This window comes from Aquarana catesbeiana, linkage group LG08 (genome assembly GCF_042186555.1).
Source record: "Aquarana catesbeiana isolate 2022-GZ linkage group LG08, ASM4218655v1, whole genome shotgun sequence".
Classification (NCBI taxonomy): Eukaryota; Metazoa; Chordata; class Amphibia; order Anura; family Ranidae; genus Aquarana; species Aquarana catesbeiana.
In genome coordinates this window covers 102,838,657-102,982,835 of record NC_133331.1, presented here as the reverse complement: position 1 = coordinate 102,982,835, position 144,179 = coordinate 102,838,657, and the positions used below count along the sequence as shown (strand labels likewise).

At 43.3% G+C, this 144,179-nt stretch overlaps 1 long non-coding RNA gene across 1 annotated transcript; it reads right to left on the bottom strand.

The window, feature by feature from the left end:
- Positions 1–59,714: 59,714 nt before the first annotated feature.
- On the bottom strand, positions 59,715–121,254 carry LOC141105285 (uncharacterized). Its single transcript, XR_012235549.1, has 3 exons — positions 120,963–121,254; positions 61,697–61,741; positions 59,715–60,152 (listed from the first exon to the last, which is right to left on the bottom strand). It is a non-coding gene; the product is annotated as an uncharacterized lncRNA (long non-coding RNA).
- Between the last annotated feature and the right edge of the window lie 22,925 nt (positions 121,255–144,179).

Below are 144,179 nucleotides of genomic sequence, written 5' to 3'. Positions count from 1 at the left end.
AGCTTTAACCGATTATACAGAATTCACACAGAGAACCTTCTTCTCCAGTCCCATGTGACAGCATTGAGCCAAAACCAGAAGGCACCTAGAACTGTCAAATGGTAGCACTAGATGCATTTTACTTCACTCAACAGTAAAGCAGATCAGCATGAGTGCTAAGGGAAGATGAGTACACCGATCAGTCATAACATAATGACGATTGACAGGTAAAGTGAATAACATTGATTATCTTGTTACAATGGCTTTTGAAAGAGGGTGGGATATATTAAGTAACAAGTGAACATGTTGTCCCTGAAGTTGATGTGTTGAAAACAGAAAAAACGGGCAAACGTAAGGATTTCACTGACTTTGACAATAGGCCAAATTGTAATGGCTAAATGACTGTATCAGAGCAACTCAAAAACTGCAGCTCTTGTGGGATGTTCCTGGGGTGCATTGGTCAGCATCTACCAAAAGTTGTCAAAGGAAGGAAAACCAGTGAACCAGCAACAGGGTCATGTGTGACCAACACTCGTTAATGCACGTGGGGAGCAAAGGCTAGCCCATGTAGTCTGATCCAATAAATCCAATTTCAGAAAAAGTGAATGTTGGTTCCAATAGAAAGGTGTCAGAACACAGACTGAATCACAGTTTGTTGCATATGGGGCTGTATAGCCACAGACCAGTCAAGGTGACCATTCTAACCTGTGTCCACAGCCAAAAAATGCCTACAATAGGCATATGAGCATCAGAACTAGACCACAGGACAAGAGAAAAAGGTAGCCTTCTCTTCCCATTCTAACCTGTGTCCACAGCCAAAAAATGCCTACAATGGGCATATGAGCATCAGAACTAGACCACAGGACAAGAAAAAAAGGTAGCCTTCTCTGATGAATTCAAGAATGGTTTGAGGTGTGGACTTGGCCACCAAATTCTCCAGATCTCAATCCAATCGAGCATCTGTGGGATGTGCTAGAAAAATGAATCCAGTCCATGCAGGACCCACCTTAAAATGTATAGGACTTAAAGGATCTGCTACTGATAGTGTGGTGCTAGACACCACAGCAAACCTTCAGAGGTCTAGTAGAGCCCATGCCTCTATGGGTTATGATGGGTGGTAATGATGTTATGGCTGATCAGTGTATATGCTACTGGTATATGCTACTGGTGAGGGCAGTAGTTAAGTGAACCTGAACTCTTAGCAGATTTTCAGAACTGTACAGTATATACTGAGTATGTGTGTGTATATATATATATTGTAGTGTTTTGTATGTATGGTGGTGTGTATTATAATTTATTACTATTGACTATATATCTGGGTAATAACTGAGACTGCCCACCTACACTTACTTTTTAGTGCACACAGTGGGAATTCAAAATCTTTGCCCTCTCAAGTGATCACATTGTGACCCATAATAGTTTGTGGTTCATAGCAGTGTGTGGCATTCATTACATTGACATGTAGGTCTTCTTTATGTGGGAACGTTGACATATAGTGTAGTAACCATATATGGAGGTAAACATTAAACACCATACTACCATAAATAAAATGAAGGTGGGCACATACTTACCTTCCAAATGAGGATTCAATCATTTGCTGTTTTTTTAAAGTCCATGCATGGACATCCTGTACTGGTTTAAATAATGCAACAACCTGCTCTCTGGTTCTCTACACATAAAACACGAAGCAACTTCCAAATCATTCTACCTGCAGTCGGTTAAATCATGCAGTCAGTCTTACCTTGCTCAGCCCAGGTCAGAGCCAGAAGGGTAAAAACAGCAATAGAATAGAACATGATTGTCCGGTGGTTTAGTTCCACCCGTGGAAAACAGCTATTTATTGGTTTTCTTTTCTCTATAACCCATCAGTGTGGAGGAGAGATCCTCACAATTATAGGATTAATTCCTTGGCTCTAAAATGTTAATCTTCAGTAAAATAATTATCATTCAGGAGAGAGTTTATAAATCTATATAGCAATTAACATTTGTCTCAAATAATATATTTGGATATCCAACTTACTGACCTTTAGTGTGAGCAGGTGACAGTAATATAATGTTTCATAGTTATTAAGTGTTATGTACTGTAGCGCACCCCCTAAAGAGCCGCAATGAAACTGGGATCCCCCACCCTGCACAGCCAGGCACATTAAATTTTCACAGACACTTTTAAGACAGAGAACAGTCCGTGACTTGTTTTTGTTATTTATAGAGTATAAAAACGTGGATAGGGATGGGAGGTTATGGGAAGCCCACTCAACTTAAGCAGAATTTGAGGGACACTCTTTCTTTATATAGTCTCTATATACAGCTCCACTTCTTCCTCCAGCACACACTTGCTTGCAGAACCCAGCTGGATCACTGTGAAGATCTGACAGGCACTTAGTCAGATTAAATGCAATGGCCCATTACAAGCAGGAAACCAAGGCTCCTTGGTTGTGTAGCAAAAAGATTACAGTGTCCAGCTTGTACACTTCCTCTTGTGGCTACTGATCCCAGCACCACCTCTTCAGGCACTGCCATCTGGCTGCAGCTGCCCCTTTACTAGTGTAGCGCTGGTAGAGTTTCCAATCTACCACTTCTAGGTAAATTTAGTGGATTATCTGTGCTGTACATAGTTCAGATCTAATTTACAGTTAGATTAGCCTCTGTTGAATTTTGGCGGTGTCACATTCTGCCTGTGGGTGTCGTCACTCTGGGTCGGTGTTGGAAAGCAACAGGCTGAAACATATGAGTGCTCTTCTGTCCCGTTGACAACTCGGCGGAGGTGGTCCTCCGGGTTGCATTCTGGGAGAGGGTATTTATGGGGCAGACGCCATGTTTCAAGGAGCTTACCTCGTGGCCCTCCTGGCCTAGAGGTATGTGTTAGTAAGTTCTAGCTCGTGGCCCTCCGGCCTGGAGGGTTGCATTGCGGCAGCCGAGCGGGTAAACCCAGAAGTCTGTCTGGGGCCTGCTGTTGCTGGGATGGTCCTGTGCTGTCTGTCCTGCAGGAAGAAGCCAGACAATCGAGAAGATCCAGGGGAGGACCCATCTTGGAAGGGACTATGCAAGGCTGGTCTTAAGAAGGGCCTGGTGACTCGATTGGAGGACGCATCCTAAACTAATCTACCGCACAAGTACTGCCCGGTTGGCTTAAAGGTTCTGGTACTGTGTTTGCTGTTCATCGAAAACTACTACATCCTGTGGCAGAGGATCGTACAGTTTTGTTTCATCCAAGTCTGTAGCAGAGACATTTTGTTCGTGCTGCGTTCCGGCTGCTAGGTTGGTGAGAGAGACCTATCCGGGCGGGCAAAGATTTAATCCTGGGCTGAGGATATATTCATCCCAAAGATTTCAATTCCTTAGTGCTATGTCAAGAAAAGGTATTTGAACTTCCCTGCAACTCTTCTTCTACCTCTTTCCTGCTACTTCTTCCAGTTATCTCCCATTAAAGCATTGGAAAAGTACTCAAGTGACTGGTTTCTACATTGTCTGATAATAAGCTCAACGGGACCCTAGACCTGGTACTGGTGAAATTACAGGTAAAAAGGTAACGGTAACAGCCCGCTAAAAATCAGCAGCTCCACCGTGAGTTAGTGCTACACTAGTCTTCCAGGCTAACTTCTCCACCACAATCCTCCAGACACTCTCCAGCCCACCCAGCTGACTCTCAGGAGATCTCCCGGTAGTGATGACTGCTTCTGCTGTCCTCTCTCCTTGCTCCCGTACCTCCAGGAAGGGCTTCCTCCATGTGTTATGGTGGGATCCTTCAAGCACCCAAGCCTCACCCCCTCCCCAGACTAGGGTGCACCCCTGAGGGCCACCGACAGCCTCCTCAGCACTCCATCTGCATCTTCCACCCAACTCCCCTGCTGGCATGACTCATGCCTATTTATGAGGTGGCCTGCCCCCTACCAGCCTTTTACTGGGGATTGGCTGAGGCCCTCATAAATATTCCAAGCAGCTCTTCCTAACCTCCACCCGCTATGTCTAGAGCTATCTCCAATGTCCCAGAAGACAGGGGGAGGCACCAGAGAGGCTGCTAGGATGAGTTATTCAGCCCTGACTCACTGAACCCTGATCCAGATTCACAGCTCAGGCTTAGCCCTGAGCTTAATAAATTTACATACACCATAAACCTACGCTACAAAGAAAAACCTACCTTAAACCTAGCAGGGTGCTAACCCCCCCCCCCCCCCCATAAAGCAGCCATGTCCCCATTGACTGGGAAAACACTCCTGAGCCCAGGAGAAAAACAGGGCATCCCATTAAAAAAAAGGACAGGAAGAGGGAGACAACTTGGAAGGGGCTATGTACAAATAAATAGCGGTATCAAAAATATACATTTTTCTTCAAAGAACAATATATATATATATCACACGTATATCCTACAGGTCCCTGTACCTATCATGATAGGCACAGTATAAAACATATACTTCAGCTGGAGCACCTCCCCATAGAGGGAAGCCCTCCCAGCAAACTGTAGAAACTCGGAGTCCATCAGGAAGCAGGGGGGACAGCCATCCATGATACCTGAAGACAGGGGTGCTGCTAGGTCTACAAAACATCTGGGGCTAGAGCCCATAGCAGCATAGTAAAGAAAGTCATACACTTGGGCGGGCATACACATGTATATACAGTAATATACGTGTGTGTATATATATCCCCAGAGAGCCCCCCACTTACATCAGGGTCCCCAGAGACCCCCCTTACATCAGGGTCCCCAGAGAGTCCCCCCTTACATCAGGGTCCCCAGAGAGCCCCCCTTACATCAGGGTCCCCAGAGAGCCTCCTCCTTACATCAGAGTCCTCAGAGAGCCCCCCCTTTCATCAGGGTACCCAGAGGGCCCCCCATTTACATCAGGGTTCCCAGAGAGCCCACCTTACATTAGGGTCCCCAGAGAGCCTCCCATTTAAATCTGGGTCCTTAGAGAGCCTCTGCCTTAAAATCAGGGTCCCCAGAGAGCTTCTCCCTTGCTTCAGGGCCCCTAGAGAGCCCCCCACTTACATAAGGATCCCCAGCGAGCCTCCCCTCCCCTTTGGGGACCCCTGCAGAGACTTGGGGCTATTGGCCCCAGATTCGGGGCTATAGCCCAAAAGCCACCCCCTAGCGACGCCCCTGCCTGCAGACAGGGTAGTCATCAGAAATTTTTGGGCCCCTTACACAGCTTTAGGCCTGATACCCCCCCCCAAGCCTGACCACCAACCTTCCCCAGGGCTTGCCCACAGGCCATCCCACCGAATCCACACACAGCCACCTCACCTGTACGCACTCAGCCCCCCTCAATCCTGTATATGTCCACCCCCCACACACCTGTGTATATATGCCAGCCCCCCCACACCTGTATATATGTCAGCCCCCCCACACCTGTATATATGTCAGCCCCCCCCACCTGTATATATGTCAGCCTCACCCCCTCAAACCTGTATATATGTTAGCCCCACACATACACAAATCTGTAAACACACAAGCCTCTGGCCCCTCCATGTACCCAAACAGCCCCCCTTCCTTTCCTTCACAGTCCCTGCTTCCTACCTAGTCCCAGCTCGTTTTCACAAAGCTCACATGTTGCTGACACAGGGGAGCACAGTACAGGCAGCTCACACGAGGGGTGCACATGCACATAGTAGCCAGAGGTGGCAGTAAAGAGCTCGAAGTCTGAGCTCAATGACGTGAAGAGCAGCAGAAGCTGCAAGATCGTTTCTATAGTGCTCAACACAGCTCCCCTTCACCCATCCTGCCTTCTTCTGGCTCTGGTGGGCTCCCGAGGCTCCTTACAGTTGTATCGACTGTCCCCCCTGATGGTGGCCCTGCTTGCAGAACAGAGCAAGAAACATATTCCTATCACTAACTTACTATCTATTTGTACATTCAGCCTGCAGGCAGAAACAAACAAAGCAAAAAAAAAAAACGTTTTCAGAGCGACTCTGGTAGGAGGAGCCCCTCCATTTTTTTCAAAGTAGTGTAGCAGATGGACAGAATCCTATTGTAACAAGCTGACTAAACTTAACCAGCAGTTCCGATGTTAAGTGGTGGGTGCAAAGGCTACTGATTGCCTGGTTGCATAATTTTCCTAAAGATTATTGGGTTAACCACTTAAGGACCAGCCTCGTTTTGGATTTTAGGTGTTTACATGTTTAAAACAGGTTTTTCTGCTAGAAAATTACTTAGAACCCCCAAACATTATATATGGTTTTTCTTCTAACACCCTAGAGAATACAATGGCGGTCATTGCAATACTTTTTTTTGCACCGTATTTGCGCAGCGGTCTTATAAGCGCACTTTTTTTGGAAAAAATTCACTTTTTTGAATAAAAAAATAAAACAACAGTAAAGTTATCCCAATTTTTTTTTATATTGTGAAATATAATGTTACGTCAAGTAAATTGATACCCAACATGTCATGCTTGAAAATTGCGCCCGCTCGTGGAATGGCGTCAAACTTTTACCCTCAAAAATCTCCATTGGCGACGTTTAAAAAATTCTACAGGTTGCACATTTTGCGCTACAGAGGAGGTCTAGGGCTAGAATTATTGCTCTCGCTCTACCAGTCGCTGTGATACCTCACATGTGTGGTTTGACCACCGTTTTCATATGCGGGCGCTACTCGCGTATGCGTTCGCTTCCGCGCGCGAGCTCGTCGGGACAGGGGGGTTTTAAAATTTTTTTTTTATTTTTAATATTTATTTTACAATATTTTATTTATTTTTACACTGTTTAAAAAAAAAAAAAAAAAAATTGTGTCACTTTTATTCCTATTACAAGGAATGTAAACATCCCTTGTAATAGAAAAAAGCATGGCAGGACCTCTTAAATATGAGATCTGGGGTCAAAAAGACCTCAGATCTCATATTTACACTAAAATGCAATAAAAAAAAAAAAAAAAAAAAGTCATTTAGAAAAATGACATTTGAAAAAATATGCCTTTAAGAGGCGTGGACGGAAGTGACGTTTTGACGTCGCTTCCGCCCAGCAGTGTCATGGAGACGAGTGAGCACCATCTTGGCCTCACTCGTCTCCAGACACACCAGAAAGCAGGACGCGATCGCCTCCGCCGCTACCGACGGCTCCGGTAAGCGGCGGAGGGCACCGGATCGCGGCGGGAGGGGGGGGCCCTCTCCCGCCACCGATAAAAGTGATCTCGCGGCGAATCTGCCGCAGGGACCACTTTTATCTGAAAGCCGGCCGCCGCACGAAAACGGGGATACCGGGGTTATGGCAGCTAGCTGCTGCCATAACAACGATATCCCCGTTCAAACTTAGGACGTACATTGTCGTGCGGCGGTCGGGAAGTGGTTAATGTGTATATGTTTCAAGACTACTGGAAACCCTTTTTTCCTATCTTGCTTACGTATGTTATTGTTCATTGTATTTTCAGTGTTGTGTATTGTGTATTTCTACTTTGCTAGATGTTTTTTGGAGGAGTGGGGTTTGTACTTGGTGTATTGCAATTTAATCTTTGTATTGTGATGTTTCTTGTCATATGTCAATTGTTGTGACATCTCAAAAAAATTGTACCTGATTTAAACATAAAAAGTAGTGTAGCAGGATACTAGGCCTCACCCAAATTTCTTCAATGGGAACAGGACATCAATCTGGAAAAACAGGTCAGGGTGTCAGGCCGGCATAGCCCATAAAGAAGAACAGAGGCACAACTCCCTTCTGTTATCCATCTCTGTTACCTGTGAGCTGAACAATTCACATGAGTTCCTTCACAGGTAGTACTGCCGATCGGGCAGTCTTTTAACCTCCCGGTTTTCCCGAGTGTGGCTCGGGGTTAAATTTCAGTCCCATTAGCGGTAACCCCGAGCCACACTCGGGATTACATTGCAGGATCCTGGTGCAGCGTTACTTACCTTGTTCCCAGGATCCTGCGATGTCCCCCGCTGTGTCTGCGGGCTCTGTCTCCTCCAAAGCCTCTCCGTGCCAGGCTCCGTTCCCTTACAGATTACAGTACTGTATGAAATTATTTCACATCTGTTTTGTCCCCAGTGCTTTGGCCCATGCCCTGCATGCAGTTTTATGTTATATATACTGTTCTTTCTGCCTGGAGACTGGAGATTGTCCATAGCAACCAAAAAGTGTCCCTTTACGTCAAAAGTGGCTTTAGACCAGCTAGAAAACAGCGATAGTAAATTAGAACACTTGCAGAATTGAGCGATAGTGAATCGTGGGGAAATTTATTTTATTATTATTATATTATTTTTTTTTTAATTATTTATATTTATTTATTATATTATAATTTATGTTTTTGTGTTTTAAACTTCATCATACCCGGGATATCTACTAGACTCTTGTTTGGACAGATTTAAGTGTGTTATTATTAAGAATTACAGGCCTACAATATAAAACGCCAAATTTCCATGCAAAATAATTGTACCGCTTTCAGCACCTAAAATCCAAAATAATCATACCGCCAGGGAGGTTAAGGTTGCCGTCAGCTTAGGGTTGCTACTTTTTCTTCAAACCAAACCCGAACACTTTAGCAGCTCACAGCAATTTTTTTTTTTGTACAGTAGTACCTTGGATTACAACCATAATGCGTTCCAGAAGCATGCTTGTAATCCAAAGCACTCGTATATCAAAACGAGTTTCCCCATAGGAATCAATGGAAACTAAGATAATTGGTTCCAGTGTTACTGCTAGTGTATGCAGTACCGCATGTGACCAGAGGTGGGGGAGGCACAGGAGACACTCGGAAACACTCAGACACTTGGAGACGCTCAGAGACACTTGGGAACGGAGTGTTTCCGAGTATCTTCGAGTGTCTTTGAGTGTCTCCGAGCGTCACTAGCGCCCCCGCACCTCTAGCCACATGCGGTGCTGCACACCCCAGAGGCTTGAATCCTTCTCATCTTGTGAGACGACGCTCGCATATCGAGTCGGGATTTTTTTTTCTAAAGAAACGTTCTTATTACGAAATGCTCGTAAACTGTGTTACTCGCAATCCAAGGTTTTACTGTATACACTATAGGATTTTAACAGACCTAGGAGATCTTAGGGCACTTCAAAGAGAATAATAATGTGGCGCGCATAGTGCTCCCTCACCCTTCTATAGGCCCCTGTTCCGAGCCACATTCCTGACTGAATTTTGTGTCTGGGTTTCAGGTAGACTGAAACCCAGACAAATGATTCAAAACCCGAACTGTCCGGGGGAATCCCCAACAGGTGGCAACCCTACGTCAGCTCCTCTGACATCGACAGAGTGGCTCTTGGTGGGCTGTCCAGCCTTAACAACCACCACTTTATCCCTGTAAATGGCTCCTCCCAGTCGTCACTCCTGCCGAATGTCCTGAAACCAGATCCAGGCTTTTTCCTTGTGTGATCCCCGCAAGGGCTTGAAGCTATGTATATAGTCCCACACTGTCATCCTTACACTTTACCCGAGAGTCCTCAGTGACGTCCACGATGTCAGGTGGACATAGGAGTAGTCCAGACCCCATTGTCATGGTTATGCAGTAATCTTTCTCTGTCAGCTTACCTTCTCCTCATGTGTTCAGACTAAGAGGCCAGCCACTTACACCTGGCTGGGTTTATAACCTCTCCTCTAAGCATGGCCCCACCCCAGGCCCTATCAGGGAACCCTATATCAACCTGTGCACTGCAAGCCAGCAGTGCTGATCAACCATTGTGTGTTAGCTTTCGTGTGTACTTGCTTTGTTTCCTACGTCTGATTCCAGTTACTGACTTTGGCCTGTTCTCGACTATTCCTGTCTGCTCATGACCCTGACCTTTGGCGTGTCCCCGACTATCCCTGTTTGCCTGTGACCCTGAACCTTGGCATGAACTCTGTTGTCCTTGTCTGCTTGTGGCTCCGACCTTGGCTTATTCCCTTTACTATCCCTATCCTTCTGTTGCTTACAGTGGGTGTGAGCTCAGGGACCCTGGGGGTCGCGACCTGGAGCCAGTTGCAGTCCAGTCCATCCTCACCAGTAGAGGCTCTGGTGAACACCTGCTGGCTCTTAGACTCCGCGCCCCAGGGAATCTTGCGCTCTAACCCTGGTGGGATCCGTGCTGGTGTTCCAGCGGCCCTGCCTTCCTTACCACCCTGACTCCCATCAGCAGCAGTCAGCTGTAGTGTCCACTACCTTGCGGTGCACTCCTGATCCCAACGGTGTGCATCTGTCACCTAGCCTCAAGGTGACCTGACACCCATTCTATCTAGAGCTGTTCTCTGCTGCACCTTCTTCGTGAATCTTGAAAACCTTGACAGTTCTTGAGGCTTTCCCAGGGAGAACACAGGCTTTGGGCGACTTCACTATCCATTGCCTGTTCTCAGCAGCTCTGGTCTGGGTTGTTGATGGTCTGTTCTAGAATTTCTGCTTCACACAGTCTGGCATCTGCTCCTCTGGTCCCTTCAGCTGAGTGTGGCACACCCGTTTTCTCCGACAGCAATTCCACATTCTCCTGGGAGTTTCCCAATCCCACTCCTCCTCCAAGCTACTATGGGATGACCACTCTGCAACTTCTTCATTCAAGGGCCCAAATTCCACCTGTAGTCTGGGTGACCCCCAGTCTATGCACCCACTACTGTTGCTCCCTACTGGCTCACCTGAGGATGAGCTGTCTTCCAACACTGGCTCCTTCCAGGTGGGGTTGACAGGGTGTACGGGTGCAGCCAGCTTTTCAGGGACAGCTTCTGGCTCCTGTTGGGCAGTACTTACAGGTACCAGCTGCCTGACCGGACTGAAGACCAAGGCAGACTTCCAGCTTTCTTCCCCGATGTCGCTTGTTTTCATAGGGGAGTCTCCAGCTTCAGACTCAGCCCCGTCTTTAGCAGTCACTTCAAGTCCCACTCCGACCTTCCATGGCTGTTCCTGGCAGGGACCTGACGGCAGATCCACACTGAAAATGAGCGGCTCTTGCTCGCTCAGCGTTAACTTGGTAAGCGGCTTATTTCAGTTCTCGCACCTGATTACTGTGGTAGGCCTCCTGCAGCCAGGACAGATCAAGCACAGCCTCCTCGTCCCCACGATCAACCCAAGGGTAAACCTCCCTCAATGCTACAACTGGACACTGGTGTCCACCAATGTCATCTCCTGCATGTCAGGCAACCATCTCAGCGCTGGGCACACAAGTGCACCCTCCGTTATCTTGCTCTTCTCTCTCTCTGCAAGCAGAGCATGCTGGGTCTACTCTGGGGCGTGGCTCCGCCCCCAAGCTTCCAGACTGGCTGGCGCCCACAGCTCTGATAAGCAGGCCTGTTCCCGCACGCTCTGCTGTAACCCCTTCTTGGCTGAATTGAAGTTTGCAGGCACAGACAGTATGCTGGTGGTTGATACATGCACAATGATACCTGCAGAACTTGCCACTCGGCATTGACTGTGCCCAAGCAACTGGGAGCAAATGGCAGCAAGCATTTACTGTGGTTGCCACTAGCAATAGCAAAGTCTGTAACACGTCCCACACTGTCTTTTGCAGGGTTTGGACAGTCCTTAACATCAGCTGTGGTTGGGCAACTGATAGACCCCCCTCTTGCAGATACCCGCTGGCTCACCCTGATCACCAACAGCAGACAGGAACGGCATTTTGGTGCACTCTTTACTGTTCTCAGCAGGACATTGCAGCATACAATCACTTTTCCCAGCTTCATGCAGATCACTGGACATTTTGTAATCCAGTGGTCTTGAAAGCAAAGCACAGTCCTCTGGCTCGATGAACTCCCGGTGAGCCTCCAAATGTAGCGCACCCCCTAAGGAGCCTTAATGAAACTGAGATTGTGCCACCCTGCACAGCCAGATGCACCAAATTTTCATAGGTACTCTCCAGACAGAGAACAGTCCGTGACTTTGTTTTTGTTATTTATTGAGGATAATTACTTGGATAGGGATGGGAGGTTATGGGATCCCCACTCAACACACTAGAGGGTGCTACAGTACAGCATAATGAAGCCTAATAGAAATAAAATCAGAGGTATACCGTCTCTATATGCAGCTCCACTTCTTCCTCCAGCACACACTTGCTTGCAGAACCCAGCTGGATCACTGAGAAAAAACATGAGAAAAAAAAAACCTATATATGTGTGCTTGCATACAAACACACACACACATATATATATACACACACACACACACGTACACACACATGCATATATGAACATACAATGTTAATAAGGTAAAATATACTATATATTAAATGTACTTATTTGGGCTGTTTCTATGTGTGGGATTTAATAGTGTCTTAATACTATAAGGATCCTGTGAAACAATATGATGGGAATTGATTAGTAAGCAATATTAATGCTTGTAATTGAATGAAAATTTAAAATAAGAACAATTGGGGATGACCTTATAGGGGGGGGGGGGGGGGAGAACAAGAAAGAGAATATTAGTATGACGGAGTGATTGGATAACATAATTGATATGACAGAATTGATCTCTATGGCTTCATTGAGGCATCCAGGGTATAAATCCAGAAAGTTTCCCTCTCGCAGAGATGTTTAAAACGCAGGAGGAAGAGTCATGGGTATCTGTTTTATTACCCAAACCTGAATTCCGTCAGTAGAGCCCTGATGGAATTCTTTGAAATGTCTAGGGATACTTAGGTTACAGTCTTCTACTGACCTACGGTGTTCACTGAACATTTTTCTTAATGTCCGGATAGTACGACCGATGTAGAGACCACAGGGACAGGAGACACAATATATTACAAAATCGGAAGTACAATTATAAAATTAATTTAGGAGGTATATTTTCCCTTTGGTAGTAAATGATTTCTGACGGTGGATAACAAATTTGCAAGTCAGGCATTGAAATTTTTTGCATTGATACATGCATTTGATTGAAAGGAAGGTCAGGGATGGTGTGGGTTTTTTATTATTTTTTTTAACAAACAGATGTGCTTTATTGTCACAAAAGGGAAAAATACAAAATACCAATTGACATAGTACATAACACTTCATGGAAGGTTTACATAAATGCTCATAGATCAAGTTAATGTGCACGGTCTTAAGGGACAATGCATAGAAAACATCTATACTGTCAATACTATAGGTATAACAAAATCTCCAGTACACAGAAGCCTTCCCCACCCCCCAAAAGATTATTCACACAACAGACTGTATATCATTAGGAGGATATCCATGGAGCCCATACTTTTTCGAATTTCCACGGACAGCCTTGGTTAATATACTGTATGTGATCCTATACATGGGTATAGCTGCCTCAATCTGTGCTTCCCAGGCTGAAATGGACAGGGAGGAGGAGTCGATCCACTTCATGAGGATTTATTTTTTAGCGTAATAGAGCAGATAAGAGATAAGCAATTTTAGATGATAAGCTCTTTGCTCGTCGTCATGAACCTCCAATAGAGCAAGTTCTGGTTTAGCTGGAATGGATATTTGTAACCTAGAATTGATTTCTCCAAATATCACAGTCCAGTATGTCGCTATAATGGGACACTCCCAGAACATGTGGAAAAATGTTCCAATTTGAATCTTACATTTAGGGCACATGGGGTCTTTGTCAGGGAATATACGATGAAGTCTCTGAGGAGTGTAATAAATCCTATGGATAAGTTTAACCTGAATTAGTTTGTCTCTAGATGCTATTACTAGCTTAGGGCCATAATCCAAACATTCCTCCCATCCCTCTTTGTCCAATGATGGAATGTCTGCATGCCATCTGTCTCATAATTTCTCTATCTTAGGAGAGTCCTTGCCTAGGAATACATTATATAGAGTAGATAGGGGTTTAGAGACATCTCCAGGATGGAGAAGTTCCTTGATGGGATCAGCTTGAAGTAGGGGTGCTTGTGGAAATTGAACCCTAGTCGCATGTCTGAGCTGTAAATATCTAAACCTCATCCACTGGGGTAATTGGAATTTGTTCATTATGTCCGTCAGGGAAATCAACTCCCCTCTGGGCATTATTTGCCCCAGGGTTGTAATACCATATCTAGCCCAAAGCTGCGGGTCCGGGATAGTACGAAAGTGCTTTAGCGTTGGATTCCCCCATAGAGGATGTGCTGGTGATAATTGGCCCGGCTTAAGGTATCTACGTCTAGCAGCCACCCATACCCTCCACGTTGCCCAAGTGGGTCCAGGAACCCTCAAGTATGCCCCCGGTCCTCGGTAGGGAAAGTTACGAAGGCCGGTGAGCGAGCCCAAACAGTTTGACTCAAGGCAGACTGTGACGTTAGTTCTGGAGCCCTGGAACCACCAATGGACCGACACCAACATAGCAGCCCAGAAGTAAACCTGGAAATTGGGGAGAGCCAAGCCCCCCAAACAGGCAGGCAACCACAGGGTGGAGTGTGCCAAAAAATGAAACAGGGGCCCATACCGGGCAATTTCTGAACAATTAGTTAAATTTAGGCAGTATCATCATCTTAAGGAGGTTGATGCGCTCCAGCAGATTCAGTGGAAAATTAGCCCATGCAGAGCATTTTGTACGTAGAGTATTCAAGACAGGGTTTAGATTCTTTATAATGAAGTCGGAGGGATTTTTTGTGATCACTATCCCGAGGTATTTAAACTCCTTCACCCATTGCAGCGGGGAGGAGGGGGGCCCAGATGCAGCTCCATCATCAAGAGGGAACAACACTGATTTTGTCCAGTTGATTTTTATACCTGATAATCCCCCAAAAATTATCAAAAATTCGCAGGGCAGCTTGAAGAGAGGGACCGGCGTCATTTAGGTATAAAAGCGTGTCGTCGGCGTAGAGGGACAGCCGCTCTTCCATCATACCCATCCGCAGGCCCAGGACATCTGGAGCACTCCTGATCGAAATAGCCAGGGGCTCCAGCGCCAGGGCGAACAGGCTGGGGGAGAGTGGGCAGCCCTGCCTTGTACCACAAAACAAATGAAAAGGCTCCGAGACCCAATTATTCATACGAACACGAGCTCTGGGAGCATGGTATAATAGTCAAATGCCGTGAATAAACTTAGGACCAAATCAAAATCTATGCAATACAGTCCATAAATAGTTCCATTTGACCGAGTCGAATGCCTTATCGACATCAAGAGAGGCAATAACTCTGGTCCCTGGGTTATCAAGTGGGATAGTAAGATTAAGGAATAGGCGTCTTATATTAATGTCGGCATAAAACCGGTTTGATCTATGCCGATTAGGTCCTCTATAACATGAGATAATCGGATGGCTAGGACCTTAGCAAAGATCTTGGCGTCCACATTTATTAAAGAGATGGGCCTGTAGGATGCACAATCAAGTGGATCCTTACCAGGTTTAGGAACCAACACAATTATTGCCTCATTCATTGAATCAGGTAAGGCCTCCAGCGTCGCAAATTTAGATAGTATTGAGGTGCCTTACCCCCCGGAGTTGTCCCATGGCAATTTGAATCTCTTCAAGCGTAATGTCTGCCTCCAAACCCTCTTTGGCTTCTGCAGTTAGGACTGGAATGGGCAGTGAATCAAGAAACAAGGACAGGGCAGAGTCAGAAGCATCAGCCCGAGAGAAGTATACTTCTTGGAAGTACTCTCTAAAGCGACCATTAATGTTATTGGGTGCCGTAATTAGCTGGCCAGAACTATCTCTGATGGAGCCTATGGGGGTAGTTGGTATATTTCCCTTAGCCAACCATGCAAGAAGTTTCCCATTCTTCCCACCATGTTCAAATACTCGTTGAGCCGAGAATAGTAGAGCCTTGTCAGTTTGGGCCATTCTAGCTGTGGAGAGCCAGCGCAGAGCATGTTTCCATGCCCTATATTGGTCATCTCCTGGGGCAGAGATATAGTCAGCTTCTAGTGCAGCGGCCTGTGTCTCGAGCTCTTCCAGGGTACAGGTGGAGTCACGCTTGAGACGAGCAATGTTAGTCATGAATTCCCCTCTAGCCCAGGTCTTAAAGGAGTCCCATAAAACAGGTGGGGTGGCAGAGTCAAGATTGTCCATCCAAAAATTACAGATGGCGGCTGTAAGAGGTTCCTGTAATCTCTCATCATTAGCCCAGAATCTGGAAAGCCGCCATAGGCGGGTTCCAGGGGGGGTAGTCAAAGTCAGCGTCAGACATAGGGGTGCTTGGTCAGAAATTCCCCTGGGAAGCACAGTTAGATCCTGAACATATTGTAATGCAGGGCCAGAGGATACCAGGTCTATTCTAGATATAGTTTTGTGAGAAGAGGAATGACAAGTATACACCCTCAACGTCGGGTGCATGTGTCTCCAAACGTCAGTGAGGGCAAAAGTATCAGCCCACTGCCTAAGATCCGGAGTGTCACGAGCCGACTGGTGTAACCTGTCATGTTCCACCGAAGGAACCATATTAAAATCCCCCCGGGAGAAAGACCAGGGCTGTATCAAATTGCACTACAATTTGCATGATCTCGTGAAGGATTCTGCCAGTGGCTGGAGGGGGGATATAGATCCCAACTAATACCACATCTTTATCACTTATATTAGCGTGCACAATGATAAATCTTCCCTCCCTGTCAGTTCTGACCTCCAGAAGCCTAAACGGCAGTGTCTTGTGTACCAAGATGTTGACCCCCCGGGCATACGTGGAGAAGGTGGAATGACAATTCAAGCCAACCCAGGCTTTTTTAAGGCAAATAGTTTTGTTATCCTGCAAATGTGTTTCTTGGAGGATGCAGATCTGTGGGTGATATTTATGCAAGAACCGAAACACTAAGGAGCGCTTCACAGCAGTGCTGAGGCCTCACACGTTCAATGAGTTTATTTTAAACTCAGCCATTAGATAGGAGATATGGAGGAAATATATTCAGTATCCAGCCCGAGGGAGCAGCATCCGGCCCCACAACCACATACAGCATCACACATAGTTCCATGTCAAAAACTGAGTATAGACAAACTAAAGCACCTGTAGAGAAAAAACAAACATTAACAAAAATAACCCCAACAACCTTCCTTCCCCCACCCCAACCTAGGAATGCTTTGTTCCCCAAACATCAAAACCCAATGTCAGGGAGCATGAACCAGTGGGTGCAGTCACTTAGTGGAGTTAAATCGTCCACAGAAAGTGATGAGCCAATAGGAAGCAGGGGAAAAAATTCAAACAGCAGAAAAATTATTATCAGGCTGTTTCAATCCATATCTTCATAAGTAAGGGAGGAAAAAAGAAAAAGGAGAATAAATGAAGAAAAATAAGGGGAAGATCCTCCTGGTTAGATCCCCATTGCCAGAACATACAAGGAAAATTATTTCATCATTGTGTGACAGCTCACAGTTGTCAGAGGCACTTGTCTTCCCAAGGCTTATTTAGGGTCATCAAACCTCACCAGAAATTGTTGTCACAGAAAGATATGCATGACAGCTGATAAGTAGGCCCAATGGGCATAAAGAGGATGAAATTTGAGCTTGTAGTACAACAGGCTAGCACTAGAGTCCGCCAGAGGCTATCTTTAACAACTCAGGAACTGCAGCAATAGGGATATAAAACTTTTTAGGGAGAAAAGCATGTACTTCCAGTGCATCGGCAAAAAACAAAACCAGTCTCTTGCTTTCTCTGACCAGGTCACTATTAGTATGCTGGGCTAAATGGGTAGAGATCAGTATTTCCAATAATACTAGAAACATTTTAAATGTACCATCATCCCTGTTAGTACAACCCCTGGCAAAAACTATGGAATCACCAGTCCCTGACGATGTTCCTTCAGTTGTTTATTGTTGTAGAAAAAAAGCAAATCACAGGCATTGCCAAAAACTAAAGGCATTTCAAATGGCAACTTTCTAGCTTTAAGAAACACTAAAAGAAATCAAGAAAAATAATTGTGGTGGCCAGTAACAGTTAGATTTATAGAACAAGCACAGGGAATAAATTATGGAATCACTCAATTCTGAGGAAAAAATTATGGAATCACCCTGTAAATTTTCATTACAAACACTAACACCTGCATCAGATTAAATCTGCTTGTTAGTATGTAGGTAAAAAGGAGCGATCACACCTTGGAGAGCGGTTGCAACAAGTGGACTGACATGAAGCATGGCTCCAACACCAGAGACGTCAATTGAAAAAAAGGAGAGGATTATCAAACTCCTTAAAGAGGGTATGCAGTGTTGCACAAGATGTTGGTTGTTCACAGTCGGCTGTGTCTAAAACATGGACCAAATACAAACAACATGGGAAGGTGGTTAAAGGCAAGCATACTGGTAGACCAAGGAAGGCATCAAAGCGTCAAGACAGAAAACTTAAAGCAATATGCCTTGAAAACAGAAAATGTACAACACAACAAATGAGGAACAAATGGGAGGAAACTGGAGTCAACATCTGTGACCGAACTGTAAGAAACCACCTAAAGGAAATGGGATTTACATACAGAAAAGCTAAAAGAAAGCCATCTCTAACACCTAAACACAAAAAAACAAGGTTACAATGGGCTAAGGAAAGGCAATCGTGGACTGTGGATGATTGGATGAAAGTCATATTCAGTGATGAATTTCGAATCTGCATTGGGTAAGGTGATGATGCTGGAACTTTTGTTTGGTGCCGTTCCAATGAGATTTATGCAGACGACTGTCTGAAGAAAACATGCAAATTTCCACAGTCAATTATGATATGGGGCTGCATGTCAAGTAAAGGCACTGGGGAGATGGCTGTTATTAAATCTTCAATAAATGCACAGGTTTACATTGAAATTTTGGACACTTTTCTTATCCCATCTATTGAAAGGATGTTTGGGGATGATGAAATCATTTATCAAGATGATAATGCATCTTGCCATAGAGCAAAAACTGTGAAAAAATTCCTTGAAGAAAGACACTTAAGGTCAATATCATGGCCTGCAAACAGTCCGGATCTCAATCTAATTGAAAATCTGTGGTGGAAGTTAAAGAAAATGGTCCATGACAAGGCTCCAACCTGCAAAGATGATTTGGCAACAGCAATCAGAGAAGGCTGGAGCCAGATTGATGAAGAGTACTGTTTATCACTCATTAAGTCAATGCCTCAGAGACTGCAAGCAGTTATAAAAGCCAGAGGTGGTGCAACAAAGTACTAGTGATGTGTTGGAGTGTTATTTTGTTTGTTTGTTTTTCGTGATTCCATAATTTTTTCCTCAGAGTTGAGTGATTCCATAATTTATTCCCTGTGCTTGTTCTATAAATCTAACTGTTACTGGCCACCACAATTATTTTTCTTGATTTCTTTTAGTGTTTCTTAAAGCCAGAAAGTTGCCATTTGAAATGCCTTTAGTTTTTGGCCATGTCTGTGATCTGCTTTTTTTCTACAACAATAAACAACTGAAGGAACATCCTCAGGGACTGGTGATTCCATAATTTTGCCAGGGGTTGTAGTAAAGCAAAGAAATGTGTGAGAAGTGGGATTTTAAAGGTACATCTAGTATAAGAAAAAGCACTATCAATTAAAAATTATACCAAATATTTATTAATACAGTTTTACAAAGAAGAACAGTAAAATGTGAAAACAGTTTTACATTCATAGTCAAAGGTAAACATCCTCAACCTAATATTGACAAATGAAGGGAAAGAACTGTAGTCACAAAAAAATCTGATTATAACCACGTCCACAAGTTTCAACATGTTCCGCCAGGAAGGCTTCATCAGGAAAATGGACGAGGCTTTTCAATTATTCAACAACAGTATTCATGATAAAATCAGCCTTGGATGTTTAAAGAAGAAAACAAAAAAGTGAATACATGGAAAAGATACATGAAACATTCGCATTTATACAACTTGAAAGCTCTTTAGCAGCCATGACTCCACCCAAACCCCCTCCAAAGACAAAACCAAAACCAAAAAACAAAAAAACAAAATTTGCAAAAATTGCAAAAAGTAGCACCAACCCCACCCCCCACACAAAACCCCCATCCCCCACCCACACACACCCACCCAGCCCCAACCCAGGCTCTCACCCTCCCCCCTCCCAGGTGCCCCCAACCAACACAACCCCTATGTCAACTCCATACCTCACTAAAGAGTTCCGGGGAAGTCGCAGGACCGGAAGTGTCAAGTGAGAGGAGAGGGGAGGAGGAGTACCCCCAGAGTTGACTCCCCCCTGTGTAGTCCAGAAAAATGCCTGATCACCCGTAGGGAGGGATGTGTGTTCTTATAGATGAAGACCATCACAGGCAGAGAAAATGATTACAGTATCTGTAACAGATATCATAGATAGTAAAAATGCGCACACATTACGGGTGAGGGGAAAAAGAGTCCACAGCAAAAACTAAACAGTGGACCATACTCACTGACACCCCAGGATATGGGAAAGTATTTATATTGGGAGCTCATGAGGACTGATGGCACAATGTAAATTGTAAGAAGGCACCTATGCGGGAGGGGACATAGCTACTCCATAGTTTCTGAAAAAACATATATAAAAATGCATGTGCCTATATTAAAGTTTTTTATATAACAAAAAAAACATATATAAATGTGTGTAAACTGCGTCTTTAAATCTTCAAGAGCACCTGCTCACCTTGAAAAAGTATCACACCGTTGTGTGGAAAGCTGAAAAAGCTACATCACGTTTCTATTGGTGTTACTGAAGAGACACCCAAAGATGATGGATCACAAAGGGTAATCACTTCCTATATTTCAAAAAAAAAAAAGAGTAAGAAACAGATAAGGCACCAAAGGTAGTGCTTAGTTTTCTGTTGAATGTATCACAAAGTGCTGGACCTACTAACAGTCAATGTTAGTTATTACTTGGTGCCGGCGTCCATGTTTAGCATGAGCTCCCAAGCTGCTGACAAGCATCTAGATGTGTGGGGTTTAAATATCCCTCCCCATGGCGCCAAAATGCTGCGTATGTCATCACGCTGCACCGGCGCCAAGCGGACGCAAAGGGGAAGTTCCAGGTTCCTGGACTGAATACCCGGAACCGGAACCGGAGACCACAAACCAAAAACAGCACTATGACTCCCATTGAAGACAGTGCTGAACCAAAGAATGGAAACACTGGATGGATTACAGCTACCCCAAGGATGTTGGCTAGTTGCGATCGATATAGAGGCCTTGTACAACTCCATACCTCATACTAGAGGTGTGGAGGTGTGGAGGTTGTGCGAGAATTTTTGAACGAACGTGATCTTGACTCATGGAAGTACAATGAATTTGTGATTGAAATTCTTAATTTTATACTTACACACAACATCTTTGTGTTTAAGGGTTCCCACTACCTCCAGGTACAGGGCGTGGCAATGGGGGCGAAATGTGCCCCCTCCTACGCAAACCTGTACCTGGGGGGGTGGGAACGAGATTTTTTCTTTGATGAATCCAAATCAGAGTTTATTGGCAAGATTGTATCATGGCATCGATACATAGATGATGTTTTTATGGTGTGGGCAGGATCAAAAGAACAGTTATCAGAATTCCTGATTGGTCTACAGTTAAACACATACAATCTGAAGTTTACATATACATTCAACCAGTCAAGAATTACTTTCCTAGACATAGAGATCTTTATTAATGAAATGGGGATGCTCTGTTCCACACTATATAGAAAACCCTCAGCAGGAAACAGCTTACTGCATGCCAGTAGTTCGCACCCTGAAAAATTAATCAAAAGTATCCCTTTCAGTCAATTCTTGCGACTGAAACGCAATTGTACACTGGATACAGACTTTCAAAAAGAGGCAAATTTGCTACGCGATCGCCTCCTAGCCAGGGGATACAGTAGAACATCTTTGAAAAAAGCCTTTAATAGGGTAAAAAATCAGAATAGACAACTTCTATTGTACAAGCCCAGACGTGACAAAGCATCAACATCAACAAGAGTGATTACTAAGTATAATAGACAACATGCAAGGGTGCGACATATCTATAAAAAGTTCTGGTACCTATTGGCAGCCGATCAAAGTTCGTTAAACCCTATCCAGAAATCACCTTTAAACGCTCTCGCTCCTTGAGAGATACTCTAGTGAGTAGCCACCATCGTAATCAGACCACGCTAAAGTCTAAATCACCAGGCACCTACCCATGTGGCAGGTGCAACTACTGTCCCTTCATTTTAGAAGGGAATAATGTCACTCTTCCCAACAATAACATCTGGACCCCAACTGCCAATCGGTTGATTCTGTATACTTAATGAAGTGTCGCTGCGGGGTATTTTATGTGGGAAAAACAAAGCGCCCACTTTTCTGTAGAATCAGGGACCATGTGTCCCTTATGTCCAAACATAGGATGGAAACACCCATTAGCCGTCATGTGGGGCTATACCACAATTTTGATTTAAAAGCCATTGGTTTTTTCAGTCTCGAACATATTCCGGAGCATGAACGAGGCGGTGATATAGACAATAAACTTCTCCAATTGGAGACGAGATGGATCTACTGTTTACAGGCTACTCGGTCCCCTGGCCTCAATGAGGGGATTAGCTATAAGCCTTTTCTATAAACATCACCCCTCACTGAACTTTGCAATTCATGTCCTTTTGGGAGAATGTGCCCCGTTTTTTGAGTGATCCATCTGACCGTATAGACCTGGACATCAATTGCGAGGCGTGGCCATTTTTTCCCCATTTCCCCCTCCCCCCTCCCTCTTTTCTTCCCCTTCCCTTGTTATTTCCTTTCCTTCCCGCTTTGGCAACATTCACCACGTTTGAACATTATGGGATTGTCAGACGTTTATTTTTATTGCGACCGATTCTGGGTTAGCTGTCTAGGCCAGGGTTGCCTTCATTAGAAATAATATACTTTTCAAAAAAAGGAACAATAATACACATGGAGTTGATCATAAGGATGTGTATATCGGTGTAATCTTTTATATGTAGATGTAGACTAGGGGTGCATCATTGTAAATGAATTATTGTAATGTGCAGTCATGACCACATCCAAATTTTGTGGTCTCTTTTCCCTCTTTTTTTTTTTTTACCCCCCCGGGCTTTGTTTATTCCCTCGTTTTTACCTCCCCAGTCCAGTGCCATTTGATCCCCGTATGGACGCCCAAGGGTGTGCACTGGGTTGGGTACACATCTCCCTCTGGCTTCTCTTTCTGGGGGGGTGCCAACCCGGAACATGCCCGCCTTGAGGTCTCCTCATGGCCCTTGGCATCCCGACTAACTGTATCCCAAAGAGCCATCACACCATCTGTCCAAGTGTTTCCCTTCTTTTGGTTCAGCACTGTCTCCAATGGGAGTCATAATGCTGTTTTTGGCTTTGGTTTGTGGTTTCCGGTTCCGGGTATTCAGTCCCCTTCCCCTTTGCGTCCGCTTGGCGCCGCTGCAGCGTGATGACATACGCAGCATTTTGGCGCCATGGGGAGGGATATTTAAACCCCACACATCTAGATGCTTGTCAGCAGCTTGGGAGCTCATGCTAAACATGGACGCCGGCACCAGGTAATAACTAACATTGACCGTTAGTAGGTCCAGCACTTTGTGATACATTCAACAGAAAACTAAGCACTACCTTTGGTGCCTTATCTGTTTCTTACTCCTTTTTTTTTTTTTTTGAAATATAGGAAGTGATTACCCTTTGTGATCCATCATCTTTGGGTGTCTCTTCAGTAACACCAATAGAAACGTGACGTAGCTTTTTCAGCTTTTCACACAACGGTGTGATACTTTTTCAAGGTGAGCAGGTGCTCTTGAAGATTTAAAGACGCAGTTTACACACATTTATATATGTTTTTTTGTTGTATAAAAAACTTTAATATAGGCACATGCATTTTTATATATGTTTTTTCAGAAACTATGGAGTAGCTATGTCCCCTCCCGCATAGGTGCCTTCTTACAATTGACTTTGTGCCATCAGTCCTCATGAGCTCCCAATATAAATACTTTCCCATATCCTGGGGTGTCGGTGAGTATGGTCCACTGTTTAGTTTTTGCTATGGACTCTTTCTCCCCTCACCCGTAATGTGTGCGCATTTTTACTATCTATGATATCTGTTACAGATACTGTAATCATTTTCTCTGCCTGTGATGGTCTTCATCTATAAGAACACACATCCCTCCCTACGGGTGATCAGGCATTTTTCTGGACTACACAGGGGGGAGTCAACTCTGGGGGTACTCCTCCTCCCCTCTCCTCTCACTTGACACTTCCGGTCCTGCGATTTCCCCAGAACTCTTTAGTGAGGTATGGAGTTGACGTAGGGGTTGTGTTGGTTGGGGGCACCTGGGAGGGGGGAGGGTGAGAGCCTGGGTTGGGGCTGGGTGGGTGTGTGTGGGTGGGGGATGGGGGGTTTGTGTGGGGGTGGGGGTGGGGGTGGGGTTGGTGCTACTTTTTGCAATGTTTGCAAATTTTGGTTTTATGTTTTTTGTTTTTGGTTTTGTCTTTGGAGGGGGTTTGGGTGGAGTCATGGCTGCATAAGCTAAAGAGCTTTCAAGTTGTATAAATGCGAATGTTTCATGTATCTTTTCCATGTATTCACTTTTTTGTTTTCTTCTTTAAACATCCAAGGCTGATTTTATCATGAATACTGTTGTTGAATAATTGAAGCCTCGTCCATTATCCTGACGAAGCCTTCCTGGCGAAACATGTTGAAACTTGTGGACGTGGTTATAATCAGATTTTTTTGTGACTACAGCTCTTTCCCTTCATTTGTCAATATTAGATTGAGGATGTTTATCTTTGACTATGAATGTAAAACTGTTTTCACATTTTACTGTTCTTCTTTGTAAAACTGTATTGATAAATATTTAGTATAATTTTTAATTGATAGTGCTTTTTCTTATACTAGATGTACCTTTAAAATCCCACTTCTCACACATTTCTTTGCTTTATTAGTATGCTGGCTCCAATAGATTAAGGCAGATCTAGCTATAATGCAACTAGTGGCAGTCTTATGCCCCGTACACACGGTCGGATTTTCCGACGGAAAATGTGTGATAGGACCTTGTTGTCGGAAATTCTGACCGTGTGTAGGCTCCATCACACATTTTCCATCGGATTTTCCGACACACAAAGTTTGAGAGCAGGATATAAAATTTTCCGACAACAAAATCCGTTGTCGGAAATTCCGATCGTGTGTACACAAATCCGACGGACAAAGTGCCACGCATGCTCAGAATAAATAAAGAGATGAAAGCTATTGGCCACTGCCCCGTTTATAGTCCCGACGTACGTGTTTTACGTCACCGCGTTCAGAACGATCGGATTTTCCGACAACTTTGTGTGACCGTGTGTATGCAAGACAAGTTTGAGCCAACACCCGTCGGAAAAAATCCATGGATTTTGTTGTCGGAATGTCCAAACAAAGTCCGACCGTGTGTACGGGGCATTAGAGTCACGTATCACCTGGGCTTGCCAGGGGCACAGTACTTGAAATTCCAACAGTTAATCAAACAAAAGGCACAACAGGTGCACGCATGGACTCACTTGTTAGCAGAACATGTTCATCTTGCAGCATACAGAGTAGGTAACTGACAGAATTCAATGATCAGCAGTCAGCGATTTGGAGGAAGTGACTCCAGCCATGCGGTAGCGTCTCGGGGGGAGGTAAAAAATCTGGTAGTTTCCCCATCCTGAACCCAGAGATGTGCAGGGAAAAGGATACTGTAACGAATGCCTTTAAGACACATGGCTGCTTTGACGTGATCAAAAGAACGCCTCAGTTTTTGAGCTTCAACTGAGTAATCAGGAAAGATGAGTGGCTTGTTGTTCTGGTATTGCAATTCTCCCTTCACTCTGGCTGCTCTGAGTACCTCATCTCTATCCCTGAATTTTAGAAATTTCAAGATGAAGGTGCGTGGCGGCGCTCCAGGGGGACCTGGTTTGGGTGGAATCCGATGGGCCCGTTCAACAGCATAAAATGGCGAAAACTGGGCTGCAGGGAGGAGGTTGCGGAGTAAATCCTCAATAAATTCCTTTGGACACCGCCCCTCAGCCCCTTCCACCATGCCGACTATACGGAGGTTCTTCCTCCTATTGCGATTTTCAGTGTCCTCGGATTTATATTCCAGGGCTCTGATTTTTGTTTGGAGGGCACGGAGATCGGCGCCATGACTCTCCACAGTGTCTTCCACATGTCCCAGGCGCTGCTCAGCAGTATTCAGCCTGGAACGTATCTTATCCATATCTTGTCTGATCATCCCCATATCTGATTGCACCGCATCTACCTTAGTGGTTAGGGCAGTGATAGAAGCTTGGCAGGTAGCTATTGCTGCTAGCACATCAGCTAAGCCCGGCTGGGGAGAGAGGGATTGTCCCGGCTGCTCAGTTTGGGATGCCATGTCAGTGAGAGCACTTTTGCCGGCCCCCACGTGGTCTGCACAGGGCTTCTCTGATTTCTCTGTCACAGGGGGAAATTTCAGCGTCTTACCCCTTCCTCTTGGAAACCGGGCTGAGCGGCGGTACATGTAGGTGATGTGTGCCCGTTTTTAAGCTCTTTTGGCTGTTGTAAAGGAGAAACAGCCTCGGATCTCAACGGAGCTCTCTGAGAACATGTCGTCTCACAGCGCCATCTTAGCCACGCCAGGTGTGGGTTTTTTATATGTGGATTTTAGTTTGCTTGGTGCAATGCGGCTTTTTATGTTTCTGACCCTCCGATATGTGATCCTGGGTGCAAGCACCCCCCCATGTTGAGGGCATGTGATCGGTTCCAGTGTGTAATGTAATAACAGGCAGAGGAAGTCATGTAATCTCCTCTCGTGGAGCCCTTTTCGGTTCCAGTGTGAGAGAAGACATCTACTGTGAGTACACCAACACTACACTAACACCAGTAAACGTAGGCACACTTTTCACACCCCCCCCCCCCTTTTGCAGTTTTTCGATTTTTCACTGATCACTGTACTGGTGTCACTTGTGACACTAATCAGCTTTAGGGCAGTTAGTAGGCCCAGGTAGGTTTGGGGTACCTATACCTCCCTTACTAGAGTAGTGTTTGAAGGGATCAATATCTTTCATCTGATCAGATCTATACTAGCGTCCCCAATAGTTTTGTGTTCCCAAAAAAGCAGCATTAGCAGGATCAGCCCAGACACCTGCCAGCACCTGCGTTTATCCCCTCTGCCTAGCCCAGCCCACCCAAATGCAGTATCAATAGATCACTGTCACTTACAAAACACAGCAAACAAAACTGCAGTGTTAGCAGAATCATGCCTGATCTCTTGCTAGCACTAACAGTTCATTTTTTTGGAGCGATTCAAGCAGTCGCTGACAATCAGTTGTTCTTTTACCTGTGAGTCGCACTAGCTATAAATTAAAACTACCTATAAATTTAGTGGCCAAAATGTCCAAAACAGAGATACACTAGTGAAGAGGCCTACACATGCTGAGCATGACAGATGAGAGCAAATGGGAAGCCTCACTGTCAGATTCAGGCTCGGTATACAAACCCGTAGAGAGCAGCAGCACCCTGACAGCTTTGATGACGGAGTAGTGGCCCCTGCTAAGGTCAGGCGTACCCGACCCCGTTTTTCTGTTGCTGAGGTGGAACAACTGTAGGGTTCTCGTATGGAGCAGAGAGCCAGTACTAGTGCCGCTCAACCTTCTGGTGAACTGGCAAGCACCAGCAGCCTAGTACATCCTGGTCATAGACAACCCAGCACTGCAGTAACACTTGGTGACGTGGCGAGTCCCATAAGTGCAGTTCAAGCTGGTGTGGTGGCTAGCACAAGTAGTGCCCTGCAGCCACCAAGAGTTCAAAGACAGGCCTGTTGAGCCCATAGTGTCCTTTCTGCTGCGTTTGCTAATCTTGATTGGCAGCCCACCACTTCTGTAGCACCCGTTTTTCCCCCATTCACTGGCCAACCCGGAATTCAGGTGGAAACAGCAGATTTTAGTACCCTTGACTTTTACGAGCTGTTTTCACAGAAGATCTCTACAGATCTATTGTGGACCAAAGCAATTTATACTCTGGTCAATTTATCGCCGCAAATCCAAATTTGTCTATTGCCAGAGAATTTGGCTGGAAACCTATAACGGTTCCCAAATTTAAGACCTTTCTGGGCCTATCCCTCCTCATGGGCATTACTAAAAAGGTTGAGTTGCTGTCATATTGGTCCAATGACCCAATTTACCATATGCCCGTGTTCTCTGCTTCCATGACCAGGAATCGATATGAGCAAATCTTGCGGTTTTTGCATTTCAATGACAATGAACTCTGTCGTCCTCAGGGTGACCCTGAATACGATCGGCTCCACAAAATTCAGCCCCTCATAAACCACTTCAACCAACAGTTTGCAGCCTTGTTTATTCTCAATTAAGTTGTTTGCATTGATGAGTCCCTGTTTAAGTTTTCTGTCCGTCTGTCTTTTAAATAGTTTCTCCCCAGCAAGCATGCCAGATATGGTGAGGTGTCAATATGTATAAGCTCTGTGACAGGGCTACAAGATATACATATAGTTTTTTGGTTTACGAGGGAAAAGATAGCACTGTGGAGCCCCCCAACTCCCCAGACTACATAAGGAGCAGAGGTAAGATTGTTTGGGACTTGGTGTCACCCTTATTTGGAAAGGCATATCACTTGTACATGGACAATTATTACACAAGCGTGCCACTTTTTTGTCACCTTTTTGATTCTGGAATTGGCGCATGTGGCACCTTGCGATCTAATCGCCGGGGCTTCCTCCAACAGCTTGTAGAATCCCGACTTAGATGGGGGGAGAGAGCCTGCTTGAAGTGTAGTAAATAGTTTGCACTGAAGTGGAGGAACACATGGAATGTTTTAGTTCTGTCCTTCATTCACGCAGATATGCAGATACGACAGTCCAAATTCAAACTTATGTACTATACAAAGCGTAAGGATGAACTGGATCCTTCCTAAAATTCCAGGAAGAGATCATTACAAGTAGAAGAGAACAAGAAGACCTGGACAGCCGCACACCGGAATGGATAAATCCATCTTTGAGTAAGCACTTGGTGTAAGTGTGAAATGCGTCAGCTATTTTTGTACCACCCCACAGTTGTGTTGTGTACCCCATGGTCCTGTATTTTGAATAAAAAGACGGATTTATCCATTCCGGTGTGTGGCTGTCCAGGTCTTCTTGTTCTCTTCTACTTGCATCAGCATTTAGCCAGCACCTGGGGCTCTTCTCTTCCTGGAGGTAATGAGACACATGCACTCTGGTTTAAGCCCCTCTTTGAGCGGAGGATCCCACATCAAGAGATCATTACAGCCTATTTGTTTCCTGACGGTGCTGTGTCCCAATTTCCCAATGCAAATGCAATGAGCTGGCTGCATAAGAGGCATTTTCTGGATGTCCTCCAAGATACCTCTGCCCAAAGAAGATGTTCTGTCTGTAGAAAATGCGGATACAGGCATGACACCCGCTATTATTATCCCTCCTGTCCTGACGAACCTGGTCTTTGCATCGTGACTGTTTCTGTCGCTACCATACACTAGTTGAGTATTAGCATAGGGTACAGAACTGCACAGTCCTAGGGCACGCTTACATAGTGTCTCAAAAGATCTTAGATGGCCATCGCATTTTGAGAGACCCTAGCCTGGAAAGTTCAAAGTTATAATAAAAGTGTAAAAAAAAAAAAAAAGGCAAAAATAGTTGTAGTTTTATTGTTCTTCTCTCTCTATTCTCTCTTTATTGTTCTGCTTTACTGTATTTTATGCTTTACTGTAATGTTATCGTGTTTGCTTTGCAGGTATGTCCTACTGTTATACTGTAATGTTACTTTGTTTTAATGTTAACCATTATTTGCTTTGCAGGTACGCCATTCAGCTGCAGCACGGGTTTATTTATTTTGACATCGACAGGGTTTGCCCTCACGAAAAAGTGTGATTCCAGTGCTGCAGGATGTGATTTCACCACCACATTTAAAAAAATAGCATATATGCCAAAGCATGGGGCAGGGGTGGACATAGGGGTGGATCGCCCCTATGCTTCGGCATATATTTTTATATTTATTGTATGTGCATCATTAGAAGTGGGTGGATGTAGGGCGGTACTCTAATGGTGGGCATACCACTGATCATTCGATTTGAATGGATAAATCGGTTCTCTTTCTTCATTCAGCTTTGAGTGGTTATACCAGAATGATGCCTGCAGGTTTAGGTATCATCTTGGTATAATTTTTTTCAGGCAGCTTTCATGTAAAAGCAATCCTAGCGGCTAATTAGCCGCTAGACTGCTTTTACAAGCAGTGGGAGGGAACCAGTGGGAGGGAACATCCCCCCCTCCCGCTGTCTTCCATGGTTTTCTCGGGCTCTACTGTCCCACCGGGGAACCCAAGTATGCAGCTGGTGGTTCCACCAGCTGACCATAGAGCTGTTGGAGACTATAACAGCTCCAATCATCTCTATGGCCTAAGAAACCGGAAGCTACGAGCATTTCGTGACTTTGGTTTTGCCAGATATAATCAGCGCCTTTGGGAAATTGGCAAAGCATTTTATCACACCGATCTTGGTCAGATGCTTTAAGGGCTGAGGAGAGATCTAGAGTCTAATAGACCCCAAATTTTTCAAAAGAGTACCTGTCACTACATATTACTATCATAGGCAGTATTTACATTCCCTGTGATAACAATAAAGATGATAAAAAACAAAAACAAAATGAAAGAGACAGTGTAAAAAAAAATTTTAAAAATGAAAGCACCCCTGTCTCCCCGTGCACGCGCGCAAGGTGAACGCAAGCGTCAGTCTCGTGTCATATGTAAACAGCAATTGCCCCATGCATGTGAGGTATAACCACGAACGTCCGATCGAGGGCAGTAATTCTAGCAGTAGACCTCCTCTGTAAATCTAAAGTGGTAACATGTAAACATGTAACATGTATATAGTTTGTAGCCGCTGCACGGTTGTGCTTAATTTTAAAGCATATCGTGTTTGGTATCTATGTACTCGGCATAAGATCATCTTTTATAGTTCATCAAACATTCGGGCAATATGGTGTGTTTTCAAAAAGGTGTGTTTTTTTCCCCAAAAAATTGCGCTTGAAAAATCGCCGCGCAATTACTCTGTAAAAAAATTTGCAACACTCACCATTTTAATCTGTAGGGTCTCTGCTTAAACAAATATGTAATGTTTGGGGATTCAAAGTAATTTTCTAGCAAAAAAAAGTTTTTTTTCATGTAAACAAAAAGTGTCAGAATGGACTTGGTGGTTCAAGTGGTTAGAAGAGGGGGTGATGTGTGGCATAAGCTTCTAATGTTGGGCATCAAATGCCAGGAAAGTTCGACCCCCCCCCCCAAATTACCCCTTTTTTGGAAAGTAGACACCCCAAGCTATTTGCTGAGAGGAATGTTGAATCCATGGAATATTTTATATTTTGCCACAAGTTTCGGGAAAACTTTAAAAAGTAGATTTTAGTAAAATGTAGATTTTTGTTCTTTACACAAAGTTTTCACTAAATTATATATTTTACACACATGACATGGGTATATGCAAAATTACACCCCAAAATACATTCTGCTTTTTCTTCTGAGTACGGGGATACCACATGTGTGAGACTTTTTGGGAGCCTAGCTGCGTACAGGACCCTGAAAACCAATCACCGCCTTCAGGCTTTCTACGGGGGCATAAAATGGTGATTTTACTCCTAACTACCTATCACAGTTTCTGAGGCCCTGAAATGTCAAGATAGCACAACCCCCCCCCCCCCCCCCCAAATGATCCCATTTTGGAAAGTAGACACCCCAAGGTATTTGCTAAGGGGCATGGTGAGTATTTTATTTTTAATTTTATTTTATTTTCACCATTTTACTCCCCCGTAGAAAGCCTGAAGACAGTAATTTGTTTTCGGGGTCCTGTACGCAGCTAGGCTCCCAAAAAGTATCACACATGTGGTATCCTTGCACTCAGGTGAAGCAGCAGAATGTATTTTGGGGTGTAATTGCTCACACATGCCATGGGTATATGTGAGCAATATATCATTTCAGTTACAACTTTGTGTAAAAAAAAAAAAATTGTCATTTTTCAATTACTTGTGACAAAAAATGAAATATTCAATGGGCTCAACAAGCCTCTCAGCAAATTCCTTGGGGTGTCTACTTTCCAAAAAGGGTTCCATTTTACTGCAGTGTGATTGCAGCAGCTGCCTGTGTAATGGATCTGGGGAGGAGGAGGGGGAAGTGTAGAGTCCCGCAGGCAGTGAAGGGTTAAGAAGCTTAGCGCATTCCCAGGACAGTACATCTGGATGGGGCTGCTAATGTTAAATGTGTGGCAGCAGAGTCGGCTCTAGACTTTGTGAGGCCTTAGGCAAAACTTAGACATGAGGCCCCACTAACTCCCATAATGGGAAAAATAATATAGGTGATAAAAATTAACTGTATAAATGCATATATTAACAGCCTTAAATCCTACGAACTCACAGTTTCTATAATTTTCTCTGACCAATTATTCTTTATTCAAATATCATTAAACATAGGATATCTCTCATATACACACACACACACACACACACTTACTCATTATCCTCGGCGCTGTCTCTTAAATGTGAAATAAATTTGTCAACAAAGTATTAAACAAAAAGAAAATCATTTTACAACATATTCTTGCACATAACCTGTTTAATGTAACAACAAGCATGCAACAAGTGGTTTTTCTTTACAAAAATGTAAAACATAAAAACAGATAAATATGTAACTTTGTATATTTGCTCAGTAGTGCATGGAACATAAGGAGGTATAAAGTGCAATATTTTTCAAGTAACATAACATAACTTAGCTTTTTGCACTCTCCAAAAAAACTTCAATAAAAAATAAATAAATAAATAAATTTTAACTTTAGTCAGAAAATGAAGTCCTGCTAGATCCCTTCAGGCCCCTTTTGCAGGTATAGCTATGAATTTTTTTTACAAATGAGTGTCTATACTGTTTAAAATTTAGTAGTACACTGTCTCACCCCGCTTTGCACATGCTTATTTGCTCTCCATTTTTAGACACTGCCAAGTTTGTAGAGGCAAATCTGCCAACAGCCTTAAAGTGGAATTAAACTCTTCTTTCCTTTACAGCCAAGGAAGCTGCTTCTGTTTGATCTGCAACTACCATGGTGCTGCACCAACAAATGCCTGTCAATTCTGAACAGGTGTTTGTTTAGGATGCCTGCAGGAAAACAGCCTGGTGTAAGAGTGTCCTATTAGCATAGACTTATGCCTGGGTCCTTTCTCAGGCCCTTACTGAAAGCCAACCAAAACAAAAAAACAAACCCTTTGTTTCAAAATACAACAATATTAATACAATACCACAATATATGTGCTAACTATAGTTGAGGCTCATACACAACCCTTCTGGGAGGTTTTAACAGTAGTAAACTTTGCTAATGTTTCATTATCAGAACAGTATCATACGTTTAATTCAGCAAAAGTTAGAGTTTCAAAACATTCGCCTACATTTTGCAGTTGTAAATTCATCTATCACAGATGAATAATTTAATTATGAAGCCAGATCATGTTCAATGGACAAAACTGCTAAGGCAGATAATCTCTCTTGGCTCATAGTTGATCTTAAGTATGTTTTTATTAATTTTAGTTTTGAAAAACTCCTCTCAGCTGATGCAACAGTAACTGGAATTGTTAAGATGACTCTTAATGCAACATAGATGTTTGGATAAACGTCAGTTAAATTGTTATCAATGAGGTATTTCAAGGAACCGGACATATCCAATTTTGGAGGAACAGTACGCATACACATTCGTAGCTCTTCATACAATTCCAGACCTCTTATGTCAGAATCAGAAGAATTGGGTAAAGTAAGTAGGGCTTCAAGTTCTTTGCAGTTTTGTAATATGTCTTTTTCAGATTTCATGCATAAAGAGGAGATATCATATTAAAATCCAAAATTGCTGACATAGCTTTTTAAACCTTCAAAGCGAGGCTCAGCACTAGCATGAATCTTGTCGGCAATAACATTGAAATATTCTGCTCTAAACCTGTCGACAGGGTTAACAACTGCTTCATCTGGACACTCATAATCAAACATTCTTTTGATCCTGCGTATCCTGAACTGTCGAAATTCCCTTGGAATGTCCATTTCTTCAGCAATTTCTCTGGCAGTAGCAATGGCAGAATTAAAGCCATTTTGTCGATATTCTTTCAGCCAGCACAGGAGTGCCTCCAAATGTTTTACTGTAGTGTCCAGCTGCATACAAGACTTTTGCCACACCTTGCTGATAAGGTTGATTTTTACTAAAATCTCATACCATACAATCAATGACAGAACAAACTCGTATGACAAAATTTCTTCTTTTAGTGAATTACATTCACTACAGAAAGCAGGATCAGCATTCTTCTGTGTCATCTCTTCCAGGCACTCAGCGATTTCTTTTAGTTGGTAACGGACAGCCTTTACACTCTCAAATCTGCACTCCCATCTGGTTTCTGACAATGGCTTGAGGGTAATATTTACCTTCTCTTTTAAAATTGCCCACCTATTGGATGAGCCAGAAAATAACGTGTAAAGTCTTTGCAAAACCCCAAAAAATAATTTGGCTTTTGCACAAGATGCTGCTGCATCACCCAGAACCAAATTCCAAATATGATAACCACAGGGAGTAAAAAAAAGCTAAAGGATTGATATTTAATATCCTAGTTTTTACACCACTTTTCTCCCCTCACATGTTTGCTCCATTGTCATATCCTTGACCACGGCAATTTTTGATGTCCAAACCTGATTCCTCAATTTCCAGCAGTATGGTTTTAGTTAATTCTTCAGCTGTCGTTTTGTCAACTGGTAAAAATCCAATAAAATGCTCTTCAACATCTCCTGATTTCATCAACATGTCGTAATACCACAGTCATCTGTTCAACATGGCTCACATCCCTAGTGCAATCAATAATTATGGAATAATATTTTGCTTGAAGAATTTTTTCAATAACTTTCTGTTTGACAAGTTTGGCCATCAACGAAATTAGTTCATTTTGTATGTTTTTTCCCAAGTAATGGTTGTGAATACGTTTCTCTTCAATTCGTTGCAAGTGTTGACGAAGAACAGGATCAAACCTTGCACAAAGCTTTATTAGATCAATAAAATTACCACTATTCTCTTCCTCTAAATTATCTCTATGCCCTTGAAATGGTAAGTTATGGCATGATAAAAATTGAACAGTGGCTATAAGCCTTTCCAGAATTTCATGCCAACGTTGCTTTTTCAGGAGTATCTGCTTTTGCACTGACGCATCAATAGTTTTTCCACATCTAAATCTTTTCTCAGTTTCCATCCATGTGATGATGTTCTCTAAGTGGTCAGAACTATGTTCATGAAGACCATGTCGATTGCTCAGGTTCTTCCAGCCATAGCAGCCATCAGACACTAAAGCGCTCCGTAGTGGTGAGAACAAACGACAGGCAAAACAGAAAACACAGTCCTTGCTTCTGGAATAAACTAACCAGCGCCTATCTTGTGTTTCCTTGTTGCTTAGAACCCTGGTGTAATGGAAGTTAGAAAAATGTCTTTTTCCATTGTCTAATGGGTAAGTTACCCTTTCTTCCCTTACTGGTCCTTTCTGAATAAAACATATTCTGTCTTTATCTTCCACTGGGAAAATCCATTATCCAGGATCATAACTTAGAGGCTGATATGAAGACTCTGGTTGCTCAGAACCTGAAACATGAGGCTTTTCTGGAATTCCTTCTTCTGTGCTACACAAAACGGTACACAATTCAGGGTCAGCAGAAGTGCTTGGCTGTGAATCATCTTCTCTTTCAGTCAAAACTGATTCCATCGTCTCATGTTCATGCTCAGGCACCTCTTCACTTGTACTTATCTTGCCTGTCTTCAAAAACTTATGCATAGAGTAATTCCTGTTTGCATTCCTCAAAAGCAATATTCTTTTTTCTTTTTTGGTGACCAGATTCAAATTTTCGCCCTTTGTCACGTTCTCTTCCACTTTTATGCATATTTGTTTTAAAATTATGGAAAACTAAGGTAAATTCTGCTAATCTAGTAATTACACAGTGTGGTAACACACACGATTTTAGAACAAAATAAACAAAATGTTAAAAAGATAAATGCAGGAACAGAATTGAATTGATCAAAGTGGTTTCTGCTTCTGGTCTCTCAATTGGTCAAACTGTTTTCATGCACTTCCTTGCTGTTGTCACGCCCTTTATAAGAAAACAAATACACTGATTAACAAGTGTACTTGTATAATGAGTTTTTCAGTGTATATCTGACACAAACCTAAGAGGCAGTCCAATCCAGTTAAGAGGTAGTCCAATCTGTGGGACAGTCAAACCCAGCTGAGGGACAGTCAAACCCAGCTGAGAGCTATGGGAGTGTGACAGTTCAATCCAGCTATAGTACTGTGACAATCCAATCCACCTAAGAGACAGTCCAAAGCAGATAAGGGACAGTCCCAGATAAAGGACAGTCCAACCCAGCTGAGGGACAGACCAACCCAGCTGAGGGACAGGCCAACCCAGCTGAGGGGCAGCGCAACCCAGCTAAGAGGCAGGGCAACCCAGCTAGCTAAGAGGCAGCGCAACCCAGCTAAGGGACAACCCAAGCCACCTGAGGGACAGTCCAACCCACCTGAGGGAAAGTCCAGCCCACCTTAGGGACAGTCCAATCCAGCTAAGAAACACAGTCACAGACCTAACATCCATGAAACAAAAGATGGTCAGAGACTGTGCGGACAATGATACAGGAGATGGTCAGAGACTGTGTGTGTGGACAATGATACAGGAGATGGTCAGACTGTGTGCGGACAATGATACAGGCAATGGTCAGAGACTGTGCGGACAATGATACAGGAGATGGTTTTATTTTGGTAATGACAAGCAAACTCTTACCTGGCTGACACGGTAACAAACGGAGCCACAGACAGGGTGCTGACAGACAATCACACCACAAAGAAGCAGGAGATGGTCAGAGACTGTGCGGAAAATTATACAGGAGATGGTCAGACAATGATACAGGAGATGGTCAAAGACTGTGCAGACAATGAATCAGGAGACAGTCAGAGACTGTGCAGACAATGATACAGGAGACGGTCAGAGACTGTGCAGACCAGTGGCAGAATTATCAGGGTCGCACCAGTCGCATTTGCGACTGGGCCCCTGAGTTTTGCCACTGTGGGGGGGCCCGCCGCCGCCCGGGAGATAGTCTTTCACCTGGAGTCCCGATCGTCCTGCCCATCCTCTCCTGCTGCTCCGCCCATCCTCCCCGCCCATCCTCTGCTCCCTCACTCACAGGGACAGTCCCTGCCCGCTTCGCCCATCCTCTCCGCCCGCACAGTCCCCGCCAATTGTCTCTATCCCCGCCCGCTCCGCCCATCTTCTCCGGCCGCACAGTCCCCGCCCATCTGTCTCTATCCCCGCCCGCTCCGCTCATCTTCTCCGGCTCTGCCTTCACTAGGTCCCCACCCATCTTCTCTGTCACACCTGCACTCACGGGCACAGTCCCCGCCCGCTCTGCCTTCACTCACAGGCCCGCATATCCACTCTGCTTGCCCAAGCAAGACGGAGCAAGGAGGGGGACCAAGTGATCTGCAAGTGAGTGGCACCCATCCTTCAATATCAACACTGCCACTGATCCCCCCCACACCACCACTACTGCCACTGATACCCCCCACACCACCACTATTGCCACTCATCCCCCCACACCATCACTACTGCCACTCATCCCCCCACATCACCACTACTGCCACTGATCCCCCCACACCACCACTACTGCCACTGATCCCCCCACACCACCACTACTGCCACTGATCCCCCCCACACCACCACTACTGCCACTGATCCCCCCCACACCACCACTACTGCCACTGATCCCCCCACACCACCACTACTGCCACTGATCCCCCCACACCACCACTACTGCCACTGATACCCCCCACACCACCACTACTGCCACTGATCCCCCCCACACCACCACTACTGCCACTGATCCCCCCACACCACCACTATTGCCACTGATACCCCCCACACCACCACTACTGCCACTGATCCCCCCACACCACCACTACTGCCACTCATCCCCCCCACACCGCCACTACTGCCACTCATCCCCCCACACCGCCACTACTGCCACTCATCCCCCCACACCGCCACTACTGCCACTCATCCCCCCCACACCGCCACTACTGCCACTGATCCCCTCCACACCACCACTACTGCCACTGATCCCCTCCACACCACCACTACTGCCACTGATCCCCCCCACACCACCACTACTGCCACTGATCCCCCCCACACCACCACTACTGCCACTGATCCCCCCCACACCACCACTACTGCAACTGATACCCCCCACACCACCACTACTGCCACTGATCCCCCCACACCACCACTACTGCCACTGATACCCCCCACACCACCACTACTGCCACTGATACCCCCCACACCACCACTACTGCCACTCATCCCATCCCCCTCCAACCATCACCCTTGCCACTGATCCCACCCCCCACCACCTCTGCCACTCATCCCATTCAACCCTCCCACCACTGATCTCACCCCCCCAACCACAACCCTTGCCACTGATCCCATCCCCCCTCATCGCTGCCACTCATCCCATCCCCCTACCACCACCGCTGCCACTGATCCTATCCCCCCCACCATTGCCACTCATCCCATCTCTCCCTCACCACTGCCACTCATCCCATCCCCCGCCACTGATCCTATTCCTCCCCAACCACCACTGTTGCCACTCATCCCAGGGGCGTAACTACAGGGGTAACAATTGCAATAGCGGACATGTTGCCCCTGAACACCTGGATGTGGGGGGGGGGCATTTAGTAGAATTTAATCCCCTCAATTTTTCTCCTGCAGCCACTAAAAGTCTGCTTCTCCTCCTCTCCCTCTGATAGGCATTAAGTGGTTGCAGGAGGAAAATGGGGGGATTTGTTCCCCCTCCTATCCAGGTCCTGCTGCCCCCGCGATCAGTGGAAAGGGCCCTGGCTGGAGGTCAGGGGGGCCCTCCATGGTTTCTTGCACCAGGGCCCTGAAGGTTCTAGTTACGCCACTGGTGCAGACAATGATACAGGAGACGGTCAGAGACTGTGCGCGGACAATGATACAGGAAATGGTCAGAGACTGTGTGCGAACAATGATACAGGAAATGGTCAGAGACTGCACAGACATGATACAGGATGCTGAGGGGAAAACAACAGAATGAGCATAATTGTGAACTTATCAATGTAAGTAATGCTTCTTCATTATCAGCAGGTTTAGGGAGAGGGTAAATAACACTGCTGTATTAGTTAACTGTAATAGAGAAGGTGGTGCACCATTCTGGCTTTACTGTCTGGCAGAGTAATATGAATCACAAAAATGGATGCACAGAATTATACATTTTTTGGTAGATGAAAAATTTCACATATGTGTGTGAATAGCTGTTTGCCTGACGCTCATTTTGAAAGCAGAACTGCAGCAAGAAAAATAAAAAAAAAACACATTAAAAATAAAATAAGCCCTCCAGTTTGAACGACAGCCAGCTTCATTCAACGGCCTTCCTCAAAGCCCACACTGGAATGTACATGCCCTCAGCCTGTCATTCAAGTAAGGAGAAGCAGCACAATGATGATCCCATCCAGTGGCGGCTGGTGCTCAAAATTTTTGGAGGGGCACAAAAAAAAAGAAAGAAAAACATCAATTTCAGCCTCACTGTGCCATCAAATGCAGCCATTGTACCATCAAACGCCGCCACTGTGCCCCATCAAATGCAGCCTCACTGTGCCCCATCAAATGCAGCCTGTGCCTCATCAAATGAAGCCTCACTGTGCCCAATCAAATGCAGCCTCACTGTGCCCATCAAATGCCACCACTGTGTCCCATCAAATGCAGCCTCACTGTGCCCAAATGCCACCACTGTGCCCCATCAAATGCAGCCTCACTGTCCCCATCAAATGCCGCCACTGTGCCCAATCAAATGCAGCCTCACTGTGCCCCATCAAATGCAGCTTCACTAGGCCCAATCAAATGCAGCCTTACTGTACCCAATCAAATGCAGCCTCACTGTGCCCAATCAAATGCAGCCTCACTATGCCCCTCAAATGTTGCCAGGGGACAAATTACGTGCAGCCGGTCTGGAGAGTCACCGGCCGCTTATGATGGCGCCAGTCCCCCCGGCCAAGCATGCCCATAATATTTTGAAAAATTTACAATTTTTATTAATTTTTCCAGAAGAAAACAGAAATAATAACATAGAGTACAAGGTAATACAATATAAAGCGTAGTAGGTACTTCTGAGGTAGAATCCAATCTTGATAGCACTCTTAATAAAATGCTGGCCATCATGTGCATGTCGTTCTGATTGTTAAGAACAGATTACATTGCCAAAATATTACCTTAGTCATATATTACTGGTTGTATACCTGGTGTAACATGACAAAGATTAAATAGATAATAGTAAATAAAAGACTATAAGGTAGAGAGAAGAATAGAGAAGAGGGGGGGTTAGCAGAAGGTTTAAAATGGGGTTAGTAAGAGTAGGTAGAGAGTAGGGAAAAGAGATGAAGGTAATGGAGCCGCGCCCTGCCCCTGAAGCCCAACCCTCCCCCACCAGGAGAGGAAATCACCAACCCCAGACCCATCACATAGAAAATTAGGCTATGGGGTTTTCAAAGAGGACCCACAGCTCCCATATTTGATTATGCTTCTCAAGATTGTCATTTAAGGAAGCTGTGAGATATTCTATTCTCTTGACATCTCTGATCCTGGAGTGCAATTCCGATATCGAAGGCGGTTCCCTCTGCTTCCATTTTAACGCCACCAAGCATCGTACGGCAGTTAATATATGTGACAATAGTTTCTTAGACCTTTTAGGGAGAGAAGTTGGTGGGAGGCCCAGCAAGAAAACCTTTGGATCGAAAGGCACCTCAGCATCCAGGATGGACCTAAGCAGGGAATGAACCATCTCCCAGTACGGGGCAATCAGAGGACAGGTCCAGTAAATGTGAAATAACGTCCCTCTGTCATTATGGCCTTCGGATCGAAAGGCACCTCAGCATCCAGGATGGACCTAAGCAGGGAATGAACCATCTCCCAGTACGGGGCAATCAGAGGACAGGTCCAGTAAATGTGAAATAACGTCCCTCTGTCATTATGGCATCGCCAGCAATGAGAGTCAGACAATGGATGGAATGGAGCAAGTCTGGGGTTTGGTACCAATGGAACAAAATCTTATATTGGTTCTCTTTATATAGCGTGCACATAGAGCTTTTAGAGGCCTGAGACCAGATATGCTGCCATGTGTGTGGAGGGATGTCCACACCCAAGGCTCACTCCCATTTACCCATATATGCATGCCGAGGACCCTCTGGCGAGAAATCATGCGTTAGGAGCTGGTAGGTCTGCGAGATCATGCCTTTAGGAGATGAGCTCTCCAGGCACAACTTTTCAAAATCGGTTAATGGGGAGAATTGAAGGTTAGGAACTAGAGATTGTGCATAATGTCGTATTTGTAGATAGCTAAAAAAGGCTTGTTTGGGAATGTCAAATTCTTTTTGCAGATCTTGAAATGATCTTAATATGCGGGTCCTAGGGTCAATCAGCTGGCCGTAACGGAATAGGTTCTTTTCCATCCAGAAATGGGACATCTGTGAGGTCAGGCTATCCAGGATGTTGGGAGTAAATAGAAAGGATGTAACCGGTGAGGAAGGGGTGGTAAGTGGATATGTCGGTTTTACACGTTTCCACAGCTGGCGTAGGAGAGACATTGGTCCCAGTAGCCGTGAGTTTTCCGAAGATACATCAGAACTCCATAACATGGGGTTCGGATGTATAGGGGCCAACCAAAGCTTTTCGATCTGTGGCCAACAATTAAAAGCGTGGAGGGTACACCAAGAGGCTACAGGGCGTAATTGAGCTGCCAGATAATATTTGGCTATATTAGGAAACGCTAGACCACCTTGAGCATGAGGAGTGTAGAGAACCGATTTAGCAATCCGGTGTCTCTTATAATTCCAAAAGAAATTAATCAGGTCACCCTGGAGTCTCTTTAGATGTGAGGCTGGCACAGGTATCGGAAGTGTCTCAAATAAGTATAAAAGCTGGGGTAGGATCATCATCTTCAGGGTCGCTAGACGACAAAAGAGGGATAATTTCAGGGATTTCTATTTAGTCAATAAGGCTCTAATAGTGGTAAATAAATGGGGAAAGTTAGCTTTATATAGGGAATCATATGTGGTTGTGAGATGGACCCCGAGGTATTTTAAGGAGGAAGTTTTCCAGGAGTAGTTAAATGATTGCGAAAGAGCCGCCTGTGTCTGAGGAGACATATTAAGGGGCAGAGCCTCTGTTTTAGAATTGTTTAATTTATATCCAGATAGGGCACTATATCGATCTAATTCTACATGTAGGTTCGGCAAAGAAATGTGCGGTTGTGCCAGAGTAAGGAGAACATCGTCAGCATATAGGGAGATCTTAAAGTCTCTAATACGGACTGGGATGCCATGAATATTTGGGTTCTCCCTAATATGAGCCGCTAGGGATTCTATGCAAAGGGCGTAGAGTAGCGGTGAGAGCGGACAACCTTGCCGCGTTCCGTTTGATATCGGGAAGGTGGCAGATGTTGCGTGTTGGGTGCATACCATGGCTGACGGGGACGAGTATAGGTGATAAATGGCTCGCAAAAAGGGGCCTGTGATTCCGGCTCGTCGTAGGGTCGCAAACAGAAAAGGCCAACTTAGCCTATCAAAAGCTTTTTCTGTGTCAAGACTGAGCAGAAGTGCTTCTACTTTGGTCCTGTTTGCCACCTCCACTAGGTCAATAACCTTGCGGGTATTGTCCCCTGCTTGCCGCATGGGTATAAAGCCTACCTGGTCTTTTTGAATCAATGACGGCATAAAATTGTTTAACCTGTTAGCTAATAGTTTCGTAAAAATTTTGAGGTCCGCATTAAGTAGAGCAATAGGTCTATAGTTTGATGGTAAGCTGTGATCCTTTCCAGGCTTCGGAATCAGTGTGAGATAAGAATTTTGCATATCTTGTGGGATAGGTGTCTCAGAAAGAAATGAATTAAACAGTGTTGTCATATAAGGAAGTAAATGCAGTAGGAAGGTTTTGTAGTACTGGTATGGGAATCCGTCAGGACCTGGAGCTTTGTTGTTTGGAAGTGATTTAATTGTGTCCGTGACCTCCTCCTCTGTAATGGGGGAGTTTAGGGTTTTCAGGGCGGAAGGGGTGAGTCTCGGTATTTCACATTCTTCTAGATAAGAGTGGATTCTTTGGGTCAGGTCTTGTGGGGGAGGGTTATGTGGAACATTCGGATTGTTATACAAGGTCGAGTAGTAGTCATGAAAGATCTGAGCAATCTTAGTGGGATGGGTTTGGGGAATGCCATCCCCATCATTAAGATGGGCAATTGAGGTGGTCGTGATGCGGTCCCGTAGCTGTCTAGCTAATAATGTATGTGGTTTGTTTGCCTTGTCATAATAGGTTTGCCTTAGTCGTATTAGCGCCTTCTCAATTTTACCTAAATCTATGTCTCTTAGACCAGCCCGTACCTGTACAATCTCTCTAAGAGTTTTTAAGGATGGAAAGGAGAGCAAACGTGCTTCCAATTGTTTAAGCTTGTCTAGTAGAGCTATACGGGCAGTGTTAGCATTCCTTTTGAGTGCCGTGGATAGTGAGATACATTGCCCTCTGAGGACCGCTTTATGACCCTCCCAGAGAGTGGCAATGGAAACCTCTGGTGAATTGTTTTCTGCAAAATATAATTTCATGGTGTCTCCCAAGTCATCCCTGGAGGGGTCATGTTTAAGCAGGAAATCGTTCAAACGACAATGACATGTACGAAGGGTTCCCGAAGACAATGCCAGAGACAGCGTGATCGGGGCATGGTCCAACCATGAGATTGCTTAAATATCTGAGCTCTTGCAAGCTCTCAGGGTTGGGGCATTTACAAAAAAATAATCTAGGCGCGAATGAGATTTATGCGGGTGAGAGTAAAAGGTGAATTGTTTAGCTGAGGGAAAAGCAGTCCTCCAACAGTCAAACAGAGCGTATTTCCTAGTTAATTGACGGAAGAGAGATGATCTTCTATCAAGGGTCTTGGGGGCCTGACTCTGTCCAAGGGAGTGTCTGTCTAGGCAGGAGGAAAAAGCCAGGTTAAAATCTCCTCCGATAACCAGGTATTGATGGGGAAAAGCAAATAGTCGTTTATACACTTTAGATAGGAAAGAGGTTTGGTTAGTGTTAGGGGCGTAAATATTACAAAGTGTGTGGTTAGTTTCTTTCCATGTACCTCTCAAGATGATATAATGTCCCTGGGGGTCTGAAATTATCGATTGTAACTTGAAGGGGGAGTCTTTTTTAAGCAGGATAGCCACTCCAGCTCGTTTACGAGGATTAGAGGCTAAATATATCTGGGAGTAATACTTGGTGGCAAATGCCATATTATCGGTCTTAGTAAGATGTGTTTCCTGAGCGAAAATTATATCAGCTTTAGATCTTTTGAATTCCCTTAAGGCTAAGCTTCGTTTAGTGTTGGAGTTAAGGCCTTTCACGTTTAATGACAGTATGTCAAGCATCGGGTGTAAATAAAAAATGGAGCATTAGCTTACCAAGACGACCGAAGTGGATTTGGATGTGGAGGACGGTGAACGGATGATCCTTCAGATAAGACACGTACCTAGCAGGAAACACGCTTCTACAAACTGGACCTGGGCTCCAGAGGCGGGGGGGGCGCCCACAACATAGTAGATAAGAGGGGAATAGAGAAAAGAAAATCCAATAGCAAAAGAGTAGAGAAAGATGTGAACGACAAGGAGAACACAAATTAGTACAAAATCAAATAACAGCTAAGTATAGTTTAACCTACCTATACAAGGTGATGGGGCGGAAACCATCGAAGGGCCCCCCCCATGTAGGAGGTAAAAACAATACTCTCCAAGGGGGTTAAGTGGGGAGCCACACAAAGGTCTCCCGGGGGGAGGATAGGACAGCTCCAGGCCGGTCATCATCCTCTCCCAGATCCGCCTGCAGTTAAGTAATTATGCAGCACACCATAACAAAGCAGCTAGATAAAGAGAAACTTATATTTAACAGCTAGTAACTAGAATACCATTTGGTCTAAGTTAAGGCAACAGATAGAGTCGGCTGGTGCAGTTTTGCGCTCAGTATTAGACAAACCAGGATAGTATAGGGAGCATTGGCCAGGATATAAGCCTAGAAACCCTTCCAAATAACCTTTTAGGAACCCAGGGAGGGTGAAGGTATTTAAATAAACGCAGTAGTATACCCTAATAAAGTATGGGGTGGAAGGGCAGGGAGGGATTGGGGGGGTAGAGAGTGGTGAATGTGGGGTGGGGGGGATAGAAGGAAGGGCAAGGATAAGGAGATGGAGGGGAAGGGAGGCAAGGGAAGGGGGGACCCCATTGATAATTTGGGAGGGCTTAAACATGACAATAATTTATCATCGGTGGTATACATACTAAACTTGCATAAATGCGAAACCATAAAACCGTAATCCCACATAATGGCAATTAGGGTCTAGCCCTCTATAAGGTAGGAAGAAAAAACAGGATAATTCCTAAACTCTTAGCATGATAGGCAGTAATAGTGACTCCTATACTAGTGACTCATCGTGATCCGGTATCTCTCAAGCAGCAAAATGTTATCTCTGATGGGCAATTGCCGGAGGGCCATTGGAATGTGGCCTCTGTCGCTTTCTCCCATTCACATGAACCCAGGGCTCTGGGCGAGGTGGTGGGGTTGGTAGGGGGTCCCACCCAGGAGTGGGCAGAATCGTAATATCCAAATCTCTGCAAAATGAATGGAGGTCTTCCGGGTATCGCAGAGTGGTGGATCTCCCATCTTTCTTTGCTGTGAGGCTGAAAGGGAAACCCCAATGATATCGGAAGTCATGTTCCTTTAATGTTGTGAGGAGTGGTTGCAAGGAGCGTCTTTGCTGAAGGGTGATCCAGGACAAGTCCGGGTATAGCTGTATGGGAGCACCATCGAAATCGATGGTGTGCACGTTGCGTGCTTTTCTCATTATGTCCTCTTTCAGGGCATAATTATGAACCCTGCAAATAACATCTCGTCGTCTTGGACCTGGTCCACGGGGGCGAAGTGCGCGATGGGCCCGGTCCAGTTTAACTCTTTGATTTTCCGGGCGACCCAGTACATTATTGAAAATAGCTTGTAATGTGACTTGTAAGTCTTCGTCCTGGGTCGCCTCAGGGAGGCCTCGGACTCTAATGTTATTGCGTCTGCCTCTATTATCGAGGTCCTCAAGGTGGCGTTGAAACTCTCTGAGGGCCGAGGCTTGTGTGGCCAACCGATCATGTATATGGGAGATTTTCATCTTTGTATCATATGCTTCTTCTTCTTCTATGGAATGGACTTTAGCAGACAAGTGATGTAGATCAGTACGGAGCATGTTAATTTCAGATCTGCATGTATCACGTACCTCTTGAATAAGCATGCAGAAGTCCTGTTTCGTAGGCATACAACGAACATAGTCTCTCCAAGAAGTACATGCCTCAGGTTCAGGGTCAGGGTCTATTATGGCATGAGAGTGTGAATCCCTCATAGTAATGGAGGGGGTGCCCGGCGGGGGGAGTCCCCTCTGAGATGCTTGCAGAGGGGTATTGGAATTAGGCTGCATTGCTGGGTCAGTGGCATATACATGGGCTGCATGTGAATAAGCCCCCTGCAGCTCATCAAGCTGTGGTGATGAGGAAGGCCCTGCAGCTTGGTTGGACTCCCTGCGGTGCGGGGATGAGGATAGTGTATTCTCCCTTGGGGCCTGGGGTCTTTGTGGCAAAGAGCTTGGGTCCCACTCCTGCGCTGAAGTTTCCCACAAAGGGGAGGCTCGGCCTGCACTCGGTGACTGTGTAGGCCCCACTAGGCAGGGAGGAAACGGCTGGGACAGGCTGCCTAATGTGTTTCCCATAAGGGAAAGTGCAGGACCGGCCTGCATGTTAGTTGGTGGGAGCGGTGGGTGACCGGGCAACAAATCCCCTTCAGAGGCATACCTGCCGGTTCGCTGGCCCGGGGAGAGCCGCGGAGGAGAGGAGGAGAGGGCCGCTGCATATGTTGGTGGAGCTGGCGCCATCTTGGCCTCGTGGTGTCCCGCTGGACCTCTAAGGCCGAAGTACTCCATAATGAGAGGTGGGGGAGCCGAGGGAGATCTTGTGGTGTGTCCCTTAGGTTCTGTGTCTTTAGCCTTGCGAGGTTTGCCCATGATTTCGGTGCTTTTTTGCTGCTTTTAGCTGTATGCAGGCGGATCTGGTCAGGAGCTCTAGAGAGACACGTCCGCTCCGGAGGCCATCCAAGCCACGCCCCCCCATAATATTTACAAGTGCATACTACATACAACTACATACAGCAAGCCGGCTGCCCGCCCGCCCGCCTGCCTGGGCTGTATTTGTGCAGGAGGCGACCGCGGGAGCTGGGACTCGGGATGATGGGTCAGGGGGGGACTTTTTTTGTGCGGGTGGCTTTTTTGCCGCGCCTGCAAAGTGCCGCCCTAGGCCCGGGCCCTGTTGGCCTAGGCCAAGACACAGCACAGGGTACAGACCATGAGACAGACAGGGTGCTGGGGACAGACCGTGAGACAGACAGGGTGCTGGGGACAGACCGTGAGAAAGACAGGGTGCTGGGGTCAGGGGGGGACTTTTTTTGTGCAGGCGGCTTTTTTGCCGCGCCTGCAAAGTGCCGCCCTAGGCCCGGGCCCTGTTGGCCTAGGCCAAGACACAGCACAGGGTACAGACCATGAGACAGACAGGGTGCTGGGGACAGACCGTAAGACAGACAGGGTGCTGGGGACAGACCGTGAGACAGACAGGGTGTTGGGGACAGACCGTGAGACAGACAGGGTGCTGGGGACAGACCGTGAGACAGACAGGGTGCTGGGGACAGACCGTGAGACAGACGGGGTACTGGGGACAGATCGTAAGACAGACCGGGTGCTGGGGGCAGACCGTGAGACAGACAGGGTGCTGGGGACAGACCGTGAGACAGACAGGGTGCTGGGGACAGATCGTGAGACAGACAGGGTGCTGGGGACAGACCGTGAGACAGACGAGGTACTGGGGACAGACCGTGAGACAGACAGGGTACTGGGGACAGACCGTGAGACAGACAGGGTACTGGGGACAGACAGGGTACTAGGGATAGACAGGGTACTGGGGATAGACAGGGTACTGGGGACAGACAGGGTACTGGGGAGTGGGGATAGACAGGGTAAAGACCATGACCATGAGACCATAGAAGACAGGGTAACATACAGACAGCACAGTATTTAGTAGAAGTTTCCCACAAAGGGGAGGCTCAGCCTGCACTCGGTGACTGTGTAGGCCCCACTAGGCAGGGAGGAAACGGCTGGGACAGGCTGCCTAATGTGTTTCCCATAAGGGAAAGTGCAGGACCGGCCTGCATGTTAGTTGGTGGGAGCGGTGGGTGACCGGGCAACAAATCCCCTTCAGAGGCATACCTGCCAGTTCGCTGACCCGGGGAGAGCCGCGGAGGAGAGGAGGAGAGGGCCGCTGCATATGTTGGTGGAGCCGGGGCCATCTTGGCCTCGTGGTGTCCCGCCGAAGCTCCAAGGCCGAAGTACTCCGTAATGAGAGGTGGGGGAGCCGAGGAAGATCTTGTGGTGTGTCCCTTAGGTTCTGTGTCTTTAGCCTTGCGAGGTTTGCCCATGATTTCGGTGCTTTTTTGCTGCTTTTAGCTGTATGCAGGCGGATCTGGTCAGGAGCTCTAGAGAGACACGTCCGCTCCGGAGGCCATCCAAGCCACGCCCCCCCATAATATTTACAAGTACATACTACATACAACTACATACAGCAAGCCGGCTGCCCACCCGCCCGCCTGCCTGGGCTGTATTTGTGCAGGAGGCGACCGCGGGAGCTGGGACTCGGTATGATGGGTCAGGGGGGGACTTTTTTTGTGCGGGGCGGCTTTTTTGCCGCGCCTGCAAAGTGCCGCCCTAGGCCCGGGCCCTGTTGGCCTAGGCCAAGACACAGCACAGGGTACAGACCATGAGACAGACAGGGTGCTGGGGACAGACCGTGAGACAGACAGGGTGCTGGGGACAGAACGTGAGACAGACAGGGTGCTGGGGACAGATCGTGAGACACACAGGGTGCTGGGGACAGACCGTGAGACAGACGGGGTACTGGGGACAGACCATGAGACAGACAGGGTGCTGGGGACAGACCGTGAGACAGACGGGGTACTGGGGACAGATCGTAAGACAGACAGGGTGCTGGGGGCAGACCGTGAGACAGACAGGGTGCTGGGGACAGACCGTGAGACAGACAGGGTGCTGGGGACAGACCGTGAGACAGACAGAGTACTGGGGACAGACCGTGAGACAGACAGGGTGCTGGGGACAGACCGTGAGACAGACAGGGTACTGGGGACAGACCGTGAGACAGACAGGGTGCTGGGGACAGACCGTGAGACAGACAGGGTACTGGGGACAGACAGGGTACTGGGGATAGACCGGGTACTGGGGACAGACAGGGTAAAGACCATGACCATGAGACCATAGAAGACAGGGTAACATACAGACAGCACAGTATTTAGTAGAGATGTGAGTGTACAGTACACTATACCTGCTCCTCGGTCCCCTATCCTTCTAAAGGCAGCATGAGAAGCTGGACAGGTGATGTTTCTTTAAGCTCCCTGCAGGCTGCAGTGCAATCTGGGAGTTGTAGTCTCTGCACAGCACAGGCACCAGAGGGCCAAGTCTGTTGTCTGTGCTGTGAAAAACTACAACTCCCGCCACCATGCACTAGGGGGGACAGGCTAAGAGGACGGTGCCGCGGCGGTGGAGCATGCTATTGGAGGATGCAGCCTGAGCCGACTGAGCCGAGAGCCGTCTCCGCGGAGGCTCAGAGTCATCAGCTCACATAGGCGGCGTCGGCGTCAGTTGTGCAGCGCTCGGCTCGCTCACCCCACACTGGCTTGCATTGTTCACAACACGGTCACGTCACGGGGGTTATTTCCTTGCACTCGAAAGTCCCATCTTGTCAGGCAAATTAGGCAGCCGCGGCCCGCGAGGCCCTTGTGGGGGCGAGGCCTAAGGTAATCGCCTAATTTGCCTAATTAAAGAGCCGCCTCTGGTAGCACCAATATTTAAAAAGGGCCCAAAATACATCCCTGGGAATTACAGACCAGTTAGCCTAACATCAATAGTATGTAAACTCTTGGAGGGGATGATAAGGGACTATATACAAGATTTTAGTAATAAGAACAGTATCATTAGCAGTAATCAGCATGGATTCATGAAGAATCGTTCTTGCCAAACCAATCTATTAACCTTCTATGAGGAGGTGAGTTGCCATCTATAAAGGAAGGCCCGTAGACGTGGTGTATCTGGATTTTGCAAAAGCATTTGACACAGTTCCCCATAAACGTTTACTGTACAAAATAAGGTCCGTTGGCATGGACCATAGGGTGAGTACATGGATTGAAAACTGGCTACAAGGGCGAGTTCAGAGGGTGGTGATAAATGGGGAGTACTCAGAATGGTCAGGGGTGGGTAGTGGGGTTCCCCAGGGTTCTGTGCTGGGACCAATCCTATTTAATTTGTTCATAAACGACCTGGAGGATTGGATAAACAGTTCAATCTCTGTATTTGCAAACAATACTAAGCTAAGCAGGGCAATAACTTCTCCGCAGGATGTGGAAACCTTGCAAAAAGATCTGAACAAATTAATGGGGTGGACAACTACATGGCAAATGAGGTTCAATGTAGAAAAATGTAAAATAATGCATTTGGGTGGCAAAAATATGAATGCAATCTATACACTGGGGGGAGAACCTCTGAGGGAATCTAGGATGGAAAAGGACCTGGGGGTCCTAGTAGATGATAGGCTCAGCAATGGCATGCAAAGCAAACAGAATATTGGCATGCATTAAAAAGGGGATCAACTCCAGAGATAAAACGATAATTCTCCCACTCTACAAGACTCTGGTTCGGCCGCACCTGGAGTACAGTATGCTGTCCAGTTCTGGGCACCAGTCCTCAGGAAGGATGTACTGGAAATGGAGCGAGTACAAAGAAGGGCAACAAAGCTAATAAAGGGTCTGGAGGATCTTAGTTATGAGGAAAGGTTGCGAGCACTGAACTTATTTTCTCTGGAGAAGAGACGCTTGAGAGGGGATATGATTTCAATATACAAATACCGTACTGGTGACCCAACAATAGGGATAAAACTTTTTCGCAGAAGAGTTTAACAAGACTCGCGGCCACTCATTAAAATTAGAAGAAAAGAGGTTTAACCTTAAACTACGTAGAGGGTTCTTTACTGTAAGAGCGGCAAGGATGTGGAATTCCCTTCCACAGGCGGTGGTCTCAGTGGGGAGCATTGATAGCTTCAAGAAACTATTAGATAAGCACCTGAATGACCGCAACATACAGGGATATATAATGTAATACTGACACATAATCACACACATAGGTTGGACTTGATGGACTTGTGTCTTTTTTCAACCTCACCTACTATGTAATCTACTCCAGTCTCCACAACACACACATCCCCACCCACGCTGAGCACCATCCATCCCTCCAGTCTCCACAACACATGCATCCCCACCCAGACCAACCACCATCCATCCCTCCAGTCTCCACAACACATCCCCACCCAGGCTGAGCACCATCCATCCCTCCAGTCTCCACAACACACGCATCCCCACCCACGCTGAGCACCATCCATCCCTCCAGTCTCCACAACACATGCATCCCCACCCAGACCGAGCACCATCCATATCTCCAGTCTCCACAATGCACGCATCCCCACCCAGACCGAGCACCATCCATCCCTCCAGTCTCCACAACAAATGCATCCCCACCCAGACCGAGCTCTATCCATATCTCCAGTCTCCACAATGCACGCATCCCCACCCAGACCGAGCACCATCCATCCCTTAAGCTTCCACAACACACGCATTCCCACCCACGCTGAGCACCATACATCCCTCCAGTCTCCACAATGCACGCATCCCCACCCAGACCGAGCACCATCCATCCCTCCACTCCAGTCTCCACAACGCATGCATCCCCACCCTTGCCGAGCACCATCCATCCCTCCAGTCTCCACAACGCACACATCCCCACCCAGACCGAGCACCATCCATCCCTCCAGTCTCCACAACACACGCATCCCCACCCACGCTGAGCACCATCCATCCCTCCAGTCTCCACAACGCACGCATCCCCACCCAGACCGAGCACCATCCATCCCTCCAGTCTCCACAACGCACGCATCCCCACCCACGCTGAGCACCATCCATCTCTCCAGTCTCCACAACGCACGCATCCCCACTCACGCCAGGCACCATCCATCCCTCCAGTCTCTATAACACACGGAATGTTGGAGGTTGGGCCCCGGGGGGGCCCAGGCCTAAAGCTTTGTAAGGGGCCCCAAAATTTCTGATGGCTGCCCTGAGTGCATGTCAGAGCAAATGAGAATCATGAGGTCAAAGGAACTGCCTGAAGAGCTCAGAGACAGAATTGTGGCAAGGCACAGATCTGGCCAAGGTTACATAAAAATTTCTGCTGCACTTAAGGTTCCTAAGAGCACAGTGGCCTCCATAATCCTTAAATGGAAGACGTTTGGGACGACCAGAACCCTTCCTAGAGCTGGCCGTCTGGCCTAATTGAGCTATCGGGGGAGAAGAGCCTTGGTGAGAGAGGTAAAGAAGAACTCAAAGATCACTGTGGCTGAGCTCCAGAGATGCAGTCTGGAAATGGGAGAAAGTTGTAAAAAGTCAACCATCACTGCAGCCCTCCACCAGTCGGGGCCTTATGGCTGAGTGGCCCAACGGAAGCCTCTCCTCAGTGCAAGACACATGAAAGCACGCATGGAGTTTGCTAAAAAACACCTGAAGGACTCCAAGATGGTGAGAAATAAGATTCTCTGGTCTGATGAGACCAAGATAGAACTTTTTGGCATTAATTGTAAGCAGTATGTGTGAAGAAAAAAAGGCACTGCTCATCACCTGTCCAATACAGTCCCAACAAAGCATGGTGGTGGCAGGATCATGCTGTGGGGGTGTTTTTCAGCTGCAGGGACAGGACGACTGGTTGCAATCGAGATTATACGTTGGGGTGTTAGCTTTCCAAAATGGGGTCATTTTGTGGGCATTTCCATTGTACTGGTGCTCCAGGGCCTTCAAAAATGTAATAGGTGGTTGATAAAATGAGATGTGTATTTTATGCTCCTAGAACTCCTGAAGGTGCTACTTCAATGTTGGGCCTCTGTATGTGGCCAGGCTGTGTAAAAGTCTCACACATGTGGTATAGTTATACTCAGGAGGAGTAGCAGAATGTATTTTGGGGTGTCATTTTTGCTATGTAAATGCTATGTGTTGGAAAGATCTTATAAACGGACAACTTTGTGTAAAAAAAAAAAAAAAATACGTTTTCATTTTTTTTCCACATTATCCAAAAACTTCTGGAAAAAAATGAACCATTCAAACGACTGATTATGCCTCATAGATTATACATTGGGGTGTTAGCTTTCCAAAATGGGGTCATTTTGTGGGCATTTTCATTGTCCAGGTGCTCCAGGGACTTCAAAAGTGTAATAGGTAGTCAAAAAGTTAGATGTGTAATTTATGCTCCTTGAACACCTGATGGTGCTCCCTGCATGTTGGGCCTCTGTATGTGGCCAGGCAGTGAAAAAGTCCCACATGTGGTATCGTAATACTCAGGAGGAGTAGTAGAATGTATTTTGGGGTGTCATTTGTGGTATGCACATGCCATGTGAAAGAAATAAGCTATTACAATGACAATTTTGTGAAAAAAAAATTAAACATAAAATAAAATCTTAATTTTGCAAAGAATTGTTGGAAAAAAGACAACTTCAAATAACTCACCATACCTTTTACTAAATACCTTGCAATGTCTACTTTCTAAAAAGGGGTCATTTGGGGGCATTTGTACTTTCCTGGCTTGTTAGGGTCTCAAGAAATGAGATAGGCCTCTAGTACATCAGATGTGATCATTTTTTCATGATTTTCACCATAGCTTGTAGACTCTCTAACTTTCACACAGACCACATAATATCCACTAATTTGGGTTATTTTTACCAAAGATATGTAGCAGTATAAATTGTGGCCAACATTTATGAAGAAAAATTACTAATTTGCAAAATTTTATTACAGAAATTAAGAAAAATGCCTTTTTTTCCAAAATGTTCTGTCTTTTTCATTTATAGCGCAAAAAATAAAAAACCTATAGGTTTTGGCATCTATATTTATTCTCATATTATACATTGCCATTTTTAACTATTTTGTTTGTGTTAGGTAGCAGGTTATGGGCATTCTTTTGTTTGTAATATGCTGTGAAAGGATGGGATCGCCAAATATACAGCCGGTATATAAAGTACCTTTTAACATGCATTAAACTGGTCCTCCAATCACATACAGCCATGTGATATTTAAGTCTCCAGGAATATGGTGGCTGATTGGTGAACCATGTTGAGGCGAGACATTGGTCGCCATTTTTAGCATCCGGTGAAATCATGTTCGGGTAAGTACTTCCGGTATTTGGAGCACCCGCCGACTCCGGGGGGAGTGGAGAGGCATGGCCTCCTCTATACACAACAAGGCTGTATATTCTGGTGCCCATTCTATGTGGGTGCAATATATTTTAATTTTTAATCGGATTTTATCCTAATGGTGGCAATAAGTGTTACACTATGAGCATTTCTCTTGGTACTTGGTGCTTCTTGTGAGCTGTGATGAACAGATGGAGGAGACACTGGGGAACCATTACTGTGGTTGAGTTTTAACCTCTTCCCATCCCGTGCATAGTCAAATGACGGCCACAAGGTGGCTCTCTCATCCTGGGTGGCCGATATATGACATCCTCGGCTTCCCGGCCGCTAGGGGGCTCATGCGTGGACCCACCGCGTCACTCAGGAGCTGATGTGTGTGAGTGTCGGCTGTGATGTCCGCCAGGCACCCGCAATTGCCGGTCACAGAGCAGGGAGGTGGATCTGTGTGTGTAAACACACAGATCCATGTCCTGTCAGGGGAGAGGCGACCGATCGTGTGTTCCCAGTGCAGAGGAACACCGATCGGTCACCTCCCCCAGTCAGTCCCCTCCCTCACAGTTAGAATCACTCCCTAGGTAACAATTTAACCCCTTGATCACCCCTTAGTGTCATCCCCTTCCCTGCCAGTGACATTTATACAGTAATTAGTGCATTTTTATAGCACTGTTCGCTGTATAAATGTGAATGGTCCCAAAATAGTGTCAAAACTGTCCGATCTGTCCTCCACAATATCGCAGTCCTGACAAAAATCGCAGATCGCCACCATTACTAGTAAAAAAAATAAAATAAATAAACATGCCATAAATCTATCCCCTATTTTGTAGGTGCTATAACTTTTGCACAAACCAATCAATATACGCTTATTGAGATTTTTTTTTTCTTCTTTACCAAAAATATGTAGAAGAATATATATAACGGCCTAAACTGAGGAAGAAATGTGTTTTTTTTTTTAATGGAATATTTATTATAGCAAAAAGTAAATAGTATTTAGTTTTTTTTCAAAATTGTCAGTCTTTTTTTGTTTATAGCGCAAAAAATAAAAACCGCAGAGGTGATCAAATACCATCAAAAGAAATCTCTATTTGTGGGAAAAAATTATCAAAATGTCATATGGGTACAGTGTTGTATGACCGTGCAATTGTTATTTAAAGTGTGACAGTGCTGAAAGCTGAAAATTGGCCTGGGCAGGAAGGGGGTGAAAATGCCCTGTATTGAAGTGGTTAAAGACTGTGTATCTAAAGCTGTGGAGTTATCTTTACTGTTTCACAAAGTGTATATGGACCTTCCTGGGTTCAGGAGTCAATCTTTTCTGGTGAGTGAGCACTTCACACTTCATGTGGTGGCACTAGCAGTTGGACTTGAGTGGAAAATTGACATAAGAGTCACTTTAATTCAGGTGTAGGGTAACCCTTAATCTTTGGTCAATCTTAAAGCTACAGACTTTTTATATGCATAGACCATTGGTTTTTACTTATGAGCATTCATTTCATTGTTGTTTTCTAATTTTATTATTGCAAGCACCTACTTTTAATTTTTTAAACATGTTTATAGTGTGCTAAAACACTTAAAGGGGCAGAGGCAAATTATTTTAAAGAGAAAAAAAGGGGTGAAAATACAGCGCTGTGTAGGATATGAATGTATATAGCAGCTAACACAGCTATAGACTAAAAGCAATACCTGTAGGTGTGAAGAGTGTAGCGCTAATATACCAAATACAAATATAACTACTAGAAGAATACCCTACTATGCAAAAAGGGGTACATATAAAGTGCATAAAGGAATACCTTAGTGAAAAAAGTGACTTATACCAAGATAAACTATGCTACATAAATAACATGATATGTGAAAAAATAAAATAAAAAACTGATTAAACTCAGTGAAAGATGACCAAGTGCACGAATATAATCGTACCACAATAAATATTACATATGGAGACCAAAGCTAGAAGTATGTTAAAAATATAACAAATGCATATAATTGATAAGTCCAAGAGTGCTTAAACAGGTATTCACACGACATTGTTACTCTAAAGGACTGTAATATCAAATGGGCCACCACCAGTGAACAAAAAGAGGCTTACCAGATGTCGATGACCTAGAGAGGCTTACGCCCCCCAAGTCATATCGTCTTGTAAGTCAACTGTCTTGATGGATACACCGGACTAAGCTGGCACAACAGATCTCGGGTCAAACCACCGACTTGACACTGACGTTAAGGGTCATCAAATTTGAAGATAGTATTCCAGTAAGGTAAAGGCTCGGTGTTCAAAAGCTGAAAATGCACCCCTTTCATTTCTTGAAGATCTTAACACTTTAAACTTAGCAAACACCGAGGAGGTGGTGTAGCCAGGTCGGTGTGTATATATATAGCATATATAGAAACAAACAATTACAATATTAAAACATACTGATGTTTAAAGTAGAACTGAATGCAAAGCTTTGTGTTCATTATGGATAGAGTGAAGGGAAGGGTTTTTTTGCCATCTGTGCCCCATTGGATAGATTTCCCTTTACTTCCTGTTCCATAGCCAAACCAGGAATGGGGGGGAACCCCTTCAAAGTTGTCACCAGGGTCATCAGAACTAGTGTCCCCATCGCAGTGGTGGCTTGTGTTCAAAATTTTTTTTGGGGGGGGGGCGCAAACAAACTGAAAAATACTGAAACCCCCCCATCAACCACAGCCTCACTGTGCCCATCGTATGCAGGCACTGTGCCCGTCAAATGCAGCCACTTGTGCCCGTCAAATGCAGCCACTTGTGCCCATCATATGCAGCCACTTGTGCCCGTCAAATGCAGCCACTTGTACCCATCATATGCAGCCACTTGTGCCCGTCAAATGCAGCCACTTGTGCCCGTCAAATGCAGCCACTTGTGCCCATCATATGCATCCACTGTGCCCATCATATGCAGCCACTTGTGCCCATCATATGCAGCAATTGTGCCCATCAAACACAACCACTTATGCCCATCATATGCAGCCACTTTTGCCCATCATATGTAGCCATTTGTGCCCATCAAATGCAGCAACTTGTGCCCATCAAATGCAGCCACTTGTGCCCATCATATGCAGCCACTTGTACCCGTCAAATGGAGCCACTTGTGCCCGTCAAATGCAGCCACTTGTGCCCATCATATGCATCCACTGTGCCCATCATATGCAGCCACTTGTGCCCATCATATGCAGCAATTGTACCCATCAAACACAACCACTTGTGCCCATCATATGCTGCCACTTTTGCCCATCATATGCAGCCACTTGTGCCCATCATATGCAGCCAGTTTTGCCCATCAAATGCAGTCACTTGTGCCCATCACATGCAGCCACTTCTGCCCATCAAATACAGCCACTTCTGCCCATCAAATGCAGCCACTTGTGCCCATCAATTGTCGCCACTGTGCCCATCAATTGCCGCCACTGTGCCCATCAATTGCTCCCACTGTGCCCATTAATTGCTCCCACTGTGCCCCATCAAACGCAGCCACTGTGCCATATCAAATGCTGTCAGTGTGCTCCCCACCGGCCCGCCGTCTGCACTTACCTGTCTCAGTGGGACAGCTCCTCAATGTCTTCTCCTGTCCTCTCTTCCCGTCCTCTGCTATGATTGGACGACTGGTGTCCAATCACAGCGCCTGTCTTTTCAGCCAATCAGATGACGGGTAACAGATCCGAGCACCTGATTAGCGGAGAGGTGGTTTAGTGTTAGGAAAGAGAATATTCATACGCTTTTCTAACACAGCTGAGTGACCTGCGAGCGCCCAGTATGGCGCTCGCAGGTCACCTTTTTTGAAGCCTATTAGAGCCTATGGCTCTAATCAGGTGCTTCAAAAACACCCCCCACTGTTGTAATTCAGGCACCGTGCTCCCGTAAAGGGAAAGGGCGCCTGAATAGGGGGTGGAAGTGGCGGCCATAGATAGATAGATTCATATATCTAGATATTCATATATCCATATCTATTGGACCTAGAGGGGGACAACGCTAAATTTGGGATATTTCTTGAAAGTTTCACATTTGGTGATAACAGCAAACAGGCTATATCTCCCTAACGGGGTCACAGACACCAATATATACCTGATAGATAGATATATATATACTGTATATATATATATATATATATATATATATATATATATATATATATATATATATATATATATATATATATACATACACACTATCTCACAAAAGTGAGTACACCCTCACATTTTTGTAAATATTTTATTATGTATTCTTTCATGTGACAATTCTGAAGAATTGACACTTTGCTACAATGTAAAGTAGTGAGTGTACAGCTTGTAATAGCAGTGTAAATTTACTGTCCCCTCAAAATAACTCAACACACAGCCAATAATGTTTAAACCGTTGGCAACAAAAGTGAGTACATCCATAAGTGAAAATGTCTAAATTGGGCCCAAAGTGTCAATATTTTGTGTGGTCACCATTATTTTCCAGCACCGCCTTAACCCTCTTGGGCATAGAGTTCACCAGAGCTTCACAGGTTGCCACTGGAGTCCTCTTCCACGCCTCCATGATGACATCACGGAGCTGGTGGATGTTAGAGACCTTGTGCTCCTCCACCTTCTGTTTGAGGATGCTCCCACATGCTCAATATGGTCTAGGTCTGGAGACATGCTTGGCCAGTCCATCACCTTTACCCTCAGCTTCTTTAGCAAGGCAGTGGTCATCTTGGAGGTTTGTTTGGGGTGGTTATCATGTTGGAATACTGCCCTGCGGCCCAGTTTCTGAAGGGAGGGGGTCATGCTCTGCTTCAGTATGTCATAGTACATGTTGGCATTCATGGTTCCCTCAATGAACTGTAGCTTCCCAGTGCTGGCAGCACTCATGCAGCCCCAGACCATAACATTCCCACCACCATGCTTGACTGTAGGCAAGACACACTTGTCTTTGTACTCCTCATCTGGTTGCCGCTACACACGTTGACACCATCTGAACCAAATAAGTTTATCATCAGACCACAGGACATGGTTCCATTAATCCATGTCCTTAGTCTGCTTGTCTTCAGCAAACTGTTTGCGGGCTTTCTTGTGCATCATCTTTAAAAGAGTCTTCCTTCTGGGAGGACAACCATGCAGACCAATTTGAGGCAGTGTGCGGCATATGGTCTGAGCACTGACAGCACTCCACTGTATACAAAACTAAAAACATGCATTTTGTTTTAATTTAATTATTAAGATTTTTCATTGTTATTGTTCGTTAGTTCTATTGGATTAATTACTTGGAATACCCTGTATTGTTATGTAGGATGCATTGAGCTAAAGTATGAGGGACCTTTTTTGTAGTAATTGCTTTTAAAATTATTTTACAAGCAGATACTTATTTAAAGAAATACATTTGTGTTGCTTGGTAATTTTGGTTGATTCTAACCCAGCTGATACAAACGTTTGAATCCCCTGATGGGGTCACTTTCAGAGCAATAGACTATGTTTAAGATTGGAGAAATGAAATTTGTCTTTCAGATACCAGTTAGATTCTAGATCTTAGTACATCTTAGAAATTAAAGACATGTCATTAGCTGATATTGGTAAGCAGTTATATTTTATTCTGTATTTCACAACTCATCTCCACAGTGTGGTTCAGAAAATAAAGCAATACATTTTCGTTCACTGAAAACAATGATTATATTAATATAACTTGGATTTTGCTTTCTTTAAAATTGCAACTTTTTGGCTTCAGCGTCTATTTTCTCCATCATTTTTTTGAATAAAGCATTGAAGTTTATTATGGGGTCCTTGTTCAAGAAATCTATGATGGTTTTCTCAGTAAGCGTCCCTTTTTCAATTTCTTTGCAGATGGTTTCAGTAATGACCGACAGCACTGCCAGATTGATTGGACTGATTTTCATGCTCCAAAGCTTTAACTTCAGTTTTTCTTTAAATATGTTAATCTTGTTTTTATGTTCAGATGAATGAAGAATGGAGTTTATAGCTGCTTCTGCTTTATCCAAACCAGCAAACAGCCCACGCATCTCAGGGGGTATCGGTTTACCATTGTAGGAGCTTGAGCTGTCTGGAAGACATTAGAAAATTTGACAAGTAAGTCAGTAAAATAACGTCCAGTCTTGTTGCAGTATATTTGCTGCACATGAAAATAGTTTGTTATTAGCAGTTTCCATATATTTTTTCTTAATGTATGTATAAATTACACAATTTTTGTCTCTTCAATGAATAAATAAACCCATTCTGAAAAGCAGCAAGGTTTCCAATCGAATGCACATATAACAAGAAAACATTCTGATCAACCTAAAATTAAATTGTGAATTATAGCAAAACTCCTGGCAAGAATCAACATCAAAGCATCATAATTTTATGCCCCATTATTATATCCTGCAATCATCTCCATATACATGAAAAATGTAATTAAGGGCACCGTGACACATCTGCAAAGTGAGGACATATTTTGGGGCATTGCAGGAACATTCATGATTTTGCAAGTTTTTCCACACAGTACTGTTGAACAAAGCCTCAATGTCCCCAAATTACTGGTGACAGTATTCACTTTTGCAAATCTGTGCCCATCTGATCAGACACTGGTTTTCCAGCATGCCCATTCAACAGAAGCCGGCCATTTGACTGGCTTCTGTCAGACAGGCTGGTGTGCACACGAGCCAAATGTCAGACAGTTTCTGTTAAACCGGCTTATATTCGGCCCGTGTGTACCAGGCTGGCCCTCCCGCTCCCTGTACAGAAGATTAAAGGAAGCTATTATAAAGACAAATTTATGTAATTATACCATCTTTATTTTAAAAATACATTTTTTTCACATAATACAATAATATATTTTTTTTAATTTCACCTGACATACTCGCTTCTGGGATCCAGTCTCCCCCTCCGGCATTTCTGATTGTTGCCTACTTAAAGGGCCTGGTGACATTTTGTTCCACATTCATGGAAGATGTAACTTCACCTAAGCTCATTCCCTATGTTTCCAATTACTTTTTGTCCCTGGTGACCCCTAAAACTCCTAGTTGCTCCTCTGCCTAAAGTGAGCCCTTTGCACTCCGGTGCCTTCAGTGTCCCATGTGTGCAGCCTTGTCCTTCCCGATCTTGTGACTTCTGTGTTTACATTGACCCCTGTGACTTCTGTGAATCATCTGCCTCCAATGACCCCTGTGACTCCTTTGCAAATCTGTGTCATCCAGTGACCCCAGAACATGCTATGTCATTTAATGTTGCAGGAGCATCTTGTGCCATCCAGTGAACCCAATGCACCTTATGACCCCAGTACATCACTGAGCATCTTGTCACCTCCTGTGACTCCTGTGCATGCTGAACACCTCTGTGCCGTGATGCTTATGTGTCCACACAGCCTCAGGCACTCTCTTGTAACTCTTTAATGGCTTGAGTAATACATGCAGCATTTTAATTAATCCATTTATTTATATACTTTACTATGGGCTTAAGTCAGTGGATGATGTATCTTCTAAATCTGACTAACTATGTAATGGAGCTCTCTGTGATCAGACCAAATGAGCTATTTTGATATGTGTAGGATACTTAAATTTTAAATGTTTCTAAACCCAAAAAACAATAATTTAATATAATACAGCTTACCAGATTTTTGCTGTGGTTGCTGCAATAGTTTTCTTTTAAGTCCATCTAACCATAAAAATAAATAAATAAATAAAAAATAATATCAAACATTCCATATACCCAATCCTATACCCACAGTTGATCCAGAGGAAGGTGAAAAACCCCAGCAAAGCATGATCCAATTTGCTACAGCAGGGGAAAAAATTCCTTCCTGACCCCCAAGAGGCAATCCGATTTTCCCTGGATCAACTTTACCTATAAATGTTAGTACCCAGTTATATTGTGTGCATTTAGGAAAGAATCCAGGCCTTTCTTAAAGCAATCTACTGAGCTGGCCAGAACCACCTCTGGAGGGAGTCTATTCCACATTTTCATAGCTCTTACTGTTAAGAAACCTTTTCTTATTTGGAGATGAAATCTCTTTTCCTCTAGGCGTAAAGAGCACCCCCTTGTCCTATGTAAAGTGAATAACTCAACACCAAGTTCACTATATGGACCCCTTATATATTTGTACATGTTGATCATATCCTCCCTTAATCTCCTCTTCTCAAGAGAGAATAAATTCAGTTTCTCTAATCTTTTCTCATAGCTGAGCTCCTCCATGCCTCTTATCAGTTTGGTTGCCCTTCTCTGCTCTTTCTCCAGTTCCCTGATATCCTTTCTGAGAACTGGTGCCCAAAACTGAGCATATTCCAGATGAGGTCTTACTAATGATTTGTACAGGGGCAAAATGATATCGCTCTCCCTGGAGTCCATATCTCTCTTATTACAAGAAAAGACTTTGCTCGCTTTGGAAACCGCAGCTTGGCATTGCATGTACATTTTCAACTTATGCTCTACCAAAACCCCCAGATCTTTCTCCACTATGGATTCTCCCAGTTGTACTACCCCTAGTATGTATGATGCATGCATATTCTTAGCCCCCAAGTGCATAACTTTACATTTATCAACATTAAACCTCATCTGCCACAATTAGACAGTGCATTGAGGTCAGCTTGTAAATTGGAGACATCCTGTAAGGACGTTATTCCACTGCATAGTTTTGGTGTCATCTGCAAAGACTGAAATGGTACTTTTAATCCCAGACCCTATATCATTTATAAAGGTATTAAAAAGTAAGGGTCCCAACGCTGAACCTTGGGGTACACCACTGATAACCTTAGACCATTCAGAGTAAGAATCATTAACCACTACTCTCTGAATTCTGTCTTTTAGACAGTTTTCTATCCATTTACAAACTGATATTTCCAAGCTTGTAGACTTTACCTTGCACATTAGCCGTGTGTGGGGAACTGTGTCAAACGCTTTTGCAAAATCCAAGTATACCATGTCCACAGCCACCCCTCTGTCCAAGGTTTTACTTCCCTCTTCATAAAAATAAATCAGGTTTGTTTGACAACTTCTGTCTTTCATGAACCCATGCTGTCTGTTGCTTAAAATATTTTTTTCCAGCAAGAACTCATCTATGTGATCTTTTATTAAACTCTTCAGTATCTTTCTGACTATAGAAGTTAAACTAACAGGTCTATAGTTACTTGGTAAAGACTTTGTTGCCTTTTTAAATATAGGCACCACATTGGCCCTACGCCAATCCAGTGGTACTATTCCCTTCATTAAAGGAACACTAAAGTTATTATTTTTTATTTTTTTTAAATAACAAACATGTTATACTTACCTCCACTGTGCAGCTCGTTTTGCACAGAGTGGCCCTGAACCTGGTCTTCTGTGGTCCCTTGGCGGCTGTCTCGGCTCCCCCCCGCAAGGACTCAACACCTTCATGTGAGCTCCCTCGCATGGTGTTGAGTGCTTGCAGGCGCGCTCCTGTGATACAGCCGATGGCCATAGCCGCTCACTGTATCACTCGGCCCCGCCCCGGCGCACCGCGTCATTGGATGTGATTGACAGCAACGTGAGCCAATTGCTGCGCTGCTTTCAATCCATCCACTGTGACCAATCAATGGCCAGGCTGAGCGACGAAGAGGATGTCGGGAGTGAGCGCGGGATTTTCTAGGGGTCAGGTAAGTAAAACGGGGGGCTGGGGGGGCGGTATTGTCAGATGTTTTTTCACCTTAATGCATAGAATGCATTAAGGTGAAAAAACTTTTAACTTTACAACCCCTTTAATGAGTCCCTAAAAATTAGAAACAATGGCTCTGAAGTTACAGAGCTCAATTCTTTTAGGATCCGTGGGTGGATACCATCTGGTTCAGGTGCTTTATCGACTTTTATTCTGTCTAAATATTTCTGGACCATATCACTTTTGAGCCATTGTGGATCATTTGGGGCTGTATCAATACCATCCCCATTATGAACATGCTCTCCTCCATGCTCCTTTGTATACAGAGAGCTGAAGAATCTATTTAATAAATTTGCCTTTTCTTTGTCCCCAGTCACCCACTTTAGATTATTTTGTAAAGGGCCTACATGCTCAGACCTGACCTTTTTACTATTAATATGTTTGAAGAATTTTTTGGGGTTTGTCCTACTATCTTTTGCAATCTGTCGTTTGTTTTGAATTTTTGCATCCTTGATTTCCTTTTTACATATTCTGTTATATTCTTTGTAACATTTAAACGACAATAGTGTTCCTTCATTCTTATATTTCTGAAAAGCTCTTTTCTTATTGTTTATAGCTTTTTTAATTTTGGCCATGAGCCACATAGGTTTTATTTTTAGCCTTTTTTTAAACTTATTGCCCATGGGAATATACTTTGCAGTGAGTTTATAAACAGTCTTTTTGAAGAATTGCCATTTCTGTTCTGTGTTTATCAATGCTAATATTCCCTCCCAGTCTAAGTTCTGGATAGCAGCCCTCATCCTTGGAAAATTTGCTATCTTAAAGTTGTGTTTTTATCTTTCCCATATGTGTTTTTTGCTTACAGCTAACATCAAACAATATCATGTTATGGTCACTGCTACCCAGATGTTATTTTATATGAACATTAGTAATAAGCTCTGCATGGTTTGAGATCACCAGGTCCAACAGAACATCATTCCCAGTTGGGGCCTCAAACTGGGACACTTTCCAGTGAGGGAGAAATTAAAGCTCACAATGCCCCAGGGCAGCTGAACTCTTTTTAGCTTCCACCTGGCACTCTTCCATGAGGTCTCCAGACCAGAAGTTAATAAAGCAAAAAGTTTAAAAATGGGCCCTCAAGCTATGCCAGAGCTGGGACCTCAATGATTATTCAGCAAACCACAGCAATCAGCCCAGAGGGGAAGAGCCCCTCCAGGCTGGGGACTTTTCCTCCAGGACAAGAACCCACTGTTCTCAGCCTTAGATTATTTATGAGCCTTCTCAGCCACCTCCTCGGTGCACCCACCCAGGGATTGGCTGCAGCACCATAAATATTCATACTGCCCATTTGTCTTGCTCCACTCCTATCTCCCAGAACTCTCTGGAAGGCAGGAAAGAGCAATTGGACCTGTAGCCTGTGAGACACAGAACAGCCAAAAGAAATCAACCACAGCTCCAACGACTACAGAGGAGCACAAAAAAAAAACTAAATTTACCTAGCATCCTATTAACCTAACTAGGAGGATTCTACATGTACAAACATACAATATCACAGGAAATCACTAATACCTAGTACCCAGTAGTAGTGATATGTCAAAGAAAACAGCCACCAAACCAGGCAGTAAAGGCAAACCTAATATATTGTCACCCAATATGGTTGGTAATTAGGTAAGCATAAAACGTTAACAATGGTAATAATACAATTTAGTATACAGAGTGATCAACAGTAAGGACTGGGCATAAGATGACATTTGACCTCCAGATCAGCATTAGCAGTAGGAAGGCCACCTCAAGTGCAGCAGTGGTAGCCATAAAGTTTATACTACTGAGTGATGGAACTATACTGCCAGAGCGTATTTATGGTGGTGATGCTAGTCCTAGACTGACTGAGTATACACAGTCCAAAATAAAAGGAGAATAGTAGCAGAGAGGGCAGGGGAACAAAGGGTGCTTGCAGAATAATTATTAAGGGAGGGGCAGTCCTTTGAGATGTTCTTTTACTGGCTATCATTGGGGCCCTTTAGGAGCTTCGGTGCACCTAACGACAGTCCCAATTATTTTGCATGCAGTATAGCTACAGTATAGGTAAGATACAGTCTCAACACGGGTGCAAGATAGATGTGGTTCAGTTGTGGTAAAGGTTTGGTATAATGCAGTATAGAGTTGGTATAGGTGCAGTTTGGGTTTTTGAATTGGTGCGGAATAGAGTGCAATATGGGTGCAGGATGGATTGGATAAACTTGGTGTCCTGCTCTCAGTAGCTCAGTCCATGCTAGCAGCATCAGCCATGGGTGAATAGCCCTCTCACCAATCCCCGGGATGCTGCAGTTACTTTTCCCTGTAAATGGGGACCCCTCAGCCTTTCCCCAAAATGCTTTGTGATCAGCAGTGGGAAGCAGAGGGTGAGTGAACTTTCCAGTCTCCCTGTGGCAGCGGGGCAGGTGCTTTGATGTGGATGGTATGGCACAGGCCCAGGTGTCTTCACTCTCAGGCTCAGATATCCACTGGTATGGTCTCCCGCTGGCAGGCAAACATCCTGACAGTGGTGCTCTTTTTCTAACGCCCTCAGTGCCAAGAGGGAAAACTTGTTGAATAAAACAAATATAGACTTGGAGGGCACACCCTAAGAATGCAAAAAAATTAGATGGTGCAGCTATAAGACCGACAAACAGAGGAAAGGATTACAACGATGATGGGGTACTTTGACGCAGTAGTGGGCTTAAGCATTATGTGGCCATATAGTGTGACCAAATCCCCATATTTTTTGCTTATTTGCTGAATATGTTCAGGTGCTTTAAATAGCCTTGCAGGATTTAAATGCCATTTTAGTATTTGTGCGCTGTAATATTTTCCTTTGTTTGTCGTTCTTATAGCTGCACCATGTTATGCATTCTTAGGGTGTGCCCCCAAGTCTTTATTTGTCTATTGTAAGGGTCCTGACCAGATCCCTTGAGCTGGAGCACCCAATCCCCCTACCATTACCTCTTATTAGTGTCCACCTGTGTTATAGGAGGAGTCCTTTAGTTCTCCCACATAGAGGAGTGTATTTCTCCCATGGTTGAGAAGCAGGATCTTTCATTCTATGAATAGTGTAGGTCCCACTAATAATGGGGTACTTTGACACCGTAGTGGACTTAAGCACTATGTGGCCATATAGTGTGACTAACTCCCCATGGTTGAGAAGCAGGATCTTTAATTCTATGAATAGTGTAGGACCCACTAATAATGGGGTACTTTGACGCAGTAGTGGACTTAACCACTATGTGGCCATATAGTGTGACCAACTTCCCATATTTTTTGCTTATTTGCTGAATATGTTCAAGTGTTTTAAATAGCCTTGCAGGATTTAAATGTAATTTTAGTATGTGTGCACTGTAATCTTTTCCCCTCCTCTTGTTGAATAAAAATCATCTCTCTACTCCTACTACTTCACAGTGCCTATTGGGATCTGTAGTGTAAGGAGTCAATTGGCCCCATTATATGGCTGCCATGTTAAACTACAACTCCCAGGATTTTCAGCACTCTGCATAGAAGTCTATGGGCTTGCTTGGCTTTAGCACTTCCCTGGCTGTCTGAAGGAAAATGGTGAAGGCTAATATCAGTATCTCGGCAGAGGGAGAGAAGAATAAAAGGGAGTCAGAAACACATTTTCCGTGCTAGTACGACAATGCTCAATTTCTGTATTGTGTCTATTGTGGAGCAGCCTTGTCACCTAGAGCGATCTCTTCTGATATAGACTACAGGCTGACATGTCAGTGCCAACATGTTGAGCCTGTATTCATAGACTAAGAGTAAATAGGAGATAACACCATATCAGCAGTGAGAACATGGGTGTGTGAATAGGAAGATACCAGGAATAGAAGCTTATAAAGAACAGGCTTAGAGTTCAGATTTAGGAGTTATGTTGAGTTTTAAATCCAATTGAGCATCTGTGGGATGTGCTAGAAAAACAAGCCCTATCAAAGGAGGACCCACCTTACAACATACAGGACTTAAAAGATCTGCTACTGACAGCTTAGTGCCAGATGCCACAGAAAACCTTCAGAGGTCTAGTAGAGTCCATGCCTCAATGGGTTATGGTGGGTAGTTATAATGATCGGTGTATATGCTGCTGGTGAAGGGAGTAGCTAAGTAAACCTTTATATGGCTTAGCAGATTTGCGGAACTATACAGTATATACTCAGTTTGTGTAGATATGTACATCCAGGCAATAACTGATATCAGAGACTGCCTACTTACAATTACTTGTTAGTGCACACAGTGGGAAGTCAAAATCTTTGTGCTCCCCATCAAGTGATCACATTGCGATCCATAATAGGTGTGCTTCATGGCAGTGTGTGGCATTCATTACTTTGACATGTAGGTCTTTATGTGGGAACGTTGACATCAAAGTGTAGTAACCATATATGGAGATAAACATTAAACACCATACCACCAATAATAAAATGGAGGTGTGAACATTACATACTTACCTTCCAAATGAGGATTTCATCATTTGCTGTTTTATTTAAAGCTCATGCATGGACATCCTGTACTGGATTGCAAAAATCTGCTCTCTGTATAGATCTCTACACATAAAACACATAGCAACTTCCAAATCAGTCTCCATGCAGTTGGTTACAGCATACAATAAATCTTACCTTGCTCAGCCCAGGTCAGACCCAGAAGAGTAAGCAAAGCAACAGAATAGAACATGATTGTTCAGTGCTTCAGTTCCAGCCTTGGAAAACAGCTATTTATTGGCCTTCTTTTCTATATAGCCCCTCCGTGTGCAGTTAGGTGTGTGTGTGTGTGTGTATGTGCTCGTAATTAGAGGATTAATTTCTTTGCTGTAAAATGTCACTCTTCTGTGACATAATTATCATTTAGGGGAGAGTTTATGAGTCTATATGGCAATTAACTTTTGCCTAATATAATATATTTGGGTATCCAACCTTTAGTGTGAGCATGTGACAGTAATATAAGGTTTCATAGCAATTTAGTGTTATGTAGAACATAATGAAACCTAATAGAAAGAAAAATCCCATCAAGACCTTTGCTTTAGCAGAAAGGCTTATCTTTATATTTAAAACCTCTATTTTCCTATTTCCTGTTAATAGAGCTGTACACACTGCACTTTGTGAGTTAAATTATTTTTCCATGGCAAAACAGTATACATTCTGAAAGTCCAAAATCTCATTGACTTCCTATTGACTTCAGTAGAATAAAGTAGATCAGTGGTCATCAACCCTGTCCTCAGAGACCACTAACAGACCAGGTTTTATGTATTACCTTGAGGAGATACAGACTAAAATACTGCAATCACTGAGCAGCAAATGATATTACCTGTGATGTATTTCAGTTATCTTGCAAACCTGGCCTGTTAGTGGGCCCTGAGGACAGGGTTGATGACCACTGAAGTAGATGACATTTCAAAGGATGTGTATGAACTGCCTTGTGCTGTGTTTCTTTGGATGCAGCATGTTCTAATGAGGAGCATTTGAACTGCATACAAAGCAGGTCTAATGCAGCCTTTTTTGTCAAACTGCATTTTCCATGCAGCTATGCTTTAACCCCTTCAACATTTCATTAATTTAAAGTTAAGCTCCAGGCATTCATCTATATATAGGTGGAATACATATATAGGAACAATTTTACCATAGGTTTAGAATTCCTGTCCATTCAATCCTGAGATTTACACAGATCTGCAAAACAGCATAATACTGGATGGCTAGGCAGTATATTTGATTATTCTCTGCTTTAGTTCAGTAAAACTTACGTGTCTTCTCCCCACCCACAGGCTGTGATTGTACAGCAAAAGGAGAAGCTGCGGACAGAAGAGCTTGGTCACTCTGCTCTCTCCTCTTATCAACATATTCTATGTACAGCTGTTTAGCTTCCAAAATCAGTCCTGTCAAAATTTCAGGATTAGATTCTAATAGCAGAACTTGGCCGGTGACCTGACTTTTTCTCTACTGTAGCTTGCTGCATAAAAATACATTTAATTAACTTATTATTAGGCTTCCTCCCCTCCACTAGACCCCTGCCTTTCCTTCCCCTCTTTCTTTCTTTTTCCTTTTCCTTCTCCTCTTTTACCCATTACCCAGATGAGTAAAGGATCCTGCTTATTCATTATAGATTCATTACTTATTTTTGCAACCTATTCTGTATTGTATGTCATCCATACCAATTTTCTTGGTTCGCACACATGTTGCATTTGATTTTTATCCCACTCATATTTGTTAAAAAAGCCTAATAAAAATGTAAGGAAAAAAAAATCCATTTGCTATTTCAGATAACATATAACTGGTTTCAATACTGTTTTATATCTGCCCAAAGTTTAGCGATTAAAAACAAAACTTAAAAATAATGTGGGGATTTTTTTTTTCTCAGCAAGAAATCAAACTGTTTATTGAATATTATTCACCAGGGTAGGGTAATAAAAATTAGGATTAATAAAAATGTGACTGTTCATAAATGAATTGTAATAATGTCAAGTACAATTTTCCCCTTAACCACCAATTATTTTGTATCTTGACAATCTGCTTTAAGTGACCTTTACTGTAAGCAGGTGATGAATATAACACGTCATGGCTCAGTTAATTAGCTGCAAATATACTAAAATTATGAAGCACTAACAATGACTACCAAATTGTATAGACTTTAGGAATATATTGTTCTAGGACTTTTAGTCAAAATAAATATTTAATAAGATTATCTATCTTGATGACCTTTACTGTGTATAGAGTTCTTTTTTTTTATTCCTTGGGTGGTTTAAAATAATGGTATTAAAGCCAGACTATATTTAGATATTATGTTGCTCTATGCCCACTTGAATAATGAAGCCCTTGTGTAAAGCTCCGTCTCTTGTGTCATGTGCAATTTTTAGAAAAATATAATGCTAAAATGCACTGTTGTAGGAAGTATGCCGTATTTTTTATATTCACAGATATTTTCCATCTGTACAGGCCAAGCAATAATAGAAATGATAGATGGGTTCACATTTTCTGAACTAGAGTAAGTCTTCTGATTCTGCTCACCCTTCCCTGCATTCCCTTGCCCTTCACTATTCATGCTGAATTAAGACACAAATGTGGACACAAGAAAGAAAGTAAAAATGCAAATTATTTCCCTCACTTCCCCTATCCCAAGTCCTAAATACTGTCCCAGAATACCTAAAGGGCTATTTTAATGGACTTTGGGTTTGTGCTAATAGCATCAGTTTGACATCAATGTGAGAGGCCTCTAAGATCATTAAAGTGGATGTAGACCCGATTCATGAAATTTGAGCTGGCCACATATATCTGACAAGTTTTCCCGACACAAGATAAATTTGTGATGGGGAGGAGAGCTCAGTACATAGCTTGTCTATTCACGACACAGCTCTGCATGTTAATTCGTTCCTGTGCCGTGTGTGAAGGGGGGTGTGTCCCTTTCCTCCATTTAACTCTCACACGCTGTAACTGCAGCTCTCCACCCCCTCCTCTCTGCCCCTTACAGATGAAGGATTTTATCACTTATCTTCACTTTTGAATGGCTGTAGAGAAGAGAAGACTGCAGATACACACTTATGTAGGAGGATTAATTTAATCTTTGTGTATAACCTGAAGCTATTCACTTCACTGGGTATATGAGAGGGTTTAAAACCACTTTAACACTACCTTCTCCCTAGATTGACAGTGCTGCTGTCCAAAGGTGTATCCATTGCTCCTCCATCCAGAGTAGAGACACCCTAAGATAAGTAGTGTGCTACCCAGACAGCAAGGATAACTTGTCACAAATTTGTGGCAGTGTTGAAATGTAAGTCTTGTTAACGTACTGCACATTTTCACTGGCAAGTTGTACATTTGTAGAGCACTTGAACCACAAGTTCTAGTTGACACTTTTCCAAATTCAGCCACAGCAGGGGTGGATCCGGGGGGGCAACGGGGCAATTCCCCCCGAGAAAATAGTGAACAGGCTGTTGGGTGACTTAGCGGGCTGGCGGGTGACTCAGTGGACAGGCTGCTGAGCGGGCCAGCGCCACGAGTGAGTGAGCGAGCAGGCTGGCGGGCAGGTGACCCGGCGGGCCAGCGGGTGAGGGAACAGGCTGGCAGGTGGGTCAGTGAACAGGGTAGCGGGTGACTCAGCGGGTGAGGGAGCAGGCTGCTAAGCGGGTGGGGGTGAGCAGAGAGATGACATCATCTCTCACGGCCCCATGCATCACCGTAGTTCTGCATCTAAAAGAAGACTGACATTACTGTGCAGATGTGGGCAGCAGAGAGATTACATCATCTCTCACTGCTTTCCCTCACTCTGGGACAACAGGGACACTGTCACTGGCCATTGGCAGTGACAATCCGCATCTGGTGACAGGTTGATGGTGGCAAGTGACAAGCTGCATCTGATTACAGGCAACATCGCAAGTGACAATCCGCATCTGATGACAGGCGACATGGCAAGTGACAATCCACATCTGGTGGCAGGCAACGTGGCAAGTGACAATCTGCATCTAATGACAGGCGACATGGCAATTGACAATCCACATCTGGTGGCAGGCGACGTGGCAAGTGACAATCCGCATCTGGTGGCAGGCAATGGTAGCAAGTAACAAGCTACATCTGGTGATAGGCGACTGTGGCAAGTGACACGCTGCATCTGGTGGCAGGCAATGGTGGCAAGTGATAAGCTGCATCTGGTGGCAGGCGACAAGGCAAGTAAAAAGCTGCACCTGCTGGAAGGCAACGTGGCAAGTGACAAGCTGCATCTGGTGGCAGGTAACAGTGGCAAGTGACAATCCGCATCTGATGACAGGTGACCTGGCAAGTGACAAGCTGCATCTGGTGGCAGGCAACAGTAGCAAGTGACAAGCTGCATCTGATGACAGGAGACAGAGCAAGTGACAATCCACATCTGGTGGCAGGCGATGGTGGCAAGTGACATGCTGCATCTGGTGACAGGTAACCGTGGCAAGTGACATGCTCAGGGCTCCCACTGAGTCTGCATTATGGTAAGTTGAACAATTTCATTTTATATTACAATGTAATAATAGAAATAATGTGCTTCAATCATCCTGACACCATATCAACCATGGTGCCCTGATGATTGATGCACCAACACCAGCCATTGCCCCGAAAAATTGCCCGTGAACATTTTGGCAGAGCCCCTTCTGAGATTAGACTCTGGATCCGCCCCTGAGCCACAGTGACCCCGGTGGTGGGATGACTATAGCACAACATAACTGAATCAGAACTTGCAGCAGACTTGCAGAAAGTTTGCAAAGAACGTTGATCTGGAGTCATGCAATGCGGACTTGCTGTAATTGTGCAACAAACTTGTGAAGCCTGGCAAGTTGAGCAATAGCTTAGAAAGTCATTTTCAAACTTGCAGCTCAATTGCTTGCTATCTGGATACTTGCTAGAGGTAAAAGTAAAAAAAAAAAGTGAAAAAGAAAACTAACGTCACCACATTTAAGAATTGGTAAACTGATATTTTGCATTTTTGTTTCTTGGACTAATACCACTTTAAATTTAAATACCTGGAACATTTTCATAAGAACATTATAAGGTCCCACGGTCACATTAAAGGTCAGAGAGGAAGATACTGAGATATGCAATAGGATTATTGTTAAGGTCACTGGAGCTGTTTTTAGATCTAAATGGTGACATTCAAACAACACAAGGAATTAATACTTTAATTGTGGGTATTGACTATTCCTCTCCATTATGACATATCACATAGTAAAAAGTTGAAACCCAATAAATATACCTTTGCAAGAGAACTGCATGGGTCTGTTCTTTCAGCTGCTACTAGGCTCAAATAGTCATGCAGCTTTGTTTTACTTTTTTTGTTCTACTGCTTCTAACATGGATGGAGCAAGGTAAGACTGCCATATTGGTCTATTTCATAAAGGAAAGAAAAGTGTGCAGTGCATTACTGAATAAGATTGGCTTTAAAATTTCACACTGTCATCAAGTGATTACACAGATGTAAATAGTATTATTATACTTGTGGAGCATTAATGGTTTATTCCATAGCTGGAAATAAGATACATAAATGTACAGAGCATGAAAACTCACAGGTCTTTGGATACAGTTACAATACCAAACAATATTTTTTTCTACTGTCTACCAGTGTCACTGTGTTACAGTCCCAGCACTCCCTGATCCCCTGCTGTGACATGGGGATCTTCTTCCTACATGCACTGTCACAATTGTAAAAACAGAGTGGCTGTGCAGGGCTCTGGCCACACAGTTGCATCATTCATTCACACAGATCTGTGAATAAATGGCCTCTAAGTCCCATCTGCCACCACGACAGACAACTTGCAGTTCTTAATGAACTGCAAGGGCGCTGATAAGCACTCTCAAAATGTATTGATTCTTTCTGCACAGTAACTGTCTGCCTGTATGGGAAGTACAGGCAGACAGTTATACTGAGTATCTGCAGATGCCTGGCGTTGCACCCGTGATCCACTGATCATGGGTGCAATGCTTTACAGGCTGCAGTGTAAAAAAAAATAAATGCACATTTTCTTTTACCTGAAATATCATGTGCATTTATTTATTTATTTATTTTTGTAAAAGGTGATCATATCCTTTTAAGTGTATCTACACCAAATCTCATACTGTACAGTCTTTAGAATGAATTGGATTGCAAAGGGCATGCCAGGGCTGGCCAGGAAGATTTTTGACAAGCAGTTAAGCAATCTAGTGAGCAGTATCTTTCTCGGTCAGGGACAGGCAAGTATAAGCTAAAGGTAGGGCCGGGACAAGGGGTGGGCGGGAGGCAGGGCCGCCCTGGGCGCAGCAATAGGGGAGGGAGCTCTAGAACAGTGGTTCATAAACAGGACCAGGCTGTAGCTTTATGTTTGCTTTGACATCTAATGCTGTAAAAAATCAAGAAAATGGTCGCGAATGGGCAGTGCACACTCCATGCCAAACATGGACAGCTGGTGCAAGGGGGCAGTGAATGGGTACAAGGCAGTACACTCATTCTATGGCTTGCACTAGGAATGGGGGAGAGGGAGCAATTCAGCTTCCTTGCCCAGGGCGCTGAACAAACCTTTACTGGTACTGGCTGAAGGGTGTTGCAGTTACACTTTAGGTAGGTGCTTCCAGATCCTTCTGTGTCATGTGCAAATCACATGGCAAGTCTGTCTTCACTCCTTTCTCCTCCGTTTCCCAAAGCATTGTGTTATCCATATGTAGCGCTTTCTCCTTGAGGGCCACTGGAATTAAAATGGCTCCCCTTGTGCATGCAGCCAGGCGGGAGGCATTCCAGCCCGGCTGCCAAGCAACCAGCATTTGCAACAGCCACTCTCAGTCAGAAAGCAGTCAATGGAAAAATTGTTGTTTTGTATTTATTAGGGGATTTTAACTTGGATAGGGTTTCGGGAAAAGTCCAGGATGCTATTGATCCATTAACGTTGTACATTGAGGACTCTGTTACTTTAAGTAATCTTCAAACTGCCCAAGACAACCCTCTCCCATGTGGCACAGTCTTTTTAACAGCAAACTTCACATATACTGCATCAACTGTATTTCCAACTGTATGGAAATACAACAGCTCGTTACTTGAATAACAGTGCTTATAGCTACTATCTGCAAACACCTCTGTTAACCTCATTACAATATACAAGATATTATACAACATTCTGAACTGTGTATGTGTGATCTCTCTCAGGTTTGGTTCCTCAGCCCCAGACTCCACCTACACACAGTGATGGCAAATCTGTTGCAGGTCACTTCTCCCATAGCCAGGAGAATGGATGCTTAGAGCTCCGCTGTCATCGGGACGAAAACGGCCTCTTCTCCTTGAGTCATGGTCGAATACCGCATCTCCACGGTAACCTGCCTATTGATTAGACTACTGGGCACATGATCATATGTTGTTTAGTGGGAGAAAAACTCAGCTAAAGCATATTATGAGCAAAGAAATACAAACGAAAACCACATCTAAAATGGCAGAGGCGCAATCCTCCCACTCTGCATTACCTCAGAGACAGAAATAGAAAGGGAACTCTACCTCTTCTCCCTCTCAGTTTATTGACTCAGATTTTGAATTCGGGTTAACCCCTAACTTTACAGAATATCCGTCAAGGCTCAGAAGCCCTCCAAACTACCTCAGATTTAATAACCGAGAAGCTTATGAGGGAAATCCGTGAGGTAGGAAGTCCTACATCAATATTAGAACATAAAGTGGAGGAAATAAATGACATCGCCATTACTCATACAGATGAATTAGAAGCTCTTAGAGAAGGAAATTCTTCCCTTTACACACGCCTGGAAGATTTTGAAAACAGAGCCAGGAGATCTAACTTGCAACTCTGAGGAATACCTGAAACCATAGTAGATCTCCGGTTCACAGTCACAGCGCTATTTCAGGAGCTTGCCCCATCAATCCCCATAGAGCGCTTGGAGATGGACAGAATCATTAAATCTCTGGCCCCCAAAAAAGAAGATGGCCCACCCAGAGATATTGTTATAAAGTTACATTATTTCCGAACCAAGGAACAACTGATGGAAGCTGCACGCAATAAGGATACACTGACTTTTCAAGGTCATCTCTATCAAATATTACAAGACCTTTCACAACAGACTCTCCTCAAGAGAAAAGCTATGAAACCACATCTGCAGATCCTCCAACATCACCACATATCCTATCGTTGGAGTTTTCCATTTGCCCTTTGCTTCGCTTACAAAGGTACCTCATGCACTTGCAACACAGTGGATGACCTCCTAACTGCAATCCAAGAGCTCCGTTTGTCTATTCCAGAAAATATTACAGAAGGTTCCAAATGCAGAGCATCGTCAAATTCACCAACGATACAAAAAGATAACTCCATTCAACAAGCCCTTTCCGGCACCAACAAGCGGAGTTGTTTTGCATCACCACCACCAAACCCTAAAGAACAAATGGACTAAAATTTCGCCTTTGGTGATATTGCATATTTAAAATGTTTACCTATTGTCACTATATATGTGAAAACCAAATGTAGGTAATCTCTAGAGATGGATCTAACATTCTATCCCCTGATGGGATCTCCATCTTTAGAGATTCATAAATATATTAGTTTATTAAGTGTGTTGTAACTTTACACATAAAACCTAAATTTAAAGTTTCAACACAATTCCACAGGTTTATTGAGTTTTCATTCACTTCCCTTATTTATAGTTCACAAAGTAGCGCAGTTTTACATAAAAAACCCTTATGTTAACTTAACTTATTATTAGCTAAGGTATTATTAAGTGACTTGTTATGTCATATAAATTATTTGTATAACCTTTGTGGAGGCTGTCTTTGTCCTGGAGACAATCCACTGCACCTCTCACTTGATCCTCGAGTAGCCGGACTTATTGACCGGACAGTCTTTGGACTAATTGTACCCACCGGCTGGTGATATTTCACCACCCCTTGGATACTAGCTCCAAATAGGAGCCACATTCCTCTAGATTCAATAACTGCTTCTCTTCTTCAGTCCTAATACCAGAAGTTTTCTTTCACTACTTAGTTCATTAAAACCTCCATTAAACTCCTTTTCCCTTCCTTCCCAATCCCCCTCTCCTCCAGAGTATTACCTCATTGGACTGTTACCAGATAAGAAGTTCTTTTAATCCCATTCATTTTGATAATGATGTCTTTAAACGTACTAACGCTCAATGTCCAGGGCCTCAACTCACCTCCAAAACGAACAAAAGCTTTTCACTCCTTCTCTTCACTTTCTGCACATGTGATATGCTTGCAGGAAACACACTTTTCATCACAGTCTTCCCCTAAATTTATTAGTCGCCAATATCCTCAGGTCTATATGGCCTCAGGCTCTGTGAAGCGAAGAGGAGTGCTGATCACATTCCACCATACTACCCCCTTTATTCTACATAAGGAAATTAAGGATCCCGAAGGACGATATATACTAATTACTGGTCTTTTATTAGACAATGAAATAACCATAGTTTCATATTATGCCCCCAATAGAAACCCTCTTTCATTCCCCTCACATCTGTTTTCTGTAGTGGAATCCCATAAGAAGGGTACTCTCATGATTCGTGGTGACTCTAATCAAGTAATATACCCGATTTTAGGACAAATCCCCTACCACACAACAACCACAACGCCTGAATTTTCGACAACTCCTTGAACAACATTCCCTTCTTGAATCTTGGCGTGAACAAAATCCTAAAAGGAGACAATATACGCATTATTCTCATCCCCACAAGTTGTTTTCCCGAATAGACCACCTATTTGTACAGTGCTTCACCACTCATACAAAATGCTTTAATCATCCCATGTGCATGGTCAGACCACAATGCGGTCATGACTACCTTCTCTTCCTTGATCCCAAGGCCTAATTACTGATCCTGGCGTATGAATGACAGTTTATTAGCCAATCCAGCATATCGATCGAACATTATTATTACTATTATTATACAGGATTTATATAGCGCCGACAGTTTACGCAGCGCTTTACAACATTAGGGCAGACAATACAAGTACAATACAATTCAATACAGGAGGAATCAGAGGGCCCTGCTCATTAGAGCTTACAATCTAGGAGGGAGGGTCAAGTTATACAAAAGGGTAATAGCTGTGGGGGATGAGCTAATGGAGAAAATAGTGCAGTTGTTAAATGGAGGCAGGATAGGCTTCTCTGAAGAGGAAAGTTTTCAGGGATCGCCTAAAGGTGGATAAATTTGGAGACAGTCTGACAGCTGTAGCGAATTCCAGAGGATGGGTGAGGCTCGGGAGAAGTCCTGGAGGTGGATATGGGAGGAGGTGATGAGGGAGCTAGAGAGCAGAAGGTCTTGGGAGGAACGGAGATGGCGATTAGGTTGGTATTTTGAGACTAGGCTAGTGATGTAGCTGGGGGCAGAGTTGTTAATGGCTTTGTAACTTATTGTTAGTATTTTGAATTTAATTTGTTGGGTGAGTGGTAGCCAGTGGAGGTATTGGCAGATAGGGGTAGCAGACACTGAGCGGTTTGTAAGGTGGATGAGTCTGGCAGCAGCATTCATGATGGACTGAAGGGGGATAGTCTATTTAAAGGTAAGCCAATGAGGAGGGAGTTGCAGTAGTCGAAGTGAGAGATAACCAGGGAGTGAATCAGGAGCTTTGTCTTTTCATTGGTTAGAAAGGGACGTAGTTTAGAGATGTTGCGGAGGTTGAGGCGGCAAGCTTTGGAAAGTGATTGGATATGGGGCCGAAAGGAGAGTTCAGAGTCCAGGATAACACCTAGCACCCTGACATGTGGGGACGGGTGGATGGTTTTGCCATTGCTCTTGACAGAGAAGTCAGGGGAAGAGGCACGTGGGGGAGGAAATATTATAAGCTCGGTTTTGGACAAGTTGAGTTTGAGGAAGTGGTGTGACATCCATACAGATATGTCGGTTAGTAAGTCAGTGATGCGTGAGGAGACTGATGGAGTGAGTTGAGGGGTGGGAGATAGATTTGTGTGTCGTTAGCATAGAAATGATATTAAAAGCCATGAGAGGCTATCAGCTGACCCAGGGAAGAGGTGTAGATTGAAAATAGAAGAGGTCCAAGAACAGAACCTTGGGGGACCCCAACAGAGAAGGGAAGAGGAGTGGAGGACATTGAAAACGCCATTCAAGACTACATCACAAATAATTCACCCACTGATACAAACCCCCTGACATTGTGGGAAGCTCTCAAACCATCTATCAGAGGAGTCTGTATCAGCCAAGCATCTTATCACCGCAAATTAAAACAACAAATTCATAACAAACTTTTTAGAAAACCTCTGAAGATTTTCAAAATATGCCTTCTCAGTCAACTAAGCTAGCCTATGATAAAGCAAAATTAGAACTAGACCTATTTTTGACAGACGCGGCGGTACAGACTCTTCGCAAAACAAAACATATGCTATATATGAAAGCAAACAAACCAACCACATTCTTAGCATTAACACTATGTAGAGCAGACCACATTCCAAAACCAATACGTCTTCAAATAACTAAAGGCATTTACTCTAGTAATCCACAGAAAATTCTAAATGAGTTCCGCAGAAAACTCAAGGACTTGTACCAAGATACACATAAATTTGACCAAAAAAGCTTTGACACCCTATTCACCTCTATCCAACTCCCCGCCCTTTCCACAACTCAACAAGAAATTTTAGATAATCAGATCACAAATTTGGAAGTCATATCTGCTATAAAAACCTTAAAATTACACAAACTCCCAGGCCCTGATGGATTCTCAGCCGTCTATTATTAAAAAGCGTTTTACTACCCAGTTATCACCACTCATGGCTAATGCTTTCAATTCTATCCTAGAAGAATATTCCTTTCGCACAGAATCCCTACTAGCCTCAATATCTATGATTCCAAAACCACATACTGACGACACATCATGGTCTAATTATAGACCAATCTCAATACTTAATATAGACATAAAATTATTAGCTAAGATACTCTCTGACCGACTTAACCCAATCATTGGAACCGTGATTCATAAAGACCAAACTGGTTTCATTCCCTCCAGACAAACAGGTGACAACATTCGTCGTGCCACACTTCTGGCCCATATAGCCAGAACTCTCCATATCCCTGCTTGCTTCCTCTCAATCGACATACAAAAGGCATTTGATACTTTGTCATGGTCTTATCTTAACGCCATTCTTTCTAGATGGGGATTTGAAGCGCAGTTCCTGAAATGGATCTCCTCTCTTTATCTAAATCCGAAAGCATATGTATCCTACTCGGGTTACCGCTCCAACCCCTTCAACATTGAAAGAGGAACCAGGCAGGGATGCCCATTATGCCCTCTTTTTTTGGCCTTAGCAATTGAACCCCTAGCCCAACTTATAAGATCCAACACAAATATAAAAGGCCTTGAACTAGGTGGGCATCAACATAAATTATGTATGTTTGCCGACAATGTCTTAATATTTCTAACCTCACCTCTACTGTCAGCCCCAAGCCTCATTGACATCCTTACAAAATTCAGTAAATTATCTGGTCTCAAAAAAAATCAACATAATTCGAAAGCCCTAAACATTTCATTATCATCTGAACTACAAAAACAATTACAAGTCTCCCTCCCATTTACATGGTCGACAACACATATACCCTACTTAGGAATATCATTTACGGCAAATCCAGCTGATTTATACACCGCAAATTATTCACCCATGCTATCTCAATTAACTGCCCTAATGAAAAAATGGTCATCCTTACCATTAGCTGGATGGGTAGAATCACAGTGGTTAAGATGTCAATATTACCTAAAATCTTATACCTATTCTGAGTGCTCCCTATACATGTTCCTACATACTTTTTCCGCATTCTACAGCACAAAACTGCCCAATTTATTTGGGGTAAACTTAAACCTTGATTTCCACAACCTACACTATATATGCCCCGAACTCACGGAGGTCTGAGCTTTCCAAATTTCTCAAAATATTACTATGCCTCTCAATTAGCACAACTAAGTATCACGCAACAAAAGAAATCCCTTTTTGGGTAACAATAGAATCGGTTAATTGTGACCCACTTTCCACATCAAACCTTTTATGGCTCTAACCATTTCAACATTGCATCATAACAAATCCAGTCACGAAACATAGCCTCTCAATTTGGGATAGGCTCAAAACCCGATTCGGTCTCCAATCTCCACATAACCCTGTCCTCTCTTTCCTACACAACCCTTCTTTCTACCAAGCATGGACTTTTCCTACCTCTTTTTCAGCCGGGTTAAATGCAGATCTTACACGAGTTCATCACTTCTATAAATCAAATAATATTTTACCCTTCCCTACACTCTGCAAATCTCACAACATACAACATAAACTTTTAGATATTTACAAATTAAAAACTTTTTGTCCCAAAATGCCCCCACAAACATGACGACTCCAGACTCCACTATTTTTGAACGAACGTGTATGTCAGACCCCCATAGACGCGGACTTATCTCAGACTTGTATGCCCAATCACTTTTACACACAACCTCCTCCCCCCATCATATACTTCTAAATGGGAGACTGATTTAAACCTCCCTCCACATAAGTTGGATTGGACACAAATCTGGCAAACTACGAATTATAAGGTTCTTACCAGATGGTACCTAGTGCCCACAAGAATATCAAAATTCCACCTCCAATACCCCCCTCACTGCTTTCGAGGATGTTGTGACCCAGGTACACACCTTCACATTTGGTGGACCTGTCCCAAAGCCCAGACCTTTTGGTCAAAAATATTTAACATCCTCTCTACCATGTTTGAAACCACCTTACAACTTGATACAACGGTGGCTCTCCTAAATAATAAGCCACATAATATAACACAACGCCAATTTAAACTCCTACTTTATGTCACTACAGCAGCAAAACAATCTATAACAAAAGCCGTAAAATCAACCACACTCTGTGTTGTGTCAGTAAAACAACATGTAACACAAGCAATGATCCATGCCAAAATGGAGGCAATCATACTTTATAAACTTTCTAAATTTGAAATACTATGGCTTCCATGGATAACACACCATCTACCACCAGACCTAGATGGCTCACTTCTTTGGTGCGCATGGGGTCGTTGTCCGTTTACCCAGGATAAGCCAAGCCAATTAGCCGGAACTTGCCCCGGTGAGACGGATGTCTCTCCCGAACATCCAGATGATGAATGATTTAAACTACCATAGATGACCTTTTAATCCTCAATTGTATACATAGAATATATTGTTATCTTCCTTTATTTATATTATACTAGGTTAATTACTTGTAAAGATTATAGTTTACAAATATGTACAACGGATTAAATATATTCTCATATTGCTTACTGTACGGTAACTAAACTTCTGTTATACTCTATTACATTTTTGAGAAGATCCTTTATTCGAAATTGTTTACCTTATATAAACTCAAAATATGTATTGATAACTTGTACTGTATAACTCAATAAATTATTTAAAAAAAAAAGAAACATTTGTAAAAATGCAGACTCATATAGCCAACAATGTCACAAAGCCCAGTTTAGAAAAACAGAATACCAAAACTCTTGCCATGAAGAAAATGTGTCATATACAGTATCAGGGGCGGACTGACCATTCGGGCACTCGGGCACTGCCCGAGGGCCCCATGCCACTAAGGGGCCCCATCAGGGTTGCCAGCCTCAATAAAACCAGGGACAGTATGTAAAAATCTGTGTTTTTTTAAAAATCCCAAGATTATAGCTGCCCCGCCTCTCCAGTGCCTTTTCAGTGTGTGTATTCTGTATGTGTGTATACTGTGTGTGTATATTGTGTGTGTATATTGTGTGTCTGTGTGTGTATACTGTATGTGTGTGTCTGTATACTGTGTGGCCCCATAATCTATTGCCTGGGGGCCCCATAATCTCCTATTGCTTGGGGGCCCCATAATCTTCTCCTATTGCCTGGGGGCCCCATAATCTCCTATTGCCCGGGGGCCCCATGAGTTGTCAGTCCGCCCCTGTACAGTATATCTGTGCCACCTCCTCTATACCAGAAAAATAGCAACAGGGGTTGCAGGGGTCGCAACTGCAGGGTTGCTAATCCCACCTACTAGCACCGCGACACTGCCACTGGCCGCCGCTGCCCATGCCTGTTAACACTATTGGTTGCTAGGACCTGGTGTCCTAACAACCAATCATGTGAATGCACATGTCCATGGCAGAGGGGGAGGAAGTAACCTCCTCCTCCCCGCTCCGCTTCCTACTGGCTCAGTTCCCAGCTTCCACCATGCTGACATTGGAACTCGCAAAGGTAAGGCTCCCTTCTCTGGAAGCCAGGACAGATAAAGGGAGAGTGAGGGAGGGGCATAGCACTGACACTGGCAGAGTGTGTGCGGCACTGTGACTGGGAGAGGAGGGTTTTTTTTTGGTGTAGGCAAAGCATGCCTCGCGCTGTGTTCATTCTGCTGGTGAGCAGCTCTGAAATAGTCCCATGGAGATAGGAGGGGGAGAGCAGTGTTAACTGGTGTGTATGTGGAGGGGGGGTGCTGGTCGTGTAAGTTAAAAGAACCCTGTGCTGTGAGGGGGCTGACCTGACCCCTTTCCAGAAATACTTGCATGGCACACAAACACACAAACTGAAAAGGGAACTCTGCATTCTCTGGGGTAAAGGGGAGCTCTGATGTAAGTGATTCTCCGGGGTTCCCCCTTACTTTAGAGTCTGCAGAGATCCCTTTTATATCATAGTCCTCAGAGATTCCCCTTACATCGGAATCCTCAGAGATTCCCCCTACAACAGAGTCCTCAGAGATCACCCTTACATCAGAGTCCTCAGAGAACCCCCTTACATCAGAGTCCTCAGAGAACCCCCTTACATTAGAGTCCTCAGAGAACCCCCTTACATCATAGTCCTCAGAGAACCCCCTTACATCAGAGTCCTCGTAGAACCCCCTTACATCAGAGTCCTCAGAGAACTCCCTTACATTAGAGTCCTCAGAGAACCCCCTTACATCATAGTCCTCAGAGAACCCCCTTACATCAAAGTCCTCATAGAACCCCCTTACATCAGAGTCCTCAGAGAACTCCCTTACATCAGATTTCTCAGAGAACTCCCTTACATCAGAGTCCTCAGAGAACCCCCTTACATCAGAGTCAGCAGAGATCCTCCTTTACAGTGTATATAAAGGGGGGCTCTGATGTAAGGGGGATTTCTGCATACTCTGATGTAAGTGATGACTTTGGTGACCAGAGACCCCTTTACATCAGTGTTCCGCTTTACTCTGGAGTCCACAGAATTCTTCTTTACATACAGCATAAAGTGGAAATCTGGGAACTCTGAGGTAAGGGAGGCTCTCTGGGAAGCATGATTTAAGGGAGGAACTCTGATGTTGGGGGCTCTGATGTGAGGGGGACTCTAATGTAAGGAAGGGCTCTGATGTGAGGGGGACTCTAATGTAAGGAAGGGCTCTGATGTAAGGAGGCACTCTGATGTAACAAAGAGTTTATCCTGGCTGCCACAAATGTTGATTTGTATATTACTTTTGACTCTGCACTGTATACATTGTGCTGTACATTACTTAGTCCTTACCAAGGTGTTCATTGTCCCAACAGTTGCTGAATGAAGTTCTTCTTCAAGGTCAGCTCAGTCATTCATTTTTGTGTGTATCAAAACATGTGTAATGGAAATGTCTATTTTTTTTAAACATGATCCTTTGTCCTGAGGTTTAATTTGTGTTTGTGAGGCTGTCAGCTGTGGCACAGTAATTAAGAGTAGTTTGTGGGTACAAGGACTGTTATATGTGTGCAGTGTATATAATGACTAGCCTCACATTCTGATTATTAATCCCATTTTAATCCCCTTTACTGTTCAGCAAAATCTGGCCATGCATACCATTTGCCGTGGCATGATACGCATGCCACAGAATTTCTGTTTCTGTTTTATCCCAGGGTTGGGCTTCCTTTCATATTCCTAGTCATGCTCACATTGTCACTCTGTTTTGATTGATTACCCATGGCTCCTTTCACACATACGGACTGTTCATTCATTTTCCATCCATCTGCTGACGAATAAAAAACAGACCTCAATGCACTCCTATGGAAAAATGGATAAAAACGGATGATCATTCATTTGCATCCATTGTAATCCGCTTCCGTCAACATCCGTTTTTTTGAACGGAGGAAAGCCCTATTTTTCATCCGTCAAAATGTATGAATGTAAAAAAAAAAACGATATGGGGTCCCCCAGGTCCTTCGAGTCCAGTATAGATTTGGAGGGGACCACCCCACGCCAAAATTAAAAAATACCATACCAGACCCTTATCCAAGCATACTGGGGCATCAGGTTGTTGGAGGATGAATGGGGCAGGTTTTCTAACCTACCTGATCAACAGGCATACAGTTGGATATCCTGCAGTAGTTGTGCAGGCATCTTTTAGATATCAGATTATCACCCACGTCTGTCATCTAATGTAACTTACAGTGAACATGTGCTCAGACTATGCACACTTAAAGCGTAACTCTACTTTCATGGGGAAAAAATAGCAAATAAAAAACAAATAATATAGCATATATAGTACAATTGCTACACAAGACATATTGTAATTTAAAGGATAAGTTTGCTTTGAAAAATAAATAAATAAATGCACATTTTTTTTGTAGGCAACAAATTGTGCATTTATTATTTTATTTCTCAGGAGCATGCAGAGTATTGCATCGATGATCAGCAGATCATACCCCTGCAAACTCTCAGTAAAGCTGTCTGCTCATACCCCCCGTATGGCAGATAGTTACTTGAAACCAGGAAGAATTAATGAAGTACAAGAGCACATATCCACCCTCTTGCAGTCCATTGAGAACTACAAGCAGTCTGCCACAATGGTGGACAGTGCTTGTAGTTTATTCTTTCACAGAACTCCGTGAATGAATGATGTGGCTGTGTGGGCGGAGCTATGCTGTTTTCGAATCAGTACAGGGGGTGAGTGGGGAGTGAGGAGAGGATCCCCTGCCCGCTGTCTGTCACAATGAGGGGGGGGGGGAGGTCAGTGGTGCAGGGGGAGGTTGCTGAACATGTCACAAGTTACACCATAAATACAGGTGTAACATGTAACATGTTCAGGAAGGAGAATTTATCATTTAATGTTATTAAAAATTACCTTTCCTTTTCAATCTGGAGTCACTGTAATTTTTAGCAAAATCCAATGCAATATGGAAACTTGGAGGTGATCCGTACACCATTAGTGTACAGAACACCCCCAGAAATGTCACTTTCTGCTCGTGTGATTTTGCCAAAAGTCTACACTGGAATACAAGTCAGATTTTAGGCACCCCCTGCAACAAAAATGTTATTTTTGGTGAGATGTACCTAAAGAGTTAATCACTTTTAAAGGTATGCACTGCAAATTTCCTCATTAGAGAACTGCAAGTGCATCAGCTGGTCAATAATGAAAGAGTCACTCCCACTGAGAATCAGTATCCAAAAGACATAGAACAAACAGCTATTCCTTCAGAGGATAAACACATAGGAAGCTGCAACAAAGTTTGTTAAAATCCTTGCAATGTACGTTGATTATTAAGCAGGGGTTGTTTTTTGTTTTGTTTTTCTCAACAAAAGAGTTAGTGATTGACTAATTACTTATTTTGAACAAGCAGTAAAAGAACTTTTAAAAAAGCATTACAGGACATACTTACCTAGGTGGCTGCAGCATCATTCTGATCTGTCCCCTGCCGGCTCTAAGACTGAGAACTGAGCGATCAAAGACCACTGAACGCTCGGTTCTCAGAGCTCTGTGAGCAGAGAGCCAGTGACTGTCACTGGAGCATTGGGCTGTGGAGGGGGCAGGAACAGCCAGCTCAGGCTCTGCCGGTGTCTTGACGAAAAAATTCCCCTGGCGGATAAGGACCCCCCTGTACTGCGCAGGCACAGCACTTGCGCAGTACGGTGTCTTGCCGAAAAAGTTCCCCCCGGTGGATAATGACCCCCATGTACTGCGCAGGCGCAGCGCTTGCGCAGTACGAAGCACTACCAAGCCGAAAATAGCCGAATATACACAGCTGAGCGTCAGCTATACACCGTGCCTGCACACATTTAACACCACATTCTACCACATGCTCCCGATGCTACCAGACAATGCCGCACACTCCCGTTGCTCAAGCTACTCTGCAAGGGGTGGATAATAAACACATTATCACAGTAATACACCGCCCCTTGCAGAGTAGCACGAGCATCGGGAGCGCGTGGCAGCGTCGGCCATAATGTCTTGCTCATTGCGCAGGTGCCGTGTACAGCTCACTCACAGCTGTTCAGCTTCGGATATTTTCCGCGGCTCCCTTGTTGTTCGTACTGCACAAGAGCTGTGCCTGCGCAGTACAGGGGGGGCATTATCCGCCAAGGGGAACTTTCTCGGCAGAACACCGGGTTCCGGTCCAGGCATGTAGGCGGATCCTGACTCTATTGTCGAGATCTTGCCCCAGCCTGGACCGGCTCTGTGATGTCAGCTGACAGCGGGCTTCAGCCCACTGTCTGCTGAAAATAGGTGCAAAACAAACTGCACTCCTGTGATCCACAGAAGTACAGCCAAACAAGCTTTAGCTGTACTTCTCCTTTAATTCACCTCCGTCGATGCCAGCATTGTTGAGTAAACTTCACAACAAAGTCACTGAACCCACAGCTTTTTTTCTGTGAGAACAGATCTTGGCAGCTATCAGCTTTCCAATGTAAACAACAAGCACATGTTTTTTTTTAGCTGTTAAAAAACCAAATGAAATCTGTCCTGATTTGAGTCATTGTTGCAATCTTTGAAGATGCTTAGTATTAGTACATAGTACAAGCAGCTGGAGACACTGGAGATGGCTTTTACTGCTTGTTATGAATAAATAAATGTTTTAATGTTCAAAGTTTTGGCAAGAGCACACTTTAAAATATACCTTGAAAATAACTGACAGTATTATATTTTTTTCTTTACAGGCAACTGCATCATATGTAATGGCAAAGCTTTGACTCCTGAGAAAATAGACCTTTTTGCACTTTACGACAAAATAGAGGCATCCATAAGCCCCCTACTGCCATCAAAAGAACTTAAAGATATAATGCATGACAATAATGAAAAGGCTAAGTCTAGACTTTGCGACATTAATATTAAAGGTGAAGTAGTTCGGGAAGTCTTCAAGGTGGTAAACAATATCCTGAACACGGTTCGAAGCAAGAGAACTAACATCAATGAAATCATTGATTTTCTGGTGGTAGAAATTTTCAAAGAGTTGGATAGTGTGATAAGCAGAAACTTAACACAGTCAAAAAATGCTTTTGTGTATTAGTGACGGGATTACTTAAGATTTGACCCAGATTTTCAGCCACAACCAGAAATTTGAAAATATTATGGACACCTTAAAGTGATTCTAAAGGTTCAATTATAATTTTTTTTTTTGTAATAATAAACATGTCATGCTTACTTGCCATATGCAATGGTTTTGCGCAGAGCAGCCGTGAACTTTCTCTTCTGGGGTAGAAATACTGCTCCTATGTATGATTTTCAGCTCCCACCAAACAAGGGACCAAACGGGCAAAAGACTGAACTATCAGCTTATCCCTGGCTTCAAACAATAAACATATTGGATCGTTAATTCCTACTTGTTTTGCTGTTTAGAAAACGTCTTTAAACAACTTCTTTATGGAGAATCAGTCCCATATGGCCCCTCTTTCTACAAGCATCAAGAGATCCAAAGGTCATGCAACTCCTAGGTCTTACCGGAACAGAAAATTGTTGTTTCCAGGGTCCACCTGTAATGCCACTTGTTGGTGAAGTCTAGAATTTCAGCCCTCTATGGGAAAAATTCTGTTTTTCTGTTGGACTTAAAGTGGTTTTAAAGCCTAAAGTTTTTTTTTTTTTTTTTCATCTTAAAGTATTCTGTGCATTAAGCTAAAAATACATATGTGTGACAGGATCCCCCCTCACCCCCTTATACTTACTTGTGCCCGATTTTGATCCAGTGCTGTGCATGAGAGCAGTGGCTCTCTCCGCTCTCTCTGCCTCACTGGGCAAATTGATAGCAGTGGGAGCCATTGGCTACTGCTGCTGTCAATCAAATTCTGTGATGAGGGAGTGGGGGCAGGGCCAACCACCCTGTCTGTGTCAATAGAAAGCAGCTTTCTAAAGGGATACTCAGAGGAGGAGAGGAGCTGTTGGTGAAGTCTAGAATTTCAGCCCTCTATGGGAACAATTCAGTTTTTCTGTTGGACTTAGGGTGGTTCTAAAGCCCAAATTCACATGACATGCGAGTGTGACCGGCTCTCAACAGAGCCGGTTCACACAGGTCCGGGGTGGCCGCAGAGCAGGTTACGAAAGGGTCCTGTGCGTATTTGGGTCTGGTTCAGGTGCAAATTCAGGTAAAAATTCAGACCTGAATCACACCTGAACCAGTAAACAGATACGCACCGGACCCAGGAGGCACGAACCCACATATTTAAACCCAGCCTTAAAGTGAATGTGTTATGTGAGAAATGGTTGTGATTGCATAATTCCTTCTGAAAATGCTAGTTTCCTGGCTGTTATGCTGGCCTGTTGGTTTCAGTTTTTTACAAGTGACAGACTTGAACAAGTACACAGATCATGAAAAAATTCTTATCAGCATAACTGTTCTGTATCCATAACTTCAAATATTGAAGCCAGAAGGCCAGCATGACAACTAGAGAAAAGCATGACTGTCACTTTAATAAAAAAAAGTGCTGCTGACAGTTATAAAGTGGCAACTACCTTAGCAACTTTCAGTGCCTTCGCTCTACCTGAATGCTGAGCTGGTCTGATTTGGAAAAACTTCCAAGTCTTCTACGGTTGCACACATTTAGCTAGTGAGAAGTTGTACTTAAGGGAGCATCAGTGGCAACTAGGAAGTTATCCTAAAATATTCTCTTTGGGGAATTAAGTTAGTGAGAAATTAATTAAGAATGCTGACTCTACCCTATGTGTATGCTACAGTGTCAAATGCAGCAAATTTGCTTCCATTTTACATTTAATTTAAGTGACTGGACTCAGGTGATGCACGAAGATAAAACAAATTCTCCTACATAAGTTGTACCTGTATTATCTACAGCCTTCTTCCCCCTACATCCATTTAAAGTGCAGAACTTACACAGGATCACTCAGCTCCGAAAAGCAGGGGGCAGAGAGCTTAACTTACATCAGTGAGCAGAGCTCTTGAAGCTGATTGAAGAGAAAGGATCCCCCCTCCCCTTCACACATCACACAGGAACAGAACTGAGGCTGTTAATCTGCTGGAAGTTCCTCCTCATCACCATTTTCTCTGCATCAGGAAAATTTGTCAGAAGTGACTCGTGCTTATAGCAGAGGATTAAGGCAGTGGACAGAAATGACTCTTAGTGCTCTGGATTGAGACACATACACACTGTGGGATATGCTTTGTTTATATTTCATGAGGTTCAAAACCACTTTAAATTTGTCTATTTTACCAATCCATATATAAAGAGAAATTATATTACTTGTGTAGCGCTGACAACTTTTGTTTTTAGCCATATGTGTGTTATACAGGACATAAGTTGTTATAGTGCCATCTTGTGGACAATTGAAAAGGTACAATACTGTTATGTTTCATGATTAAGAGAAGTGACATGGAAGTAATTGATTGTTTACTTCTGAACTTTAACTATGACCTACCCACACTGCTCCTGGACAAAAGGAGAACTGAACTGCATTGTGTGGGAGGATATAAAAGGGCTGGGAGCGGCCATCTTAAGTCTCTTATTCCTGGGACGCGTGGGCTGCCTGCAGAACTCTGTGGGTGTGTGTGTCCTACAAGGTTGCGGCCTACCTTTGCAGAGGGATCCTGTCATCGTATCACAGTGTGCTGGAGCAGCAGAAGTGATCATTCCAAAGACCCGTGGAGGAGGTAACCGAGGACTCCTGGTCGTTACTGAACGGAGCAGTGTGACGGCGTGGCGGTGGTTCCGTACGGACTGAGAACTGTTGAAACAGAGGCATCCATCCGCCTGGATCCCGTGTGGTGAGAGGGTTAACACCCAGAAGTTTGTTTAAATACTACATACACATTTAGAACTGTTATAGAGTGTTGCTGGGACTGATAGTCCCACGGAACAAGTTAAGTTGGAGAACCTTACATCTGAATAGACTTCAGTATTCAAGAACGGATGCTAGATGTTTGTCTTCTTCATATAAGAACACTTAGTCAATCTGCTAGATTACAATTGCCTTAGTGTATTACATTACACTGCGCAACACACAGGAGGAACCCTTTGTGGATTACAATTACAAAAGCTAACGAAGACTGAAGACGTCAGGACTATCTCCTCTATTGCAGGGCCCTGCATTTAGTTACCAAGGATAGTGACTCTACAGTTTAGAGCAGGGGGAGCTCCCTGGTATAGATATATACAATTAGGTATATTTGTGTATGTTATCAATTGTCATAACTATTTACTATACTATTGCACTACGTTGGTGTGATAGTGTAGTCATTGTAATAACCCTTTACATAAATATATTATTTACATAAAGAAAGAAGTTATTTTGGTTATTACTGAAGTTTGTGTGCAGTGTTGTTATTTCTCCTGCAGGTGGAGTTACCAGCACCCAGGTAGAGGTAAATATAAATGTAAGTGTATATGGTGGGTTAAAGTTGATACTCATATCATTACAACACTGCACTACAGCTGTGCCAAGGGGATTGAACTATTCAAGATGGGTGAAGTGCAAAGAGGACAGGCCCGCTTTAAACCAGCAGCTCCACCGAGAGTTATTGCTACACTTGTTTAAGAGTTGTATCCTATCTTTTTGCCAATAGGCTCAGTAAAAAAGTTACATAAACTATTCATGAACGCATATGCTAATATTATAGTACAAATAAAAGTCTATGAATCAATAGCATTGTCTGTTTTTTGTCTTTATTTAAGGTGATAGCACACATCAACCTGGTATGTACAGCTTATGAAAAAATAATTTTTAAAATAGAGGAATTTTGCTAAAATATTTTTTGCTACAAATTTGTATACAAATACAAAGAAGTAAAAAAATGTGCTGGGTACAGGAGAGAATTGGACTGGGGGCATAGGGGAATTTGCAGCTCAAGACAATACAAATATTATATGCTGGGCAGATGGCCTTACGTGGAGATTTTTAAGCATTCAGACCTTGACCCGCATAACAGTTAGTGCAGGATCTGCAGTCAGTGACAATATATAGCTAATTGTTCCCTATATAACCACTTCCTTACCGCGCTATAGCCGAAAGACGGCTACAGCACAGCTCTTTAGTTCCAAGAGAGCGTCCATGGACATCCTCCCGGAACTACGCCCCTCACGCCCCCCTCGGGTATGCATCCGATGTGCTCTGTGATCACCGTGTCATTCGGACATAGCTGATCACAGATCGTGGTGAAGGGCCAATTGCAGCGGTCCTTAACCATGTGATCAGCTGTGTCCAATCACAGCTGACCAAAGTGTAAACAGAGTTGCCGGTTATCAGGAGTACTTTCCTCACACACTGTCACAGCGTGAGGAGAGGAGAGCCGGTAACCAGCAATTCTGACAGGGGACATGCACACAGATAATAAGGGCACTAATCATCAGTGCTCTGATTATCATTGCAGCCCCATCAGTGCCAATCAATGCCATCAATGCTGCCCATCAGTGCCATCAATGCTGCCCATCAGTGCCAGTCAGTGCTGTCTATTTTTCCTCCTTATCAGTGCCACCTATCAGTGCTTATCAGTGTCCATCAGTGCCACCTATCAGTGCCCATCAGTGCAGCCTCATCAGGGCACATCAGTGAAGGAGAATAATTACGCATTTGAAAAATTTTATAACAGAAACTAAGAAAAAGGGGTTATTTTTAAAAAATGTCTGTCTTTTTTCTTTTCTTTAGGAAAAAAATTAAAAACCCAGTGGTGATTAACCTCCCTGGCGGTATGATTATTTCGGATTTTAGGTGCTGAAAGCGGTACAATTATTTTGCATGGAAATTTGGCGTTTTATATTGTAGGCCTGTAATTCTTAACAATAACACACTTAAATCTGTCCAAACAAGAGTCTAGTAGATATCCCGGGTATGATAAAGTTTGAAACACAAAAACATAAATTATAATATAATAAATAAAAATAAATAATTAAAAAAAGAAAAAAAAATAATAATAATAAAATAAATTTACCCACGATTCACTATCGTCCAATTCTGCAAGTGTTCTAATTTACTATCGCTGTTTTCTGGCTGGTCTAAAGCCACTTTTGACGTAAAGGGACACTTTTTGGTTGCTATGGACAATCTCCAGTTTCCAGGCAGAAAGAACAGTATATATAACATAAAACTGCATGCAGGGCATGGGCCAAAGCACTGGGGACAAAAGGGATGTGAAATCATTTCATACAGTACTGTAATCTGTAAGATTACAGTACTGTATGTGTTATGATTTTTGCAATTTTTTGAATTTGCCGCCAGGCTCCGCCCCCGTGCGTCGCGACGCTCACAGGGAACGGAGCCTGGCACGGAGAGGCTTCGGAGGAGGACGGAGCCCTCAGACACAGGGGGGGACATCGCAGGATCCCGGGGACAAGGTAAGTAAAGCCACACCAAGATCCTGCAATGTAATCCCGAGTGTGGCTCGGGGTTACCGCTAATGGTCCTGAATTTTAACCCCGAGCCACACTCGGGAAAACCGCCAGGGAGGCTACATACCACCAAAGAAAGCTCTAGCTGTCTCAAAAAAATTATAAAAATATCATATGGGTACAGTGTTGCATGACCGCGTAATTGTCATTCAAAGTATGACAGCACTGAAAGCTGAAAATTGGCCTGGGCAGGAAAAAATAAATAAAAATAAAACAAGATTAAAATAAAAACACGATAGAGAACAGCCCATTGGCAAACATTTGTCAAAATAAAACTTATAATAAAAGAAAAAACCCAGAAAACAAAGACAGTCTGGATGGATTGGGAAGAGCCGAAATGCAGATTTAATATAGCTCCTGAACACAAAAGCCTAAGTTTACTAAGAGAATCTTCAAAAGACGCGTTATTAATCGTAGTCATTGCTTCCAAAATTTGATTAAGAAATCATCTGCTAGATATGAAAGGTAATGACTAGGGATGGGCCGAACACCCACTGTTCGGTTCGCATCCAGAACATGCGAACAGGCAAAAACTTTGTTCAAACACGCAAACACCGTTAAAGTCTATGGGACATGAACATGAAAAATCAAAAGTGCTAATTTTAAAGGCTTATATGCAAGTTATTTTCATAAAAAGTATTTGGGGACCTGGGTCCTGCCCCAGGGGACATGTAACAGTGCAAAAAAAAGTTTTAAAAACAGATGTTTTTTTGGGAGCAGTGATTTTAATAATGCTTAAAATGAAACAATAAAAGTGTAATATTCCTTTAAAATTCATACCTGGGGGGTGTCTATAGTATGCCTGTAAAGTGGCGCATGTTTCCAGAGTGCAAAATGACATTTCTAAAGGAAAAAAAGTCATTTATAAGCACTAGCGCTAGCGCCAGTCCGGCAATACACATAAAAGTTCATTGATAAAAACGGCGTGGGATTGCCCCACAGGGGAACCCCGAACCAAAATTAAAAAAAAAAAAATGTGTGGGAGTCCCCCCAAATTCTATACCAGGCCCTTCAGGTCTGGTATGGATATTAAGGGGAACCCAGCACCAAAATTTTTTTAAAAAATGGCGTGTGGGGCCCCTCAAAATCCATACCAGACCCTTCAGGTCGTATGGATTTTAAGGGGAACCCGAAGCCAAAATAAAAAAAATGGCGTGGGGTCCCCCCAAAAATCCATACCAGACCCTTATCCAAGCACGCAACCTGGCAGGCCGCAGGAAAAGAGGGGGGGAGGAGAGAGAGCCCCCCTCCTGAACCATACCAGGCCACATGCCCTCAACATTGGGAGGGTGCTTTGGGGTAGCGGCCCCCCCAAAGCACCTCGTCCCCATGTTGATGGGGAGAAGGGCCTCATCCCCACAACCCTTGCCCGGTGGTTGTGGAGGTCTGCGGGTGGGGGGCTTATCGGAATCTGGAAGCCCCCTTTAACAAGGGGACCCCCAGAACCCGGCCCCCCGTGTGAATTGATAATGGGGTACCGTACCCCTACCATTTCACAAAAAAAGTGTCAAAAAGTTTAAAAAATACAAGAGATGGTTTTTGACAATTCTTTTATTAATTTCTTCTTCTTTCCCCGCTTCTTCTTCCATCTTCTTTTTTCTGGTATTCCTTTAGTGTTCTTCTTCTTCCTCCATCTTCTTCTTCCCCAGATTCTTCCTCTGCTTCTTCCTCCGGTCTTCTCGTCCGGCATCTTCCTCCAGCTTCTTCTCCGCTTCGTCCTCCGCACGATCCGCCTCAGTGGGAGTCTTCCACTGTGTGACTCTTCTGTTCAGGTGACAGTTCTTATATAACGGAGGGCGGGGCCACGCGGTGACCCCACCCCCTCTGACCCACGGGGGCTTCCCTATGGCTTTCCCCGTGTTGTCAGAGTGGGGCGGAGTCACAAACGGGTCCGGGGCATGATGGAACTGTGACGTCATAAGGGGGCGGGGTCGCGGGTGACATCACCCTGTGACCACGCCCCATGCCTATATAAGTCATCGCGCACTGCTCACACAGCATTACAGCGGGAGAGAGCGTCGTGTCAACATCGGAAGAAGAGAAGAGGGAACAAGACGACGGAGAAGACCGGGCCACCGCTAGCAAAAGAGCGTCAAACGAGCAGAAGATAGCGGAGGAGCCCGGCAGAAGAACCAGAGAGCGGGAGAAGAACCGGACACCGGGAGAAGAGGCCGGAGAGCGGGAGAAGAATCGGACATCAGGAGAAGAGGCTGGAGAGAGCGGAGAAGTCAGAAAAAGACCCCCGAAGTCGGAAGAAGACCCCCGGAGCTGCCTAATAAATTACTTTAAAAACCTGTGTAGTGTGTTATTTTATTGACACTTTTTTCCCCCCATACTCATTCACATAGGGTGGGGGACCGGGATCTGGGGGCCCCCTTATCAAAGGGGGCTCCTGCATTTCGATAAGCCCTCCGCTCGCAGACCCCGACAACCAATGGCCAGGGTTGTCGGGAAGAGGCCCTTGTCCTCAACAACATGGGGACAAGGTGCTTTGGGGTGGGGGGGCCCGCAGGGCGCCCTCCTGCCCCAAAGCGCCCTCCCCCCATGTTGAGGGCATGCGGCCTGGTATGGTTCAGGAGGGGGGGCGCTTGCTCGTCCCCACCCCCTTTCCTGACTGGCCGGGCTGTGTGCTCAGATAAGGGTCTGGTATGGATTTGGGGGGACCCCCATGCCGTTTTTTCGGCGTAGGGGGTTCCCCTTAAAATACATACCAGACCTAAGGGCCTGGTATAACCCTGGGGGAACCCATGCCGTTTTTTTTTTTTTTTTATTTGGCACGGCGTTCCCCCTCATGATTCATACTAGACAGCTGTCAGCAATGCTTGTCGCTCATCGGGAAAGGAAAAAACACAGTTTTCCTTTCCCGATGAGCGAGCCAGCTCGGCACTGGCTCCTGCGACGGAGCTCGCAGGTGTCAAATCTCACCGATAACAGCGGCGAGATTGACACAATATTGCGGTCACCTACTGTACATGTAAACCATGTGAAACCTACAAAGCTCATTAGTAGCTGACTTTGGGGGTGGAAAATGGCCATTAAAGGTGAAATAACTCCTAAAAACAGTCCTTACTTCAGAGCTCTGTAGAGCCCTGGGATAGCAGTGGCCAGTACCTGTGCAGCAGGGACACCAGATGGGTCAGAATAGCTACTGCCCTCAGTCCTCTACTGGTCTGACTAGATGCTGTTTTGCCGTGTAGTCCCGCCTGCTTTCGCAACATGGCACAGATAATCAGACAAGACAAATGCATGATGCAGCTCTGGAGACAAGATTGATTATTCCAAGTTTTAGCTGTAGTACAGGATGAGTTGTTAAGATATGACCAATCGTAAGTAACATTACCTGCTAAGGGATATAGCACATTCCTGACATTCCTTTAGTATGAAGTCAGCTAAAGTGACCATCCTTTTATGTTTTGAATGGCCCCTTAACCACATTTAGAATTCATTATCAGATATTGTGAGCCGACAATAATAAGGAAATATGAACTATACAATTTCCCTCTTAGATCCATATCATGGTTTTCAAAGCATGCCATTTAAAAGAATCGTGGTTTTTTTTATTGTTGTTTTTTAAGTAACATTAACCGCTTGCCGACCAGCCACCGTCATTATACTGCGGCAGGTCGGCAGGATCCCGCGTAGCTGTACCTTGGCTCCTTTAAGCGGGTTAGTAGGCAAGCACTAACTGCGGGGTGCCAATGCTCGTGGCCGGTGGTCGCGATGACCACTCTGTGGTCCCTGCTCTGTGAGGCGAGGAGAGGCAGATTGTGAGTTCCTAATAGCTAGGAACCACGATCTGTCATCTCCTATAGTCAGTCCCCTCCCCCCTACAGTTAGAACACACACTAGGGAACACAGTTAACCCCTTGATCGCCCCCTAGTGTTAAACCCTTCCCTGCCAGTGACATTTACACAGTAAGTGCATTTTTATAGCACTGATCGCTGTATAATTGTCAATCGTCCCAAAAATGTGTCAAAAGTGTCCGATGTGTCTGCCATGTCACAGTCCCGATAAAAATCACAGATGGCCGCCATTACTAGTAAAAAAAAAATAATAACAAAAAACGCCATAAATCTATCCCCTATTTTGTAGATGCTATAAGATTTGCACAAACCAATCAATATATGCTTATTGCGATTTCTATTACCAAAAATATGTAGAAGAACACATATCGACCTAAACTGAGGAAAAAATTTGTTTTTTTAAAAACAAATTGGGAAAATTTATTATAGCAAAAAGTAAAAAATATTGCTTTTTTTTCAAAATTGACGCTCTTTTTTTGTTTATAGCGCAATAAAATAAAAAACGCAGAGGTGATCAAATACCACCAAAAGAAAGCTCTATTTGTGGGGAAAAAAGGACGTCAACTTCGTTTGGGTACAACGTTGCATGATCGCGCAGTTGTCAGTTAAAGCGACGCAGTGCCGAATCGCAAAAAGTGCTCTGGTCAGGAAGGGGGTAAATCCTTCCGGGGCTGAAGTGGTTAATGTTAATTTGGCATTGGTACATGAATACCATGGCAGTGATCATCTACCCATGTCTTTTTTTACTGAAAGTTTGCAAATTGACAAGGCCAGAAAAATTATATTATTTAGTTCCCATGGACTGCCATGGGATTTGGACGGTATGTTCGAGGTTAATGGATTTCAGGCGGGGGTTTACGGATCCTCGTGTGAACCAACCCAGGCCATTTCCCTCATCTTCCAACACCTATATAATGAATATCAGACTGCTTACCAATGTGGAGGGTTTCTGTTGCTCATGAGCAACAGATTCCTCCCACGCTGGTGGGCAGTCAAATATTCATTATACAGAAATATAATGATTTCTTCCTCAGTTCTATAAAACATCTAACGTACAAAACATATTAACTGGAGTTCAGCTTTAATTTGTCAGTCAAGTCCAACTAAATTTTCTAGTAGGCCTAAAGTTATTGTAAAGTCTTGTTTTTTTCCCTATAAAAATAACTAATATTGTCATATTTACCTGCTCTGTTGCAGTGGATTTGCACAGAGCAGCCCGGATCTTTTTCTTCTCGGGTCCCTCTTCTGTGATCCTGGCCCCTCCCTCCTGTTCAGCAAGCAGCTAGCTATGAGGGCACCCGAGCTGAGTCACAGCTCCCTGTGTCCATTCAGACACAGAGCCCCAACCTGGCCCCACCCCCTTTCTCCGATGCTGTGTCTCAGCCAATCAGGAAGGAGAATGAATCTCGGATGGCTGAGACACTCGTAGATGTCAGTAACCGATGCAACCAGAAATGTGTGGATTGCAATAGAGAAAACCAAACGCAAGTAATAATATGATTTATTAAAAGGATAAGTAATAAGCAAAAGTAAACACACCTCTAATATAGCAAACAATAAAATAAACCAGCAACCAACCACAATGACTCACAACAAATAACTACCCAAACCAAATGTATATACAGGTATAAGATACAATCATAAACATAAACAAGCCAGGGTCATACACAGGAGATCAAGCAGATGGGACTGGGAGCAAGACAGTGCAGGGAGAGGGTAACAGGAGACAGGGAGAGAAGGCGGAGGGGATCAGGGTTCAGGATCACAGGAAACAGGATTCCGAATACAAGGTAGCATACACAGATCAGGGCACAAGGAAACAATAGTAGGTGTATGGGGTAAATCCGCGCAATGAATTGAATGTTTTAGTTATGGATATGGATGCTGCCTCTACACATACAATACCACCTAAGTGGAAAGTATTAGAAAATGGTAAAAAAGCAGGAGTAGTATGGCGCTGCCCTTATGGAGACAAAAAGATATTTTCTTCTTTGTAGTGAATGTATTGCCTAGTGTCCTTATAGAATTGCTTCTAAAACCTGTATGTGTTCAAAAATTGAATAAAACTGTGACTGGTGGCGAATATTTCTATTAGAAGTGAAAATACAACAACTGGTGCTCCAATTGTTCAACAAAGGTGCATTGTGCCCTTTAAATTAAGTAATAAATCAGTTATGGATATGGATACAATATCATCTAGGTGGAAAGTGTTAAAAAGAAAAAAAGGAAAACAGGAATAATATGGCGCTGCCCTTATGGAGACAAAAAAAAACAAAAAAAAAACCTCTCTTTAAAATGACTTTATAATTCCTAAAGTGTGTGTGCCAAAAATGAATAAATATGTGACTGGTGCCAAGTCCTTACTGTTAAAAGTACAATTGCAACCTAAGGTGCTTCAATTATTCAACAAAAGGGCATAGTGCAGCATCACTAAATTGACCAGTGTTAAATCATACAAATCCATACAACATTGTGCAAATTATCCATCATAAATAGTGACTCTTGTGCTGTGACCAGTATTAGTTGGATAGGAAAAGTTCCATTTATGAAAAAACAAGTTCTTTTTGGAGTATTTTGTAGTGTTCAATCTTTGAGGGTAAAATATCTGTAGGAAAGCTTCTTATCCAGGTGCTGGATAAGACCCGGATAATAACCCGGGTTACGAACGTCTTGCAGCACCTCTAACAAAGGGAATTCGCTAACTTTTGCCATGCTTGATTTGTTCATTTAAAATGTGAGTACATTTGTCTATTAAGTTTTAATAAAAGTTCTCCTATGGTTTTACGCAATGGGCATACCTTCTTTCCTTTACATGTAATTACTACACCACAGTACACAAGTAAAGTTTGGGGGATATCCTTGATTGCTGCACAGTGGCAGACACTGTGACCGCGCATACCCCTGCAGGGGAAAGGAGAATCCGGTGAGTGCAAGCATTGTCAGAGCATGCAGACAAGGCACTAATTAAAGAAACCAGCACCTGGATAAGAAGCTTTCCTACAGATATTTGACCCTCAAAGATTGAACACTACAAAATACTCCAAAAAGAACTTGTTTTTTTCATAAACGGAACTTTTCCTATCCAACTAATACTGGTCACAGCGCAAGAGTCACTATTTATGATGGATAATTTGCACAATGTTGTATGGATTTGTATGATTTAACACTGGTCAATTTAATGATGCTGCACTATGCACTTTTGTTGAATAATTGAAGCACCTTAGGTTGCAATTGTACTTTTAACAGTAAGGACTTGGCACCAGTCACATATTTATTCATTTTTGGCACACACACTTTAGGAATTATAAAGTCATTATAAAGAGAGTTTTTTTTTTTTTGTCTCCATAAGGGCAGCGCCGTATTATTCCTGTTTTCCTTTTATTCATTTTTTTCCTTTTTCCTTTTTTCCTTTTTAACACTTTCCACCTAGATGATATTGTATCCATATCCATAACTAATTTATTACTTAATTTAAAGGGCACAATGCACCTTTGTTGAACAATTGGAGCACCAGTTGTTGTATTTTCACTTCTAATAGAAATATTCACCACCAGTCACAGTTTTATTCAACTTTTGAACACATACAGGTTTTAGAAGCAATTCTATAAGGACACTAGGCAATACATTCACTACAAAGAAGAAAAACATTTTTTGTCTCCATAAGGGCAGCGCCATACTACTCCTGCTTTTTTACGACAAGGAAACAATATCAAGGCAATGAGTGCAATCATCTGCCGGGTATAAGTACACCTCCTGTAATCCGTCTCAGGTGATGCCTGATTGCAGGAGATGATGTCGCTCCAGACTGCCAGGAGACACCCGCTGGTGGACACCGGAACTGTGGCCCATAGATCTGGGAGTGATAGTGCCACCAGCAGGTGAAACCTTTCCTGACAGTGGACATCGCTGGACAGGGAGGGACCTCAGGTAAGTGTTAGGGGTGCTGAGGGGGGATGCTGCACACACAAGGCTTTTTATCTTAATGCATAGAATGCATTAAGATTAAAAAACCTTCTGCCTTTACAACCCCTTTAAAGGGGTTGTAAGCTTCAGTCATGAAATCTGAACAAAGCACATATATCAGTAATGTTTACTTGCACAGTTGTAGCTTTAAGCTTGTGGGCCCCCAGTGCAAAAGTTGACCTGGGGCTAGGTAGTAGTAGGCTACCACCTGCCGCTTCCACCATGAGCCAATATACTCCGAATGGCTAAAGAGTTATTATCTTTATTTACATATTGAGAGGGTAATTCAAAAGAATTGGTGAGGTACAGTATGTCAAAATGTGGACAGTTTCTCCAAAATCGTTTAATAAAACCTAAAACAGCGGTAGGCAGCCTAAAGCCTCATATACACGATCGGATTGTTCGCCAACAAAACCATGGGATTTTGTCTGAAGGGCGTTGGCCCAAACTTGTCTTGCATACACATGGCCACACAATTGTTGGCCAACAAATACGAACATAGTGACGTACTACGTTGTTTTTCAGCTCTTTAGCGCCACCCTTTGGGCTACTTCTGCATGCAGGATAAGGGAGTGGTCTGTCCCGTCATATATTGGCCCCTCATGTGACTCATCGGCCCCTCATGTGACTCCGCCGCCCCCATAGGCACGGTGATATAAAATTTAATGTCAGAGGGAGGCTGCACGGGCCCCCCTGAAGCAGGGGTCGGGTCGCAATTGCAACCCCTGATGTTACGCCCATGTTTAAGTGTTGTTTCTCACTTTTGCTTTGTTCCTCTGTCATCAGCATGAGTCACTTCTGACAAGTTTTACCGACACATGAGATAAATTTGTGATGGGGAGGAGAGCTTAGCTGAGCACACAGCTTGTCTATTCACAACACAGCTCTGCATGTTCCATCATTCCTGTGCCATGTGTGAAGGGGGGGTATCCCTTTCCTCCAATCAGCTATCACACATTGTAACTGCACCGCTCCACCCCCTCCTCTCTGCTCCTCATAGATGAAGGATTTTATCAAAAATCTGCACTTTTGAATGGTTTTAGAGAAAAGAAGACTGCAGATAAAAAAGGTACAACTTATGTAGGAGGGTTAGTTTTATCTCTGTGTATCACCTGAAGCTATTCACTTCACTGGCTATATGAGAGGGTTTACAACCACTTTAACACTACCGTCTCATTACATTGACAGTGCTGCTGTCCAAAGGTGTCTCCATTGCTCCTCCATTCAGAGATATGCAGTGTGCTACCCAGATAGCAAGGATAACTTGTCAAAAATTTGTAGCAGTTCTGAATTGTAAATTTTGTTAAAGAGGAGTTCCCATTTTAAAAACAAAATTAAAAGTCAGCAGCTACAAATACTGCAACTGCTGACTTTTAATAATCGGACACTTACCTGTCCCAGGGTCCAGCGATGCGGGTGCTAGAAGCTCCACTCATCTCCCCCTCTGTTTGGTGGCGCCGGCATTGCAACTGTGGGCGCTGTCTGTGGCTTCACAGCCGGGCACCCACTGCGCATGTGCGAGCGGCGCCGCACACCGTGATTGGCCGCTCAGTCATCTGGGACCTGTCATGTGTCCCAGATGATTGACAAGAGGGAGGGGACAGAGCTGAGCCCTTCCTGCGCCGAGGGGAAGTGATGTCACCAGCCCAGGCACCGAAGGAGGCAGACTACGAGGGACCCGCTAGCAACAGCCATTTGGAGGTGAGTAAAAATATTTTTTTTTTCCAAATGTTTTTTTTAATTTTTTTTTAGGAACATTCATGCTTTTTTTTTTCGGTGGAACACCACTTTAACTTGCTGCATATTTTCACTGGCAGGTTGTACACTTGCAGAGCCCTTGAAGCACAAGTTCTAGTTGACACTTTTCCAAATTCAGCCACAGTGAGCCCGGTGGTGGGATGACTATAGCACAACATAACCGAACCAGAACTTGCAACAAACTTGCAGAATATGTATAATAGATAGTAGAAACTACCAACCCGAGCACATGGAAGCTGGTTAAACTAATATAGATTAAGGAGCAGCACGTTATAATGGTGATTGAAAAATGAAAAACAATAATTAATGAATTAATTACAAACCGCACTCCCTATAAAGTGCAAGTGCAGATGACACACTCTAATGTAAATGAAGTAAATGTAGTATATATAGTGTCAAGAGTGATACTCATAGGTAAAGATCACCTAAGTGAAAACAACAAATAATCAAACATCAAAATTCAAAAATCAAAAACAAAACAAGTGAAAGCAACAGTTCAAATTCAAAATGAGTTCAAAAAATTAAATTAAAAAATTACATAAAAAAAAATGTTCAAATAATGTTGAAATCTGACTCCTGGATGAATCCTCCTGGGGTTCAGCAAGGCATCAGACAACAGTAGTCCACCACCATCACCGGCCACACAGCCTACTCACCAGATTGTGGTGACTCCCATGACAGGAGTCAAAGAACGCTTCAAGAACGGCCAAGGAAGCTCCACACGATCACGGCTTTGTTCAGGTGCTGGAACTCAGGTAACTCAGGTAACACTGTAGCTGCTTAGATGCATGCAAACAAACTCCCGGATGGAGATGGGTCATTGAAGACCATTAGTGCCATGTATGGGGAAAAGATGAATGAACTACAATCGTGAAGTATGCCAAAATTTATTGGACAGGCTAAAAACAAGCTAAAAACCGCATCACCCACGTGTGGGTTCGTGCGGACAAACAAACAAACTACTTTGTGAACGGAAATGGCGTGTCACATTTGGTACGTCTGACCGGTTTCGTCAGTGCATTCTGACGTCATCAGGGATCGTACGAACGGGCACGCCGCCTCCTTAAATGCACACATCAATCAAAGGCTTCCAATCCGGTGACGTCCCGCCTTGCAGAGGGATTAACCAAAATTGAAAAATAAAAAAATTGAAAAATAAAAGGAAACAACTGCCATCTTGTGGCCAGCAAGTAGAATACGGTTATGGAATTCCTACGGTATCTAAATTGCCATCTTGTGGGTAGATGCCAGATTACGCAACTGGGTGAAATGAATAAATCAGGATGCATAAATAAATACAATAAAATACATAAATAAAAAATGAAATAAACAGATTTAAACTTAAATTTTAAATCTAAATTTTTACCTAAATTTGGAGGAAATATTAAAGGAAATATAAATATAAATATAAAGAGATGCAACCGAAATGGACTGCCCCTTCACAACCAGTATAAATATAGATCAATAAGTGGACAGATAACAATTCAGATCAATGTCGACATTGATACCTGCCGGAGTAAGTGTGTTCAATCGATAAATCCATTCCGTTTCGTTTTTTGATATTCTCTTAACCATATTTCCTCTAGCCAAGCTAGGATCCTGCAGGTGGTGGATTCTAAAATGGTTAGAGAGACTGTGTTTAGGAAAAGCGTTTTTAATATTTGTAACGTGTTCATTGATACGGGTGCAGAGGTTTCTCTTGGTACGTCCGATATACTGTAACCCGCATGGACAAGTAATGAGGTACGTGACATAGGTAGATTTACAGGTGATGAATTTGTCTATTTTGTAGTCTTTGCCCGTGCTGAAGGATGTGAAGTGTTCTACTTTTCTCATATTGTTCCTAGTTAATTTGCAGGCATTACACTTCCTACAATAAAAGAACCCTTTGAGATCCAAGAAAGTGGGAACTCTCCTGGGGGGGTTTAATGCATTCGGGGCTAATTTATTTAGTAAACTCGGTGCATGCCGATAGATGAATCTAGGACGTTCTGGTAAGAAGCTGGACAGAGTCCTGTCTCCTAGCAAAACTGGCCAGTGTTTTGAAAAGATTTTTTCAACACTTTTATAGTCCCTATTGAAACTAGTCAGAAAAGGAACATAGTCCAGTTCACATTTCTCTTTGATATTATCTTTCAAGAGTTGATCCCTATCCATCCGTGAAATAAGTAATTGGGTGGCCCTAAGATTTTTTTCCCTGGTACCCTTTTTCTTTGAATCTGTCAACCAATAGATTAGATTGAGACATGTAATCTGACATAGAATCACAATTATGTCTAATCCTTAATAGTTGTCCCTTAGGTATCCCTTTGAGCCAGTTAGTGTGATGGCAGCTGGCCGTGGGTATGTAACTATTTCTATTGGTGCTCTTGAAATGAGTCATTGTCAGAATTTTACCACTATTCTTATATAGAGTTAAATCAAGGAAACTGATCTCACTTGTACTCCAATTGCCTGTGAAACTAAGTCCATAGCGTTTATGGTTAATGGTACTAAGGAACATTTCCAATGCCTCCACTGTACCGTTCCACAGAATCACAATGTCATCTATATACCTTTTGTACAGGCAGATCTCGGGTGTGTGGGTTCCAAATATGCTGTGGTCTTCCCAAAGACTCAGGAGTATCTTGGCCACACTGGGAGCATACTTGGCTCCCATCGCCACTCCCTTGATCTGCCTGTAACAAGACCCCTCATGCCAGAAATAGTTATTAGACATAGCCAGCTCCAAGATCTCGATCAGAAACTCTTTCTGTTCAACCTTAAGGCTGGACTTAGAATCAAGAGCCCTCCTTGTTGTTCTCAAAACATCTTTCTGAACCAGGTTGGTATAGAGCGATTCAACATCAATCGTAACAATGATTGTGTCATCCTGAACCGGAACATCCTTAAGCAAGTTCATAAGATGTTTACTATCTCGCAAATAAGAGGGGTACGATTGAACAATGGGCTGCAAGAAATAATCAGCGTATTTACCTATTCTTGAAAAAATAGAGTCTATGCCACTGATAATAGGTCTGCCGGGTGGGCTTTGAGAATTTTTATGTATTTTGGGCAATCGATATATTATAGGAAGTCTGGGTGCATCAGGGACTAAATAGCTGGCTTCTTTGTTGTTAAGGATTTCTACCTCTTTAGCTTTGCGTACACTATCCTTCACTAAACTTTTTAGTTCTTTTTGTGGGATCACCTTTAATTTTCTTATATGTCACAGTATCACTCACCAGCCTATTGAGTTCTTTCATGTAGTCATCTCTATTTAAGACCACTATACCCCCCCCCCTTTGTCCGCTTGGCGCGGATAGCGATATTTTTCTTTTTCTCAAGTGCCTCTATACCTTTTTGTATGTTACCCTTCTTTTTCCTTTTTTTGGTCTTAATGAGTCTAATGTCTTGCTCAACCACACTTTTAAACGTCTCGAGAAAATGGTTAGATGACTTTTTGGGGTTAAAGACTGTGTTAAAGACTGTGTTTGGGGTTAAAGACTGTGTTGGTATTCTGGTTCAATAGGCTGGGTGTTAAGAACTCGTTTCTCTGCAAAATGTTTTTTAATATTAAGTTTACGTATAAATTTCTCAGTGTCAATCAACACCTCAAATTTGTTTAGTCCTTTATCTGGGGCATATTTGAGACCTAGTTCAAGTACTTGCAGAATGTTCGCAAAGAAATTTGATCTGGAGTCATGTAATGCAGTCTTGCTGCAATTGTACAACAAACTTGTGAAGCCTGGCAATTCTAGCAATAGCTTAGCAAGTCATTTTGAAAAGTGCAACACAATTGCTTGCTATCTGGGTACTGGCTAGAGGTAAAAGTATAAAAAAAAAAATTAAAAAGAAAATTAATGTCACCATATTTAAGAATTGGTAAACTGATATTTTGCATTTATTGTTTCTTGGATTAATACCACTTTAAATTTAAATAACTGGAACCTTTTTGATAAGAAAATTATAAGGTCCCAAGGCCACATTAAAGGTCAGAGAGGCGGTTACCTAGATATGAAATAGGATTATTGTTAAGGTCACTGGATCTGTTTTTAAACTACTCTAAATGGTGACATTCAAACAACACAAGGAATTAATACTTTAATTGTGGGTATTGACTATTGCTCTCCATTATGACATATCACATGTTAAAAGAGTTGCAACCCAATAAATAGATCTTTACAAGAGAACTGCATAGGTCTGTTCTTTCAGCTGCTACTAGGCTCAAATAATCATGCATCTTTATTCTACTTATTTCGTTCTACTGCTTCTAACATGGATGGAGCAAGGTAAGTCTGCCATATTGGTCTATTTCATAAAGGAAAGAACAGTGTACAAAGTGACACTCTCATTTGTTATGACAGCTGTAAGTTTAAATCTCATTGGTTGTTGTAGATTGATCTGCAACATTATTGCATTGTGTAGTGCATTATTGAATAAGATTGGATTTAAAATTTCACACTGTCATCAAGTGATTACACAGATGTAAATAGTATTATTATACTTGTAGAGCATTAATGGTTTATCCCATAGCTGGAAATAAGATAAGTGAAAGTATGGAGCATCAAAACTCACAGGTCTTTGTATACAGTTACAATACCAAACAATATATTTTTCTACCAACTCAGTAAAAGATTGCTTAATTGTTAGTAGAAACTTCTGTCTCATGGTTAAAATATAGGTTCTCCTTTTGTATGCTACACCCTTATGCTGTACATGGTGTGACATGTAACATGTCACTGTGTTTCAGTCCCAGCACTCCCCGACCCCCAGCTGTGACAGGGGGATCTTCTTCCTGCATCCACTGTCACAATTTTAAAAAAAGCGTGGCTGTGCGGGGCTTCAGCCATACAACTGCATCATTCATTCACACAGATCTGTGAATGAATGGCCTACAAGTCCCATCTGCCACAACGCCAGATGGCTTGTAGTTCTTAATGCAAGGGCGCTCTCAAAGCTCATTGATTCTTCGAGCAATTCAGTAACTGTTTGCCAGCATGGGAGGTACAGACAGACAGCTATACTGAGTGTCTGCAGATGACTGGCATTGCACCCATCATCCACTGATCATGGTTGCAATGCTTTACAGGCTGCAGTGTAAAAAAAATAATGAATGCACTTTTTTTTTTTACTGAAATATCATGTGCATTTATTTATTTCCTTTTAAGTGTATCTGCACCAAATCTCATACTATACGGTCTTTAGAATGAATTGGATTGCAAAGGGCATGCCAGGGCTGGCCAGGAAGATTTTGACAAGCAGCGAGGCAATCTAGTGAGCAGTATCTTCCTGGATCAGGGTGAGTATAAGACTAGGAGGGGGTTGTTGGCTGAAAGTAGTGCCAGGACAAGGTGTGGGCAGAAGGGGAAGCCCCCCTGGGCACAGCAGTAGGAGGGGAGCCCTTGCCACATCCAAGCTCTAGAACAGTGGTTCATAAACAGGGCCAGGCTTTAGCTTCATGTCTGCTTTAACAGCTACTGCTGTAAAAATCAAGAAAATGGCCACGAATGTGCAGTGCACACTCTTTGCAAACCATGGACAGCTGGTTCAAGGGGGCAGTGAATGGGCACTAGGCGGTACACCCATTCTACGGCTTGCACTAGGAATGGGGGAGAGGGTGCAATTCAGCATCCTTGGCCAGGGCACTGAACAAACCTGTCCCGATACTGGCTGAAGGATGTTGCAGTTTCATTTTTAGTAGGTGCTTCCAGATCCTTCTGTGTCATGTGCCAAGCGCATAGCAAGTCTATCTTTGCTCCTCACTCCTCCATTTCCCAAAGCATTGTGTTATCCATGCTTTCTCCTTTTCCTTATCTATGATGGCTTTAAACCTTAGACCTATTGTTTAATTTGATTGGGCCGTTTGAATTCACTGAGCATATTATCCAAGTGTAGGCAGGTGTAACCTGGTCTCCATTCTGTAAGTGGGTCTGTGCCACTACATAGATGAAGCAGAGTCCATGGAAGAAGATTATTTCTGTAGTTGTCACAGAGGTTGCAGCAGTCTGATTGGCCGGTGCTGCTTCTGATGACCTCTGGCAGTCATCTTGGTGTGGGATTCTATAAATTGGATTGCACACACCATTCGGGCACATCTGCGGTGTGTAAATAGGTGAGGGACAGAGATCATTTGTTTGGGAGAGCTAATAGAGCAGGGAGATCATGAGTAAGTAGTGTCATGCAGGGACACCGCTTGCTCTTCACAGGCATCCCGGTAATTGTGGGATCTCTACAGCAGCATGGAGTGTCACTACCTTATACTGTAGTTCATCACCCCTCCAGCAGAAGCCATCCTCTGGTAAAATGGGCTAAGCCTGGAACACTGCCACTCTGCAGTACTGTACCATTACTTAGTCATATACCCCTGCAATACTGTGTCATTGCTGAAATATTATGGCACTGCCTATACTGCTAGAATACTGTGCCTTTGCTATGTTATATTGCAACTGTTTGAAAATTCTACGGCTCGTTACTTGAATAAAAGTGCTGATAGATCTGCAGAACCTCTGTTAACCCTATTACATTATACAACATTCTGGACTGGATAAAGGATGTGTGATCTCTCTCAGATTGGGTCCCTCAGTTCCAGGCCCCACCTACACACAGTGATGGGCAAATCAGTTGCAGGTCACTTCTCCCATAGCCAGGATAAGTGCATCTCAGGTGGACTATTTGGCTAGGATATGCATGGATCTGCAGTTAAAAAGCCAGGGAAGTATTTTGGGCTAATACTATCCCAGAAAGTAATGGAGTCTATAAATGAAAAAAGGAAAGTCTAGCTAGGTATCACTTAGATGTCACAAGGCTAAGTGGTTGATGATACTGAAACATGTGTAGAAATGCAAAGCCTCATATAGCCAATGATGTCACAAAGCCCACTTCATGCTTAGAAAAACAAGATGATAAAACTCTTTCCATGAAGAAAATGTGACATATACAGTATATCGGTGTCACCTACTGTATACTATGCATAACAGAGGGCTAAAGTTGCTACCTTGCCTGTGGCCCCATTGTGCCTTGATCCATTTCTGAACGCAGGCGGTAACAGTATCTTAGATTGCAGTAAATCTGATGTATAACATTACTAAAGTAAGGCTGACCATAGATTTCAGAAGGGTGGCAGGTGTGATCTGACTATCCTCAGGTTAAAATGAGAGCAAGCAGTGTTACAAAACTATAAAATTGGCTTAAACTGTTTTGCAGATTAACTCTGTGCAGAGATAAATGGACAATGTGGGTAGCATACTGGGGTGTCAGGTTGTTGGAGGAGGAATGGGGCAGGTTTTCTAACATACCTGATCAACAGGCTTACAGATGGACAATAGTGTGCAGGAATCTTTTAGATATTAGATTATCACCCACGTCTGTCATCTAATGTAGTTTAGCAAATTTATTCATGGCCCATTGGGAAAGTGAGGTTATTGATGTCAATCCCCCAAGGGAGCTGCTTCTTTGGAGAAGGTACATCGATGATGCCTTCTCCTGTGGGAGGGTAATCTACCCTCTCTTGAGGCCTTTTTTCTGAAGCTCAATTTGAATGACAGGGGCATCTCCTTGCAGTATGAAGCTAGTCAATCCCAGATCCATTTTCTGGATCTTAACATCATGGTTAGTGATGGGCAATTGACTGAGACTACATACTTCAAGGAGACTGACCGCAATGCCTACATTCCCCTGACCAGTTGCCATCACCCCTCATGGCTTAAAGCGGCCCCTAAGGGCCAGTTTCAGCGTATTAGGCGAAACTGTACTAACATCTTGGATTACCAACAACAAGCCCAAGTTTTAAAATCAAGATTTTTAGACAAAGGATATACTGAGAGGAAGATTGACGAGACCATTAAAAATGTTGGCAGTATGGATAGAGAGGTTATGCTTAACGGCTCGAGAAGGGTTAATCAAGCACCTGACAATAAATTTGATTACTCTTTGGTAACAGGGTATTCCAATCAACATTTTTCGGTTAGAAAGATTTTTAATAAATATTGGATTCAATTGAAGAATGATAAGGTGCTTGGCCCTACCCTTCCAGACCATCCTGTGGTTATTTACAGAGGAGTACCTTCTCTACGCCATAGTATTGTTCCCAACGTAGTTGATCCCCCTAGTACCATCTCCTTTTTTCAAACTATGAAGGGTTTTTATCCATGTAGGAGCTGTGATATTTGTCAAATCAATTCTTTTAGAGAGCAGAGGTGTGAAACCTTTAAATCGACCCAGACAAATAAATCATACAATATAGAGTCATTCATTACTTGGTCTACGGCATGACAAAAAGCTTAAAGGGACTCTTTTTGTAGCCTTGGATAAACTTCAACCTCACTGTGGAGGCACAAATAAAGTTAGAGCCATCTCCAGACTTGAAACGAGATGGATTTTTGACATGAAATCTTATGTGCCCTTTGGCTTAAACGTTGACTTGGATATTAATTGTTTTATCAATAATTCTTAGTGCTTTTATTTCATATTTCTTTTATTAAATTTATAATACATTTTTTTAATGAATTGTATTAATCCTATGGGAATTTTTAATCTCTTTTTTTGATTTTCATGAATTGTACAATGTTGTCTCATTTGATTGTCATTATATTTTCATGTTTATTTATATACATTATCAATGGTTATTTTGTATATTATGCAACGTTTCCCTGACTTCTTGCTTGCTGGATTGTAACCCATCAGTAAATTATATGTATATATTTTTGGCCACAAGATGGCAGAATATTCTTTCTTCTCTTTTTTGGCTTCCCTTCGCCTTGTACATTAAAGGGGTTGTAAAGGTAAAATTTTTTTTTTAAAAATAACAAACATGTTATACTTACCTTCACTGTGCAGCTCGTTCTGCACAGAGTGGCCCCGAACCTGGTCTTCTGGGGTCCCTCGGCGGCTGTTTCAGCTCCTCCCCGCAAGCATTAACCACCTTAATGCGAGCTCCCTCGCATGGTGGTGAGTGCTTGCGGGCGCGCTCCCGTGATACAGCCGGCGGCTATAGCCGCTCGCTGTATCACTCGGCCCCGCCCCCCGGCGCGCCGCGTCATCGGATGTGATTGACAGCAGCGCGAGCCAATGGCTGCGCTGCTTTCAATCCATCCACTGCAGCCAATCAGCGACCAGGCTGAGCTGCAATGGAGATGACGAGAACGAGCAGCGGAGATTCGAGGCGTCAGGTAAGTAAAACGGGGGGGCTGGGGGCGGCGGTATTGTCAAAAGTTTTTTCACCTTAATGCATATAATGCATTAAGGTGAAAAAATTTTTACCTTTACAACCCCTTTAAGCTTGCATAGGTACCCAGCAGTTAATATGGCGGCGCCATCCTCCTTTCCATCATTCTATCCTGAGCAGCCAGTATCTAAGATGGTGCCACAGGACTATTTAAACCTTATATGTAATGACAGCGTCACTTGGCCAATCCCCAGACGGCGTCCTATTGTGATGAAACACGTAGGGTGGAGCCTGTGACGGTGGTGGCATTACGTTTTTCTCATAGGAGATTGATGGGAAGCAAACAGCGAGCAATAGGAAGCCTGTGGAGACACCGCGATCTCCATCCTTGATTTACATTGTTACTACACTTATGAAGGATGAAATATCTTGTAAGTGCAATTCATTTGGCTCATTAAATTACCTTTTATTGAGTACTACACTATGGGAGCCTTCTTTGTTTTTATCTTTCGAGTGCCAGGATTATAGCCTCAACTATAGATATCGGTATAGGTTTTTGGGAGACCTGAATTCCCTGTGCCTGCTGTTCATTTTTAGTCGATAAGGAGATTTAATACTCACTCGGGTGTGAAGCATCTTGGATAAAGGATCTTCCTTCACTATACTTTCTTTTTTTTTGGAGTATCATTTTTTACACTGTATATGGATTTTTCCTGATTTCTTTTATTATTTCTCTACTGGATTGGGACCTTGGCTTTTGTTTTTCATCATTGATTTGCAAAACAATTTCACTTCATTCAATTTTTGTATATGTTTTAGATTTTTATATTTAATATGTGGTTTTATTATTTATGATTATTTGTTATATCACTTTTATTTTTAACAAATTTTTGTGGTATCTGCTTTAATTTTTTGAGGTGAGGGTTTTTTCACCATTACTTCATTCATTAATTTTTTCAATTATAATTGATGTTGGTTTCATTATTATATCTGATTCATTTGGTATATCACTTATCACTTTTTAGTTTTCCTTGTGGTATTTGCCTTAGTTTTCCAGTTGAGAGTTTTTTCACTATTACTTTCCAAACATTGTTTTTTCCATTATTTCACATTATTAGCGCTGCATCTTTATTTATCACATTGCATTTGAGTTTTTGTATTAGACTTTTGGTGCTGGCAGCTTTTATTTATTTTCAATATATTTTGTTCTTTATTTCTAGCGCAGCGTTAACCTTCGGGTTTTTTTAACATACACTTTAAAATATACCTTGAAAATAACTGACAGTATTATCATTTTTTTCCTTACAGGCAGCTGCGCCATATGTAATGGCAATGCTTTGACTTCTGAGAAAAGGGAGCTTTTTGCACTTTACGACAAAATAGAGGCAGTCATAAACCCCCTACTACCATCAAAAGTTCTTAAAGATATGGTGCATGACATTATTGAACAGCTTAAGTCTAGACTTTGCAACATTAATATTGAAGATAAAGCTTTGCTGGGGGTCCTCAAGGCAGGAAATGAATTCCTGAACAAAGTTCTAAACAAGAAAGCTAACACAGATGAAATCATTGCTTTTCTGGTGAAAGGCATTTTCGATAACTTGGATAATATGATAAGCAGACTGATAAATTAACCAACCAATAAAGCTCAATAACCAATGTTTAAGTTTTAACACAGTCAAAAAATTGCTTCTGTGGATTAGTGACGGGATTACTCAAGATTTGATCCAGATGACTCATTCTCAGCCACAACTAGAAACTTGAAAATATTATGGACACCTTAAAGTGATTCTAAAGGTTCAATTTTTATTTTTTTGTAATAATAAACATGTCATGCTTATCTGCCATATGCAATGGTTTTGCACAGAGCAGTCGTGATCTTTCTTTTCTGGGGTAGAAATACTGCTCTTATATGTGATTTTCAGCTCCCACCAAACAAGGAGCCAAACAGGCAAAATTGTCGGCTCATCCCTGGCTTCAAATAATAAACATATTGGATCAATAATTCCTGCTTCTTTGGCTTTTTAGAAAAAAACTTCTTTATGCAGAATCAGTCCCATATGGTCCCTCTTTCTACAAACATCGAGAGATCCAACAGTCATGCAACTCCTAGGTCTTACCGGAACAGAAAATTGTTGTTTCCAGGGTCCACCTGTAATGCTACCTGTTGGTGAAGTCTAGAATTTCAGCCCTCTATGGGAAAAATTCTGTTTTTCTGTTGGACTTAAAGTGGTTTTAAAGCCTAAAGTTTTTTTGTTTTTTTTTCATCTTAAAGTATTCTGTGCATTAAGCTAAAAATACATATGTGTGACAGGATCCCCCCTCACCCCCTTATACTTACAGTTGTGCCCGATTTTGATCCAGCGCTGTGCATGAGAGCAGTGGCTCTCTCCGCTCTTTCCACCTCACTGGGCAAATTGATAGCAGTGGGAGCCATTGTCTACTGCTGCTGTCAATCAAATTCTGTGATGAGGGAGTGGGGGCAGGGCCAACCACCCTGTCTGTGTCAATAGAAAGCAGCTTTCTAAAGGGATACTCAGAGGAGGAGAGGAGCCAGAAGCGCCAATGAGAGACCCAAGAAGCGGAGGATCAAGGCTGTTCTGTGCAAAACCATTGCACAGAAAAAGTATGTATGACATGTTTATTATTTTATTAAAAAAATAAAGCTTAACAATCACTTTAAAGTGGTTGTAAACCCTTTACAACCACTTTTTACTATAGGCAAGCCTATAATTAGGCTTACCTGTAGCTACACTGGATATCTCCTAAACCTGCACGGTTTAGGAGATATCCCTTGTATTTGCATGTGCCATTGTACGTGCCATTGCTTCAGTTAGACTGTGCCGTCACCAGCGGCTCCCGCGCGCATGCGCAGGAGTGGCGGCATTGCCGCTCCGGCCAATCACAGCGCCAGAGCCGCGATACCCGGAAGTAACCCCCGGGAGCAATGTCGGCCGCTGGAGCGGTGAACAAGGACCACTGCGGGGGCTTCAGTCTAAGGTAAGTAATTCATAATGAGCTAGTATGCTATGCATACTAGCTCATTATGCCTTTGTCTTGCAGGTTTTTTTTGGGGGGGGGGTTAGGGTTTACAACCACTTTAAAGAGAACTATATGTATATCCTCATCCTATCTGCACTATATGAGTCTCTGATGCAGGACAGCTATGCAAACAAGGAGTTCTGTCTGAATGCCTGTTCCAGGTCAAGGACTGGCTGCATAGGAAGCAAGTTGAGAATAACAAGCCCATAACTTTTAAAAACAAACCAGATACTTTTTAAAAAAGGACAGACTACCTTAAAAGTAACATGGAGATATAAGGTGAATAGCTGGCAACTCTTCTTTCGGAAAAAGTCACTTTATTACATTGAGTTGATTATACAAAGCCACTGTACTTTGTACACTCCACTCAATGTAATAAAGTGACTTTTTTCAAAAAGAGATATTGCCGGCTCTCCACCTTATACCTCCATGTTCCATTAGTGTTGGGAAGACACTCTGAGCAGGAACACTACGTTGCAGTTTTCTCTACTCTTACCTTTAAAGTAAATCTGTTATGTGAGAAATGGTGGGATTGCAAACTTCCTTATGAAAGTGCTAGTTTCCTGGATGTGATGCTGGCCCACTGTTTTCTATTTTTTCCAAATGACAGACTTGGACAAGTACACAGCTACCTCAGCAAATTTCAGTGCCTTCGCTCCACCTGAATGCTAAGCTGGTATGATTTGGAATCACTGCTAGCTCCAGTGAGAGGTGAAAACTAAAGGAGATATCCCTGGCAACTAGGAAGTTATCCTAAAATATTCTCTTTACAAAATTAAGTTAGTAAGAAATTAATTAAGAATGCTGACTCCACCCTATGTGGATGCTACAAATAGTGTCAAATTCAACAAATTTGCTTACACTTATACCCTGTACACACGGTCAGACATTGATCGGACATTCCGACAACAAAATCCATGGATTTTTCCCGACGGATGTTGGCTCAAACTTGTCTTGCATACACACGGTCACACAAAGTTGTCGGAAAATCTGATCGACGTAAAACACGTACGTCGGGACTATAAACGGGGCAGTAGCCAATAGCTTTTGTCTCTTAATTTATTCTGAGAATGCGTGGCACTTTGTGCGTCGGATTTGTGTACACACGATCGGAATTTCCGACAACGGATTTTGTTGTCGGAAAATTTTATAGTAAGCTCTCAAACTTTGTGTGTCGGAAATTCCTATGGAAAATGTGTGATGGAGCCTACACACGGTTGGAATTTCCGACAACAAGGTCCTATCACACATTTTCCATCGGAAAATCCGACCGTGTGTACGGGGCATTAAAATGGTTGAAGTGACTGGCTTCAGGTGATACAAGAAGATAAAACTAATTCTCCTACATAATATGTACCTGTATAATGTACAGCCATCTTCCCCGTACAGACCATTCAAAGTACAACATTTATACAGAATCTCTCAGCTCTGAAAAGCAGGGGGCAGAGAGCTTAAATAACATCAGAAAAGGAGAGCTCTGAGAGCTGATTGGAGGGAAGGGACACACTCCCCTTCACACAGCCTCAGGAACAGAGCTGAGGCTGTCATTTAGCAGGAGATCCCTCCCCTGTCACCTTTTTTCTCTTGGTATCAGGAAAACTTGTCAGAAGTGACTCATAATTATAGCATGAGGGATGAGGCAGTGGACAGAAATGACAGAAGTGCTCTGGATTGAGATAAGCACACACTATAGAAAGATATGCTTTGTTCATATTTAATGTCTAAGGTTCACAACCAATTTAAATGTGTCAATTTTACCAGTCCATATACACGTTTAAAGTGGATGTAAACCCAGATTCATGAAATTTGAGCTGGGCACATATATCTGCAGTGTTTTCTTATCTCTCTTCAAAGCCCTATGTCCCATAGTTATCTCCTGCCTCACTCTCCTGTTATCAGCCTGGACACTTCTGACAAGCTCTCTAACACAGGAGATAAAAGCAGCCAGAGTTTTGTTTTGGGAAGGATGCTATAAATAGATTAGCACTGAGCTGAATGATTCAACATACAGTTCTGAAAGTCTCTGCCTATGAGGAGAGGAGGTGTGTGCCTTTCCTCCAATCAGCTGTCTTGGCTGTATGCCCAGACTTCGCTGTAGTGCTAACCAGGAAGAAAAAATCTCCTAACACAATCTAAACTTTCTGAAGAATATATAAAGCTAAAGACAGCAGATATGCATGTAAAACTTATGTAGGGAGATTTGTTTCATCTCTGTGTATCATCTGAGGCTGTTCACTTCACTGGGTATATGTGAGGGTTTACATCCACTTTAAAGAGAAAATATATTACTTGTTTAGGAGTTGTACCCTGTCTTTTTGCCAATAGGCTCAATAAAAACGTTACATGGGTAAACTATTCATGAACGCATATGCTAATATTATAGTACAAATAAATGTCTATGAATTAATGGCATTGTCTGTTTTTTGTCTTTATTTGGGGTGATAGCACACATCAACCTGGTATGTACAGCTAATAAAACAGTCTTAACAAGAATTTATAAAAGAGGAGTTTTGCTAAAATATATTACTTTTATTTTTTTATAAAATACAAAGAAGAAATAAAATGTGCTGAGTACAGGGGAGAATTGGACTGGGGGGCATGGGGATTTTGCACTCTAATGCCCTGTACACACGGTTGGACATTGATCGGACATTCCGACAACAAAATCCTAGGATTTTTTCCAACGGATGTTGGCTCAAACTTGTCTTGCATATACACGGTCACACAAAGTTGTCGGAAAATCCGATCATTCTGAACGCGGTGACGTAAAACACGTACGTCGGGACTATAAACGGGGCAGTAGCCAATAGCTTTCATCTCTTTATTTATTCTGCGCATGCATGGCACTTTGTGTGTCGGATTTGTGTACACACGATCGGAATTTCCGACAACGGATTTTGTTATCGGAAAATTTTATAGCCTGCTCTCAAACTTTGTGTGTTGGAAAATCCGATGGAAAATGTGTGATGGAGCCTACACACAACCGACAACAAGGTCCTATCACACATTTTCCATCGGAAAATCCGACTGTGTGTACAGGGCATAAGCCAATTCAAATATGATATGTTGGGCAGGTGGCCATATGTGGAGATTTTTCAGCATTCAGGCCTTGACTCACGTGAAAGTTAGTGCAGGATCTGCAATCAGTGACAGTAGGGCAAAGGAAGTTGATGCTGGAAAATGTGCGGGTGAGTCACAATAAACAATGTTTTGAAATACCACGTTCAACATACACCATGGCACATTTTGTGTGATACAAACACTTTAGCCCAAAGAAATCCGTCTTTATTTTGAAGGGGTCACCTAATTGTGTTTGCCCCATGGCCCAAAAGTTCCCAGTACTCCTCTGGTTGAGCATCTAAGAGTGTTTTGCAAAACTTTTAGAATATTGACACTTTTGTAACATTCATTGAAGAAATGTTATTCAAAACACACCTGTTATTTGTACAGTGAGAAAAAAGTCAATAAAAAGAGAAGTGCTTTATAGTGTTGCACTCACAAAGATAACAAAGTGTGATAAAAAAAAAGTTACTGTACTTTCGTTTGGAAGGCTGTCTTACTACATGTGTAAATAAAACGTATATGTGTTTGTGGGGAGGTACAAAGAGAGTTTTTGGAATGGATAACAGGTGTAGCTCCCTGTAGCGTGCTGCTAGTGTGAGTGCTGGAAAATGTATGCTGGCTCACTTTCAAAGCTGTGAGCCTTAATTGGGAAATGGGTTTACTTTAGGTTAGGGCCGGGTGGTTCATGCAGGCAGGTCTCTGGTGCCTCCCCCTGGTTCTGGAAAATTGGAAAACATCCTAGAATCTAGAGAATGGAGGGTGGATGTGTCCTGCATGCTTAGGGGAGCTTGGCTAATGCCCAGGCAGTGGGCCTGGCAAGGTGGTAAGGCTAGCCCTTAAACTTGGATGAGTCATGCTGGCAAGAGGTGTCAGGTAGAAGATGGAGTGCTGAGGGGACTGTCAGTGGCCCTTGAGGTAAACCCTCTAGTCTAGGAGGGGGGGGGATGCTCTGCTTTGGGCTGGGGCTCAAGTGCTGGTCTGGAAGGATCATACTACAGAAGCAGATGGAAGGAGTCTTTCCTGAGAGAAAGTGGGAGCAGAAGGCCTGGCTCGCAGTCTCTGCTCTAATTCATCCCAAAGGTGTTATATCAGGTTGAGGTCAGGACTCTGTGCAGACCAGTCAAGTTCCTCCACCCCAAACTCGCTCATCCATGGCTTAATGGAACTTGCTTTGTGCACTGGTCCAAATCATTTAGTGGAGGGGGGATTATGATGTGGGGTTGTTTTTCAGGGGTTGGGCTTAGCCCCTTAGTTTCAGTGAAGGGAACTTTTAAGGCATCAGCATACCAAGACATTTTGCACAATTTCATGCTCCCAACTTTGTGGGAACAGTTTGGGGATGGCTCCTTCCTGTTCCAACATGGCTGAGCACCAGTGTGCAAACAAGGTCCATAAAGACACGGATGAGCTAGTTTGGGATGGAGGAACTTGACTGGCCTGCACAGAATCCTGAACTCAACCCGATAGAACACCTTTGGGATGAATGTGAGCGGAGACTGCAAGGCAGTCCTTCTCGTCCAACATCAGTGCCTGACCTTGCAAATGCGCTTCTGGAACAATGGTGAAACATTCCCATAGACACACTCCTAAACCTTGTGAACAGCCTTCCTAGAAGAGTTGAAGCTACTATAGCTGCAAATGGTGGGCCAACTCAATATTAACCCTACGGACTAAGACTGGGAAGCCATTAAAGTTCACGTGTGTGTAAAGGCAGGTGTCCTAATACTTATGACAATTTCGTGTATGTTACAGTTTAGCAGTACTTAGATGTGGTGGCTGCATTTGTTTTTTCAGGCTTTTTTCTTTATTTTCACCAGATGGTCATATAGTAACACACTTTCTGTTCTAGGCTGACAGTGATCACTCATGTTACTGTAGCTATGGAGTAGCAGTATTATCACCCTAAGAAAGAAAATGTTTTAAATCTACTAGGAGTTTAAAATGTTGAAAAAATGAACTTACAATAGGGTTATGTGCATTCTCCTATAAGATGCCACCTATGCCACCTGGGGCCAAGATAAGCTTTTTTTTTTTTGTAGGCAAAGGTTTTTAATTATTGTTTTTTGTTGTTGGAGACTAGTGAGATCTGAAGAGCTCTTCTATTCAAAATTAACAAGATGCACTTGATCACTAACGTTTCCTTGCTTTTGGTAATAAACTGCTACAAACAAACTGCTATGTTTCTAAACAGCCAATTCTATCTCTGTTTCAATATTTGGTTGAGATGTCCAATTTGCAAGTTTTTGGTAAAAAGAAAAAAGGGCATGAGTACTGTATATGGAATATGTTATGGTGGAGAATATACCAAATGTACCAAAGCCAGTGACTGGCTGTAACAATAAATCTTCCCAGTGATCAGTGGTTTGCTGTGAAAATAACCCCCCCTTCATTTGTGGTCAGGTCAGTTGCAGATTTTAAAAATACCAACCTTCCCCTAGCAATAATAATAACCCTACCAGCATTGGTGTTCATTGTTTACTTACCTGAACAGATGCTCCTACACTGAGTTCTTTCTCCTAGTGCAGCTGGGACAAAAGTTCTACTGTAAAGCAGAAATTGCTTAACTCGAATGTTCCTGCTTATTTCAGAGTTTAGTGCTGGAATGCAAAGAGCATTCCAACACCCAACACACAGCTGCCAGTTTGCATGTCATTAGTGGCTACACCAAGGCACACTAACTACAAGTCCCATCATGCCTCTGCCTATGAGAGTCATGCTTGTAACTGTCAGCCTTGCAATGCTTCATGGGAATTGTAGTTCTGCAACAGCTGGAGGGCCACCAGTTTGAGACCCCTGCACTAACTGGTGGTACCGGATGCAAACCAATTCCATCAGGAACACCTTTGCCCCTAGCTGCTGCACCCACCATGTCCACTCTAGTGGGGGTTGGACCCCATTATTCCCCCATGTCAGAACTCTAATCATGGCTGATACCTTACAGGCTAAGGCCCTTTGCACATGACTTTGAAAGGCTATGGAGAGTGGGGCTGGACACTGCACCTGTCCCTCCCAGGTGCACAGCAGCTAGATGGCCCTGTGTGCAAGCTGCCTTAGGTTTCAGAGCACAATAGTGCTGGTATAAGCTGATGCATTAAAGGGTTAGCTCATCTTTAATAGCCATTTCCCCAAAAATCCCCCATGCATTACAGCATCCCCAGCACATTATATACCACTCTTCCGGTGTTCAAATAGTTTTTCCTATACCCCCTCCATTCATGTAGGCCATGTGCAACCTATCCAAAAAAACTCAGTAGCTAACCTTGGGGATGCTAGAATGCATTAGGGATTTTTGTAACCTATTTATTTTCCACAATATCATCTTTTATATTTTTACAAATAAAATAGGGTATTATATTATGTTTGTATGTGTCAGGAACCATACACCAGACAGAGACAGAAAGTGCAGTTAATATCACACCTTTAACCACTTGCCGACCGCCTAACGTAGATATACGTCGGCAGAATGGCACGGGCAGGCAGAATCACGTACCTGTACGTGATCTGCCTCCCGCGGGCGGGGGGTCCAATCAGACCCCCCCCCCGGTGCCAGCGGCGGTCGGCATTTGACTGGGAGCGTTGGGAGGCGAGGGGGAGACCATCCAATCGTGGCCCCCCCCTCGCGATTGCTCCCAGCCAATCGGAATCCTCCCCTGCCTGTGTGTAGTTTCACACAGGCAGAGGATGTGATGTCATCTCTCACCGGCTTGGCAGTTTCCGTTCCAGCGCCGAGGAGAGAAGACATGTAAGTGCACAAAACACACAAACACACACAGTAGAACATGCCAGGCATACTTTACACCCCCGATCCCCCCCCAATCACCCCCCCCTGTCACAAACTGACACCAAGCAGTATTTTTTTTTTTTTCTGATTACTGCATGGTGTCAGTTTGTGACAGTTACAGTGTTAGGGCAGTGAGTGGTAGCCCCCTTTAGGTCTAGGGTACCCCCCTAACCCCCCCTAATAAAGTTTTAACCCCTTGATCACCCCCTGTCACCAGTGTCACTAAGCGATCATTTTTCTGATCGCTGTATTAGTGTCGCTGGTGACGCTAGTTAGGGAGGTAAATATTTAGGTTCGCCGTCAGCGTTTTATAGCGTCAGGGACCCCCATATACTATCTAATAAATGTTTTAACCCCTTGATTGCCCCCTAGTTAACCCTTTCACCACTGATCACCGTATAAGTGTTACGGGTGACGCTGGTTAGTTCGTTTATTTTTTATAGTGTCAGGGCACCCGCCGCTTATTACCGAATAAAGGTTTAGCCCCCTGATCGCCCGGCGGTGATATGCGTCGCCCCAGGCAGCGTCAGATTAGCGCCAGTACCGCTAACACCCACGCACGCAGCATACGCCTCCCTTAGTGGTATAGTATCTGAACGGATCAATATCTGATCCGATCAGATCTATACTAGCGTCCCCAGCAGTTTAGGGTTCCCAAAAACGCAGTGTTAGCGGGATCAGCCCAGATACCCGCTAGCACCTGCATTTTGCCCCTCCGCCCGGCCCAGCCCAGCCCACCCAAGTGCAGTATCAATCGATCACTGTCACTTACAAAACACTAAACAAATAACTGCAGCGTTCGCAGAGCCAGGCCTGATCCCTGCGATCGCTAACAGTTTTCTTGGTAGCGTTTTGGTGAACTGGCAAGCACCAGCCCCAGGCAGCGTCAGGTTAGCGCCAGTACCGCTAACACCCACGCACCGTACACCTCCCTTAGTGGTATAGTATCTGAACGGATCAATATCTGATCCGATCAGATCTATACTAGCGTCCCCAGCAGTTTAGGGTTCCCAAAAACGCAGTGTTAGCGGGATCAGCCCAGATACCTGCTAGCACCTGTGTTTTGCCCCTCCGCCCGGCCCAGCCCAGCCCACCCAAGTGCAGTATCGATCGATCACTGCCACTTACAAAACACTAAACAAATAACTGCAGCGTTCGCAGAGTCAGGCCTGATCCCTGCGATCGCTAACAGTTTTCTTGGTAGCGTTTTGGTGAACTGGCAAGCACCAGCCCCAGGCAGCGTCAGGTTAGTGCCAGTACCGCTAACACCCACGCACGCACCGTACACCTCCCTTAGTGGTATAGTATCTGATCGGATGAATATCTGATCCGATCAGATCTATACTAGCGTCCCCAGCAGTTTAGGGTTCCCACAAACGCAGTGTTAGCGGGATCAGCCCAGATACCTGCTAGCACCTGCATTTTGCCCCTCCACCCGGCCCAGCCCAGCCCACCCAAGTGCAGTATCGATCGATCACTGACACTTACAAAACACTAAACACATAACTGCAGCGTTCGCAGAGTCAGGCCTGATCCCTGCGATCGCTAACAGTTTTTTTTGTAGCGTTTTGGTGAACTGGCAAGCACTAGCGGCCTAATACACCCCGGTCGTAGTCAAACCCGCACTGCAGTAACACTTGGTGACGTGGCGAGTCCCATAAGTGCAGTTCAAGCTGGTGAGGTGGCAAGCACAAGTAGTGTCCCGCTGCCACCAAGAAGACAAACACAGGCCCGTCGTGCCCATAATGCCCTTCCTGCTGCATTCGCCAATCCTAATTGGGAACCCACCGCTTCTGCAGCACCCGTACTTCCCCCATTCACATCCCCAACCAAATGCAGTCGGCTGCATGAGAGGCATTTTTATGTCCTCCCGAGTACCCCTATCCAACGAACCCCCCCAAAAAAGATGTCGTGTCTGCAGCAAGCGCGGATATAGGCGTGACACCCGCTATTATTGTCTCTCCTGTCCTGACAATCCTGGTCTTTGCATTGGTGAATGTTTTGAACGCTACCATTCACTAGTTGAGTATTAGCGTAGGGTACAGCATTGCACAGACTAGGCACACTTTCACAGGGTCTCCCAAGATGCCATCGCATTTTGAGAGACCCGAACCTGGAACCGGTTACAGTTATAAAAGTTAGTTACAAAAAAAAGTGTAAAAAAAAAAAAAAACACAAACAAAAATATAAAATAAAAAATAATAGTTGTCGTTTTATTGTTCTTTCTCTATTCTCTCTCTATTGTTCTGCTCTTTTTTTACTGTATTCTATTCTGCAATGTTTTATTGTGATTATGTTTTATCATGTTTGCTTTTCAGGTATGCAATTTTTTATACTTTACCGTTTACTGTGCTTTATTGTTAACCATTTTTTTGTCTTCAGGTATGCCATTCACGACTTTGAGTGGTTATACCAGAATGATGCCTGCAGGTTTAGGTATCATCTTGGTATCATTCTTTTCAGCCAGCGGTCGGCTTTCATGTAAAAGCAATCCTAGTGGCTAATTAGCCTCTAGACTGCTTTTACAAGCAGTGGCAGGGAATGCCACCCCCCCCAACGTCTTCCGTGTTTTTCTCTGGCTCTCCTGTCTCAACAGGGAACCTGAGAATGCAGCCGGTGATTCAGCCAGCTGACCATAGAGCTGATCAGAGACCAGAGTGGCTCCAATCATCTCTATGGCCTAAGAAACCGGAAGCTACGAGCATTTTATGACTTAGATTTCGCCGGATGTAAACAGCGCCATTGGGAAATTGGGAAAGCATTTTATCACACCGATCTTGGTGTGGTCAGATGCTTTGAGGGCAGAGGAGAAATCTAGGGTCTAATAGACCCCAATTTTTTCAAAAAAGAGTACCTGTCACTACCTATTGCTATGATAGGGGATATTTACATTCCCTGAGATAACAATAAAAATGATTTAAAAAAAAAAAATGAAAGGAACAGTTTTAAAATAAGATAAAAAAAATAATAATAATAAAGAAAAAAAAAAAAAAGCACCCCTGTCCCCCCTGCTCTCGCGCTAAGGCGAACGCAAGCGTCGGTCTGGCGCCAAATGTAAACAGCAATTGCACCATGCATGTGAGGTATCACCACGAACGTCGGATCGAGGGTAGTAATTTTAGCAGTAGACCTCCTCTGTAAATCTAAAGTGGTAACCTGTAAAGGCTTTTAAAGGCTTTTAAAAATGTATTTAGTTTGTCGCCACTGCACGTTTGTGCGCAATTTTAAAGCATGTCATGTTTGGTATCCATGTACTCGGCCTAAGATCATCTTTTTTATTTCATTAAACATTTGGGCAATATAGTGTGTTTTAGTGCATTAAAATTTAAAAAAGTGTGTTTTTTCCCCAAAAAAATGCGTTTGAAAAATCGCTGCGCAAATACTGTGTGAAAAAAAAAAAATGAAACACCCACCATTTTAATCTGTAGGGCATTTGCTTTAAAAAAATATATAATGTTTGGGGGTTCAAAGTAATTTTCTTGCAAAAAAAATTATTTTTTTATGTAATCAAAAAGTGTCAGAAAGGGCTTTGTCTTCAAGTGGTTAGAAGAGCGGGTGATGTGTGACATAAGCTTCTAAATGTTGTGCATAAAATGCCAGGACAGTTCAAACCCCCCCCAAATGACCCCATTTTGGAAAGTAGACACCCCAAGCTATTTGCTGAGAGGCATGTCGAGTCCATGGAATATTTTATATTGTGACACAAGTTGCGGGAAAGAGACAATTTTTTATTTTTTTTATTTTTTTTTGTGCAAAGTTGTCACTAAATGATATATTGCTCAAACATGCCATGGGAATATGTGAAATTACACCCCAAAATACATTCTGCTGCTTCTCCTGAGTACGGGGATACCACATGTGTGAGACTTTTTGGGAGCCTAGCCGCGTACGGGACCCCGAAAACCAAGCACCGCCTTCAGGCTTTCTAAGGCCGTAAATTTTTGATTTCACTCTTCACTGCCTATCACAGTTTCGGAGGCCATGGAATGCACAGGTGGCAAAAAAACCCCCAAATGACCCCATTTTGGAAAGTAGACACCCCAAGCTATTTGATGAGAGGTATAGTGAGTATTTTGCAGACCTCACTTTTTGTCACAAAGTTTTGAAAATTGAAAAAAGAAAAAGAAAAATGTTTTTTCTCGTCTTTCTTTATTTTCAAAAACAAATGAGAGCTGCAAAATACTCACCATGCCTCTCAGCAAATAGCTTGGGGTGTCTACTTTCCAAAATGGGGTCATTTGGGGGGGGGTTTGTGCCACCTGGGCATTCCATGGCCTCCGAAACTGTGATAGGCAGTGAAGAGTGAAATCAAAAATTTACACCCTTAGAAATCCTGAAGGCGGTGATTGATTTTCGGGGCCCCGTACGCGGCTAGGCTCCCAAAAAGTCCCACACATGTGGTATCCCCGTACTCAGGAGAAGTAGCTAAATGTATTTTGGGGTGCAATTCCACATATGCCCATGGCCTGTGTGAGCAATATATCATTTAGTAACAACTTTGTGCAAAAAAAAAAAAAAAATGTGTCACTTTCCCGCAACTTGTGTCAAAATATAAAACATTCCATGGACTCAACATGCCTCAAAGCAAATAGCTTGGGGTGTCTACTTTCCAAAATGGGGGGTCATTTGGGGGGGTTTTATGCCATCTGGGCATTTTATGGCCTTCAAAACTGTGATAGGTAGTGAGGAGTAAAATCAAAAATGTACGCCCTTAGAAATCCTGAAGGCAGTGATTGGTTTTGGGGCCCCGTACGCGGCTAGGCTCCCAAAAAGTCCCACACATGTGGTATCCCCATACTCAGGAGAAGCAGCTAAATGTATTTTGGGGTGCAATTCCACATATGCCCATGGCCTGTGTGAGCAATATATCATTTAGTGACAACTTTTTGTAATTTTTTTTTTTTTTGTCATTATTCAATCACTTGGGACAAAAAAAATGAATATTCAATGGGCTCAACATGCCTCTCAGCAATTTCCTTGGGGTGTCTACTTTCCAAAATGGGGTCATTTGTGGGGGTTTTGTACTGCCCTGCCATTTTAGCACCTCAAGAAACGACATAGGCAGTCATAAATTAAAGGCTGTGTAAATTCCAGAAAATGTACCCTAGTTTGTAGGCGCTATAACTTTTGCGCAAACCAATAAATATACACTTATTGACATTTTTTTTACCAAAGACATGTGGCCGAATACATTTTGGCCTAAATGTATGACTAAAATTGAGTTTATTGGATTTTTTTTAGAACAAAAAGTAGAAAATATCATTTTTTTTCAAAATTTTCGGTCTTTTTCCATGTATAGCGCAAAAAATAAAAATGGCAGAGGTGATCAAATACCATCAAAAGAAAGCTCTATTTGTGGGAAGAAAAGGACGCAAATTTCGTTTGGGTACAGCATTGCATGACCGCGCAATTAGCAGTTAAAGCGATGCAGTGCCGAATTGTAAAAAGTGCTCTGGTCAGGAAGGGGGTAAAACCTTCCGGGGCTGAAGTGGTTAATGATATGGCAAAAATAACACAGTTCAGTAACGTAGTCAAAAACAGAAGCCAGGCTTTGGATGCCAGAGCAGATAGTCAGATGACCTGGAGTCAGGAAACTAGAAGTCAGCATAATCATGAGCAAAAATCAGGAACACAGACATCCCAACCTGCAAAAACTCATTTCAGGGAGGTGGCAAACTCACCACCACCACCAATTTAACACAACTAGAGAATGATCAAATGAAATGGAATCAGTAAACACAGGTTTACTTCTTCTAAGTGATATTAAAGGAACACTCTAACCACCATGACCACTTCAGTGATTTGAAGTGGTCATGGTGGTAGGAGTCAGTATGTGGAGTGTTTCTGCTTGAAACAGGTAGGGGGCTGAGAGAGAAAGAAAAGTGGGGCTAAAAGAGAGTGAGGGGCTGATAGAGGGGGGCTGAGAGGGGGAGGGGATGACTGTCAGAGAGATGGGGGCTGAGAGAGAGGCTCAGAGAGAGGGCGGTGGACAGAGAGGGGGCTGAGAAAGAGAGGGCAGGCTGAGAGTGAGAGGGTGTTTGTTGCATCAGAGTACTCATTAGGAGGCAGGAGGGACTGCATGGATGGATGTATCTGGCTTTAGGGCTTGCTGAGCTTCATACTTCCCACCCACACATTCCCTTCTGGTAGGCAGAACAAACTGTCTGAAAGTGTGGGCAGATCAGACACAGGAGGAGAGGACGGGAGGAGTAGAAGCAGCTCTCTCTCCTCTCCTGTCTGGCTGTGCGAGCAGCGGGGGGAGGGGGACGTGTCAGCGTTGCCTCTGCTGAGCGTCTCTCCCATTGATCGGCCCTGCAGCCGGGATATCGCACGGCACTTGCGGGTGTCAGGGAGCCGCAGCCAAAATGCGGGAGACTCCAGCACCTCGCGGGAGACTTGGGATAATTGGGAACAGGAATCGGAAGAGAAGTCCGACAGGCCAAGTCACACACAGGACCACAGGAAGAACCGCACTTAGAGATCATAGACCACGCAAGGGCAAAGGGGAAAAAAGCTAAGCTGCTTAACCACTTCCCGCCCGCCATATAACAGAATGACATGCACAAAGTGGTTAAGTTATCCTGACTGACGTCATATGACGTCCAGCAGGATAAGCTGCGATCGCGATCTCATCATCAGTGTTACCCATCAGTGCCATGTATTAGTGCCCATCAGTGCCGCCTGTCAGTGCCCATCATTGCCCATCAGTGCCGCCTGTCAGTGTTTGTTACTGCCTATTGATGCCCATCAGTGCCCCATATTAGTGCCCATCAGTGCCACCTATCAGTGCTGCACATCAGTGCCGCCTATTGGTGCCCATCGGTGTTGCATATCAATGCCGCCTATCAGTGCCCACCAATTCTACATATTAGTGCCTCCTCATCCGTGCCCGTCAGTGCCGCCTTATCAGTGCCAACTCATCAGTGCCCATTAGTGCATCCTCATCAGTGCCTGTCAGTGAAGGAGAAAACTAAATTTTATAACAGAAACTAAGAAAAACTTTATTTCACAGGCTTTCATTTTTTTACACGTTGTGATGGTTTGAGAATACACAGTGTGGGCAGCAACTAAAATGTAAATGATATAGTTTGTTTTTATATATAGAGGTCAGGATTGCACAGAGATTATTCAAAGTTTATTTCTTCCATTGACTTCACACACAAGTATTATGCATGACTTTCGCTTGAATACTCAGACACTCGCAAAGCTATTTTTTTTTTATACATAGACCCTTTAAATGTAACCTCTAATGCTGCGTACACACGACCGGACTTTACGGCATACTTGGTCCAGCGGACCGAAGTCCGTCGCACAATTCGATCGTGTGTGGCCTCCAGCGGACTTTTTTCCCCAAAAGTTCGACGGACCTAGAAATGAAACATGTTTCAAATCTTTCCGACGGACTCGAGTCTGGTCGAAAAGTCCACTCGTCTGTATGCTAGTCCGACGGACAAAAAACTGACGCTAGGGCAGCTATTGGCTACTGGCTATGAACTTCCTTATTTTAGTCCGGTCGTATGTCATCACGTACGAATCCGTCGGACTTTGGTTGATCATGTGTGGGCAAGTCCGTTCATTCAGAAAGTCTGTCATAAAGTCCGTTGAAAAGTCCGCCGGACAAAGTCTGCCGTAAAGTCCGCTCGTGTGTTCGTGGCATTACAAACTTAGACAACTAAAACCAAATGAGTGATTTAAAATACATAATCACGTTTCATTTTGTAAAACCCACATGTCAAAACATGCAGTGGATACAAAAAAATAGTCAGGTAAAGTTGAAGGCAGCTATTAACTTTTCCTGTAAAAGTCAAGCTTGGCCTCACCCCTTTCTCTATCTAAAGCAATATAAAATGATGTTTCTTTACTACAATCTCTGCAATGACAGTAGTCCTCACACTATCCTGTCTTGCTTTAACATCACAAACAGAGAATCATGCTCAGTCTGCTCTATGTAAGGTTTCCATTCACTGCACTATCATATAGACCAGGGGTCTCCAAGCTGCGGGCCATGGGCCAGCTGTGGCCCTTTGCTTGTCTTTAGTAGTGCCTCCCTTAGGGCTCTACTCCACCCACTGATACAAGGCACAATACCTCCCACTGGCACCTGAAGTAGAATAATAATGTATCGAACCATGCAGGACTTCAGTGATGCAGGTTTATTAACAACAGCTGGGAACATACAGGTTTATGTTCAAAGTATTACAAGAAGAAGGTTTAATTTATACAGTTTCTTACAATGCAAGCATATTAGGTACAACATGGTTGGTTGCTAAGATCTACGTCAATGTAACTAACTATAAATATGACACTTGTCATACAACTAGACAAACTTATTCATTCCCAGAATTCCTACATGTTAATTAAAATGATTTATAACTGTTTTTGTCTATGGCTTTACCCATTAAAATTTTTGTATAGAGACAATATGGCACCCAGTCATGTTAAATCAAACTCTCCTTGTCCTGATAAAACTTCACCAACCCAAGGATAACAGATTTACGATTTTGGGAAAATTACCTTGCAATAACCCCACCTTATGTGTTATGTCTTATTGTTTTTCACTATACAATCCTAAATGTAATTCATCATCAGTGTTATCTTATTCAATGTATTTTAACAGTTTTAATGAGGACACAAGTAGACCTTTTTTGACCCTGTCAAACTAAATTAATATACATAACTTTCCCATATTCCACATAACTACTTTTTAAACAATCAGTATAAGAAGTTTTCACTTATTCTTGACAATATTTATTTATTACCTTTAAGGAATGCTATCTTATCAGACTATAGTTCAACTGCTGTCAAAGTGTTTCTTTTCTAATTAGCGAACTTAAAAATTAAAAATGAACTATCCAAATGAACTTTTACCCAGTAAACTTTTCTTTGTCTCATAAAAAAATACCAGCATGAAGCAGAGAGGTCATCTAAAGTTCAACATTTAAAAATGAAGACTTTCTCTATATTTATAGAATAACATAGTATACATTAATAAAGATTAATAATTATTGCTTTACTATTGAATAATAATATTGATAAGACCACTACTATATAATAATAATAATAATGATAATAATAATAATAATAATAATAATAATAATAATAATAATTATTATTATTTTATAAATAAAACATATGCAAATTAATATGAATAACATAACATTGGTTAATATGAAATTCTACTACACACCAAAGATGGAACTTTATTCATTCCACTGATACCATAGGTGGGGCACTATTCTTAGCACTGACACCAATAATGGGGATTATTCTTCCCATCAATATCAATGATGGGGCACTACTCCTCTCACTAATACCAATAATGTGATACCACTACGCCCACTAATATGAATGATAGGCCACTATTCCTCCCATTGATACCAACGATGGAGCACTATTCCCCCCCACTAATACAAACGATGGGGCACCATTCCTCCCACTAACATCAACAATGGAAATTATCCTTACCACTAATACTAATGATGAGGCACTACTCCTCTTCCTACCATCCACGGAGGGTATTATGTAATTTCTCTCCCCCCCCCCCCGATCACCGAGTCTGGAGCCTTTTTTATTCCCAACTGGTCTCAATCCGGCCCTCCTAAAGTCTGAAGGACTTTGCCTAGAAAGTTTGCAGACCCTTGATATAGACAAATTGTACATTTATAACATTTTAGAGCTTTCAGTTTGCCCAGCAAAAGTGTATTATTGCTAAATATTTGAAAGATAAAAACAATTATTCTATTTTTTCCTTTTGTTTCAGTGCTAGACATAACTGAAGTAGATCAGTTTATAAACAGTCACTATAAAAACTCTGTATCTGTAATAATATGCTCATTATTTTGTACTTCAATATGTTAGCTTGAAGTACAGGGGCTCCTCCATCTTTCTACTTTGAAGAAAGTGAATCGAGAATTTAAAATTGTATTCATTGTAAAGTTTATAGAACTTATTAATTGTAAAGTTTTCCTAAAACAAGGTCAAATGAAGATGTCAATTTCTTGCAGCTGGACTTCTCAGCCACTTCAACCCCGGAAGGATTTACCCCCTTCATGACGAGGCCATTTTTTGCGATACGGCACTGCGTTATTTTAACTGAAAATTGCGCGGTCATGTGATGTTGTACCCAAACAAAACTGATGTAATTTTTTTCCCACAAATAGAGCTTTCTTTTCTTGGTATTTGATCACCTCTGCGGTTTTTATTTTTTGTGCTATAAATAAAAAAAGAGCAACAATTTTGTAAAAAAAAACAAAAAACAATATTTTTTACTTTCTGCTATAAAACATATCTAAAAAAATGTAAAAAAATCTAATTTCTTCATCAATTCAGGCTAATTTGTATTGTGCTACATTTTTTTGGTAAAAAAAATCCCAATTAGCTTATATTGATTGGTTTGCACGCCTACAAACTATGGGATAGGGACTTTTTTTTTACTAGTAATAGCGGCGATCAGTGATTTTTTTAGCAGGACTGTGACATTGCGGAGGACAAATTGGACACTAAGTGTCACTTTTTGGGGACCAATGACACCAATACAGTGATCAGTGCTAAAAAATGCACTGTCACTGTATAAATGAAACGGACAGGGAAGGGCCCGTCGATTGGGTCGGCGGCAGCACGCACGCGAGACCAGGACTGGTACGTTGTTTCGCGCACCCGGCCCACCCTTACGCAGTATATGTGCGTAGTTATATGTATATTTGCGTAGTTAAACAGCATAAGAAACCCTCTGGTTAAATATGACATTGTCAGTTGATTTTGTAGGCTATTTTTGGAGGTGTTCTGTATGTTGTTTTTGCATGTAAAGATGAAATGGGATGAAATGGTTCAGCTTTAAACTTTTTTTTGCATTAAAATATGAAACAGAACAATAACATTACATCATGCAGATTTGTCTTGGTAAGGGCAGCAGTATTTTCTATTAATCAAGAATTGATTGCTAGGTCAAATTACTTATCTTTACTGGAGTATCCTTGAAAAGATATACAGTACATACAGTATATATACAGCATTCAAATAATATATGTGATCCAGATTATCTAACTGCAGGCATCTTGTTTCAACTAATCATGTTATCTATGTATATACAGTATGCCAAGTATTATGAATGTATGCATTTCACAACTAGCATTTATCAACTAAGCAGGTAGATTAGGAGTCAAAGACAGAACTTCACGATAGCAGGGCATAGCTCTCTAATAACAAGTAGTAATAGAGACAAAAATGTTGAGCACTCCATTCTTCGGGGTTGGAAAAATGCTTGTCTGTTGTTGGCTTGTAGAAAATGGAAATTTGGTGCCTTGGGTGTTTTGCTGGTTTTGCGTCATTCAAGGACATGGATACTCTAGCCAGCTTTCAGCCTGAATTGTTGTTTCACAACAGTTTTACTGAAGTTTTAAAAGCATTAAGCTTGCAATAGATGCTTCAAGGTTTACATTCAATGGGGGTTGCAGTTGGCGTAATATATATAAAATATGAGGGGAAAAGAAAAATTAAATTAAATTAAATTAATTAAATTAGTCGTGAATTAAATAAATATAGTAACAAAGGACAAATTAGCATTACCTAAAAATGCTTATAATACATTTAATGCATGAGACAGAATATGCTGAGATTCTATGGTTATTATAAGTTTCCGCACTGTATCATTCAGGGCTGCACTACAAAAAGTATGAAGACAATAAACAAAAGGGGATTACATAAAGCTATTAGTAACCTTGGTTTGAGGTAGGTTGGAGTGCCAAGCTGAAGGGAAAAGTGAGTAATTGCCAAAAGTGATTGGAGTTTGAAATGCAGAGATGTAGAAAGAACAAGCTGTTCTAGTTGGGTTAAAGGATTGGGATGTTATGGAGAAATAAGGGGTGAGGGTGGGTTGGATTATGGGTACTGGCAGTGTTTGCATATATTCCAATGCCATTTCTCAAAAATTTGAGTGAAAGGAAGGAGCAATCCATATTTATGGAACTGTTGTAGTCCAGCCAGGGTGTCCAAATTTTGAGAAATTTGGAGTGGGTACCAATAAGTATTGCCATATGTTTCTCATGTGCAATAGTTCCAATCAGTCACTGTTTAACTTCAGAGAAGTTAATATTTGATTTTTCCATGCTTTCACAAATGTTTTCCTGGCAGCCTGAGTTAATTTTTGATACACAATGAAACGTGTTAAACCTGTTAAAACAATGGTATTCATGTACACAAATGAATTTAAACTAACATAGACACTCCAAAATTGCACAAGGCTGACAGACAATCACCAATCTTCTGGTTGTCTTTTTGTATCCAGCATTTAACAGATTTACACATTCGATCTTTACAAATGGTTAGTAGTAAAATAATACCAAATCTAAGCAGAACATTTAGCTAAAAGGTTGTTGATGCCCAACATATGCAGAACACGTTCAGAAGATTTTTTTATTTCAGTGCTTAGCTTTTTGTTGCCTGCAATCAATATATATGGACACACAGTTAATAGTACAGAGAGTGCAATACTTTTCAATGTAGATATCCAAGACAAATCTCCTCTCAGGTAACCAACAACTTGGGACAGAAACAAGAACAAGTTAAACACTAGGAGTGTTATGATGGACTTGGCAGCTGTGTAGTGAGCGTTGAAGCTTGTGGTCACTTCTGAATTCTTTGTCATGTTGCGTACATGTCTTCTAAGAGAGGTTAGAATTGTCATCACTGACATAAAGGTTATCAGAATTGACAGTGTTGCAAATGTGCAATACAGCACAACCTGCAAAGATAGATGACTGGTTGTCTGATTTCTTAAAATAGTGGAAATATTAAAAGAGTTTGTGGAAAAATGATCAGCTTCATTGAACATCGAAGAGAAACCAACAACCACAAAGATAACCCGTGAAGACAGCATGAAGCAAGGTAGTAAGACATTAACGTTACGTATCACCCAGGCATTTACTGTTGATGAAGAGGGCACTATCTTAAACTGATAGTACAAGGACAACCAGGAGGATGACCAAAGACTGTAGCACAAAAATGCCATCAATATTCCATGAAAGAGTGCAGGCATTGGCTGAAGGTATGCAGAAATGGACATTAACCCATTTAAAACCTGAAAACATATTAGTAAACTGTTATTTAGGCACATTGTGAATGCTATTAAGATAAATGGAGAAAGTCCTTCTCTGATCGCTTGAAACACACAGTTAATTAAAATAATCATGTTGCCAAAACCTCCAACAAACATGGCAATGCTGTTAAAAAGCATCATGATTACAATTTTGGTCTCCAACATCATTCTTTACTCTTAACCGAAGTTCAGAGATGAGTTGAGCTGGTGATTTTGTTTTCTACCGTTGTGTTTGCTCTTGTATGCTGTCTATATGAAGCCTAATTCCATTCTTGTTAATCGCCCACTCCCTAATTTTACTGTAGTGCAATGTAACACAGATTCATTATGCAAATACCAAAAACACATGGGCAGCTACCTGAGTAAGGAAAATAAATAGCTATGGAAAATATAACACTTTCATATGCAATGCTTTTTTGCATAGCAAAAAAGAACAGTTGATGACATGAAAGCAAAAAGAGGTCACTCTTGCAGCTGTGTTATTCAAATATGTATACAGTATATGTGGCAGTGTACAGGGAAGTCAACCTAACAATAACATAAGAAATAAAGCTTAAACTGACATTAAAGCAGAGTTCCACCCTAAAGTGGAACTTCCGCTCATCTGATTCCTCCCCCCCTCCGATGCCTCAATTGGCACCTTTCAGGGGGGAGGGGGGTGCAGATACCTGTATAATACAGGTATCTGCACCCACTTCCGGGAATAGCTAGCCGCAGCTAGCCGCAAATGTCCGTCCGTCCCCTGTTGTGTTCTGGGAAACACACAGTTCCCACAACACAACGGGGACCAGTGGAGACGCGCAGCGCGACTCGCACAAGTGCAGTAGGGAACCGGGCAGTGAAGCCGCAATGCTTCACTTCCTGATTCCCTGACCGAGGATGGCGGTGGGGGCAGCCGAGAGACGAGCGATCGATCGGCTTCGGCTGCCGACATCGCTGGACCCTTGGACAGGTAAGTGTCCATTTATTAAAAGTCAGCAGCTGCAGTATTTGTAGCTGCTGGCTTTTAATATTTTTTTTTAAAGTGGAGCTCTGCTTTAATGTAATATGGTGTTTTTTAAAAAAATTGTTAAAGCCTAAGCAGCCCTTGCATCCCTGGCTTGCTGCTCATACCTGGGATATCTACTAGACTCTTGTTTGGACAGATTTAAGTGTGTTATTACTAAGAATTACAGGCCTACAATATAAAACACCAAATTTCTATGCAAAACAATGTACCACTTTGAGATTCAAAAATATGACATAATCATACCGCCAGGGAGGTTAAAGGGACCACAACTCAAATATGGGGGGAATGTACCTGCCATCCAGGACACATTTCTGGTGTCCTGTACAATATATATAGATAGATTTACTGTATATAGATATACAGTGGGGACGGAAAGTATTCAGACCCCCTTAAATTTTTTACTCTTTGTTATATTGCAGCCATTTGCTAAAATCATTTAAGCTCATTTTATTCCTCATTAATGTACACACAGCACCCCATATTGACAGAAAAACACAGAATTGTTGACATTTTTGCAGATTAATTAAAAAAGAAAAACTGAAATATCACATGGTCCTAAGTATTCAGACCCTTTGCTGTGACACTCATATATTTAACTCAGGTGCTGTCCATTGGACTTGATTAGGAAAGCCACACACCTATCTATATAAGACCATACAGCTCACAGTGCATGTCAGAGCAAATGAGAATCATGAGGTCAAAGGAACTGCCTGAAGAGCTCAGAGACAGAATTGTGGCAAGGCACAGATCTGGCCAAGGTCACAAAAAAAATTCTGCTGCACTTAAGGTTCCTAAGAGTACAGTGGCCTCCATAATCCTTAAATGGGAGATGTTTGGGACGACCAGAACCCTTCCTAGAGCTGGCCGTCTGGCCAAACTGAGCTATCGGGGGAGAAGAGCCTTGATGAGAGAGGTAAAGAAGAACCCAAAGATCACTGTGGCTGAGCTCCAGAGATGCAGTCGGGAGATGGGAGAAAGTTGTAGAAAGTCAACCATCACTGCAGCCCTCCACCAGTCGGGGCTTTATGGCAGAGTGGCCCGACGGAAGCCTCTCCTCAGTGCAAGACATATGAAAGCCCGCATGGAGTTTGTTAAAAAACACCTGAAGGACTCCAAGATGGTGAGAAATAAGATTATCTGGTCTGATGAGACCAAAATAGAACTTTTTGGCCTCAATTCTAAGCAGTATGTGTGGAGAAAACCAGGCACTGCTCATCACCTGTCCAATACAGTCCCAACAGTGAAGCATGGTGGTGGCAGCATCATGCTGTGGGGGTGTTTTTCAGCTGCAGGGACAGGACAATTGGTTGCAATCGAGGGAAAGATGAATGCGGCCAAGTACAGGGATATCCTGGACGAAAACCTTCTCCAGAGTGCTCAGGATCTCAGACTGGGCCAAAAGTTTACCTTTCAACAAGACAATGACCCTAAGCACACAGCTAAAATAACAAAGGAGTGGCTTCACAACAACTTTGTGACTGTTCTTGAATGGCCCAGCCAGAGCCCTGACTTAAACTCAATTGAGCATCTCTAGAGAGACCTAATAATGGCTGTCCACCAACGTTTACCATCCAACCTGACAGAACTGGAGAGGATCTGCAAGGAGGAATGGCAGAGGATCCTCAAATCCAGGTGTGAAAAACTTGTTGCATCTTTCCCAAAAAGACTCATGGCTGTATTAGATCAAAAGGATGCTTCTACTAAATACTGAGCAAAGGGTCTGAATACTTAGGACCATGTGATATTTTAGTTTTTCTTTTTTAGTAAATCTGCAAAAATGTCAACAATTCTGTGTTTTTCTGTCAATATGGGGTGCTGTGTACTTAAATGATTTTAGCAAATGGCTGCAATATAACAAAGAGTGAAAAATTTAAGAGGGTCTGCATACTTTCCGTCCCCACTGTATATCTATATACACTATATTACCAAAAGTATTGGGACACCTGCCTTTACACACACATGAACTTTAATGGCATCCCAGTCTCCATCCGTAGGGTTCAATATTGAGTTGGCCCACGCTTTGCAATTATAACAGCTTCAACTCTTCTGGGAAGGCTGTCCACAAGGTTTAGGAATGTGTCTATGGGAATGTTTGATCCATACACTTACTGGGATTCCCCAAATGGAATCTATGTACTGTATGTGAACATGTATAACATGATATGCTTTTCAGAGGATTTGTACCTTTGTTGTTTTCTAAAGTTTTGTATAAAGAAAATGTATTGATTTTACATGATTTTTTTTAAATATTTATCATTATCTGGGCACTTTTAAAAATCACCATCCCCCATCAACCCCCTTGTTATAGGAGATTCATGGGAAACATTTTCACTTCCTTCTATGGGAATGTTTGACCATTGTTCCAGAAGCGCATTTGTGAGGTCAGGCACTGATGTGGATGAGAAGGCCTGGCTCGCAGTCTCTGTTCTAATTCATCCCAAAGATGTTCTATTGGGTTGAGGTCAGCACTCTGTGCAGGCCAGTTCCTCCACCCCAAAGTCGCTCATCCATGTCTTTCCCTTCACTGGAACTAAGGGGCCAAGCCCAACCCCTCAAAAACAACTCCACACCATAATCCCCCCTCCACCAAATGATTTGGACCAGTGCACAAAGCAACAAGTCTGGGTCCTGTTGTCTGTATCAAAGGACACAGCAGCAGGACTCGGGAGCGAGCCCACATGAGTGCCCCCATGGAAAGCAGCTTTCCATGGGGGCACCCGATAAAGAGGAGGAGCCTGGAGCACTGTCGGGAGACCCCAGAAGAAGAGGATCGGGGCTGCTCTGTACAAAAGCATTGCACAGAGCAGGTAAGTATAGACATGTTTGTTATTTTAATACCAAAAAAAACCCTTTACAACCACTTTAACTCCAGGTTGGCATCTCAATAAATATTGGATAAAAATCTGAGTGATGGTCCTAGAGCTTGCACCTTTACAGAGCAAGTAATAAGTGCAACTATTGAGTGTGTTACTGGTTAATGGTTGTGAGAAACATCTTACTGATGGCATTATATTTACATCAGGTTTCTGTGTGTGTTCAACAGGTGTGTTCCAGCCAGGACCCCAAGACTACTGACAAGAGGGAGTGGGGTGGGCTGGTACAATAACTGCAGTGTCCGAAATACCCCAAAGCTATACTGTCTGTATGCATTTCATGGTGCAATTTTTAAATTTGAATGAAGTGTATTTTAAAAGGCTAAGAAAGCAATAAAAGTCACTGTATTTGTATTCTTATGCTCCCCTATTCTAAATTACAAAAGCCTAATTGCAAGTAACTGTAACTCTCTAACAATAACAAAGAATAGGAGTAACGCTGCTTCATCCTTTTTTACTTTAACATGATTAATCTCTCACAAATCTGCTGGCAGAAAAATGTAAATCAGTGCATCCTTTTATTGATTTTTTCTATTATTCATAAAGCTTAGAGATACTGTATGCAGTGGTATGAAGAGTATATATAAACTCCTGTCAAAACTCACAAGAACAGTGAGCCCTAGCTTTCTAATAACATAAAAATGTGAGGTGTATCTGTACAAAGAACAAATCTGGTGAGATGGAAAAATGTATATATCGGCAAACAAATTTAGAGGTCAGTGAGGCATGTCCAGCTTTTAAAGTCTTTCACATGCTATGACTTAAAGACCATGTGGAACAGTTGGATTGTAAACAAGAATTTCGTAATTCATCCACAGCCTATTCGCGACCCAAATGTCACTTTTGTTGATCCAGAAACTATAATTGGGCAGAACAGATGTATTTGTCCAAAAAATGAGGGCCAGATTTTCTAAAACAGCACATTTTTAAGGCATCATGTGAAACATATCTGTACTGATTCAAATAAACTGATAGTGGGTATTGGCGTGATTACACAGCTTTTTTCCAGCATAGCAGTTGAACAGAAGCTAATCAGTAGATTGACTTCTATTGAACTGCAGTGGCCTAACATAGATCGCAATCTATCTGGTCCCTGCTGAACCAGATGATATTTCATCCATCTATGGCCACCTTAAGTTGTCTACTCCCCGTATTTTCTGGGCTTTTTTCCTTTAGCTTAACACAATCTAACACAAACATATACCAAATGCCAAAGATTTGCAAAAGCACAAGAACCCTAAAAAAGCAATCACAGTGACTTTAAAGGAACACTTGGAAATTCTTGTGTTTGGTAAAATTGCTGAATGTGATCAGGCAAAGTTCACAAAATCCAGGCAATGTTATAGCCATTGACAACTACAGAGAAATCAACTTGTCAGGGTCCACGTTTTTGGTAAGAGGGAAGGAGTGCTTGGTGTCCAGAAAAAAAAACTTCTGGTGTAGGGTTCACAAAATGTTTATTGAAAGGATAAAACATGTGTAGCACTAACTCTCGGTGGAGCTGCTAATTTAAGCGGGTCTGTTACCTTCACTCTCCTTCCCTCTGTTTCACCGGCACCGGGTCTAGGGTTCTGTTGAGTTTACCTCTGGACGACACACGCACCAACACGTTTTCAATGCTTTATTAAACAACTTACTTAGGAAGTAGCAGGAAAGAGGTGGAAAGGAAACTCCAGAAGAAACTCAAATATCTTCTTGTAGGGTCTTTGACAAATGTCTTGGTAGAATTTAGATATTACAATAGGATGCGCTCCCCTCGTGGGACACACTCCTTGCCCACCTGGATAGGCCTCTCTCGCTTGCCTAGCAGCCAGTACGTAGCATGAACAAAAGTCTCTGCCACAGACTTGTTTGGGACAAACCCATACGATCCTCTGCCACAGGATGTATTGGTCTTTTTCTGCAATGAACGTCAGTCACAGTGCCTGAACCTTTAAGCCAACCCGGCAACACTATGCTGTATAGTTACTTTCGGATACGTCCTCCAACCGAGTCACCAGGCCCCTCTCCAGACCAGCATGCTGCATGATCCTTCCATGACGGGTCCTGGAGGACAGCTTAGGACCATTCCTCGGCCGCTGTGGTAGGCCCCAGACAAGCCTCTGGGCCCAACCCTGCGCCGCAGCAACGTGGGCCTCTGGAACGGAGGACCACGAGATAGCTCTCTAATGCATACCTGTCGGCCAGGAGGGCCAGCAGGTGGCTGTAAAACGAACCCCAAAAAATGGTGTCTGTCCCATAAATACCCTCGCCCAGAATGCAACTCGGAGGACCACCTCCACCGAGTTGTCTCTGGAACAGAAGAGCATCCATACGCTTTGACACGTTGCCTTTCCAACACTAACCAGTAATAACAGCGACACCCACCAGTCAGCATGGAAACACACACAACGTCAGCCAAGCTAGAACAGAGGCAAACTTAACCTTCCTAACGAACAAGTTACTAAATTTATCTAACATGTGGTAGATCACAAATCTACCAGCGCTACACATGTATATTAAGCCAATGCATTTCGGAGGAATGCACTCCCCCTTCTTTGCTTTTACCACTTGCTGCCAACCCACCATCAAATGACAGTGGGATGGTGCGGCTCTCATTCTGTGTGGACGTCATATGACGGCGCATCCGAACGGTCGCTCCCATACACCCGTGCGTATCGTGGAAATCGCAGCCACGCCGTGTTGCTAGGACACTGCGCGACCCCGATCTCTGTAAAGGCTGCTAACGTGCTTTAACCATGTGATCGGCTGTGTCCATTTACAGCCGATCATATATAAACATGGAAGTACCGGTAATCGGCTCCCATCACCTCACACTAACAAAGTGTGTGGCAAGGAGAGCCGATCAGCAGCATCTCCTCGCAGGGGACAGCAAGACAGGTAATCAGGGCACTGATCATCAGTGCCCTGATTGCAATAAAGCACCAACAGTGCCAGCAATCAGTGCAAACTAGTGCCAGAAATCAGTGCCCACCAGTGCCACCAATCAGTGCCCATTAGTGATGCCAATCAGTGCTGGCTTTCCGTGCCCATCAGTGCTGCCTATCAGTGCTGGCCATCAATGCTCAGCAGTGCTGTCCATCAATGCCCATCAGTTCTGTCCATCAATGCCACCCATCAATGCCCATCAGTGCCCATCAGTGCCGCCCATCAGTGCCCATCAGTGCCACCTATCCATGCCCACCAGTGCCACCCATCAGTGCTGCCTATCAGTGCTCATCTGTGCCACATATAATTGCCACCTATTAGTGCCCATAAGTGTTGCATATTAGTGCCTCCTTAGTGCCCATAAGTGCCGCCTCATCAGTGCCTATAGGTTCACCTCATCAGTGCCCATCAGTGCAGCCTATCAGTGCCCATCAGTGCCGCCTCATCAGCACACATCTATGAAGGAGAAAAATTACCTATTTACAAAATTTACTGACAGAAACTAAGAAAAACTTTTTTATAATTAAAATTTTCTATCTTTTTTTTTGTTGTTGTAAAAAATAAAAAACCCAGCAGTGATGAAATATTAGCAAAATAAAGTTCTATTTGTGTGAAGAAAATTATAAAAATTTCACATGGTTACAGCACTGAAAGCTGAAAAATGGTCTGAGCAGGAAGGGAATGAATGTGTCCTGTATTGAGGTGGTTAAAAAAGGCCTGAATTCTTTCCTAAATATACATAATATAAGGGTATTAACATTTATAGGTAAAGTTGATCCAGGGAAAATCCGATTGCCTCTTGCTGGAGCAAATTGGATCATGTTTTGCTGGGTTTTTGCCTTCCTCTGGATCAACTGTGGGTATGGGATTGTGTATATAGGATTGTAAAAAAATGTTTTTTTGTTTTCCCTTTTTTAATTGGTTGAACTAGATGGACTTGTAATCTAACTATGTAACTATTCTTCAGTAGGGATGAGCCGAACACCCCCCGGTTCGGTTCGCACCAGAACCTGCGAACGGACCGAAAATTTGCACGAACGTTAGAACCCCATTGACGTCTATGGGACTCGAACGTTTGAAATCAAAAGTGCTCATTTTAAAGGCTAATTTGCATGGTATTGTCCTAAAAAGGGTTTGGGGACCCGGGTCCTGCCCCAGGGGACATTTATCAATGCAAAAAAAAGTTTTAAAATGGCCGTTATTTCGGGAGCAGTGATTTTAATGATGCTTAAAGTAAAAAAAAAAAAAGTTAAATATTCCTTTAAATATCGTACCTGGGGGGTGTCTATAGTATGCCTGTAAAGTGGCGCGTGTTTCCCGTGCTTAGAACAGTCCCTGCACAAAATGACATTTTTAAAGGAATAAGTCATTTAAAACTGCTTGTGGCTTTAATGTAATGTCGGGTCCTGGCAATATGGATGAAAATCAGTGAGACAAACGACATGGGTACCCCCCAGTCCATTACCAGGCCCTTTGGGTCTTGTATGGACATTAAGGGGAACCCCGCACCCAAATTAAAAAAGGAAAGGTGTGGGACACCCAGGCCCTATATACTCTGAACAGCAGTATACAGGTGGTGCAAACAAGACAGGGACTGTAGGTTTGTTGTTAAGTAGAATCTGTTTGTAATTTTGAACTGGTACATTTTTAACGTGTTTAGCTCCAGCCAAAAAATCTATCTTAAGCGTTTTGGAAAACATAGGGAAGGGTTATCACCCCTGTGACATTTGTTTTGCTGTCTGTGCTCCTCTTCAGAAGATTTCACCTCACTTTTTGTCCCAATGACAAATGTTTTTTGAAAATTTGGGGTTTTTAGTGAAACAAGGATTGGTGATAAAGCATCAGTGTAAAGGAGAAAAGTTTTTCCCATATTAACTCTTACAGGAGAGAATTTCCCTTCCTAGGGGTAGATTTCATCTCACTTCCTGTTGTCTCCTTCCATTTGCAAGTAGGAGTCGTTTGTAAGTTGGATGTTTGAAAGTAGGGGCCTGCCCTATATACTCAGCAGAAATGTGG